Here is a 113,596-nt window from a genome sequence, read left to right on the forward strand (position 1 = left end):
GACGAGTGACAAAGGTTTCATACCAATATTGATGCGATACCCCAAGGTCAAGGAGGTCAAAAACTAAAAGGCCATGACAATCCGTGATCGGGTAGAGCTACTACTAGCTAGCACTGTTGTCCTGCAGTGCTGGGTTCGAATCTGACCAGGAACATCTGCAAGGAGTTTGTAAGGTCTTCCACTTCCCACAAGCCAAAAAATATACTGATAGATAAACTGGCTCCTTGTACAAGCCACTGACCCTTGTGGGTGTTGGGGATGAGCGCCTGTATGGCAGACATTTACAGCATTGTGGGGACCAATCTGCTTCTTAATAACAATTCCCTGGCCACCTATGGCTATATACACCCCAGACTGCTGTATACAGCCACATCGGGGGGCCTTAACATGAGCGGTTTAGGATTTCAGCACAATGTAAAGTCAGATCAGACATGACCAAGTCACTCACTTCACATAAAGCAGCAGCGCCCCCTAATGGTAGATATGTGAGGGCCATGCTGGGGAAACTGGGTGTGGGAACTAAAGTGTAAGGAAGGGAAGACAAAGGGGTGGAACATTAGAGAGTGAAAAGTAGAAGGAAATTCTACTTATACGGACACATCCTCGTGCACAAGGCACCGCATAAAGTCTCTTACAGCTAAATCTCCAGATGTTTGGCCTTTATAGACTTAAGGGGTATTCTTCCATACACACAGGATAAATGCTTCTTAAAAACAGGGACCCCCAAGACCCTCATTTACAGCCCCAATGACATGAGATTGTTCTATGTGGGGAGTCTCTCCATTCACTTGTAATAGCAGAACAGCCATCAGGTGGGCGTCTTGTTTCCCCAGCTCATGTATGAATGTCTGCGGCGACTACAGGCTCTCCGAGGAGCCATCACTATGCATACTGTGTGCCGAGAACCAGTCACGTAAAGTAACCTTTCTGGTGGAGCAGGTGTAAGAGGAAGACAATCTTCTGATGCAATCCTAGACAAGATGTGTCCTGGGAGCATTTAAAGGAGCACTGAACCTAAAGTCTGATTTGTGCAGATGAAGAAGTGTTTTCTCTTATCAGACATATAAGACTGGGTAGGAAAAAGGTTGGAGGCTTCTCTTTCCTCCACCCCCCCCCCCTTCCCAAAAAACTGCACCTGAAAGCTTTTGTAACTGGATTTATATGGAACCCAAATATATCACAATACATTGCAAGCTGCACAGTGCCATCCACAAAGCCACTTTTCTCCATCTTCTGAGCTTTTATTTTGGTAGACATGAGCCAAGAGGATTATTCAGGCCTGAGACTGAGCGGTTTGACAGCAGGCAGGACAGCATTGGCTCAGAACGGCACCGCGCAGCTTGCTATGTATTGTCATACTTACATTTTGCAAAAAACCAAGGTGTAAGCATGAAAGCTCCATAGCAATTTCAGACCATTCCTTTGAGGCCCAATATCCTTTACATTTATTTACTTACTACTACTGCCCCTTTATGAGGGGCTTTATGAGAATTGTCCAAGCTCCTTACAGTAGGTACAGAAAAGTCCACACTGACCTTAACCCATTTATCCAAATTTGGGTGGTCTTAGACTATTACATTTTGTTCCACTTCATCTTCTCAGGCAATGCCATCAAGTCCATTGGTCACAAGGCTATGCTGAAGTTCAGTCCCATTCAAGTGAATGAGACTGAGCTGCCATACCAAGCATATCTACTATATAATGTGCAGCACTGAGCTAGCCAAGTAGTGAACAGGCTGCAACAATCAATCATAGTCCTGGATATCCCCCTTTAAAGGGGTTGTAGTCAACTCGTCTGGCCTGGGGATCACCGATGACAGGTCATGTGATCTGCAACATTCCCCCAGGGGGCTCCACCGTTCCTGAGCTCACAAGCAATTCATTACCTACACACCACTACTATAGTAATTCCAGCCCCCATAGCACCAGTTAGATTGAGGGTGGAGGGGGCAGAGAGTGCTGCTTCCCATTACATGGGCCCTGGGTCCTTCATCAGGACAATACATCAATTACAACTCCCCAGACAACCCCTTTAAGGATTACAATGTCTTATGGTACCAGTTGAATACAGTGCTAGCAAACCCTTTAACAGGCTGTAAAGCACAACACAACCACTAGGTGGCGACACAAACACCTGACTGACTCCATTCTAGTCATTGGGGTCCCTTGGCTTGTGTCCATCATACCCTGTGCTGCCCCTACTGGCCTTATTATTTGGTAGGGGGGGTAGTATTCATACACCAGGACTAGAAGGCGATAGTCTGCCGACTCCCCTTGCCAAAGTCACGTGAATGCGCCCAGAATGAAGACAGACGGCTCCACGGCTCCTCCATTTTTGAAGACGTCATCATTTTTATTTAAATTTTGTCCCACGACATTAAAATAATAAAAACGGAAATGTATACAGAAAGATACAAGTAAACTGGGCGAGGTATTTCATCTGGTTTTAATTTAGAACTGCTTGAAATCCAGTGACACCGACACACATACATACAGCTACCACTGCCGGGCCCCTCCCTGTGCAGTGCGAGAAGGGGGAGGGGGGACACGTGGCGTTTATTTTGACCTGTTTTTTTTTTGTTGTAAAATACAGTACTAATGAGTGGATTGCTACCTGCATGCATCCACGGCTGACACTACAGTGATCCCCCATACTGTAACTCAAACAGTACTGCCATAATAAAAAAAAAATAGATTTATATATAGTCAAAAGTCATATTCCTCTTCCCCTATCCTGAGAGGCCTAGTGGTGCGGCCAGATAGTTAATGCTACAGGCGGTACGTCCCTACAACTCCTCAGTTATATAAATATGGAAGAATTTTATTTTATTTTTGTACAGTTCACTACATTTCAGGCTACCCGTTAGCGTCCTACGGAAAGAGAAGAGGGGGAGGTGGCGAGATAGGCGTTCTGGTGGCACGCAGTGGAATGGAGACATGGTGCGAGAAGTCGGAATGTTCTGCAAGTGTCAGTCTTCTTCGGTGCCGCTTCCGGAGCGGTCCTGCAAGGAGAGAAAGAGTTAATCGTATTCAGCAAATTTACCTTTTTATTATATGTCCTGCAGGGGGCGACACATTTGCTTGTTGTGTTGACCATCTTATGATGCACAAGTTACATTTTTTTTTACCACTGGGGGCACTAGGTCATAGAATGCCCCAATATGCCACCTAGAGGTGACTGCAGGAAGACACTTTAAAGGCCCAGTTCACATGGGGAGTGGAAGGGCGGATTCTGGCACCGAGAGTGACGCGGTGAGCCATGTCACTCTCGGGCCAAAATCCGCCAGCCACGACTGTCGCGGCTTTTAACAGTCCCTCCGGAGTAGGCTCAAACGAATGGGCTGACTCTGGAGGGTACTGCCGCGAGACGGACGCCGCGGCTCAACAAGCCGCAGAATCCGCCTGAAGAAAGGGCAGCTCGAAAGGCATGTTGCCGCTAGCGGGAAAAAGATCGCAAACAGTCTCCATAGACCACCATTGTGAGGGCGCGGATTATGACGTGGATTACGTGCCATAATCCACCCCCCTCTGTGCCTGTGTGAACGGGCTCTAAAGGTTTTTCCAGATCACAATACCCAGGACCCCTACAGATCAGCTATTTGAAGAGACCACAGCGTTCCAAGGAGCACCACAGCCTCTTCACTGGCTACAACGCCATACATTGTATGGTGGCAGTGTTTGGGATTACAGTTCAGCCCCTTTCACTTGAATGGGACTGAGCTATAAACAGGCCATGTGACATCACTGGCCTGTGAAGCTGCATTCACTTGAGCGCCAAGATAGATTTGAGGGTCTCCAATGTTGGACCCACCACTGATCAGATACTGAGGAACTATCCTGGGGTGCACATGGACAGTGGATTTCTTGCCTTTACATCGCCGGATTTTTAAATGAAAATCTGCCATATCTTAACTTGTACTTCAGAGCTGTATTCATAACTCAACAAGTCACTATTGCAAACCTCCCGCAAGTGTGTTAAGAGAAAGCCCCCTAAAGGCTGTGGGAGTTGTAGGGGGGTTTATAGTCTGTTATTTAGGGCTTGATAGGGATTACCAATCCTCAGGATGAGTTATCAGATCAGTGGGAGTCCAATCTCCAGAACCCGTACTGATCAGCTATTTCAGGCAGCCTCCGAGTCCCGGGACTATAAAGTGTACAGAACTGGAAGTAAACGGATCCATACACTGCATGGTGGCCATGTCGCAGTAGTGCAGCTCTGCTCCCATTGTAGAGGGCAGGTTACCTGCATCAAGCCTATCACCCCACAGGACCAGACGCCCCTTTAGGTCCAGGGGACACACAGCGAGTCTACAGTAGATCTATAATGTCAGGATCCATACAATAGTGTACTCACCTCTTCTTGGTCCTCATCACTATCGTCATCGCTGACTACAGGCTTGGCCCTGCAACCTCGGCTGGTGCGCCTGCGCCCCTTCATACGCTCCTGCATCTTCTCCTTACGTCCTAGTTTAATTTTCACCTTGACGGAGCGAGCTGTGACACAGGAGAGAGAAGTTACTGCAGGAAAACACACAGGACTGAAAGATTGTAGATTGTCCAGGCTTCATGACAAACTGCAGAATCATTATGTGACGCTGCCGTGATAAGTGCTTAATTCAGGCAACATCACCACTAGAGGGCAGCACTCTTACTACTCTCATAGTCACTTTCAGTAGCCCGGTGTCCTCGCCCAGTAGTGCTTGGAGTCTGGTCTCAGCAGATGTCCTTGCCACACGTGACCGATCAAAAAAAAGGACCAAGGACATCACCAGTGACGTCCCGGGTCCATTCCTATGACTGCTGATGGCCTATGAGGTCAATGTGGCAAGGACAAGGCCCTGGACACCACTGAACCAGACAGCGGCAGGAGAAACAAGAGACCTGAGGACAGGTAAGACCGGTTTCACCTTCCCCAGAAGTGTCATTCCTGGACCTCCCCTTTAAGTCACTTACACTCAGATTCGGAGCCTTCCTCCTCGCCATCCTCGTCCTCTTCACTCTCCTCTCCCTCACTTTCCTCCTCTTTCTCAATCTTCTGCCTAACACTGGTGAAGACGGACTGCAGCACGATGGAGTCTTCATAGATCTGTAAGGACAGACAGGATGAATATCAGACCTTAGGACACCTGAAGTCACATTAAAGGGGGGATCTGGCATTAGATGTTTGATAGCAATGGGGCAGAAATTTAACGCCGACTCACTAATCCCTTTTGCCACAAAATATTATCCTGCCATATAACCCCTTTTTGACATGCAACATAAGAAGGGCCCGTGCACACATTACACTGCGTTGGTTCGGGGACCCATAGGCAGCAATCACCTTTACAGTATGACTGAACGTGCAAATAAGAAGCAGAGTAGCGCCACCTGCTGGTAGAGAGCCTATAGAGTCCAATGGATCAGGCAGTTATAGGGGTTCCCAATAAAGAGAACATTTTCACTAGGGGTTACTTAGAAGCAAAAAGGTTGCCATAGATGATATAGGGAAACATTATCACGCCTTGTACACACGGGCCGAGGGTCAGACGGACTCACCAGAGACCCCTCCAGGTTGAAGGTCTGTGCGTTCTGACACAGCAGCATCACATCCTTCTCCAGGTCGTTCAGACTGCGGTACTTGTGATTTCTGATCCGTTCCTGAAATAATAAACCACAATAAGATGAATTCAATCTGCAGAGGAAAAAAAACCCCAGTGTCTGCGTTTGGTTTGTTCCTCTGCCAACCTTGATCTTTCTGAAGTCCACCGGCTTCCGGATCAGCTCATAATACTCGGGGAGTTCCTTGCGGGACGGGAGCTGGATGAAGACCTCGCTCAGCTGCCGTCCAGAGCCACTAAGACATGGGAAGATTGGTCAGTCTTGTATTTCTGAGGCCTCGTGCACATGGCCGTGACCTATGTGTTTCTATGGCCCCATGCAGTTTTTATAGTCGTGTGTCCGGGCCGTAGAGAAGGATCACAAATTATGAAGCGTGTCCTATCCTTGTTCAGTGTACAAGTTCTGGGATTGTTGATACATGTGACATGGTCAGGCCTTAGACTTAAGTTCTCACCTGTCCTTATACTTTATGACGGCGTCTACAATCTTCTTCATCTTCTTGGTCAGATTGGGGGGGTTGGGGGACAGTTTCTCCGCCGGAGGTCGCCCTCTCTTTTTCTTTCTGCCGTCATCCTCCTTCTCCCGATGCCGCGTGCTGGTCGTCGGGGTCCCGGGGTCCACATCTCGCTTCCTCTTACGTGTGGTCTTCTTCTGACGAACCTCTTCCTCAATCTCCTCTAACGTACCTTCTTCAATGGCCTGCAGACAAGAACGTACAGAGGTGTAGACAAAGCAGGCTGCAAGTCCTAAGCCCGGCCATTACCTATACAAGGTTATTAGGTAAGTGGGAGCTGGCGGTGAGCCCTGTGCGACACTCAACATCATCGACTGCTGTGCACTGGCTAAGGGGGTTACTAAGACAAAAAACAGATGAGCTAACCGTGGGATGGGGCATCAATATCAATCCTCCATAGACCCATGAACAGATGTTTGAAGAGAACACAACTCCCCAAACACAGCCTTGAGTACACTGTATAGTGCTTGTGGCTGAATTGAAGCTCAGTCCCATTCACTTGAATGGGGCTGAGCTGCATACAGATCACTTAAATGAATGAATGTTGTCGGTCTGTGAAGTGAAAAGGCGCTCAATGGTGTGGTGAGCGTCCAGTCTGTACTCTTCACTAGAATAGGAGAAGGATTGCTTTGGCTGTATACTTAGTATATAACTATGGGCGATTGGTTAGGGGTTCTGGGGTCAGACTGATGGATCTGATGTCCTACCCTGCGTATAGGTCATCCGTATCAAAAATCTTCAGATCCTGGACAACTCCCTTCCCCACAAACAGTACTTCAGTATAGTCTGACTGCTTAGACCCCACACCAATCTTCCATCCCCCATGCAATAAGCAGACACATCCGCTATATGAAGGGTCACCTTTGGCACTGCAGCAGTTATGAAACTACAATTCCCAGCATGCACCCTTCACTTCTAGAAGTTTTGAGAACAATCTGTGCACGTCAGCATGCTGGGATTTGTAGTGCTGAAAGTTGCCAACCACCATCCTATACCAGGGATTCCCACCATGCATTTTTTATTAATGTAGATTGTGAGCCCCATATAGAGATCACAATGTACTTTTTTTTCTTTTTTTCCTATCAGTATGTTTTTGTAGAATGAGAAGAAATCCACACAAACATGGGGAGAACATACAAACTCCTTGCAGATGTTGTTCCTGGCGGGATTCGAATCCAGGACTCCAGCGCTGTAAGGCTACAGTACTAACCCCTGAGTCACCGTGTTGCCCCTTCCCACCATGCATTTATCAGGAAGACATCCAGCCAGACACAAACCTTCAGCCATTGCTTTTCGGTCAGGGAATCGCTGTAATCCACTTCCTTCCGGTTACGGGATCCGCGTCCAAACATCTTCTCCTCTTCCTCTTCACATGTCAGACGCTCAACCTCAGCGTCGTCCTTGATGATCCAGGATGGGAGCTCGTCCTCCTCCATTAGTCGGGGTTTGCGCTTGGGATTGCGTGCTTCTTCTCGCCGCCTGTCTAGATCCATTCTCTACAAAGGGGAAAGAGAAGAAAAACTGAGATGTTGAGGTGATCGCTGCAGCCTCTTCACACAAAACCAAGCCTGTACTTTTGTATAGTGGCTGTGCTTGGTATTGCAACTCAGCCACATTCACTTGAATGGGACTGAGCTGCAAGCAGACCAGACCAAGTGACTGATGAACATGATGTCACATGGCCTGTGAAGCAGACCACACAGCTACTACTTCAAGTAGTTAATCAGCAGGGGTCCCTGATGTCAGACCCCACAGATCTTCAACTGATGACCTATCCTGAGGATACGGATAAAGCCCAGAAACCCCTTTAAGAAAATCTGATCAACTTTAAAGGAAATGCGTCCGCATCCGAAGGCTCCAGAGATCGGAAATAATTTCATATAAGGGTATATACTGCTAGAATACGACATGACTATTGGTAAGTGTTCTGGGACCACCACCACCGATTCTAAGAATAGAGGGACCACAGCACTAATTCAGCCCTGTCCCCTGTATACGGTATAAACCTTAAAGGCATCATGTGACTTACCATGAACAAATCAAACTCTTCCTCATGTCTTGCAATCATCTGATTAACCGTTTCATCGTCTGGTACCTCATCTTCCTCCTACGGGCAGATATTCCATAGTTAGTATGGCTGAACAGAATATTGGAGGGAGACCTAGCTATAGCCCCCGCCTCTGTAGCGCAGATCAGACGCCATATACTGGCACAGACGTCTCGCCTCTCACCTCATCCTGCTCCTCGTGCTCCAGGATGGCCTGCAGGAAGGCTTTTCTCTCGTGGCTGGAGGATTTCTGATCGAACATGCCGGCCTGGATGACTTTCTGATCCACGTTCAGCTTGTATTTAGCAGCCGCCAGGATTTTCTCCTCCACGCTGTTCACCGTGCACAGACGTAGCACACGCACCTCGTTCTGCTGTCCGATACGATGAGCGCGATCCTGGGCCTGCAAGTCCTGCAAGAGGGTGGAAAGAGATTAAAGGGCTTTTCTGGCCTCATCACTGCCGGTCCTTAGGATGGAAGATAATTGGAGGTCCGACACTTGTAGCAGTCATGTGCTGTATACTGTATACAGTGGCTGTGCTAGGTATTGTATTTGAATTGAATGAATCACATGACCAATGAAGTTACAGGCCTGTGAAGAGGAAGTGGCGCAAACAGCTGACCCCGGGTGTCGGGGGATCTTTAATGGAGGACATATCCTAAGGGTAGTTCATAAATGGATAAAACCCCAAGACCCCTTTAATAATCTATAGTGCTAGCCATGGCATCTATTACAGCCTGAGCCGACATTAAAGGGGTTATCCAGAGAGTTTAACTTGATTTACCTGATCTGGTGGAGGATGGTGATGGACCTAGAAATACTAGAGTCATAAAAACCACCCAAGTCACATGATCGCAAGCAGCGCTCTGCACCCTCCTTCCCCAGTTGCACAGGTAATTTGTTACCTGTGCAATGGAGGCTGACTATTATATAGCTGGGGGGTTTGGCGGCTCAGAATACAGCTGCAATTCTCCAGACTCCAGTCCAATCACTATCCATGGATCAGGTAAGTCAATTTAAACTTCCTGGACAACCCCTTTAAGGAGCTATGTCGCTAACAACTAGATAATATCCTTCTCTACCAGCACCACACCATTCATGTTACAGGGGCTTAGAGTGTCACACACAAGCGTATAGGAGTTTGTAACAACCTTAGATATGGCCGCCTACCTGATGTGGATTCCAGTCGCTATCAAATATGATAACCGTGTCGGCAGACTGCAGATTCAGCCCCAGGCCGCCGGCACGAGTACTGAGCAGGAAGATGAAGTATTCGGACCCTGGCTCATTGAACGTCTTCAGTAACATACCACGGTCTTCTGCTTTTGTGGTTCCTGTCGGGGAAATAAAGAAAAACCCATTAAACCGCAGTTAGAGAAGTCCATAGGAGAAAAACCACTGAAGAGGAATATGGCGGCAGCGGCTTTCTCCCGTCACCCTGTTCAGCTCACATTTATGGCTTGTCTGAATAAAGTGTGTGCCTGTGTGTGGTGATGTCACAGTCTATGGCGTATGGGCTGCTTAAAGGGGTATGCCAGGACCCCAGCTGATCAGCTCCAGCTCACAGAAAATCTACCAGAGGATGTGCTCAGTATTACAGCTCAGCCCCATTCACTCGAGCTATGAATAGGCTATGTTACGATGAAAGGGATATCACATGGTCTGTGAAGCAGAACTGCTCCAAACAGCTGATCTGCAGGGATCTCAGACAACCCCTTTAATACTAGTCAGGACTATGCAGAGGTCATTATTGCCTCACTATGATACAAGTCAGTCTTCCAGCGATAACGTCTGGGGTTCACGCACCATCTAATCTGAGGTATTTAAAGCCACGATAAGCAAAGTAGTCCTCCATGATTGTCATGAGTGTAGTCATCTGACAGAAGAGCAGGACTTTGTGGTTGGTGGCCCGGAGCTTGGGAAGGATGCGGTCAAGTAGCTCAAACTTTCCAGAGGCCCGGTAGAGGTCCTGCCTGTAAGGAGGGAAGAGTGAAAAGTGTAACCGCCATTTATAGAGCAGCCGTATAACGCTACACAACTGTGCTGTAGATATCACTCACCCCTGCACGATGCCTCCTGTGAATCCTAAGTGTTCAGAAAAGGACTCCTGCAAAAGGATAAGGAAAATGAGCGCCCCCTGCTGACCCCAGGAGCTGACTATTCCCTCGTGAAAGACACCTCAGAGCTGTCGTGACCCTCTCACTACTCACCTCTATGTGCTGGAACATGTATGGGTGGTTGCAGATCTTCCTAAGCTGCATGATAGTGTTCATGAGGGTCTTGGTGCCACCTTTACCCTGTGAGAAGACGATTCACACATCACATAAGGACTACGGGCTATACCGCCACGTATAGGTGAAGGTGGCGAGGATGGACTGTTACCTTCTTATCCTTCTCCGATCCGTCTGTCAGGAGAACGCCCTTGGCCTGCATGTGTCTGTACAAGACTCTTTGTAACGCGGACATGTCACATTTAATCACATATTCCACCTGAAGAGAGAAGGCAGAAGTCATCCACATAGAAATAACACTACACTGGCAGATTAGACCGCACTGGACGCACAGGATTGGGATTAGCCAATGCACCAGGGGGGCTGCCCAGTGTGCAAATCCTTTTAGGTATAAGAATCCCAGGACCAGACTGCTTTATCCTCACTGACATACGGCAGTATAATGGAGCCGACCATTACCTAGTGAGACTGTGCTGCAGAAAACATAAGGCCTAGCTATAGGGGGCGCAGTTGCACTTGTGGTAAAAGGGCCCTTGAGTATTATAGTGACGCTACATGACACAGTGAGTAGAGGCCAGTTACAGATTATTGGATTGGGTCCTAAAGGCTTTAAAAGAGGGATCTCCAGAATGACCACAGTGATGACCTATACTTAGGATAAGTCAACAGCATCAAATCAATGGGGGCAGATAGCCGGGACCCCCACCAATGAGCAGAAGAGACCACAGCAATCGGATACACACTGCAGTCACTTCACTGAACACAAAGCACAGTCATATATATTGTGTAGTGGTTCAGCTTGATATTGCAGCTCATTCACTTGAATGGGACTGAACCGCAAACCAGGAACTCGATGAATAGACGTCACGGCACTGGCCTGGGAAGCGAAAAGGGCAGATCTGAGCACCACTTCCACTTCAAGCAGCTGATCTGTGCAGGTCTCGTATAAGACCCCCACAAATCAGATATTAACGACATATTCATCAATACTACTTCATGGCAAACCCCCTTACTTACCTTCTCTGGCAGCTGAGCCTCCACTTCCTTCTTAAGTCTCCGCAGTAAGAAGGGACGCAAGACTTTGTGAAGACGGCGAATGATCAGGATGGTTTCTTCTTCATTCAAGTCCACCTGGAAATCAAGAGTGGTGGGGGTCAGCCATATCTACCATCATGTACCTTGTGGACTGGATCCAAACAACACCTTATGCTGTCCCTAGGGTGCAATATTCGTTTCCCTTTATACGAGTCCCCTGCCCTCCAATATTTATTTTGGAAGGGGTACTGCAGATATTAGCACAGCTATCTTTAGGAGCTCTTGGCTAACCTGCATTTAGTCTGCACCAAGTCAGGGTTGATGGAGGAAGGGGCTAGTCATGGCGGGTCTAGTAACCGATCCAGGTCTGAACAAATCTTGGATGACACCCAGGTCCCATCTGAATGAGGGCTTACTACAACACCTGCCAGTGTCAGATGCTGCAGCCGTGTCCTCAGCGGCCAAGACCAGCTGTGACATCTGTAGTCAGCACCAAGATGACCGGAGTCAGATCTGCTTCCCAGGAACTGAAGTCTACAGGGTTTACACCATGACTGAGAAGAACAGGGGCCGATCAGAGAGCTCAGTGTCACTCCGCCACCCTCACCCCTCGCAGGGAGGACGCGGCACGTAAGACTGTCACGTCCTCTGGAAACCAGACTATAGATTGAGAAAAGTCCTACAACTTTCTAACAAAGTGTCCCTTTATTATAGGGCATCTGAAGAGGGAGCCGAGCTGATCAGCTGTCACAAGAAGAACACAGCACTGCAGGGAGACTGTTGACCCCAATGGACATTAGTATTCATAGCAGCAACTAGCTTTTGTGATACTACAACTCCCAGCATTCCCCATTTACATCTATGGATAGATTCAAGAACAGTAGAGCAAGTAGGCATGCTGCGGTCTGTAGTTCTACAACAGCTGGTGTGCCAAAGGTTGCCTTCCGATGATCTTGGCCATGTCCTACAACTGGGAACCCCTCTGTATTTGCTAACGGTGCAGTACATGACCCAATAGGGTGTACTAGACACTCCCTCACTGCAAACAGTGGGTAGCTGAATGGTGCCAGACACATACCGCTCCCTGAAATGGAAGGGGGCACTAGCGTCCCTCCCCCAGCCTCATACCTTCTCTCCAGTCATTGCAAAGGGCGCGTTGAACCACTGCTCGAAGGTACTGCAGCTTTTGAAGATGGTTGGCAAGAGGAAGTTAAGAAGAGCCCACAACTCGGGCAGCTTGTTCTGCAGCGGGGTCCCGGTGAGCAGCAAGCGACGTGGGGCGACATAATGGGTGTTGAGGACCTGCGTCAGCTTACAGTGATGGTTCTTCATGCGGTGACCTTCATCCACAATCATGTACTTCCAGCGGATCTATACACCAGGTATAAAGGTTAGGCTCCGAGCCATGAGGCAACGCAGGGGCAATGCTCTTACTACGGGAGGTAGCGCTCACCTTGGCCAGGATGTGCTTGTCCTTTATAATGTATTCATATGTAGTGAGGAGAACGTTAAACTTTCCGCTACGGAGAGTAGGAACAAAAGCGCGACGAGCAGCTGGGGACCCCTAGAGGCGGAAACAGGGGTTACACACAACACATGGACGAGCGGTGGATGCCAAACAAAATGGAATAAATGAATCTCCGTTACCTTGTAGGACACCTTCACCACAGACGGCCCCCACTTGTCAAACTCATAAACCCAGTTAGACAGTGTCCTTAAAGGGAAGAGAGAATAGTGATCATTACCTTCTGTATTTGCTTAAAGGGGTCATCCAGTTTGTACTATTAACATGCTTAGGATAGGCCATCAGTGTTGGAGGTGTGGGGCCTGACAGACTAGATCACCACAGATCAGCGCGGCTCCCGGTACGGTTTATCCACGCTTCTCACTTGCTGTATGGCAGGGGTATATAGTGCAGCGTGGACCCACAGACAAGCACGCCATGCACGTGCGCCCACCTCGCCATTCAGTGACCAACTGCATCCATGTGTTGCGGCGTTACATCATCACTGCAGACAGATCGGCTTAAGAGGAGGGGGAGCGCAAGAAGAGTACCGAGTCGTATTTTACCCACCAGCTGCCCTCCTGGAAAACCTGTGTAAGGAGAAGTAAAGGAGGTACTCACGACAGTGGCACTATAATGAGGAAGGGTCCATTAATGCGCTTGTGTTCCATGAGGTATGTAATCAGAGCAATGGTCTGAATAGTCTTCCCCAGACCCATCTCATCAGCAAGGATCCCATTCAGGTTATTGTTATACAGAGACACGAGCCATTCCAGACCCTTAATCTGAGGAAGGATAAGATAGGGGGTGAGACCAGGCGCGATACAAGTCGGGTGTCAGTGAAAGGCGTCCTTTCCAGCCATTGCTTACCTGGTACTGCTTGAGGATGCCGTTCACCAGAAGACTGGATTGCTTCTCCACCTTCTCATTCACAGCGTGCGCTACAGCGTAGTAAGACTGCAGGCCGGCCTCAGCAGCCTGGGATATACTGTACTCATCATCCACGTCCTGCCGGGCACACCTGGGTACAGGGGAAAGAAGACCCCCGATCAGTACACAGACTAGACCCCTGATAAATCATGCTGAATGTATTCTGCCTGGAGAGAACTGCCGCTCTTCAGAACGTGAACCGGGCAATAGGAGGCGTTAGAGATGCAGAAAAGGACCAGTATCCTGCTCATGTGAACATGGACTCACTAACCAGATCAGCTGGCCGGATTTATGTGGCCTCAGACAGACCAATACACCAAGCGCCACATAGAAATATTAGAGATTCTCCAATTCATAGGACTAGACCAGGGCTTGGAACTTGTGGCCCTGCAAGTGCATTACACAGGTTTTTTTGAGAGGTAAATACAGTTGACCTCTCCTCAAAAAACATCAATATTCAACTGTCCGGGACCCCACAGATCAGCTCCTGTAGAGCGGGGCTTAGGCTGGTCTTACACGACCGTATTGAACGTATGGTCTGCAAGTTGCTGATCAGCAACACTAGTGGCTGATCGGCAACACAGGCTCCGCAGATGTCCTGCCTCACTCGCCCATAGAGTTCTATAGGAGAGTCCGTGCAGTGCTGCAATTCACGGCCATTACGGACATGTTCTATAAATTGCGGACCACGGTTGCAGCCCAGCCACACCACGGATAAAATATCCGGTGGTGTACGAGGCCACATTGAATAGAATGTGTCCGCAATTGAAAACCCTCAATTGCGGACTTACATTACGGTTGTGTAAGACCAGCCTTACTCAAGGTCAGTGATGTCACATTTACTCATCTCATGGCCCGCTTGTAGTTCAGTCCCATTCAAGTAAATGAGGTATTGCAATACCAAGCACAGCAACTATTCACTGTGCTTTGTATTCCATGAAGAGGCGGAAGTGCATTAACCAGCTGATCTGCGGGGGCCCTGGGTGTCGGACCTCTACTGATCAAGCTCTGATGACCTATCAAACGGATAAGTCTTCCATATTTAACTCTTAGAAAACCTTTTTAATACCCATTATATTTTAAAGACCACATCAGTTTGGCCAGCAGGTGGCAGTCCAGGAGGCAAGTACTCTGTGACTATGGTGTTAAAGGGAAACCAAAGCCACAAATACCCACAACATGTTGTAAACTTGTGTGCAGCGGTTTTTTATGTATATTATATAGCATAATACATCAGGGTCACGTGATAAGCAGCCACAGCCACCGGACTGGGGGACAGAGTAACACCCCATGATCGATACCTACAACCCGTATGTTCCCCTACCCAAAGCAACACTCACTCTATAATCTCTCTGGCATAAATCTCTGACACTTCATCACTATCGGGGTCGGGAATCTTCTTCTCATCCACTGCAGGTAAAGTGGTGACAGGGGGCGCCGTCTGCTCCTGCTCCTCTTCCTGGAAGTAATATTATTATTGAATATTAAAGTACAGGACACAACATCTAAGACTGAAATGAAGAGACAGATCTGTGCATGTATACAATATATCTCACCTCTTCCTCCTCCTCTGATCCGCTCTCCTCGCTATCTGATCTTGGCGCAACTTCATATCTATGAAGAAAAGGAATAAGACAACGTGACGCCACAGACTATTACAATACATATAGACCCAAGGCTACATTCACACACAACCACATAGTCGCACTATGTAGGACCTGAAGACTGTGTGTGGAGACAAAATGACCGGATCCCAGGGATCAATTCCAAAATGGAGTGGTTAAAATAGAGAATGGCATCCAGTAGGTGGCGCAGTCTCAACTCCGGGAGTGTCAGCTGTGCCTTGTGGCCCGTTACAACTAACACGCCCTCCCCACATGGCATTTTGGGGCGTACCGTGGGCCAAGTAGGCCTCACCTAAATGCAACCTTAAGCCACCCGGTTTGAGGTGTACACAATGGCTGGTGCCTCATACACGGGGCGAAGCGCCACCTACTGAATCCACAGCAAACCAGGCTGCTGATGTAACCCACTCCATGCTATCTTCTACCATTTGCATATAGAATCGGTGGTGCACCCAACATCAGGGTACCACCATGGTAATTACCTGCAGCCACCAATAGGGGGAGCTCAGTGCCTACAAGTCAGTGCAGGACGTGCACAACTACAGATAAGGCATCACCTCCATACATACCCAGGATTCATCTCCAGCCATGTTTCCAGCTGCCCAGCCTTCGGGGCATCTGTACCAGTCAGGATCTTTCCGCTCTCCACATGGATAACTTTGACAGGAAGGTCGCTCATCTGACTAGTCTCGTCCAAAGGCTGCAGAGGAAAAGTAACAGTCATCTCCTGAATCCCCCGCACTCACATTCACTACAACCCGTCTCGTGTAGACGTCTCCTGTCCTCACCTCTCCATCTGGCCCCAGTGCCGGCTGTTGTCCTTCTGCGTTCTCCTGTGTCTGGAACATACAAGACATAGTATGACAGGTGTCTTAGGACCCGTCTGCAGCCCTCTCTCCCCACACACGAGTACGAGGGTCTCACCTTTTTCTTTTTCCTCCTTTTCTTCTCCTTCAGTACCTGGGCGGCCTTGTGCTGTCTCACCAGCTCCGTCAGGTTGGCCACATACTCGTCCGTCTGCTGCAGGAGGTAGGCCAGGCGCTTGTCCTTCTTCTGGTCGATCAGCTTCCTGTAGCCCTCCTCATCTTCTGCCTGGAAGGAACACAACACATCCAGGTCTGAATTATCCATGTGCGGCCGTCAGTCTATAGGCCCGGCAGCCCTTAGGGATTTAGTACTAAATGACGTGTGGTTATGCACAAGTTTTGTGGCCCCACATGATGGGGATAAGTGACTGGTTGTGTGGGTCCAACCACAGATCATGAACGGGTGTCCAGATTCACCATGTTTAAGGAAGGGTGGTCACGCATGCACATTGCTGCTCCACTCATCTCTATGGGACAGCTGAAGAGAAGCAAAATACAGGGCTCCGCCATCTTTAGCAAGGCCATAGAGGTGAATAATGTGGCAGCGAATGAGCAGGACCACCACTCCATTAGCACAGGGGGAACCTGGGACGCCCATTCAAAAAACAAAATATGTGGTTTGTCTTCCCCTGGGCCTTCCTAGGCTGGTGACTGCCGCAGCCATTTGCGAAGAGGTCACCACTGAGGCTTGCAATTGGCTGCTGTAGTCACCTAGCACAAACAGGTGGTCACTGGGATCTGTCCAAATGGGGTGTCACAACCTACCATGAGACGACGCATTCTCTCCTTCTCAATCCTCTCATTCTCCTTCTTCTGTTCCCGCTCCGTATTGGCGTGATACGTGGCCACGGCCTTGGTCAGCTTCTGAATCTTGCCTGTGACAGAGCGATGGAACTCCTTGAAGTCCTTGGCATGCTGGAGGATGCTATTCAGATATTCCTGAAGAAACAACGAACCATCATAAGCCTGGTGTAGTCACGTCCTTAGACGTCTTACATATGTAACAGCCAGTTACCCCTCCTCACCTGGTGCTTCTGCCGTCTCTTGCGTTCCTGCTCAATCTTCTGCTGTTTCTCCAGTTTCTCGGTGATCCTGGCCTCACGTAGAGATTGCCGCTTACTGCGCTTGTAAGCCTTGGCATTCAGAGCCGTTTCCAGGGCAGTGTCTCGCCTCATACACACCACAACCTCTTGTCGGAGCTGGAAAGAACAGCAAATCATGAATATATATATATATACGCCCAGTCTACTTACTCTAGGTGTCCGCTCAAGCACCTACCTGTCTCTGGAAGTTTAGGAGCCTCAGAGCTTTTAGCTCTATAGTAGCTTTGGTCCTAAGGTCACCAGCTAAAGACCCGGGGAGACTCTCCAGTTCCTGGATCCTGTGTGCAATCCGGGCCTGAAGTCTACAAAAACAAATACATCTACCCATCAGGATCTGACTACACGGGGTTCGTTTGCTGTCCGTTACCATGTAGGCACGTCTGCATGATTAGATATCAGATGGTCACACGGTGAAGGATCCATCAGACGGAAGTGACATACCGATATTCACGTTCTTGTAGAACTTCTACTGGATCTAAGCCTCTGGGCTTTTGGATAGGAGTGATACGGTTGGCCTTAGAATGGAACTGAACCATAGGTGGGGGTTGGGCTGGCTGACCCGGTGACTGTGTCTGGGGTGGCATGACGGGAGAGGCCGCAGGAGGCACTGCAGGGGGTGCAGGTGAAGGGCGACCGGTTGGCTGTGGAGGAATTAACTTCTGAGGTGCGGTGGCCGGAGCTGCAGCGTTGGCCATGGGACCTGGAAGAATACACGTGTGGTTATTTCCATTGACTAGGGTAATAAAACCAACCATCTAGACTGTGCTCCCCCCCCACTACGAACCCCAAATATCCCTCAGTTACAACACCTGTGGACAGGTGCGATGTTGCGTCTGGAAGAAGCCAAACGATAGACAACCCCTTTAGACTGACAAGTTTCACTGTAACCTTACCTTCAGGCCACGGTTTAGGGGGTGCACCGGGAGGATGTCCCGGCATTACAGGAGGAGCACCTGAAGGTCCTGGAGGTGGCATGGCTGGTCCAGCCATTCCTACAATAGGAAAGAAACATCAGCCATGTAATATAGAGTGAACCTATTCTCTTCACACGGGGCACTGGATGGTTTTCCGAGTCAAGTAGATGGATTAAGCAAGGACATATGGAATACTAATGGCAAGGCTTGGGATTAAGTTTTGGTTTTTCCTCACCATGAGGTCTGTTGTAGCTGGGTGGTGCTGGGCCCGCGGCGGGCACAGGTCCAGTCCCGGAAGCTGCAGGTGGAGGTAGTGTTTGCATCTGTGGCTGCATGCCTGGCATAGGCCTCTTGCCCTGTACAGCCATCTGTAGTTGATCGGGTATTGGCTGCCCTCTGGCCAGCATCTTATATGCCATTATCTGTGCCCGTAACTGATGCAGTTGATTCTGATTAAATGGCGTCGGGCTGCGGCTCGTCTGTTGTGGCTGTGGTTGTGGCTGCTGCGGCTGTGGTTGCTGCTGCTGCTGCTGAGGGTCCACGTTTTCCATGTTCACCCCTCCTGAAGCAGCAGGCATTGGAGGTCCAGAGGGTGGGCCATTAGAGGGCACTGGGCTCGGGACATGTTCAGAGCTGCCCAGGGGTGAAGGGTAACCTGTGGGGAAGAGGCAAACAGTTCATATTCGTATCATTCCTATAAGAGATGTAGTGTATTATGTAATACACATGGTGAGAGAATGAGGTCATGCAAGATGGGTGGGATTATTTGGGTATATAGAGCCTACTCAAATCAATACAATACATGACACCTTGTGAGTGCTGGTCCATTGGACTTGGTGGTGGACCCATCCCAGCATGGCCCCCAGGCCGCATAGCCATGTTCTTCATCTGGTTATAACGGGGGTCCTCCGGCATTGGCTTCTCATGCATGGACTCCATGGGCTGCAAAATGGAAAACCAAGATAGACTTGTAAACCACATGCCTTACCTATGACTGCAGACCTGTGCGCCTCCAAACCCTGTGTAGTCTGATCCTGCAATCTAAAGGCTACTACTGACCTTATGCATCTGGTGCATGTTTTCAGGAGGATATCCACTGGGTCCTTGAGGGGGAATGGGTGGCCCAGGGCTCGGTCCCATCATGCTGTGTGCTGATCCAGGAGATGGCCCAGGGCTTGGACCCAACATAGCACCAGGAGAAGGGCCGGGCCCAGGGGACTGGACAGGCCTCGGGGTGCCGCCCATGGGCGGATCTGGGGTGGACATTGTTTTGGTGAAGAGGTTCACTCAAGGTTTATCTGTGAGAGAGAAGGAGCAGCCATGAGGACTAAGCTGGGAATATACGTACACAGATATGACACATCTAGGTAGTAACCGGTCTGCATCCGTATAAATATTCTCGCCTATTCCTAAATGACCCGGCTCCGACACGTATACAGACAAGAGATACCAGGATACGGGGCAGCCCGCACAGTACCAACAGTTTAGTATGAAAGACAAGGTCTTGGCAGTCAGGGTGCCCTTAAAATCTGCACAGTAAGTATTCCTAGAGGAGCAGACAAGGTATAATTCAGATATAATTGACCTTATTCCAAGGTACATAGACTGCAGCTTCACACCGAGCATATAAATCAAGGAAAGAAAACAGAAGGGCAAGAGCGACATCCGCCGGCGTCTGATCTCTAGTCGTGGGAGCTAAGCACACATCAGGCGGACTAGTCATCACAGTCTGGCGTCTATAGCAAATCTGACACGGACTGAGCCAGAGGATGTGCAAGACGAGGAAGAGTGCAAGCGTCCGGAACTAAACCGGTAAAAGAAGGTCTATAGTGTGTGACCTATAGAGGGCGCTACAAACAACATCACACCACTGTGGTCTATGGCAGTAGCTGATCTGTCTCGCCCAGGAGAAATAAGCATGGGGGTTTCCTTTGTAGTCTGATCCTGTACCCCAAAATCCGTTTCATGGGTGGGTTCACACCTGCACCCGGGTCTCCACTTTCAGTTTCCTTCTTCTGCCCAAGAAACTGGACAGGAGACGGAAACCCGGCAGTCACTTTTCAAACGCCCGTGAGCGTTTTATGGTGTCTGCGGCGAAACCGGGTTTTTTTTTTTTTAACCGGACACAAAGTCAGACATGCGCTCACAGGCGCACACGGTCTGCAGGGTTTCTGTCTCCTGTCGGCAGAAGACGGAAACTGAAAGCGGAGACCAGGGCGTGCACACACATGTATTTTTGTACTCCGTTCCAGCAGGATGTAATCCGCCGCCACCAAAGGATTGGGCATGTTGATGTCCAACACGCCCCACCCTTTGTTCCCCCGTCACTAGTGACCCCCATGCATGACTGGCCATAGCTCTACATTACCGCCATTTAGAGACGCCATAGACTCATTGCTCTTTGTATCCGCAACCATAATGCGGAGGTGACAAATTAATCGCGAGCAAAAAAAAAAAAAGAGGAAAATGATCAAGCAGCTCTCGGCTGGGGGCATAAAATGAAAATCCCATATAAATGGAGCTGTCAGGTTACATGCAGACGCCCACGCCATAGACCGTCATTGACTAAACACAGAAGAACATTTCATAGGTGCTCGCTGTTCTCCGTCCTCCGACAGTAATGCTAGAATTTATGGCACGGAGCGGGCGGGCGGATTGGGGAGGGGGGGGGGGGGGGGTTGTCGCTTCCTGGCAGCTCGTTTTAAATGGCACTGAGAGATTTAATTAAGGCAAAGAATCTGATTAACGCCTCGCTACGGTTGTAGCGGGAAATGACTTGCACTTTGATGTCTTGCTCGTGTTAATTACAAGGCCGGGGCCGCCTCCGTCCAGGTACGGCACAAAATAAATTAAATTAGGATGGAGGAGAGAGATAAAACGCAATCTGTTCTTCTCAAGGAGAGAGCACGAGGCGTTTCTAGAACAAGACGCTTGTTTCCCAGATGCCAGATGAAGAAGGAAAAAAAAAAAGCACAAGGGAGAGAAGAAAAAAAAAATAGCATAAAAGAGGCTTCAAAAGCAAAAGGCATTAATTATTGAAGGTTTTTTATCTGTGCCCTGGCAGAGACACAGCGGAGAGCGCTCGCACGGAAAACAACCGAGAGCTGAGATGTTTAACATCCCCATCAGTTAGTGATACCCACCCAGACCTCTGCCGACATGGCCAACGCCTCCAGCCACCATCCTACCCGCATCCCCATCCGTCAGTGACACCCCTGACCAGACGTAGACCCACACCGCCATCCCAATACCATAACTATGAGTGAGCGACACCCCCCCACCTTTCCCCATCACACCAAGACCTTTGCTGGTATGACCAAGACCTCCAGCCACCACCCCACTGGCATCCCCATTGGTTAGTAACACCCCCCACCCCCGACCAGACCTAGACCAATGCCTCAAGCCTCCAGCCACCACCCCACTACCATACCCATCAGTGAGAGACACCCCCAACCAGACCTAAACCTCTGACGGTATGACCAATACCTCCAGCCACCACCCCACTGGTATCTCCATCAGTCAATGACACCCCCTGACCAGACCTAGACCTCCACTTCAACCACCAGCCCACTAACATCCCCATCAGTGAGCAACACCTCTCCCAGCCCTAAACCTTTGCCAGCATCACCAACTCCCCCAGCCACCACCATACCCATCATTCGACACACCCCATCAGACCTTGACCTCTGCCAGTATGACCAATGTCTCCAACCAGCACCCCACTATCATACCCATCAGTCAACTCCCCTCCCAGCAGACCTAAATCTCTGCCAGTATGACCAATACCTCCAGTCACCATCCCACTGACATCCCCATCAGTGATTGACACCCCCGACCAGACCTAGACCAACGCCCGCAGCCTCCACACCACTACCATACCCATCAGTCAACTTCCCCCACAAGACCTAGGCCTCTGCCAGTATGATCAACACCTCCAGCCACCACCCCACTACCATGGTATTATTACAGAGATCCTAAAATGGGCTACATTCACAGTATCCATTTTCTGGAAAGGTCTCAGGACAAAGGTAATCCTTATAAACCACAGACCCCCATTCATCCGATCAAGACCCCTACCTGTCTATGGCTGCCTATCCACAGAGGAGCTGAATTCGATTGTGAAGGGGGAGGGGGATTCATCTAGACTGGTGTACTATACAAATTTACAATAAGGCTGCTCCTCATGAAGAATTAGGCACATCCATCCTGCACCCTTGTGCCTAGGGAGACCCATGGCAGCCATAGATTCTGCGGTCATTTCCACCACAAAAGTGGCGTAATGATAAGTATTATTCGGTCCGTGACCACTGCCACTTACAGAAAAGACTGCCATAGAAATCCCACTAGTAATCGGAGATCATAAGAACCCCTGCCCCATAATAAATACCCGTTTCAGGCTGAAATCACAGTTTTTGCATGTATACTCCTCTTAAAGGTTAGAAGTTGCAATACATTGAATGGGACCATATCTGAGGGCAGACCTACCATATATGTGCAACTGCAAACCCCAAGGATCACCCTCCGATTTTGGGAAATAGACACCAGATTTTATCGTTGCATATTACTGCCATATTAATATAGGCTTGGGCTGAAATTACACTTGCCATATTTGTACAGATTTTCCCTCAGGACTAGAATAAATTCCACTCTTTCCGTTATACTTTTACTGGACACAATTCTTGTTCCAGCTCCACATTATTCCACCCTACAATGTCCAGGACAACCCCAAACTGAGGAATAAGACAACCCTGGCACAGCAGGGTGGCTCAGTGGTTAGCATTGTAGCCTTACAGCGCTGGAGTCCTGGGTTCAAATCCTGCCAAGGACAACGTCTGCAAGGAGTTTGTATGTTCTCCCCGGGTTTGCATGGCTTTCCTCCCACACTCCAAGACCACCACCAAGATGGCGGCCATAAGCACCATACAGGTCATACCTACAGCCTGACCAGGCCGATCTCAGGTGGTGTCGAGAGTATATCTAGTCTAGTATAGTATATATGTCTAGTTTGTCTAGTGTCACCTTAGGCACCACAGTCCTGAAAAACAGGCACAGACAACAGGAAGAAGGCGGCAGGAGGAAAGCAGAAAGGGTTCTCCCCTCATGCCTACTACAGAACAATGGGGTTATTGTCCCAAAACCGCCCTGTCACCTCCATTATTCACCCTTTTCTCGCTGATGCCATCTGTGCCCGTTTTCAATCAATATCAGGAGAAGGCAAGGACCTACCGTGTTGGCAAGCACAGGCCATACCACTGACCCAGAGAATAAAGGGGCCGCACATGTAAGGTGACCCTGCCAACCATTCACGTGGATGAGGCTTCACTAGGTGGTCAGGAGCGCTGCTGTGGAGGCAAAACTTAGGCCAAGAATTAAAGTCGAGCCCCCACTAATGGTAAAGTGATGGCGTGTGCTAGGAATAGGGATAGCCCTTTAAGTTCGGTACCGTCATGGCCAAGAAGGGAACATTTTCCATGAGGACATCCAAGTCGGGCGACCTATATTGGTCGCTCACTGATTTTAGCAAAAAATAAAAATCGGCCATTATTGTATGGGGCCCTCCTGACTTCCCTCGATGGCAGTTGTCAGGGGACAGAAGGATCGGGCTGTTGAATAGCGACATGTCCAATCCTCTTAATCACAGCCCGATCACTACAGATGGGACGTTCTGCCAGGTAAGGACGGGATTGTGTGAAAATCTCCATAACTGGGTCATTCATTCCCAATCAGGGCTGGGATCTAATAGAAACACGTCAGGTAATTACCCAGCTCGCTAGAACTAGGACAGCGCAGCGATAGGAAACAGACCGAGGTTTGCCTTTATCAGGGCGGCATTAATGAGTTTGCTAAATATGGTATCTTTGTCCAAAACAGTGCCACACCTAGTCACAGGCTGTGTGCGGTATTGCTAGCCTATGTAGTAGGCGCTATGGGTATATAGGCAGTGGGGTCACCACCCTTCTATAATAATGGCGGAGGAGGTCAGGTGACCCCTTACAGTCAATCATAGAGCGCATTCCCTCTTTCAGCCTCTGGGGGTATGCACTATCCAGGTTAGTGTCATTCCTTAAAGGGGTATTCCGACCCCTGGTTATGAGTCACCCGCTAGTTTGGGGGTGGTCTGACTGGGTCCCCTACCAATTATAGGAATGAGGGGTGCACAGTCCCCATTGGAATGGCTTGTTGGTTGCACCATACATCAATATGGGACTGCCAATGTAGGGCAACAGCAGCAACCGCTCCTCTAGTCAAAGGGGGGGGGGGGGTGGGCTGGGAAGCCACTGTCTCATGGTCAGATGGGGGTCCCAACCGTCAGACCCTCACTGATCTAGCAGCTCACTGGCTTTTATCAGAATACCCCATTTAATATTGCCATAATATAATGGAGCCCACAGGATCAGCCAATAACCGAACATGTATTGGGCTTCCTGACTGTCTCCCATGGCAGGGGAGAGGAGGATCCACCATGTTTGTTCTGCGCTGTCCTCTTACCATATACAGGGACACTGCGGGACAGGTCCATCTAATGTGCATGGACTCCTATACAAAGCACATCGCCCAAACCTGCCAGAGAGACCCCTCAGTGATTTAGTGTGTATGGGGTGTCCCAGTGACCTCGTACTGTATGTGTAGGAGGTTAATGGGATATAGGGGAGCGTATAACCCAGGACACCCAATAGAACGGGCCACATTTACTGCATAATCCATGGGCCCATACATAGAACCCCTCCAAGGGCTAGCCCAAAATCAGCTGTACGGGTACTCAAGGGCCAAACATGCATGTTCTGCATATACAGAAGCACGGCTGGACACGGCACATACAGTCATGGACATCCTACACAGGATCGCCAATACAGATGTGGCGCACAAGCCATCATGGCCAGACATACGGCGTTGCCCCTCTCGCCAGTCCGACCCAGGTAGAAGTCACAGAATCTGCCATTGTACCCAGCACGGACCTGCCCTGACACTACCCAGTTACAATACAGGGGTCAGCGAGATTCGCCAATGACTAACCCAAAGTATACCACCGACACAGGGAAGGAGTGCAGACCAGGGGGCGGGCAGGCTGCAGCTGTTAGAAGACTACAACTCCCAGCATGCAGACTTGCTCTGCTGTTCTTGGAACTCCCATAGGAATGAATGGAGCATGCTGGGAGTTGTAGTTTCACAGCAGCTGGAGCGTCAGAGGTTGCTGACCTCTTATGTAGTGGTATCAAGTTCCAATCACTAAACCCTCATATGACGGACACCATCAGCATCCAACGGCTCCCTCCGATTTATAAAGGGGGTCAGTCGGGGTCTTATTTGGAAAAACCAGCAACGTTTCTTGCCAGCAGATATGATGCAGATGTAAACAGTGCCCTATTTCAGCCGGTAAAACTACAACTCCCAGCATGCCCTGACCATCACAGGCTGCAGACCCCTTACCCCTGATGCCAGGTCATCACCCGAGCTGCCCCCTCTCACCAATCTGTGCCCAGGCCAGCCACAAGATACAGAATCAGCCATTGTGCCCAGGCAGCACACAGCCCTCATTCATAGCATGCCATCCAGTACACAGACAATACCACTCTGTGCCCAGACACTAACCCCAAACTCCCCAAGACGGACTTATCGTGCCCATCGCCGTGCCCTCAGCCATACCCATGAGCACGGATGGGATCAGCTATGGCAGGTATCACCGTACTCAATCTGACCGTGGCGAGAAAAGTTTCGGTGACCACCATGATGCCAAAACACAAAAAACAAACAAACCCCAATGCCAACTTTTATAAGAGGAGCCCTGCCCCCACTGACTGGTATGGGAGGGCAGAGGATGCTGCAGGGACTAGTAGCCCCACAGTTACCCCACAACCACCTGCCCCTACCCCAGCCCCCCAGTACCTGGAGCTCCTCGCTGCTATCAGGCCCCTTTGTCCCTGCTGCGCCTCCCACTACCCGCCCACTTCATTCAATGACTGCCCAGTGCGCCCCCTCCTCCTCCTCTATGCCCGGGCTCCCCCTGGCGGCAGAGCTGTCCCCGCCACCGGCCGCTCCTCACCTCTCCACACCACCGGCAGTCACCGGTCTCCGGGACTCAGCCAACCACAGCCCCTTTCCCGCCGCCAACACTGCTCAACTAAGCCGTTCTCCCCTCCCCCTCTGCTTTATATACTCCGAAAGGCAGCATGGACGTCGTGACGTCACGGCGTCGCTCCTTCTTTGTCCTATAGAAAAAGAATGGGCTTCGGGTTTCCATTGATTGCCATGGAGACGGTGGCGGGGGGGGGGGGGGGGGTGGAGCCGCCATCTTTGAAGAGGGCAGATGCCACTTTCTACATGCTGGCTCTCACTTAGGCTTGGGATTGCAGATCTGTGTGGAGAATTGTGTGTGGTTGTTGGTCACTGAACACCAAGCTTGGTTTACCTGACATTTCTGAAATGTGACGCTATTTGTTTACCTGAGTCCCATGCAGGGATGTGGCGAGAGGGCTTTATACTATGTATAGGGGGCCAGTAACAAGGACTTTATATTATACGGATTTATACCTGTGCTGGGACATGTCCTCAGTTTATCATTGATAGGGACCCTCACAATCCTGTTATGGGGCCATGGTGATTATTCAGTTCTGCAACCCCTGCAGGATTTGAACCCAGGACCCCAGTGCTGCAATGCTAACCACTGAGCCACCGGGCCACCGTAGAGGACCTGCTTGTGGTTGTGTAGAGGACCTGCTTGTGGTTGTGTAGAGGACCTGCTTGCGTAGAGGACCTGCTTGTGGTTGTGTAGAGGACCTGCTTGTGGTTGTGTAGAGGACCTGCTTGTGGTTGTGTAGAGGATCTGCTTGTGCTTATGTAGAGGACCTGCTTGTGGTTGTGTAGAGGACCTGCTTGTGGTTGCGTAGAGGACCTGCTTGTGGTTGCGTAGAGGACCTGCTTGTGGTTGTGTAGAGGACCTGCTTGTGGTTGCGTAGAGGACCTGCTTGTGGTTGCGTAGAGGACCTGCTTGTGGTTGTGTAGAGGACCTGCTTGTGGTTGCGTAGAGGACCTGCTTGTGGTTGCGTAGAGGACCTGCTTGTGGTTGTGTAGAGGACCTGCTTGTGGTTGCGTAGAGGACCTGCTTGTGGTTGTGTAGAGGACCTGCTTGTGGTTGCGTAGAGGACCTGCTTGTGGTTGTGTAGAGGATCTGCTTGTGCTTATGTAGAGGACCTGCTTGTGGTTGCGTAGAGGACCTGCTTGTGGTTGCGTAGAGGACCTGCTTGTGGTTGTGTAGAGGACCTGCTTGTGGTTGCGTAGAGGACCTGCTTGTGGTTGCGTAGAGGACCTGCTTGTGGTTGTGTAGAGGACCTGCTTGTGGTTGCGTAGAGGACCTGCTTGTGGTTGTGTAGAGGACCTGCTTGTGGTTGTGTAGAGGATCTGCTTGTGGTTATGTAGAGGTCCTGTTTGTGGTTTTGTAGAGAACCTGCTTGTGGTTGTGTAGAGGACCTGCTTGTAGTTGCGTAGAGGACCTGCTTGTGGTTGCGTAGAAGACCTGCTTGCGTAGAGGACCTGCTTGTGGTTGTGTAGAGGACCTGCTTGCGTAGAGGACCTGCTTGTGGTTTTGTAGAGGACCTGCTTGTGGTTGTGTAGAGGACCTGCTTGTGGTTGTGTAGAGGACCTGCTTGTGGTTGTGTAGAGGACCTGCTTGTGGTTGTGTAGAGGACCTGCTTGCGTAGAGGACCTGCTTGTGGTTGCGTAGAGGACCTGCTTGTGGTTGCGTAGAGGACCTGCTTGTGGTTGCGTAGAGGACCTGCTTGTGGTTGTGTAGAGGACCTGCTTGTGGTTGTGTAGAGGACCTGCTTGTGGTTGCGTAGAGGACCTGTTTGTGGTTGCATAGAGGACCTGCTTGTGGTTGTGTAGAGGACCTGCTTGTGGTTGTGTAGAGGACCTGCTTGTGGTTGTGTAGAGGACCTGCTTGTGGTTGTGTAGAGGACCTGCTTGCGTAGAGGACCTGCTTGTGGTTGCGTAGAGGACCTGCTTGTGCTTATGTAGAGGACCTGCTTGTGGTTGTGTAGAGGACCTGCTTGTGGCTGTGTAGAGGACCTGCTTGTGGTTGTGTAGAGGACCTGCTTGTGCTTATGTAGAGGACCTGCTTGTGGTTGTGTAGAGGACCTGCTTGTGGTTGTGTAGAGGTCCTGTTTGTGGTTGTGTAGAGGATCTGCTTGTGGTTGTGTAGAGGATCTGCTTGTGGTTGTGTAGAGGATCTGCTTGTGGTTGTGTAGAGGTCCTGTTTGTGGTTGTGTAGAGGACCTGCTTGTGGTTGTGTAGAGGACCTGCTTGTGGTTGCGTAGAGGACCTGCTTGTGGTTGCGTAGAGGACCTGCTTGTGGTTGTGTAGAGGACCTGCTTGCATAGAGGACCTGCTTGTGGCTGTGTAGAGGACCTGCTTGTGGTTATGTAGAGGACCTGCTTGTGGTTGTGTAGAGGACCTGCTTGTGGTTGTGTAGAGGTCCTGTTTGTGGTTTTGTAGAGGACCTGCTTGTGGTTGTGTAGAGGACCTGCTTGTGGTTGCGTAGAGGACCTGCTTGTGGTTGTGTAGAGGACCTGCTTGTGCTTATGTAGAGGACCTGCTTGTGGTTGTGTAGAGGACCTGCTTGTGGTTGTGTAGAGGATCTGCTTGTGGTTGTGTAGAGGATCTGCTTGTGGTTGTGTAGAGGTCCTGTTTGTGGTTTTGTAGAGGACCTGCTTGTGGTTGTGTAGAGGACCTGCTTGTGGTTGCGTAGAGGACCTGCTTGTGGTTGCGTAGAGGACCTGCTTGTGGTTGCGTAGAGGACCTGCTTGTGGTTTTGTAGAGGACCTGCTTGCGTAGAGGACCTGCTTGTGGTTGCGTAGAGGACCTGCTTGTGGTTGCGTAGAGGACCTGCTTGTGGTTGTGTAGAGGACCTGCTTGTGGTTGCGTAGAGGACCTGTTTGTGGTTGCATAGAGGACCTGCTTGTGGTTGTGTAAAGGACCTGCTTGTGTAAAGGACCTGCTTGTGGTTGCATAGAGGACCTGCTTGTGGTTGCGTAGAGGACCTGTTTGTGGTTGTGTAGAGGACCTGCTTGCGTAGAGGACCTGCTTGTGGTTGCGTAGAGGACCTGCTTGTGGTTGTGTAGAGGTCCTGTTTGTGCTTATGTAGAGGACCTGCTTGTGGTTGTGTAGAGGACCTGCTTGTGGTTGTGTAGAGGTCCTGTTTGTGGTTGTGTAGAGGACCTGCTTGTGGTTGTGTAGAGGACCTGCTTGTGGTTGTGTAGAGGTCCTGTTTGTGGTTGTGTAGAGGATCTGCTTGTGGTTGTGTAGAGGATCTGCTTGTGGTTGTGTAGAGGATCTGCTTGTGGTTGTGTAGAGGTCCTGTTTGTGGTTGTGTAGAGGACCTGCTTGTGGTTGTGTAGAGGACCTGCTTGTAATTGTGTAGAGGACCTGCTTGTGGTTGCGTAGAGGACCTGCTTGTGGTTGCGTAGAGGACCTGCTTGTGGTTGTGTAGAGGACCTGCTTGCGTAGAGGACCTGCTTGTGGTTGCGTAGAGGACCTGCTTGTGGTTGCGTAGAGGACCTGCTTGTGGTTGCGTAGAGGACCTGCTTGTGGTTGTGTAGAGGACCTGCTTGTGGTTGTGTAGAGGACCTGCTTGTGGTTGCGTAGAGGACCTGTTTGTGGTTGCATAGAGGACCTGCTTGTGGTTGTGTAGAGGACCTGCTTGTGGTTGTGTAGAGGACCTGCTTGTGGTTGTGTAGAGGACCTGCTTGTGGTTGTGTAGAGGACCTGCTTGCGTAGAGGACCTGCTTGTGGTTGCGTAGAGGACCTGCTTGTGCTTATGTAGAGGACCTGCTTGTGGTTGTGTAGAGGACCTGCTTGTGGCTGTGTAGAGGACCTGCTTGTGGTTGTGTAGAGGACCTGCTTGTGCTTATGTAGAGGACCTGCTTGTGGTTGTGTAGAGGACCTGCTTGTGGTTGTGTAGAGGTCCTGTTTGTGGTTGTGTAGAGGATCTGCTTGTGGTTGTGTAGAGGATCTGCTTGTGGTTGTGTAGAGGATCTGCTTGTGGTTGTGTAGAGGTCCTGTTTGTGGTTGTGTAGAGGACCTGCTTGTGGTTGTGTAGAGGACCTGCTTGTGGTTGCGTAGAGGACCTGCTTGTGGTTGCGTAGAGGACCTGCTTGTGGTTGTGTAGAGGACCTGCTTGCGTAGAGGACCTGCTTGTGGCTGTGTAGAGGACCTGCTTGTGGTTATGTAGAGGACCTGCTTGTGGTTGTGTAGAGGACCTGCTTGTGGTTGTGTAGAGGTCCTGTTTGTGGTTTTGTAGAGGACCTGCTTGTGGTTGTGTAGAGGACCTGCTTGTGGTTGCGTAGAGGACCTGCTTGTGGTTGTGTAGAGGACCTGCTTGTGCTTATGTAGAGGACCTGCTTGTGGTTGTGTAGAGGACCTGCTTGTGGTTGTGTAGAGGATCTGCTTGTGGTTGTGTAGAGGATCTGCTTGTGGTTGTGTAGAGGTCCTGTTTGTGGTTTTGTAGAGGACCTGCTTGTGGTTGTGTAGAGGACCTGCTTGTGGTTGCGTAGAGGACCTGCTTGTGGTTGCGTAGAGGACCTGCTTGTGGTTGCGTAGAGGACCTGCTTGTGGTTTTGTAGAGGACCTGCTTGCGTAGAGGACCTGCTTGTGGTTGCGTAGAGGACCTGCTTGTGGTTGCGTAGAGGACCTGCTTGTGGTTGTGTAGAGGACCTGCTTGTGGTTGCGTAGAGGACCTGTTTGTGGTTGCATAGAGGACCTGCTTGTGGTTGTGTAAAGGACCTGCTTGTGTAAAGGACCTGCTTGTGGTTGCATAGAGGACCTGCTTGTGGTTGCGTAGAGGACCTGTTTGTGGTTGTGTAGAGGACCTGCTTGCGTAGAGGACCTGCTTGTGGTTGCGTAGAGGACCTGCTTGTGGTTGTGTAGAGGTCCTGTTTGTGCTTATGTAGAGGACCTGCTTGTGGTTGTGTAGAGGACCTGCTTGTGGTTGTGTAGAGGTCCTGTTTGTGGTTGTGTAGAGGACCTGCTTGTGGTTGTGTAGAGGACCTGCTTGTGGTTGTGTAGAGGTCCTGTTTGTGGTTGTGTAGAGGATCTGCTTGTGGTTGTGTAGAGGATCTGCTTGTGGTTGTGTAGAGGATCTGCTTGTGGTTGTGTAGAGGTCCTGTTTGTGGTTGTGTAGAGGACCTGCTTGTGGTTGTGTAGAGGACCTGCTTGTGGTTGTGTAGAGGACCTGCTTGTGGTTGCGTAGAGGACCTGCTTGTGGTTGCGTAGAGGACCTGCTTGTGGTTGTGTAGAGGACCTGCTTGCGTAGAGGACCTGCTTGTGGCTGTGTAGAGGACCTGCTTGTGGTTATGTAGAGGACCTGCTTGTGGTTGTGTAGAGGACCTGCTTGTGGTTGTGTAGAGGTCCTGTTTGTGGTTTTGTAGAGGACCTGCTTGTGGTTGTGTAGAGGACCTGCTTGTGGTTGCGTAGAGGACCTGCTTGTGGTTGTGTAGAGGACCTGCTTGTGCTTATGTAGAGGACCTGCTTGTGGTTGTGTAGAGGACCTGCTTGTGGTTGTGTAGAGGATCTGCTTGTGGTTGTGTAGAGGATCTGCTTGTGGTTGTGTAGAGGTCCTGTTTGTGGTTGTGTAGAGGACCTGCTTGTGGTTGTGTAGAGGACCTGCTTGTGGTTGCGTAGAGGACCTGCTTGTGGTTGTGTAGAGGATCTGCTTGTGCTTATGTAGAGGACCTGCTTGTGGTTGTGTAGAGGACCTGCTTGTGGTTGTGTAGAGGATCTGCTTGTGGTTGTGTAGAGGTCCTGTTTGTGGTTTTGTAGAGAACCTGCTTGTGGTTGTGTAGAGGACCTGCTTGTAGTTGCGTAGAGGACCTGCTTGTGGTTGCGTAGAGGACCTGCTTGCGTAGAGGACCTGCTTGTGGTTGTGTAGAGGACCTGCTTGCGTAGAGGACCTGCTTGTGGTTTTGTAGAGGACCTGCTTGTGGTTGTGTAGAGGACCTGCTTGTGGTTGTGTAGAGGACCTGCTTGTGGTTGTGTAGAGGACCTGCTTGTGGTTGTGTAGAGGACCTGCTTGCGTAGAGGACCTGCTTGTGGTTGCGTAGAGGACCTGCTTGTGGTTGCGTAGAGGACCTGCTTGTGGTTGCGTAGAGGACCTGCTTGTGGTTGCGTAGAGGACCTGCTTGTGGTTGTGTAGAGGACCTGCTTGTGGTTGTGTAGAGGACCTGCTTGTGGTTGCGTAGAGGACCTGTTTGTGGTTGCATAGAGGACCTGCTTGTGGTTGTGTAAAGGACCTGCTTGTGTAAAGGACCTGCTTGTGGTTGCATAGAGGACCTGCTTGTGGTTGCGTAGAGGACCTGTTTGTGGTTGTGTAGAGGACCTGCTTGCGTAGAGGACCTGCTTGTGGTTGCGTAGAGGACCTGCTTGTGGTTGCGTAGAGGACCTGCTTGTGCTTATGTAGAGGACCTGCTTGTGGTTGTGTAGAGGACCTGCTTGTGGCTGTGTAGAGGACCTGCTTGTGGTTGTGTAGAGGACCTGCTTGTGCTTATGTAGAGGACCTGCTTGTGGTTGTGTAGAGGACCTGCTTGTGGTTGTGTAGAGGTCCTGTTTGTGGTTGTGTAGAGGATCTGCTTGTGGTTGTGTAGAGGATCTGCTTGTGGTTGTGTAGAGGATCTGCTTGTGGTTGTGTAGAGGTCCTGTTTGTGGTTGTGTAGAGGACCTGCTTGTGGTTGTGTAGAGGACCTGTTTGTGGTTGTGTAGAGGATCTGCTTGTGGTTGTGTAGAGGATCTGCTTGTGGTTGTGTAGAGGATCTGCTTGTGGTTGTGTAGAGGACCTGCTTGTGGTTGCGTAGAGGACCTGCTTGTGGTTGCGTAGAGGACCTGCTTGTGGTTGTGTAGAGGACCTGCTTGCGTAGAGGACCTGCTTGTGGCTGTGTAGAGGACCTGCTTGTGGTTATGTAGAGGACCTGCTTGTGGTTGTGTAGAGGACCTGCTTGTGGTTGTGTAGAGGTCCTGTTTGTGGTTTTGTAGAGGACCTGCTTGTGGTTGTGTAGAGGACCTGCTTGTGGTTGCGTAGAGGACCTGCTTGTGGTTGTGTAGAGGACCTGCTTGTGCTTATGTAGAGGACCTGCTTGTGGTTGTGTAGAGGACCTGCTTGTGGTTGTGTAGAGGATCTGCTTGTGGTTGTGTAGAGGATCTGCTTGTGGTTGTGTAGAGGTCCTGTTTGTGGTTTTGTAGAGGACCTGCTTGTGGTTGTGTAGAGGACCTGCTTGTGGTTGCGTAGAGGACCTGCTTGTGGTTGCGTAGAGGACCTGCTTGTGGTTTTGTAGAGGACCTGCTTGCGTAGAGGACCTGCTTGTGGTTGCGTAGAGGACCTGCTTGTGGTTGCGTAGAGGACCTGCTTGTGGTTGCGTAGAGGACCTGCTTGTGGTTGTGTAGAGGACCTGCTTGTGGTTGCGTAGAGGACCTGTTTGTGGTTGCATAGAGGACCTGCTTGTGGTTGTGTAAAGGACCTGCTTGTGTAAAGGACCTGCTTGTGGTTGCATAGAGGACCTGCTTGTGGTTGCGTAGAGGACCTGTTTGTGGTTGTGTAGAGGACCTGCTTGCGTAGAGGACCTGCTTGTGGTTGCGTAGAGGACCTACTTGTGGTTGCGTAGAGGACCTGCTTGTGCTTATGTAGAGGACCTGCTTGTGGTTGTGTAGAGGACCTGCTTGTGGCTGTGTAGAGGACCTGCTTGTGGTTGTGTAGAGGACCTGCTTGTGCTTATGTAGAGGACCTGCTTGTGGTTGTGTAGAAGACCTGCTTGTGGTTGTGTAGAGGTCCTGTTTGTGGTTGTGTAGAGGATCTGCTTGTGGTTGTGTAGAGGATCTGCTTGTGGTTGTGTAGAGGATCTGCTTGTGGTTGTGTAGAGGTCCTGTTTGTGGTTGTGTAGAGGACCTGCTTGTGGTTGTGTAGAGGACCTGCTTGTGGTTGCGTAGAGGACCTGCTTGTGGTTGCGTAGAGGACCTGCTTGTGGTTGTGTAGAGGACCTGCTTGCGTAGAGGACCTGCTTGTGGCTGTGTAGAGGACCTGCTTGTGGTTATGTAGAGGACCTGCTTGTGGTTGTGTAGAGGACCTGCTTGTGGTTGTGTAGAGGTCCTGTTTGTGGTTTTGTAGAGGACCTGCTTGTGGTTGTGTAGAGGACCTGCTTGTGGTTGCGTAGAGGACCTGCTTGTGGTTGTGTAGAGGACCTGCTTGTGCTTATGTAGAGGACCTGCTTGTGGTTGTGTAGAGGACCTGCTTGTGGTTGTGTAGAGGATCTGCTTGTGGTTGTGTAGAGGATCTGCTTGTGGTTGTGTAGAGGTCCTGTTTGTGGTTTTGTAGAGGACCTGCTTGTGGTTGTGTAGAGGACCTGCTTGTGGTTGCGTAGAGGACCTGCTTGTGGTTGCGTAGAGGACCTGCTTGTGGTTGTGTAGAGGACCTGCTTGCATAGAGGACCTGCTTGTGGTTGCGTAGAGGACCTGCTTGTGGTTGCGTAGAGGACCTGCTTGTGGTTGTGTAGAGGACCTGCTTGTGGTTGTGTAGAGGACCTGCTTGTGGTTGTGTAGAGGACCTGCTTGTGGTTGTGTAGAGGACCTGCTTGTGGTTGTGTAGAGGACCTGCTTGTGCTTATGTAGAGGACCTGCTTGTGGTTGTGTAGAGGACCTGCTTGTGGTTGTGTAGAGGATCTGCTTGTGGTTGTGTAGAGGATCTGCTTGTGGTTGTGTAGAGGATCTGCTTGTGGTTGTGTAGAAGTCCTGTTTGTGGTTGTGTAGAGGACCTGCTTGTGGTTGTGTAGAGGATCTGCTTGTGGTTGTGTAGAAGTCCTGTTTGTGGTTGTGTAGAGGACCTGCTTGTGCTTATGTAGAGGACCTGCTTGTGGTTGTGTAGAGGACCTGCTTGTGGTTGTGTAGAGGATCTGCTTGTGGTTGTGTAGAGGATCTGCTTGTGGTTGTGTAGAGGATCTGCTTGTGGTTGTGTAGAGGTCCTGTTTGTGGTTTTGTAGAGGACCTGCTTGTGGTTGTGTAGAGGACCTGCTTGTAGTTGTGTAGAGGACCTGCTTGTGGTTGCGTAGAGGACCTGCTTGTGGTTGTGTAGAGGACCTGCTTGCGTAGAGGACCTGCTTGTGGTTGCGTAGAGGACCTGCTTGTGGTTGCGTAGAGGACCTGCTTGTGGTTGTGTAGAGGACCTGCTTGTGGTTGTGTAGAGGACCTGCTTGTGGTTGTGTAGAGGACCTGCTTGTGGTTGCGTAGAGGACCTGCTTGTGGTTGTGTAAAGGACCTGCTTGCGTAGAGGACCTGCTTGTGGTTGCGTAGAGGACCTGCTTGTGGTTGCGTAGAGGACCTGCTTGTGGTTGTGTAGAGGACCTGCTTGTGGTTGCGTAGAGGACCTGCTTGTGGTTGCGTAGAGGACCTGCTTGTGGTTGTGTAGAGGACCTGCTTGTGGTTGTGTAGAGGACCTGCTTGTGGTTGCGTAGAGGACCTGCTTGTGGTTGCGTAGAGGACCTGTTTGTGGTTGCATAGAGGACCTGCTTGTGGTTGCGTAGAGGACCTGTTTGTGGTTGTGTAGAGGACCTGCTTGCGTAGAGGACCTGCTTGTGGTTGCGTAGAGGACCTGCTTGTGGTTGCGTAGAGGACCTGCTTGTGCTTATGTAGAGGACCTGCTTGTGGTTGTGTAGAGGACCTGCTTGTGGCTGTGTAGAGGATCTGCTTGTGGTTGTGTAGAGGACCTGCTTGTGCTTATGTAGAGGACCTGCTTGTGGTTGTGTAGAGGACCTGCTTGTGGTTGTGTAGAGGATCTGCTTGTGGTTGTGTAGAGGATCTGCTTGTGGTTGTGTAGAGGATCTGCTTGTGGTTGTGTAGAGGACCTGCTTGTGGTTGTGTAGAGGACCTGCTTGTGGTTGCGTAGAGGACCTGCTTGTGGTTGCGTAGAGGACCTGCTTGTGGTTGTGTAGAGGACCTGCTTGCGTAGAGGACCTGCTTGTGGTTGCGTAGAGGACCTGCTTGTGGTTGTGTAGAGGACCTGCTTGTGGTTGTGTAGAGGACCTGCTTGTGGCTGTGTAGAGGACCTGCTTGTGGTTATGTAGAGGATCTGCTTGTGGTTGTGTAGAGGATCTGCTTGTGGTTGTGTAGAGGATCTGCTTGTGGTTGCGTAGAGGACCTGTTTGTGGTTGTGTAGAGGACCTGCTTGCGTAGAGGACCTGCTTGTGCTTATGTAGAGGACCTGCTTGTGGTTGTGTAGAGGACCTGCTTGTGGCTGTGTAGAGGACCTGCTTGTGCTTATGTAGAGGACCTGCTTGTGGTTGTGTAGAGGACCTGCTTGTGGTTGTGTAGAGGATCTGCTTGTGGTTGTGTAGAGGATCTGCTTGTGGTTGTGTAGAGGATCTGCTTGTGGTTGTGTAGAGGATCTGCTTGTGGTTGTGTAGAGGTCCTGTTTGTGGTTGTGTAGAGGACCTGCTTGTGGTTGTGTAGAGGACCTGCTTGTGGTTGCGTAGAGGATCTGCTTGTGGTTGCATAGAGGACCTGCTTGTGGTTGTGTAGAGGACCTGCTTGCGTAGAGTACCTGCTTGTGGTTGCGTAGAGGACCTGCTTGTGGTTGTGTAGAGGACCTGCTTGTGGTTGTGTAGAGGACCTGCTTGTGGCTGTGTAGAGGACCTGCTTGTGGTTGTGTAGAGGACCTGCTTGTGCTTATATAGAGGACCTGCTTGTGGTTGTGTAGAGGATCTGCTTGTGGTTGTGTAGAGGATCTGCTTGTGGTTGTGTAGAGGTCCTGTTTGTGGTTGTGTAGAGGACCTGCTTGTGGTTGCGTAGAGGACCTGCTTGTGGTTGCGTAGAGGACCTGCTTGTGGTTGCGTAGAGGACCTGCTTGTGGTGTGTAGAGGACCTGCTTGTGGTTGTGTAGAGGACCTGCTTGTGGTTGTGTAGAGGACCTGCTTGTGTAGAGGACTTGCTTGTGTAGAGGACCTGCTCGTTGTTATGTAGAGGACCTGCTTGTGGTTGTGCAGAGGACCTGCTTGTGGTTGTGCAGAGGACCTGCTTGTGGTTATGTAGAGGACCTGCTTGTGGTTGTTTAGAGGACCTGCTTGTGTAGAGGACCTGCTTGTGGTTGTTTAGAGGACCTGCTTGTGTAGAGGACCTGCTTGTGGTTGTGCAGAGGACCTGCTTGTGGTTGTGCAGAGGACCTGCTTGTGTAGAGGACCTGCTTGTGTAGAGGACCTGCTTGTGGTTGTGTAGAGGACCTGCTTGTGTAGAGGACCTGCTTGTGTAGAGGACCTGCTTGTGGTTGTGTAGAGGAACTGCTCGTTGTTATGTAGAGGACCTGCTTGTGGTTGTGTAGAGGACTTGCTTTTGTAGAGGACCTGCTCCTTGTTGTGTAGACAACCTGCTTGTGATCAGCTGATTTCTGCAGGTCCATGGTAGGTATAAGTGATTGTAGCCACACATGGTAGCCGTACCATACTATACCTAGTGAATGAGTCCTGCAGAGCTGGAGGTAAGCCATATACACACTATACTGAGCGGGCTGTGAGGACCTATCAGACCTACCTGTTAGCCACGACTGCTCAGCATTGGCCCCTCCACTATATTCCCATAGAGCTGATAGGGAATGAAGCCATCATTTTACCACGACACCCCCGAGTGAGGAACTGTCTTATTATGAGTAAGTGCGTGTTCACACGGTGCAATCTGTACACAATTTTTATGCAGTTTTTGATGCAGTTTCTTAATTTTACACATTTTACCTGCCAAATTAAGAAACTTTATCAAAACTTCCTTCAGTTGTTCCAGTGCTGCTGTAATACTGCACAGTGTGAATACCATCTGAAAGTCTCTCCGGGAAAGTCATGTAAATTGTGACAAAATGAAGTGTTTTTCATGTTTTTTTTCAATATTGTTTTTTTCTCATATTTTTTTTTTGTCTCCCCATAAATAAAGTTTATTACGCCCCTCCCTCAGGAGATATTTCATACTAGTCTTGAGTCCATCACCCCTCTGCCTCTTCTCCTCCTGAAGCCTTTGTTCTGTGTCTCAGCACATCCTTTGTTTCCAGCAGAAGTAACTAAGATGGCGGCGCCAGCCTCAGCACGCAGGGCACGTGACGCGGAGAGGCGGGCTGAAATAGAGGCCGGTGAGGAAGGGGCGTGGCCTCTCATTCATTCGCCGGCTGCCAATCAGAAGCTGGATGCGGCGTCTCCAATCTCGTCGAGGCTTGAACCGGACTGGGGAGAGATGACGCATGCGCGGTAAGTGCGCCACTGCGGATAGTGATCACGTGACTGAGCTCCTAAAGCTTTGGGCTAGTTGGCATAATTTAGCATAATGGGGTGTGCGGGCATGTGAGGTGCAGAGATAGCTCCTCCTGGCTGACAGTCTGACCTAGTTTCCATGATTTGTGCCCCACCCCTGACCCATAAAGGATAATATGAATGAGATGTAAGTTATGTCATAAGATGCCAAGGACACCTGAGGGGGGGCACTCCTAAAACCAGGTGCAGCAGTGCAATGATGTCATAGCCTTTCCACAGTCCTGAGGCAGGAATTTGCTAAATTTGTATTATTTGCAATACTCCTGATGCTTAGTCACCCATCATTGGTGTGCGGGGGAAGGGCACGGACTACTTTTTAGGTATCACAAGATGGTGTCCATACAGATTGTCACTTAAAGGGGTTGTCCAGGACATATAGTTTTCTGCATGGAGGCTGGGGAACGTGGGAAAATATAAAACAGAAAACCCGCCATGTTCCGATGTCTCCCGCTGCAGCACCCTGATGCTTCTTTCAGTGGAAGTCCTCGCCATGTACAACCGCTAAGGCTGATCAGTGGCCTATGGAAAGGAATCCTTTAATAGTCCCACAGTGGGGAATGTGGTGAACATTGGCTAGCCAGTTCATACACTATGGATGGTTGGCCATACTCACTAAATTTCGCTTTATTCTATTGTGTATGGTCACCTTAAGGCATCATGTACGTGATGGCGGCCATGACTGAACAGCACTCACATATCATCAGTGTGACGCCCCTGCACCGGCTGTTCTTCGGCTGCCCCATTCATTGGAGCCATCGAGCACGGCCGCAACACTGGACAAGTATTGGAGCTGTCCTGAGTTCTGGGGCACTGGCCATCAGCCTACACATGGATCTGTGAAAATCATGGTCATATGCATGGGCTCATTCAATGAATAGGTCGGTGTATTATCTGGGAAAAACCGGATAGCGCACTGAACTAGCACATGATGGTGTGTATGGGCCCTAATGCTGTGAGGGTATTATTGATGTTACAACATCTCTGCAGCCATATTCATACCTGTCATGTCAGAGTCTACATGAAGAACATCCGCCACATGTTCCATCTCAAATCACATAGACAACAAAGCACAAATGCAGGGACCTCGGTATAGCTGGTGGGGAACATTCCTGTTCCATCACAAAAAAATGGAAACAACAGCACAGATGTGAATGGAGCCAAAGTGAAGATGAGATGTGAACTGAAAGGTCGATGTGCTCTTAAGAGTGCTGCAGCCTCTTCTGTCAGAAATAACACACCGACACTTGGGGAACAGGACAATGACATACTGACACTTGGGGTACAGGATAATGATACTTGGAGTACAGGGCAATGACACGCTGAAATTTGGGGACAGCACAGTGACACTTGGGGTACAAGACCATGACATGCTGACACTTGGGGTACAGGATAATGACACGCTGACACTTGGGGTACAGGATAATGACATTCTGACACTTGGGGTACAGGATAATGACAGGCTGATACTTGGGGTACAGGATAATGACAGGCTGATACTTGGGGTACAGGATAATGACAGGCTGATACTTGGGGTACAGGATAATGACACACTGACACTTGGGGTACAGGATAATGACAGGCTGATACTTGGGGTACAGGAGAATGACATGCTGACGCTTGGGGTACAGGACAATGACATGTTGACACTTGGGGTACAGGATAATGACAGGCTGATACTTGGGGTACAGGATAATGACATTCTGACACTTGGGGTACAGGATAATGACAGGCTGACACTTGGGGTGCAGGACAATGACAGGCTGACACTTGGGGTGCAGGACAATAACATGCTGACACTTGGGGTACAGGATAATGACAGGCTGACACTTGGGTTACCTCATAATTGTAATAAATCTGTACCAAGGCATTTTAGCTTGAGTGAAATGTATCCGTCATGAGGAGTGGGATTAGATATTTGTGTGATTTTACGCTGTGTACCCCGGTGGGGGTGATGATAATGGTTATAAGGGTACGTACACATTCTCAGATATCACCTGACCCTTGACCTCTCCCTATCCCCAGGTCACACTACAGGTCTGGGGTATTTTACGAGCATCATAAGATATCTAAACATTGGCGAACTAGGGCTGAATGTCTCCCCCCTTCCCCCAATCCGGAGCCAATACATGGGGCTATGTAATGTGCATCCCTAATGTCCACTATAATGAATCCTATATGAGCAGCTGAAACGTCCTGTCTCATGACAAAGGTGCTTTAATTTTCCAAAAAGCTCCAGAAAGACAGCAGAAACTGACAAGTGGTGACTCCATACCCTCCTTCACCCCCATCCTCCGTGGTGTCACATGGGCAGAGCAATGTCCTTGGATCCATAGCAGGGGCTGCTTTGTTAATAGAACGTATGGTGACTGTCATACTGGAAGATATAGTCATATAGTAAGGCTATGGGTGCAGAGTCACTCGCAGAATACAGTGTATACAGACACCACGCAGAAGAGGCTATCATTCTGGTACACATGTGCCACGTAGTTGTCAGCATGAGGGTCCCAAAGGCAGCGGCTGACCACTTTGATGTCTTCCTGGCCCCTTTCACCCATTGTAACCACACAGAGCATCTTGTATCGTGCAGGCAAGACCTTCTTCACTTGGCTTCTGATCTCCTCGCTGATCTCCTTCACTAGTGATGGAACCTTCTGTGGGTCATAGGAAGTATTCCCTAAGCGTAATGGTAGGTGGCTTTCTAGAATGTGCCGGATGGCGGAGACCTGGACCTTCTCAGTTGGTCGAGAGGCAAAGGATGGAGGCTGCGGTTCAAAGAAAAATAAATCAAAAGGTGTAACCAGAAATACTGTATACAGATTTGTAAAGTGGATCTTTCTGCTGTCCTATCTGAGAGCGGGAGAGAAGTTGATCTGATATATAGAATAGAGGGAGAGAAGCTGAGCTGTGTGATATATAGGGTTATATGATAGAGGAGAGAAGCTGAGCTCTGTGATATATAGGGTTATATGATAGAGGGAGAGAAGCTGAGCTCTGTGATATATAGGTTATATGATAGAGGAGAGAAGCTGAGCTCTGTGATATATAGGTTATATGATAGAGGAGAGAAGCTGAGCTCTGTGATATATAGGGTATATGATAGAGGAGAGAAGCTGAGCTCTGTGATATATAGGGTTATATGATAGTGGAGAGAAGCTGAGCTCTGTGATATATAGGGTTATATGATAGAGGAGAGAAGCTGAGCTCTGTGATATATAGGGTTATATGATAGAGGAGAGAAGCTGAGCTGTGTGATATATAGGGTTATATAATAGAGGAGAGAAGCTGAGCTCTGTGTATATAGGGTTATGTGATAGAGGAGAGAAGCTGAGCTCTGTGATATATAGGTTATATAATAGAGGAGAGAAGCTGAGCTCTGTGATATATAGGGTTATATGATAGAGGAGAGAAGCTGAGCTCTGTGATATATAGGGTTATGTGATAGAGGAGAGAAGCTGAGCTCTGTGATATATAGGGTTATATGATAGAGGAGAGAAGCTGAGCTCTGTGATATATAGGGTTATATGATAGAGGAGAGAAGCTGAGCTCTGTGATATATAGAGTTATAGGATAGAGGAGAGAAGCTGAGCTGTGTGATATATAGGGTTATATGATAGAGGAGAGAAGCTGAGCTCTGTGATATATAGGGTTATATGATAGAAGGAGAGAAGCTGAGCTCTGTGATATATAGGGTTATATGATAGAGGAGAGAAGCTGAGCTCTGTGATATATAGGGTTATATGATAGAGGAGAGAAGCTGAGCTCTGTGATATATAGGGTTATATGATAGAGGAGAGAAGCTGAGCTCTGTGATATATAGGGTTATATGATAGAGGAGAGAAGCTGAGCTCTGTGATATATAGAGTTATAGGATAGAGGAGAGAAGCTGAGCTGTGTGATATATAGGGTTATAGGATAGAGGAGAGAAGCTGAGCTTTGTGATATATAGGGTTATATGATAGAGGAGAGAAGCTGAGCTCTGTGATATATAGGGTTATATGATAGAAGGAGAGAAGCTGAGCTCTGTGATATATAGGTTATATGATAGAGGAGAGAAGCTGAGCTCTGTGATATATAGGGTTATATGATAGAAGGAGAGAAGCTGAGCTCTGTGATATATAGGTTATATGATAGAGGAGAGAAGCTGAGCTCTGTGATATATAGGGTTATATGATAGAAGGAGAGAAGCTGAGCTCTGTGATATATAGGTTATATGATAGAGGAGAGAAGCTGAGCTCTGTGATATATAGGGTTATATGATAGAAGGAGAGAAGCTGAGCTCTGTGATATATAGGTTATATGATAGAGGAGAGAAGCTGAGCTCTGTGATATATAGGGTTATATGATAGAGGAGAGAAGCTGAGCTCTGTGATATATAGGTTATATGATAGCGGAGAGAAGCTGAGCTCTGTGATATATAGGATTATATGATAGAGGAGAGAAGCTGAGCTCTGTGATATATAGGGTATATGATAGAGGAGAGAAGCTGAGCTCTGTGATATATAGGGTTATATGATAGTGGAGAGAAGCTGAGCTCTGTGATATATAGGGTTATATGATAGAGGAGAAAAGCTGAGCTGTGTGATATATAGGGTTATATAATAGAGGAGAGAAGCTGAGCTCTGTGATATATAGGGTTATGTGATAGAGGAGAGAAGCTGAGCTCTGTGATATATAGGTTATATAATAGAGGAGAGAAGCTGAGCTCTGTGATATATAGGGTTATATGATAGAGGAGAGAAGCTGAGCTCTGTGATATATAGGGTTATGTGATAGAGGAGAGAAGCTGAGCTCTGTGATATATAGGGTTATATGATAGAGGAGAGAAGCTGAGCTCTGTGATATATAGGGTTATATGATAGAGGAGAGAAGCTGAGCTCTGTGATATATAGAGTTATAGGATAGAGGAGAGAAGCTGAGCTGTGTGATATATAGGGTTATATGATAGAGGAGAGAAGCTGAGCTCTGTGATATATAGGGTTATATGATAGAAGGAGAGAAGCTGAGCTCTGTGATATATAGGGTTATATGATAGAGGAGAGAAGCTGAGCTCTGTGATATATAGGGTTATATGATAGAGGAGAGAAGCTGAGCTCTGTGATATATAGAGTTATAGGATAGAGGAGAGAAGCTGAGCTGTGTGATATATAGGGTTATAGGATAGAGGAGAGAAGCTGAGCTCTGTGATATATAGAGTTATAGGATAGAGGAGAGAAGCTGAGCTGTGTGATATATAGGGTTATATGATAGAGGAGAGAAGCTGAGCTCTGTGATATATAGGGTTATATGATAGAAGGAGAGAAGCTGAGCTCTGTGATATATAGGGTTATATGATAGAGGAGAGAAGCTGAGCTCTGTGATATATAGGGTTATATGATAGAGGAGAGAAGCTGAGCTCTGTGATATATAGAGTTATAGGATAGAGGAGAGAAGCTGAGCTGTGTGATATATAGGGTTATAGGATAGAGGAGAGAAGCTGAGCTCTGTGATATATAGGGTTATATGATAGAGGAGAGAAGCTGAGCTCTGTGATATATAGGGTTATATGATAGAAGGAGAGAAGCTGAGCTCTGTGATATATAGGTTATATGATAGAGGAGAGAAGCTGAGCTCTGTGATATATAGGGTTATATGATAGAAGGAGAGAAGCTGAGCTCTGTGATATATAGGTTATATGATAGAGGAGAGAAGCTGAGCTCTGTGATATATAGGGTTATATGATAGAAGGAGAGAAGCTGAGCTCTGTGATATATAGGTTATATGATAGAGGAGAGAAGCTGAGCTCTGTGATATATAGGGTTATATGATAGAGGAGAGAAGCTGAGCTCTGTGATATAGGGGTATATGATAGAGGAGAGAAGCTGAGCTCTGTGATATATAGGGTTATATGATAGAGGAGAGAAGCTGAGCTCTGTGATATATAGGGTTATATGATAGAGGAGAGAAGCTGAGCTCTGTGATATATAGGGTTATATGATAGAGGAGAGAAGCTGAGCTCTGTGATATAAATCAAATCAAATCAAATCAAAAAATGCTTTATTGGCACGTCCGAATAGGTATTTGGCATTGCCAAAGCTAGTAAAGTGGGTGGGTGGGTGGGGGAGTTGGGTTGGGTGGGTGGTGGGTGGGTGGTGGGTATGGGGGGGGGGGGGGTTCGGTTATAACAGTCCATGGAGTCTCATCTTCCTCTTCGTTGGTGACTGCTATATGGGGAGGGGGAGGTGGGGGTGGGGGTGGGTGGGGCGGGTGTTTTGGGATAAATATAACAGTCCATGGAGTCTCATCTTCCTCTTGTTTGGTGACAGCTGGACACGTATTGGGCAGCGATCTCCACAGTGGCCTCTTCTTCTCCCAGTAGGATGTAGAGTTTCCTCTTCTCGTCTGCAGATATGAAGTCTGGGATGTGGGCAGAGAGTCTTTGGTAGTAGACGGCCCTCATAGCTGAGTATTTGGTGCAGTGTAGCAGGAAGTGGGTCTCGTCTTCTAGGGCCCCCTGGTCACAGTGCTGGCACAGTCTCTTCTCCCGTGGCTTGTACGTCTGCCTGTATCGCCCCGTCTCTATCTCTAGGTTGTGGGCGCTCAGTCTGTACCGGCTCAGGGTCTGTCTGTGCTTGGGGTGGCGTATTCTCTCCAGGTAGGTGGCCATGGTGTAGTCCCTTTGTAGGGATTGGTACACGGTGAGTTTCTTGGAGTTATTTATTTCGTTTCTCCATTCTTCAATGTACCGCTCTCTGTTTGCCTCTGTGGTCGCCTTTATTTCGGCCTTGGTTATCATCTGTTGGTGTTTTTGGTTTGGTGGTTGGCTGTTGTTTGGTTGTTGAATGTCTGGTTTGCTCAGGTGGCTTAGCCATGCTTGGTGGTGGTAGGAGTCGGACTTGCTCCCCTGGATGTGTGCCTGGAAAGCTAGCGCCCTCTTCTGTATGGTGAGCCATAGGGGGAGTCTGCCTAGCTCTGCCCTGCAGGCCATGTTGGTGGTGTTGCGATGGACATGGAGCAGGTATTTGCAGAACTCCAGGTGGAAGTTCTCTGTTGGGCTGGAATCCCACCTTGACTGGTCTGGGTAGGTGGCTGGGCCCCAAACCTCACTGCCATAGAGAAGGATCGGGGAGATGACAGCGTCAAATATCTTCATCCAGACCCTCACCGGTGGTTTGAGGTGGTACAGTTGTCTTCTGATGGCGTAGAAGGTTCTGCAGGCTTTTGCTTTCAGGGTTTCTATTGCTGCTTTGAAGCTTCCTGATTGGCTGAGCTCCAGCCCCAGGTAGGTGTAGTTGTTGGTTTTCTCCAGTGTGGAGCCGTTCAGTGTGAATTGTGAGGTGGTGGAGGCTTTATTGTGGCCCTTCTTCTGAAATACCATGATTTTGGTCTTCTTCTGGTTGATGGGTAGGGCCCATGTGGTGCATATAGGGTTATATGATAGAGGAGAGAAGCTGAGCTCTGTGATATATAGAGTTATAGGATAGAGGAGAGAAGCTGAGCTCTGTGATATATAGAGTTATAGGATAGAGGAGAGAAGCTGAGCTGTGTGATATATAGGGTTATATGATAGAGGAGAGAAGCTGAGCTCTGTGATATATAGGGTTATATGATAGAAGGAGAGAAGCTGAGCTCTGTGATATATAGGGTTATATGATAGAGGAGAGAAGCTGAGCTCTGTGATATATAGGGTTATATGATAGAGGAGAGAAGCTGAGCTCTGTGATATATAGGGTTATATGATAGAGGAGAGAAGCTGAGCTCTGTGATATATAGAGTTATAGGATAGAGGAGAGAAGCTGAGCTGTGTGATATATAGGGTTATAGGATAGAGGAGAGAAGCTGAGCTCTGTGATATATAGGGTTATATGATAGAGGAGAGAAGCTGAGCTCTGTAATATATAGGGTTATATGATAGAAGGAGAGAAGCTGAGCTCTGTGATATATAGGTTATATGATAGAGGAGAGAAGCTGAGCTCTGTGATATATAGGGTTATATGATAGAAGGAGAGAAGCTGAGCTCTGTGATATATAGGGTTATAGGATAGAGGAGAGAAGCTGAGCTCTGTGATATATAGGGTTATATGATAGAGGAGAGAAGCTGAGCTCTGTGATATATAGGTTATATGATAGAGGAGAGAAGCTGAGCTCTGTGATATATAGGTTATATGATAGAGGAGAGAAGCTGAGCTCTGTGATATATAGGGTTATATGATAGTGGAGAGAAGCTGAGCTCTGTGATATATAGGGTTATATGATAGAAGGAGAGAAGCTGAGCTCTGTGATATATAGGGGTATATGATAGAGGAGAGAAGCTGAGCTCTGTGATATATAGGGTTATATGATAGAGGAGAGAAGCTGAGCTCTGTGATATATAGGGTTATATGATAGAGGAGAGAAGCTGAGCTCTGTGATATATAGAGTTATAGGATAGAGGAGAGAAGCTGAGCTGTGTGATATATAGGGTTATAGGATAGAGGAGAGAAGCTGAGCTCTGTGATATATAGGGTTATATGATAGAGGAGAGAAGCTGAGCTCTGTAATATATAGGGTTATATGATAGAAGGAGAGAAGCTGAGCTCTGTGATATATAGGTTATATGATAGAGGAGAGAAGCTGAGCTCTGTGATATATAGGGTTATATGATAGAAGGAGAGAAGCTGAGCTCTGTGATATATAGGGTTATAGGATAGAGGAGAGAAGCTGAGCTCTGTGATATATAGGGTTATATGATAGAGGAGAGAAGCTGAGCTCTGTGATATATAGGTTATATGATAGAGGAGAGAAGCTGAGCTCTGTGATATATAGGTTATATGATAGAGGAGAGAAGCTGAGCTGTGTGATATATAGGGTTATAGGATAGAGGAGAGAAGCTGAGCTCTGTGATATATAGAGTTATAGGATAGAGGAGAGAAGCTGAGCTGTGTGATATATAGGGTTATATGATAGAGGAGAGAAGCTGAGCTCTGTGATATATAGGGTTATATGATAGAAGGAGAGAAGCTGAGCTCTGTGATATATAGGGTTATATGATAGAGGAGAGAAGCTGAGCTCTGTGATATATAGGGTTATATGATAGAGGAGAGAAGCTGAGCTCTGTGATATATAGAGTTATAGGATAGAGGAGAGAAGCTGAGCTGTGTGATATATAGGGTTATAGGATAGAGGAGAGAAGCTGAGCTCTGTGATATATAGGGTTATATGATAGAGGAGAGAAGCTGAGCTCTGTGATATATAGGGTTATATGATAGAAGGAGAGAAGCTGAGCTCTGTGATATATAGGTTATATGATAGAGGAGAGAAGCTGAGCTCTGTGATATATAGGGTTATATGATAGAAGGAGAGAAGCTGAGCTCTGTGATATATAGGTTATATGATAGAGGAGAGAAGCTGAGCTCTGTGATATATAGGGTTATATGATAGAAGGAGAGAAGCTGAGCTCTGTGATATATAGGTTATATGATAGAGGAGAGAAGCTGAGCTCTGTGATATATAGGGTTATATGATAGAGGAGAGAAGCTGAGCTCTGTGATATAGGGGTATATGATAGAGGAGAGAAGCTGAGCTCTGTGATATATAGGGTTATATGATAGAGGAGAGAAGCTGAGCTCTGTGATATATAGGGTTATATGATAGAGGAGAGAAGCTGAGCTCTGTGATATATAGGGTTATATGATAGAGGAGAGAAGCTGAGCTCTGTGATATAAATCAAATCAAATCAAATCAAAAAATGCTTTATTGGCACGTCCGAATAGGTATTTGGCATTGCCAAAGCTAGTAAAGTGGGTGGGTGGGTGGGGGAGTTGGGTTGGGTGGGTGGTGGGTGGGTGGTGGGTATGGGGGGGGGGGGGGTTCGGTTATAACAGTCCATGGAGTCTCATCTTCCTCTTCGTTGGTGACTGCTATATGGGGAGGGGGAGGTGGGGGTGGGGGTGGGTGGGGCGGGTGTTTTGGGATAAATATAACAGTCCGTGGAGTCTCATCTTCCTCTGGTTTGGTGACAGCTGGACACGTATTGGGCAGCGATCTCCACAGTGGCCTCTTCTTCTCCCAGTAGGATGTAGAGTTTCCTCTTCTCGTCTGCAGATATGAAGTCTGGGATGTGGGCAGAGAGTCTTTGGTAGTAGACGGCCCTCATAGCTGAGTATTTGGTGCAGTGTAGCAGGAAGTGGGTCTCGTCTTCTAGGGCCCCCTGGTCACAGTGCTGGCACAGTCTCTTCTCCCGTGGCTTGTACGTCTGCCTGTATCGCCCCGTCTCTATCTCTAGGTTGTGGGCGCTCAGTCTGTACCGGCTCAGGGTCTGTCTGTGCTTGGGGTGGCGTATTCTCTCCAGGTAGGTGGCCATGGTGTAGTCCCTTTGTAGGGATTGGTACACGGTGAGTTTCTTGGAGTTATTTATTTCGTTTCTCCATTCTTCAATGTACCGCTCTCTGTTTGCCTCTGTGGTCGCCTTTATTTCGGCCTTGGTTATCATCTGTTGGTGTTTTTGGTTTGGTGGTTGGCTGTTGTTTGGTTGTTGAATGTCTGGTTTGCTCAGGTGGCTTAGCCATGCTTGGTGGTGGTAGGAGTCGGACTTGCTCCCCTGGATGTGTGCCTGGAAAGCTAGCGCCCTCTTCTGTATGGTGAGCCATAGGGGGAGTCTGCCTAGCTCTGCCCTGCAGGCCATGTTGGTGGTGTTGCGATGGACATGGAGCAGGTATTTGCAGAACTCCAGGTGGAAGTTCTCTGTTGGGCTGGAATCCCACCTTGACTGGTCTGGGTAGGTGGCTGGGCCCCAAACCTCACTGCCATAGAGAAGGATCGGGGAGATGACAGCGTCAAATATCTTCATCCAGACCCTCACCGGTGGTTTGAGGTGGTACAGTTGTCTTCTGATGGCGTAGAAGGTTCTGCAGGCTTTTGCTTTCAGGGTTTCTATTGCTGCTTTGAAGCTTCCTGATTGGCTGAGCTCCAGCCCCAGGTAGGTGTAGTTGTTGGTTTTCTCCAGTGTGGAGCCGTTCAGTGTGAATTGTGGGGTGGTGGAGGCTTTATTGTGGCCCTTCTTCTGAAATACCATGATTTTGGTCTTCTTCTGGTTGATGGGTAGGGCCCATGTGGTGCATATAGGGTTATATGATAGAGGAGAGAAGCTGAGCTCTGTGATATATAGAGTTATAGGATAGAGGAGAGAAGCTGAGCTCTGTGATATATAGAGTTATAGGATAGAGGAGAGAAGCTGAGCTGTGTGATATATAGGGTTATATGATAGAGGAGAGAAGCTGAGCTCTGTGATATATAGGGTTATATGATAGAAGGAGAGAAGCTGAGCTCTGTGATATATAGGGTTATATGATAGAGGAGAGAAGCTGAGCTCTGTGATATATAGGGTTATATGATAGAGGAGAGAAGCTGAGCTCTGTGATATATAGGGTTATATGATAGAGGAGAGAAGCTGAGCTCTGTGATATATAGAGTTATAGGATAGAGGAGAGAAGCTGAGCTGTGTGATATATAGGGTTATAGGATAGAGGAGAGAAGCTGAGCTCTGTGATATATAGGGTTATATGATAGAGGAGAGAAGCTGAGCTCTGTAATATATAGGGTTATATGATAGAAGGAGAGAAGCTGAGCTCTGTGATATATAGGTTATATGATAGAGGAGAGAAGCTGAGCTCTGTGATATATAGGGTTATATGATAGAAGGAGAGAAGCTGAGCTCTGTGATATATAGGGTTATAGGATAGAGGAGAGAAGCTGAGCTCTGTGATATATAGGGTTATATGATAGAGGAGAGAAGCTGAGCTCTGTGATATATAGGTTATATGATAGAGGAGAGAAGCTGAGCTCTGTGATATATAGGTTATATGATAGAGGAGAGAAGCTGAGCTCTGTGATATATAGGGTTATATGATAGTGGAGAGAAGCTGAGCTCTGTGATATATAGGGTTATATGATAGAAGGAGAGAAGCTGAGCTCTGTGATATATAGGGGTATATGATAGAGGAGAGAAGCTGAGCTCTGTGATATATAGGGTTATATGATAGAGGAGAGAAGCTGAGCTCTGTGATATATAGGGTTATATGATAGAGGAGAGAAGCTGAGCTCTGTGATATATAGGGTTATATGATAGAGGAGAGAAGCTGAGCTCTGTGATATATAGAGTTATAGGATAGAGGAGAGAAGCTGAGCTGTGTGATATATAGGGTTATAGGATAGAGGAGAGAAGCTGAGCTCTGTGATATATAGGGTTATATGATAGAGGAGAGAAGCTGAGCTCTGTAATATATAGGGTTATATGATAGAAGGAGAGAAGCTGAGCTCTGTGATATATAGGTTATATGATAGAGGAGAGAAGCTGAGCTCTGTGATATATAGGGTTATATGATAGAAGGAGAGAAGCTGAGCTCTGTGATATATAGGGTTATAGGATAGAGGAGAGAAGCTGAGCTCTGTGATATATAGGGTTATATGATAGAGGAGAGAAGCTGAGCTCTGTGATATATAGGTTATATGATAGAGGAGAGAAGCTGAGCTCTGTGATATATAGGTTATATGATAGAGGAGAGAAGCTGAGCTCTGTGATATATAGGGTTATATGATAGTGGAGAGAAGCTGAGCTCTGTGATATATAGGGTTATATGATAGAAGGAGAGAAGCTGAGCTCTGTGATATATAGGGGTATATGATAGAGGAGAGAAGCTGAGCTCTGTGATATATGTCCCTCCCATATGTCACAGAAAATTTGACCATCGGCTACTTCCTCGATGTACATAACCTTACAGCTTGTCCTTCTTGGTGCTGCAGTTTCAATGCTGAGGAGTGTAGCGCAGCAGGAGGGTGGAGCGGCTTTCATGTTGACAGCCGCTCCATTCACTGGAATCTCCATGACTTCCCCCATTACTTCCAGATTCCCTAAATCCAATGAGCATGGATCCAGGCGCTCAGATGTATACCCAGGCTATCTGCCATAAAACGTCCCGGTTGGATTGTGATGCAGTAGTCACCCGTGACCTCCAGCTAGTAGAGCGTTCATCCATTTATTTATTTTTTTATTCTACAATTTCTGGACGGGCCCTTTAAATAGAATTGGAATGTTTTCTCTTCTTCCTACCAGCAAAAAATTTCCTGCCGGTTCCGTGCTGCTGTTGCCATGACTACAGGATCTGATGAAGTTCCGAGTTTCTGCTTCTCATTGCTGTACTCGGAACGCTGGCAACCATGGCAACGACAGCATAGGCCTAGGAGTTTGTGCAGAGTATACAACATCAGCGGCCATCGAAGCGTTCATAACACATGTATATATGAGAAGGGACATAGAAGTAGGAACATGTCCGATGTGGGAGGAGGGGAAAGTGTATTAGACCCCCTATATTATAATGGAGGTCTAGGACGAGGGTCTGTGGAGGTCCTCGAATAATGGGGTCATATGTAGGACAAGGGTCTGTGGAGGTCCTCGAATAATGGGGTCATATGTAGGACAAGGGTCTGTGGAGGTCCTCGAATAATGGGGTCATATGTAGGACAAGGGTCTGTGGAGGTCCTCGAATAATGGAGTTACATATAGGACAAGGGTCTGTGGAGGTCCTCGAATAATGGGGTCACATGTAGGACAAGGGTCTGTGGAGGTCCTCGAATAATGGGGTCACATGTAGGACAAGGGTCTGTGGAGGTCCTCCAGTAATGGAGTCACATGTAGGACAAGGGTCTGTGGAGGTCCTCGAATAATGGAGTTACATGTAGGACAAGGGTCTGTGGAGGTCCTCGAATAATGGGGTCATATGTAGGACAAGGGTCTGTGGAGGTCCTCGAATAATGGGGTCATATGTAGGACAAGGGTCTGTGGAGGTCCTCGAATAATGGGGTCATATGTAGGACAAGGGTCTGTGGAGGTCCTCGAATAATGGGGTCATATGTAGGACAAGGGTCTGTGGAGGTCCTCGAATAATGGAGTTACATATAGGACAAGGGTCTGTGGAGGTCCTCGAATAATGGGGTCACATGTAGGACAAGGGTCTGTGGAGGTCCTCGAATAATGGGGTCACATGTAGGACAAGGGTCTGTGGAGGTCCTCCAGTAATGGAGTCACATGTAGGACAAGGGTCTGTGGAGGTCCTCGAATAATGGAGTTACATGTAGGACAAGGGTCTGTGGAGGTCCTCGAATAATGGAGTTACATGTAGGACAAGGGTCTGTGGAGGTCCTCGAATAATGGGGTCACATGTAGGACAAGGGTCTGTGGAGGTCCTCGAATAATGGGGTTACATGTAGGACAAGGGTCTGTGGAGGTCCTCGAATAATGGGGTCATATGTAGGACAAGGGTCTGTGGAGGTCCTCGAATAATGGGGTCATATGTAGGACAAGGGTCTGTGGAGGTCCTCGAATAATGGGGTTACATGTAGGACAAGGGTCTGTGGAGGTCCTCGAATAATGGGGTTACATGTAGGACACAAGGGTCTGTGGAGGTCCTCGAATAATGGGGTTACATGTAGGACACAAGGGTCTGTGGAGGTCCTCGAATAATGGGGTCACATGTAGGACAAGGGTCTGTGGAGGTCCTCGAGTAATGGGGTCACATATAGGACAAGGGTCTGTGGAGGACTTCAAATATTGGGGTTACATGTAGGACAAGGGTCTGTGGAGGTCCTCGAATAATGGGGTTACATGTAGGACAAGGGTGTGTGGAGGTCCTCGAATAATGGAGTTACATGTAGGACAAGGGTCTGTGGAGGTCCTCGAATAATGGAGTTACATGTAGGACAAGGGTCTGTGGAGGTCCTCGAATAATGGGGTCACATGTAGGACAAGGGTCTGTGGAGGTCCTCCAGTAATGGAGTCACATGTAGGACAAGGGTCTGTGGAGGTCCTCGAATAATGGAGTTACATGTAGGACAAGGGTCTGTGGAGGTCCTCGAATAATGGGGTCATATGTAGGACAAGGGTCTGTGGAGGTCCTCGAATAATGGGGTTACATGTAGGACACAAGGGTCTGTGGAGGTCCTTGGATAATGAGGTTACATGTAGGACAAGGGTCTGTGGAGGTCCTCGAATAATGGGGTTACATGTAGGACAAGGGTGTGTGGAGGTCCTCGAATAATGGAGTTACATGTAGGACAAGGGTCTGTGGAGGTCCTCGAATAATGGGGTCACATGTAGGACAAGGGTCTGTGGAGGTCCTCCAGTAATGGAGTCACATGTAGGACAAGGGTCTGTGGAGGTCCTCGAATAATGGAGTTACATGTAGGACAAGGGTCTGTGGAGGTCCTCGAATAATGGGGTCATATGTAGGACAAGGGTCTGTGGAGGTCCTCGAATAATGGGGTCATATGTAGGACAAGGGTCTGTGGAGGTCCTCGAATAATGGGGTTACATGTAGGACAAGGGTCTGTGGAGGTCCTCGAATAATGGGGTTACATGTAGGACACAAGGGTCTGTGGAGGTCCTCGAATAATGGGGTTACATGTAGGACAAGGGTCTGTGGAGGTCCTCGAATAATGGGGTCATATGTAGGACAAGGGTCTGTGGAGGTCCTCGAATAATGGAGTTACATGTAGGACTAGGGTCTGTGGAGGTCCTCGAATAATGGGGTCATATGTAGGACAAGGGTCTGTGGAGGTCCTCGAATAATGGGGTCATATGTAGGACAAGGGTCTGTGGAGGTCCTCGAATAATGGGGTCATATGTAGGACAAGGGTCTGTGGAGGTCCTCGAATAATGGGGTCATATGTAGGACAAGGGTCTGTGGAGGTCCTCGAATAATGGAGTTACATGTAGGACAAGGGTCTGTGGAGGTCCTCGAATAATGGGGTCATATGTAGGACAAGGGTCTGTGGAGGTCCTCGAATAATGGAGTTACATGTAGGACAAGGGTCTGTGGAGGTCCTCGAATAATGGGGTTACATGTAGGACACAAGGGTCTGTGGAGGTCCTCGAATAATGGGGTTACATGTAGGACAAGGGTCTGTGGAGGTCCTCGAATAATGGGGTTACATGTAGGACACAAGGGTCTGTGGAGGTCCTCGAATAATGGGGTTACATGTAGGACAAGGGTCTGTGGAGGTCCTCGAATAATGGGGTCATATGTAGGACAAGGGTCTGTGGAGGTCCTCGAATAATGGAGTTACATGTAGGACTAGGGTCTGTGGAGGTCCTCGAATAATGGGGTCATATGTAGGACAAGGGTCTGTGGAGGTCCTCGAATAATGGAGTTACATGTAGGACAAGGGTCTGTGGAGGTCCTCGAATAATGGGGTCATATGTAGGACAAGGGTCTGTGGAGGTCCTCGAATAATGGAGTTACATGTAGGACAAGGGTCTGTGGAGGTCCTCGAATAATGGAGTTACATATAGGACAAGGGTCTGTGGAGGTCCTCGAATAATGGGGTTACATGTAGGACAAGGGTCTGTGGAGGTCCTCGAATAATGGGGTTACATGTAGGACACAAGGATCTGTGGAGGTCCTCGAATAATGGGGTCACATGTAGGACAAGGGTCTGTGGAGGTCCTCCAGTAATGGAGTCACATGTAGCAAAAGGGTCTGTGGAGGTCCTCGAATAATGGGGTCACATGTAGGACAAGGGTCTGTGGAGGTCCTCGAATAATGGAGTTACATATAGGACAAGGGTCTGTGGAGGTCCTCGAATAATGGAGTTACATGTAGGACAAGGGTCTGTGGAGGTCCTCGAATAATGAGGTTACATGTAGGACAAGGGTCTGTGGAGGTCCTCGAATAATGGGGTTACATGTAGGACACAAGGGTCTGTGGAGGTCCTCGAATAATGGGGTCACATGTAGGACAAGGGTCTGTGGAGGTCCTCCAGTAATGGAGTCACATGTAGCAAAAGGGTCTGTGGAGGTCCTCGAATAATGGGGTCACATGTAGGACAAGGGTCTGTGGAGGTCCTCGAATAATGGGGTCATATGTAGGACAAGGGTCTGTGGAGGTCCTCGAATAATGGGGTCATATGTAGGACAAGGGTCTGTGGAGGTCCTCGAATAATGGGGTCACATGTAGGACACAAGGGTCTGTGGAGGTCCTCGAATAATGGGGTTACATGTAGGACAAGGGTCTGTGGAGGTCCTCGAATAATGGAGTTACATGTAGGACAAGGGTCTGTGGAGGTCCTCGAATAATGGGGTCATATGTAGGACAAGGGTCTGTGGAGGTCCTCGAGTAATGGGGTCACATGTAGGACAAGGGTCTGTGGAGGTCCTCGAATAATGGGGTCATATGTAGGACAAGGGTCTGTGGAGGTCCTCCAGTAATGTAGTCACATGTAGGACAAGGGTCTGTGGAGGTCCTCGAATAATGGGGTCATATGTAGGACAAGGGTCTGTGGAGGTCCTCGAATAATGGGGTTACATGTAGGACAAGGGTCTGTGGAGGTCCTCGAATAATGGGGTTACATGTAGGACACAAGGGTCTGTGGAGGTCCTCGAATAATGGGGTCATATGTATGACAAGGGTCTGTGGAGGTCCTCGAATAATGGGGTCATATGTAGGACAAGGGTCTGTGGAGGTCCTCCAGTAATGTAGTCACATGTAGGACAAGGGTCTGTGGAGGTCCTCGAATAATGGGGTCATATGTAGGACAAGGGTCTGTGGAGGTCCTCGAATAATGGAGTTACATGTAGGACAAGGGTCTGTGGAGGTCCTCGAATAATGGGGTCATATGTAGGACAAGGGTCTGTGGAGGTCCTCGAATAATGGGGTCATATGTAGGACAAGGGTCTGTGGAGGTCCTCGAATAATGGGGTCATATGTAGGACAAGGGTCTGTGGAGGTCCTCGAATAATGGGGTCATATGTAGGACAAGGGTCTGTGGAGGTCCTCGAATAATGGAGTTACATATAGGACAAGGGTCTGTGGAGGTCCTCGAATAATGGGGTCACATGTAGGACAAGGGTCTGTGGAGGTCCTCGAATAATGGGGTCACATGTAGGACAAGGGTCTGTGGAGGTCCTCCAGTAATGGAGTCACATGTAGGACAAGGGTCTGTGGAGGTCCTCGAATAATGGAGTTACATGTAGGACAAGGGTCTGTGGAGGTCCTCGAATAATGGAGTTACATGTAGGACAAGGGTCTGTGGAGGTCCTCGAATAATGGGGTCACATGTAGGACAAGGGTCTGTGGAGGTCCTCGAATAATGGGGTTACATGTAGGACAAGGGTCTGTGGAGGTCCTCGAATAATGGGGTCATATGTAGGACAAGGGTCTGTGGAGGTCCTCGAATAATGGGGTCATATGTAGGACAAGGGTCTGTGGAGGTCCTCGAATAATGGGGTTACATGTAGGACAAGGGTCTGTGGAGGTCCTCGAATAATGGGGTTACATGTAGGACACAAGGGTCTGTGGAGGTCCTCGAATAATGGGGTTACATGTAGGACACAAGGGTCTGTGGAGGTCCTCGAATAATGGGGTCACATGTAGGACAAGGGTCTGTGGAGGTCCTCGAGTAATGGGGTCACATATAGGACAAGGGTCTGTGGAGGACTTCAAATATTGGGGTTACATGTAGGACAAGGGTCTGTGGAGGTCCTCGAATAATGGGGTTACATGTAGGACAAGGGTGTGTGGAGGTCCTCGAATAATGGAGTTACATGTAGGACAAGGGTCTGTGGAGGTCCTCGAATAATGGAGTTACATGTAGGACAAGGGTCTGTGGAGGTCCTCGAATAATGGGGTCACATGTAGGACAAGGGTCTGTGGAGGTCCTCCAGTAATGGAGTCACATGTAGGACAAGGGTCTGTGGAGGTCCTCGAATAATGGAGTTACATGTAGGACAAGGGTCTGTGGAGGTCCTCGAATAATGGGGTCATATGTAGGACAAGGGTCTGTGGAGGTCCTCGAATAATGGGGTCATATGTAGGACAAGGGTCTGTGGAGGTCCTCGAATAATGGGGTTACATGTAGGACAAGGGTCTGTGGAGGTCCTCGAATAATGGGGTTACATGTAGGACACAAGGGTCTGTGGAGGTCCTTGAATAATGAGGTTACATGTAGGACAAGGGTCTGTGGAGGTCCTCGAATAATGGGGTTACATGTAGGACAAGGGTGTGTGGAGGTCCTCGAATAATGGAGTTACATGTAGGACAAGGGTCTGTGGAGGTCCTCCAGTAATGGAGTCACATGTAGGACAAGGGTCTGTGGAGGTCCTCGAATAATGGGGTCATATGTAGGACAAGGGTCTGTGGAGGTCCTCGAATAATGGGGTCATATGTAGGACAAGGGTCTGTGGAGGTCCTCGAATAATGGGGTTACATGTAGGACAAGGGTCTGTGGAGGTCCTCGAATAATGGGGTTACATGTAGGACACAAGGGTCTGTGGAGGTCCTCGAATAATGGGGTTACATGTAGGACAAGGGTCTGTGGAGGTCCTCGAATAATGGGGTCATATGTAGGACAAGGGTCTGTGGAGGTCCTCGAATAATGGAGTTACATGTAGGACTAGGGTCTGTGGAGGTCCTCGAATAATGGGGTCATATGTAGGACAAGGGTCTGTGGAGGTCCTCGAATAATGGGGTCATATGTAGGACAAGGGTCTGTGGAGGTCCTCGAATAATGGGGTCATATGTAGGACAAGGGTCTGTGGAGGTCCTCGAATAATGGGGTCATATGTAGGACAAGGGTCTGTGGAGGTCCTCGAATAATGGAGTTACATGTAGGACAAGGGTCTGTGGAGGTCCTCGAATAATGGGGTCATATGTAGGACAAGGGTCTGTGGAGGTCCTCGAATAATGGAGTTACATGTAGGACAAGGGTCTGTGGAGGTCCTCGAATAATGGGGTTACATGTAGGACACAAGGGTCTGTGGAGGTCCTCGAATAATGGGGTTACATGTAGGACAAGGGTCTGTGGAGGTCCTCGAATAATGGGGTTACATGTAGGACACAAGGGTCTGTGGAGGTCCTCGAATAATGGGGTTACATGTAGGACAAGGGTCTGTGGAGGTCCTCGAATAATGGGGTCATATGTAGGACAAGGGTCTGTGGAGGTCCTCGAATAATGGAGTTACATGTAGGACTAGGGTCTGTGGAGGTCCTCGAATAATGGGGTCATATGTAGGACAAGGGTCTGTGGAGGTCCTCGAATAATGGAGTTACATGTAGGACAAGGGTCTGTGGAGGTCCTCGAATAATGGGGTCATATGTAGGACAAGGGTCTGTGGAGGTCCTCGAATAATGGAGTTACATGTAGGACAAGGGTCTGTGGAGGTCCTCGAATAATGGAGTTACATATAGGACAAGGGTCTGTGGAGGTCCTCGAATAATGGGGTTACATGTAGGACAAGGGTCTGTGGAGGTCCTCGAATAATGGGGTTACATGTAGGACACAAGGGTCTGTGGAGGTCCTCGAATAATGGGGTTACATGTAGGACACAAGGATCTGTGGAGGTCCTCGAATAATGGGGTCACATGTAGGACAAGGGTCTGTGGAGGTCCTCCAGTAATGGAGTCACATGTAGCAAAAGGGTCTGTGGAGGTCCTCGAATAATGGGGTCACATGTAGGACAAGGGTCTGTGGAGGTCCTCGAATAATGGAGTTACATATAGGACAAGGGTCTGTGGAGGTCCTCGAATAATGGAGTTACATGTAGGACAAGGGTCTGTGGAGGTCCTCGAATAATGGGGTTACATGTAGGACACAAGGGTCTGTGGAGGTCCTCGAATAATGGGGTCACATGTAGGACAAGGGTCTGTGGAGGTCCTCGAATAATGGGGTTACATGTAGGACAAGGGTCTGTGGAGGTCCTCGAATAATGGAGTTACATGTAGGACAAGGGTCTGTGGAGGTCCTCGAATAATGGGGTCATATGTAGGACAAGGGTCTGTGGAGGTCCTAGAGTTGTGCTCACATGTTGGACGCAAAGTAATACCTTCAGTGCCTACGATAATACAAACATTTTTCCAAATAATGCTTTGCTATGGCGCACAGCGGGGGAAAAGGCGGCACTGACCTGAGGCTCAACAATTTCGATCTTCTTCACCAGTGCCACCTTATGGGCTCTTCTCTCCTAAGCAAGACACAATAGTATGAGTATAATATAATATAACCTTCTTACATAGTAACCCTTCTCTCAAATACTATCATGGCTATATATATATATATATATATATATATATATACAAACACATAATCTTTAGGGTGCCCCTGTAATTGTGAAGGCTATAATCATGTAATGTGTGAAGAACATTGTTATCCTTACAAGCTGAATGCTAGATAGAGTTGCTTATGCTTGAAACTGGCATAATGTTATAGGATAAGATGGCTCCTGCATCCAGGAAGAACATATACTTGGCTTGTTGCTCCCCAAGGTTACCACGCAGGACCGGGAGTAGCTGGCTATCTATGGAACTGCTTAGACTTTTTCTGTTTGATAGAGATGTCCCATACCAGTCAGGAATGAATATGAAACTTACATTGTTGTTATCTCTCTTCCTTTCTCTGCTACTGTTTAACCCCACGTTGTTATAGTAAAAGTGCGTCAGTATTTCCTTCTTGGTTGAGAAAGGAACTAATCCCAACATAGTGTGTCTGGTGTCATGTCCTTATTTCTGGCACTTGTAAAAGCTCCACCAACAACAGTGTTTTTTGTGAAATAAACATATACCCCTCTCCTCCGCAGGACTTCTGCCATAGACTGCTGTATATGAATGCTGCCTACCTGCCTCTTGTCACTTGTCCCTATACAACACTACTGCATTCATTTCTTAGAGATTTCTAGAATAAAATATTTGTATTTTTTTCTATAATTTATTTTCTCTTCCTGTTATTTCTCCAATAACCTGCAGGTGTCGCTGTTTCCACTGCTGCATAATTCGATTGAGGAGAAATTGATTGGAATAATTGCTGCCCCCTACTGGTGGAATGCTGGTATTACAAAACGTACTGCTGTAATAGTGTAACAAAACATCATCATGTAATCTAGCTTGTGCTCCGGTTTTTCACTATGATGGTTGTCAGTGAATGGACGCATAAGGGTATGTTCACATGCAGAATCCGCCTCAAAATCTGCCTGCAAAAAACTCTGTGTGAATATACCCCAATATACCCCATCTTCCGTGCGGATTCCGCAGCTGAGTCGGTCATGGTGACCGCGGCTTGAGACTCACTCCCGGTCAGGCCTAATCAGGAGGGGAATGCCGCGACAGGACGCCGTTGCACTGCATTGGTATCCCGTTGCGGCTAGCCGCATGGAAAAGTCACACGGCGGAAAAGGTTTCCCTTACCCGTAGTGTTATCGGTCAGTGACTGACAACCCCATCATGTATAAATGGCACAGGCGTGTTCTATATAACATAAATCTCCATTTATCTAATGTGCATTATACCGCCTAGTACACACCTCTGCTGAAGAATGAGCGCCATACACAGCCCAGCTGTCAGCGTCAGGCGACTTCAACCACAACCCCCCAGTGTCAGCCATGAATCCACCTGTAGAAAATCTCCTCTCATCCCAGGCCTTATTGCACTTTATAGAAAAATTAGGGTCTTCTCCACTGTGGAAATCCCTATTTATTAGAAGGGGCCCCATTGACAAGATAATCACAGGTTCTACTACAGGACCCCCAACGATCAGCTGTGTCTGTAGGTGTGTAGTTTCCCTGCAGCACCTCCACAGGAGAAATGACGTATTACACAGTTTCCATTTAAATCGATTGGCTGTCCCTATAATATATGGTCATCTGGGGTCCTCCAGAGTAAGAGACGCTCTAATAGATGAGGGTGCTGTACAGGGGACCCCCCCTCTATTATATACAGGACTTACCTTCAGGTTCTTGGTCATTCTCTGGGCAGCGAGCAGACCAGTGAGACTCCAGGAGGCCTGGTTACTGATGGACACGTTACCCAGTGACGGCTTACTCCTCATAGGCTAGACATGGAGAGGTATGGCGTTACTATATTTATCCCATTCATGAGTACATGGTATTAATGCCTGTAATAATTATAATATTACAGTATCACATCCTATATCTCTTACATCTCTGCTATAGGTCGGTATTATAACATGCCTGTAATAAGATTATAATATTACAGTATTACATTGTATTCTAGCTCCATCAAGCTGCAGTGACTTATATTGCATTTAGCTATATTATATCACAACATGGCTCCAGCAGTCCAGGCATTCGATAGATCATCAACCATAAAGGGGATATCCCACAGACAAGAGTCATCCCGTATCCACAAGATAGGGAATACATGTCTGAAAGCTGGGATCTGCATCCATCTCCAAGTCTCCTGTGTGAATGGAGCAGTAGTGAGTCTGTGTGACCATCGCTCCATTCACGGGGATGTCCAGAGCACAGTACACAGCGATCTCCATCTGCCCCATAGAAGTGACCCAGTGGGGACTATAATCAGGATATACTGCTACACAACCCCATTGTACTATAATAGGTTATAATGCTGCACAACCCCATTGTACCACAGTGTTGGCCAAAAGTATTGGCCCCCTGCACTCGTGTCAGATAATACTCGTGTTCTTCCAGATAATGATCACAAGCACAAACTCTTTGGTAATATCTTTATTTATTTTGTTTGCAATGAAAAAACACAAAAGAGAATGAAAAAAAAGTCAAATCATTGATCATTTTACACAAAACTCCAAAACTGGTGCGGACAGAAGTATTGGCGCCCTCAGCCTAATACTTGGTAGCACAACCTTTAGACACAATAACTGCGCACAACCGCTTCTGGTAACCAGCAATGAGTTTCTTACAAGGCTCTGCTGGAATCTTAGACCATTCTTCTTTGGCAAACTGCTCGCGGTCCCCCCTGAGATGTGAAGGGGGCCTTCTCCAAACTGCCATCAAGAGATCTCTCCCCCTCCCCCACAGGTGTTCTATGGGATTCAGGGCTGGACTCATTGCTGCCACTTTACAAGTCTCCAGGGCTTTCTCTCACCACCATTTTCTAGTGCTGACCTGAAGTGTGTTTTGGGTCATTGTCCTGCTGGAAGAGCCCTGACCTCTGAGGGAGACCCAGCTTTCTCACACTGGGCCCTACATGATGCTGCACAATGTGTTGGTCGTCTTCAGACTTCATAATGCCATGCACACGGTCAAGCAGTCCAGTGCCAGAGGCAGCAAAGCAACCCCAAACCATCAGGGACCTCCGCCATGTCTGACTGTAGGGACCGTGTTCTTTTCTTTGAAGGCCTCTTTTTTTTCCTGTAAACTCTATGTTGAGGCCTTTTCCTACTTTTGTCTCCTCTGACCAGAGAACATTCTTCCAGAACGGTTTTGGCTTTCTCCGGTAAGTTTTGGCAAACTCCAGCCTGGCTTTCTCATGTCTCTGGGTAAGAAGTGGGGTCTTCCTGGGTCTCCTCCCATACAGTCCCTTCTCATTCAGACGCTGACACTGGATAGTACGGGGTGACACTGTTGTACCCTCGGACTGCAGGGCAGCTTGGACTTGTTTGGATGTTAGTCGAGGTTCTTTATCCGCCATCTGCACAATCTTGCGTTGAAATCTCTCATCAATGTTTCTTTTGCGTCCACATCTAGGGAGGTTAGCCACAGGGCCATGGGCTTTACACTTCTTGATGACACTGCGCACAGTAGACACAGGAACATTCAGGTCTTTGGAGATGGACTTGTAGCCTTGAGATTGCTCATGCTTCCTCACAATTTTGCTTCTCAAGTCCTCAGACAGTTCTTTGGTCTTCTTTCTTTGCTCAATGTGGTCACACAAGGACACAGGACAGAGGTGGAGTCAACTTTAATCCATTTCAACTGGCTGCAAGTGTGATTTAGTTATTGCCACTACCTGTTAGGTGCCTCAGGTAAGTAACAGGTGCTGTTAATTACACAAATTAGAGAAGCATCACTTGATTTTTCAAACAGTGCCAATAGTTTTGTCCACCTCCTTTTAATGTTTGCTGTGGAATTATATCCAATTTGGCTTTTTGACAATTCTTTTTGTGGTTTTCCATTGAAGACAAATTAAATGAAGATAATAATACCAAAGAATTTGTGATTGTAATCATTATCTGGAAGAAACTGAGTATTATCTGACAGAATTGCAGGGGTGCCAATACTTTTGGCCAACACTGTATAATAGGTTATAACGTTACACAATCCCATTGTACTATAATTGGTTATATTGCACACTCGTTGTAATTCTCATATTGCCAACCCAAAGATTTCGGCTAGCACTATGTGGTGACTTTGCGCTCTTGGTATTGTGTGCCAAACGTCTTGTGTAACCCTAACCGTGCTGGATATTATTAGCTGCAGTAATCCCAGCATGCTTCAGCACAGATGGCTCCTATAATCTGCAGCTCTTATAGATTATAATCCCATATGATATGTTATGGCTGTTTATACTGGCAGAATATCGGGTAATCTCACCATTTTCTGCACTGCTTTGTCAGTGGCTTCCAGGTTTATCCGCACGCTGGCCACTGAGGCTCTCTTCCCACTGGTCTTTGATGTCATGGCGGCCGGCGGTGACCTCCTTTTTAGGCAGCGGTATAGCAGCGCTGTGTTGGAGACCCGGGCTGCAGGTGAGTAGCTGTATCAACGGCTGTGGAGCTGGAGCTGTGCGTGTACCTGGACGAGGAGAATTTGTCATGTGTCACCTGTACTGTGACAACTAAGCCTTTATGTCAATAAATACAGCGCAGATATGTGGCGCCCGGAAGGTGTGACCATAGGGGAAAGCCCAGGCGACAGCAGGTAACACTGGAGAACGGCGACCCACCTGACATACGCCAATCTGTACACTCGTGTCTGGGAAAGCTGGGTGACAAACAATATCACTGACATCTGCAAAGTTCTCAGTGACAAATATTTCCCAAATGATGTGACTGTATAAAATATATCTGTCCAATCTAACCCATATCCATCTCTATCTAGTCTGACTGATATCTATCACATCTGTCTATATAATGTCTATCTATCTCCTATCTATCTATCTATCTATCTATCTATCTATCTATCTATCTATCTATCTATCTCCTATCTATCTATCTATCTATCTATCTATCTATCTATCTATCTCCTATCTATCTATCTCCTATCTATCTATCTCCTATCTATCTATCTATCTATCTATCTATCTATCTATCTATCTATCTATCTATCTCCTATCTATCTATCTCCTATCTATCTATCTATCTATCTATCTATCTCCTATCTATCTATCTATCTATCTATCTATCTATCTATCTATCTCCTATCTATCTATCTCCTATCTATCTCCTATCTATCTATCTATCTATCTATCTATCTATCTATCTATCTATCTATCTATCTCCTATCTATCTATCTATCTATCTCCTATCTATCTATCTCCTATCTATCTATCTCCTATCTATCTATCTCCTATCTATCTCCTATCTATCTATCTATCTATCTATCTATCTATCTCCTATCTATCTATCTCCTATCTATCTATCTATCTCCTATCTATCTATCTATCTATCTATCTATCTATCTATCTCCTATCTATCTATCTATCTTCTATCTATCTATCTATCTATCTATCTATCTCCTATCTATCTATCATCTATCTATCTATCTATCTATCTATCTATCTCCTATCTATCTATCTATCTATCTATCTCCTATCTATCTATCTATCTATCTATCTATCTATCTATCTATCTCCTATCTATCTATCATCTATCTATCTATCTATCTATCTCCTATCTATCTATCTATCTATCTATCTATCTATCTATCTATCTATCTCCTATCTATCTATCTATCTATCTATCTATCTATCTATCTATCTATCTATCTCCTATCTATCTATCTATCTATCTATCTATCTATCTATCTATCTATCTATCCTACCACTGACCTCAGTCTGCCATCAGGTGAATGTCTACATAGTATGGTAATACACATTGCTCGCTCCCGCTCATGTCCCTTTTGACCCCACCCAATCTATTCGTGACCCTATACAGAAATAGTGTACCATACATGGTGAAGCCCCCCTAGTGCCCCCGTATAGTATAATAACCTCGTGGTGTCCCCACTTAGTGGTCTCCACATGGTATATTGTCCCATTGGTACCCTCCTACAGTATAAAGCCCCACTGGTATCCCCACACAGTATAATGGTATTTGGTGCCCCCCAACACAGTATAACATCCTATAAGTGGCACCACAGATTTTACTGCCACTTTATTGACCCCATAGCGCCCCCACTGGAGGTGTAGAGGTCAGCAGGACACTCCCTCCTGTATGACAGTGTCTGGGAAAATGACTGATCTCCTGACCGCTGTCCCCTGTGCTTTGTTGTATTACATTAGGGGCCCCCTTAGCACTCTGGGATCGGCACTCGCCGCTACAGCAGTATCACCATGTTACCCCCATGGGTGCGGCACGGAAACCACTGATCCCGTCTACCGCTAATGTATGAGGTAAGGGGTCAGTCAGGTCAGTCCTCATCTCCGACTACTCTCATTTTGTCTGACAAGGGGGCGGGGTCTGGACAGCTGGTAGTTGTAGTCCGCCATCTTTGTACCCCCATCTATGCAGTCTCTCCCCCCTCTATGGCGCACACAGGGTTGACTACCAGTGACTGGTAACAGTCCTGAGCTCATGATAAACTGCAGTGAGCAAACAGTCCTGTCCAGACACGACCTGGACAATCAGCTAGAGATCGGAGCAGAGATACGGCCGCCCTGACCAACAACAAGCTATACACACCCGGATCTAGTGTGCCTGCCGCTAATCCCAGCCTGGAGCCTGCACATAATGGTCACACGAACTACCCGCCTCATACACTGCTCATCCTGTACCTCCTGATGCATGTAAGTAAAGGACACCAAACCTAGAGAAGACCGCCACTAATAGAGGCGGCATAGGGACCAGGCCGGACGACTGAGCTGAGGAACAACCCCATGAGTGATGGCCGACATGATGTGACACATGGGGAATACTGTTTATATTTGTTTGTCTATTTTCTGTGGTTGATTATTAGGGCGGCCATTTTGGCTAAGCTGCTGGTAGTCTCATATAGAGATACGCTTTACAGTAGCCACATGTACCATAGTGACCTGTGGTCTGGAGATGACTTATTGCCTTCTATGTGCCGTGGGCATGCTCTGTGACCTGTGCAGAGGTCATTGTGCGGGGAGGAGGTGAGCCGTGACATCACCTATTGTGAATGGCGGACCCTGCGATCAATGTAATACCGCTCATTGTCATCCTCCCTGTGCTGAGAAGTGATCTCTACAGAACAAGAGCGGCAACCAGTCTCCTCGCTCTCTGACAGTCCCATAGAGATGATCTTGTGATCGGTGGGGGCGGGGGACAGCAGTCGGACCCCCCAGTCTGTCCCTTTAACCAGTCCTTCTCCTCTGAACTCCCTCACCACCTGCAACCTCCATCATCCTGCCAGGACATGCTGGGACTTGTAGTTCTGCACCAGAGAGGGGTCACTACACAGAGCGGCAGCGTGCACTCACCGGGCTGCAGGCAGGCGACCGTCCCTGGCGCTCCGCACATTTGCTTTGACTGTACAAAGTTTTTTTTTTTTAAGCTCTTAATTAGTGCAATTAATTACACCCCCATCCTAATCTGATGACATCACCAGTCGCTACGGTAACCTTTTGTCCACATTGTTCAAGTCATTATAGGCTTCGCTTGCTCAGTATCACAGGTATAACAGGCGCCTGCCATACGACGGTGTGCACACTACTGCTCTCTGGTGTCAGCTACTGCAGCCTGAGTAAGAGCCCCCTGTATTGTTCTTCTATGTACCGGGCAGGAAGTTCCTTGTACGTGGGGTAACTTCTCCCCCCTCCCCATTATTAGAGCAGGTGAGGTGGGTTGTACTATAGGGGCACACGTCTGCATGAGCACTACTATGGCTGCCACATATGGAAGAGCACTGCTGCAGCTGCTATATGTATACGGGTACTATGGATGCTGTCAGCGTGGACATAGCAGTGCCGGTATGGCTGTGCTGGGCACTGATAGGGCACTGGTGCCATTACCTGGGTACTGATAGGGCACTGGTGCCATTACCTGGGTACTGATACGGCATTGGTGCCATTACCTGGGCACTGATACGGCACTGGTGCCATTACCTGGGCACTGATACGGCATTGGTGCCATTACCTGGGTACTGATACGGCATTGGTGCCATTACCTGGGCACTGATACGGCACTGGTGCCATTACCCGGGCACTGATACGGCATTGGTGCCATTACCCGGGCACTGATACGGCACTGGTGCCATTATCCGGGCACTGATACGGCACTGGTGCCATTACCTGGGCACTGATACGGCACTGGTGCCATTACCCGGGTACTGATACGGCATTGGTGCCATTACCCGGGCACTGATACGGCACTGGTGCCATTACCTGGGCACTGATACGGCACTGGTGCCATTACCCGGGCACTGATATGGCACTGGTGCCATTACCCGGGCACTGATACGGCACTGGTGCCATTACCCGGGCACTGATACGGCACTGGTGCCATTACCCGGGCACTGATACGGCACTGGTGCCATTACCCGGGCACTGATACGGCACTGGTGCCATTACCCGGGCACTGATACGGCACTGGTGCCATTACCTGGGCACTGATACGGCACTGGTGCCATTACCCGGGCACTGATATGGCACTGGTGCCATTACCCGGGCACTGATACGGCATTGGTGCCATTACCCGGGCACTGATACGGCACTGGTGCCATTACCTGGGCACTGATACAGCACTGGTGCCATTACCCGGGCACTGATACGGCACTGGTGCCATTACCTGGGTACTGATAGGGCATTGTGGCTATTACCCGGGCACTGATACGGCATTGGTGCCATTACCCGGGCACTGATACGGCACTGGTGCCATTACCTAGGCACTGATACGGCATTGGTGCCATTACCCGGGCACTGATACGGCACTGGTGCCATTATCCGGGCACTGGTGCCATTACCTGGGCACTGATACGGCACTGGTGCCATTACCTGGGTACTGATACGGCATTGGTGCCATTACCCGGGCACTGATACGGCACTGGTGCCATTATCCGGGCACTGATACGGCACTGGTGCCATTACCCGGGCACTGATACGGCACTGGTGCCATTATCCGGGCACTGATACGGCACTGGTGCCATTATCCGGGCACTGATACGGCACTGGTGCCATTATCCGGGCACTGATACGGCACTGGTGCCATTACCCGGGCACTGATACGGCACTGGTGCCATTATCCGGGCACTGATACGGCACTGGTGCCATTACCCGGGCACTGATACGGCACTGGTGCCATTACCCGGGCACTGATACGGCATTGGTGCCATTACCCGGGCACTGATACGGCACTGGTGCCATTACCCGGGCACTGATACGGCACTGGTGCCATTACCCGGGCACTGATACGGCACTGGTGCCATTACCCGGGCACTGATACGGCACTGGTGCCATTACCCGGGCACTGATACGGCAATGGTGCCATTACCTGGGCACTGATAGGGCATTGTGGCTATTACCCGGGCACTGATACGGCATTGGTGCCATTACCCGGGCACTGATACGGCATTGGTGCCATTACCCGGGCACTGATACGGCACTGGTGCCATTATCCGGGCACTGATACGGCACTGGTGCCATTACCCGGGCACTGATACGGCACTGGTGCCATTACCCGGGCACTGATACGGCACTGGTGCCATTACCCGGGCACTGATACGGCACTGGTGCCATTACCCGGGCACTGATAGGGCATTGTGGCTATTACCCGGGCACTGATACGGCATTGGTGCCATTACCCGGGCACTGATACGGCACTGGTGCCATTACCCGGGCACTGATACGGCACTGGTGCCATTACCCGGGCACTGATACGGCATTGGGGCTATTACCTGGGCACTGTGACTGGCATTATGTATTAGTGTATGGGACTACAGCAGGGACTACTTGCAAGGTGGCATGACTAGATCGGTACCTTGGGCCATAGAATGCTATTTGGTCAGGGCAGCCATTGCTGGCACATACTATATAGTGTCTGCTACTTGCTGCTGCCACTAGGGGGCAAGCTATATACTATGAATATTGCCTGGACTAAGACTGTCCCCTAGTGGTGGGTGAAGATATAAAGTAGTAGCCGCAGGTACTAAATAGACAGAGCATTGAAATCGTATTTAACCCATTATTGTACATCAGTTGCCCTGGAATAAGGGTGCGACTCCCGCACGGTGTGAAGCAGGTGCCCAGCAGCGAGTGCACAGCCCCTAACACTAGTCTAAGAAACCACCAAGTCCGAATGTGTTTAACTCTTTAGATTCCATGGTCATTAACTCGTCTCCATCCCTAGCACACATACTGGTAATGAGGTAGATCTACCCCAAAATATTGCCAATAAACACTTCACATTGTCCTGGGTGAAAAACAAAAAAAAAAACCCAACTCCTATACAGATACATGATAGGGCTTTGTATTTCTCTATGAGGCCATTAAGGCCTACAGGAGGCTGGTTACTAAGGGGTTAACATATTAGGGAAACAACAGATAGTTGATGTAGTCACAGCTAGGGGGCGCCCACGGCGGGTATACAGCTATACATGAATTGTAGTATTAGTGTATGACGACCTGCAAACCCACAACTAGCGCCACATCTGTCCACAGGTTGGGTGTGGTACTGCAATGGTGGTGATCTGCAATACCAGACACAACCCACAGACAGATGTGGCGCTGTTTCAGACCTTCAGCTGTAATAGGATTGTACATGTGACCTGGAAACATGAGACAGAGGGCAGTAGATGACATGATGTTTATGACCCCTATGTCTACACATATAAATATACAGCAGTCCTGTCCACTGCGCCCCCCTCCCATCACTGGAGGTCCTCCGGCATCGTCACCGCCTTGAATTTGCGCTCATAGAGTCTCTCGTTCTCCTGCGAGTGCAGCTGGTTATGGGAGATGGTTCTCATGCCGGGGGGCAGGTGGCTGAACTCATCTTCATTAATATCAAAGTCCCTCATCTTGTTCCTCAGAATCCACCAGTCTCCTAAGAAGCCGATGTCCAGAACCCGGCGGGGGAAGTCGACCATGCGGGGCTGCAGGTGCGGGCACTGGGTGTTGTACAGGTCACAGTCCGGGTCGTAGGGGGCCTCATACACCAGAGACAGGACCAGGAGATCGAGGTGGCGCAGACGCCCCTGGTTTCTGAGGTGGAGGAGACGCTGCACATGGCCGTCCGATGTACCGCTTCTTGTCCAGGGGGAGAGCAGGAGCAGAGAGGCCGAAGCCTCCAGGACAGAAGAGTGGAAGGAGTCCTCAGACGGGGCATGAGAGGAGCACACTCCCACCCCTGCCAGCAGGGAGAGGTAGAGAGCAGCTTTACCAGGTTGTTCCTTGGCTCCCACTACTATGTCCTTACAGGCTTCCTTATAATCACGTAAGAGGCTTTTGGTCCAGACAACTGCAAGGAAAACAGAATAGATGGGGGGGATTAGAGTATATTTGTATACATAGGGGGCAGTAATATAGTAGTTATATACTTGTACATGGGGCAGTGATGGCGGCCATTATACTGTATGGGGGGGGGGGGGGACAGTGATGGCGGCCATTATACTGTATGGGGGGGGGGGGGGGGACAGTGATGGCGGCCATTATACTGTATGGTGGGGACAGTGATGGCGGCCATTATACTGTATGGGGGGGGGCAGTGATGGTGACCATAATACTGTATGGTGGGGACAGTGATGGCGGCCATTATACTGTATGGGGGGGGGGGGCAGTGATGGCGGCCATTATAATGTATGGGGGGGGGGGGAAGTGATGGAGGCCAGTATAATGTATGGGGGGGGGGGGGGAACAGTGGTGGCAGCCATTATACTGTATGGGGGGGGGGGGGACAGTGATGGCGGCCATTATAATGTATGGGGGGGGGAGTGATGGTGGCCATTATACTGTATGGGGGGGGGGGAGTGATGGTGGCCATTATAATGTATGGGGGGGGGGAGTGATGGTGGCCATTATACTGTATGGGGGGGGGGGACAGTGATGGCGGCCATTATAATGTATGGGGGGGGGGGGAGTGATGGTGGCCATTATACTGTATGGAGGGGGGACAGTGATGGAGGCCAGTATAATGTATGAGGGGGGGGGGGGGACAGTGATGGTGACCATTATACTATATGGAGGGGACAGTGATGGCGGCCATTATACTATATGGAGGGGACAGTGATGGTGACCATTATACTGTATGGGGTGGGAGGACAGTGATGGCGGCCATTATACTGTATGGGGGGGGGGGACAGTGATGGCGGCCATTATACTATATGGAGGGGATAGTGATGGTGGCCATTATACTGTATGGAGGGGACAGTGATGGCGGCCATTATACTGTATGGAGGGGACAGTGATGGCGGCCATTATACTATATGGAGGGGACAGTGACGGCGGCCATTATACTATATGGAGGGGACAGAGATGGGGGAGGGGATACTCTGGATAACAGGAGGCACTCTGTGAGTGTGTGAGGGGGAGTGTCCTGTGCCACCCTGACTCCTCCCCTGCTCGGTGCCAGTACTACAGCAGGTATAACATGGCACCCCACGTGTTCCTCCCTCCTCCATCACACTCCTCCTCCTCCATTCGCTCACCCATCTTCTTCTCCTTCATCCTCTCCCAGAACCCGGGCTTGGGCTTGGCCTCGGCCGCCAGCGGGGCAGCAGTGCCAGAACATGACCTCCGCAGTAAGACCCCCACACACCGCCCGGCCATGTCTGTCCTCCAGCACTGAGGTCACTTCCGGCTTCAGTGCCCTTACTTTGGTGCAGTGTGAAATCTCTTCCCTCCAGGAATTACAGCCCTTTCCTGAAGGTTCCAGTTCACTGTATGTCCACCAATGCCGGGGGGGGGGGGGGGAGCCAATCAGCTGACTACCCATTACATACGTCTATAGTGTCTCTGGATTCTCCGCGGCAAGGCCGATGTGATGCCTGTAATCACCGCCAGGTGTCGGCTTCTCGTGCAGTGACATTTCACTACCCCCTATTTGGGGCAGCAGTTGGTACAGTCCGGGCAGTGGTGACGCGGCCGCTCAGTGCTGGCAGTGCGGGAGTTGTCGTTCTCCGGGAGTCACGTGATCCGGGGCATGTCGCTCCGATGACATGGCGTCTGCCGACCAACTACAATTCCAGGGTAAGCTGTAGGACTGTATTATGGGTTAGAGGGATGTATACCGCCTGTTATGACGTGCTGCCCTGCTGTACATAGTGATGACGTAGTAGGTGTAGTATACAGGTGCACTCCTATATAATGTCCCCATGTTATTAGAGAACTATAGAAGTTGTCAGAGTTGGGTGAGGTCACATGACAGTCATAAGTATGTGACCCCTTATGTCACACCATCCCTTCGCCCGTCTCCATCACCGTCCATGACGTATGGCGTAGTTTACGTGTGTCGCAGTAATACTCGTCCCCTCCTTGGTAATTGGTCACATTGGGCTTCTAAATTGTCCTTGTAGCAGCCAATCAGAGCCCAGCCTTGAGCGCCCGGCATAGTTTTACGTAACTTATTGTGTTTTCTGATTGGCTGCTGTCCACCATAAGGCGCCGCTATATTGTATAGGTCTTATAGCTGACACAGAGCTCCAAATCCTCTGCAGAGACCTATAAAATATCCTGTGACTACCTGCAGCCACCACTAGAGGGAGCCTGCTCCACACTATTGTCTGCAGCGAGCTCACGAGCGCCCCCTGGTGGTGGCTGCAGATGACACAAAAACTTTATTTACATCAGTATCATGTCAGTGGGGACCTGAGTCCTGGGACCCCCATATATGAGGAGGGTGAAGGGGATGCAGCATTTGTTGGACACTGAAGCCAGAGACAGCGCCATACATTATATAGTGGCTGTGCTTGGTATTGCAGCTCAGCCCTATTCACTTGAATGAGACTGAGCTGCAAACAGGTAAACCTAATGTCACATGACTTGTGAAGTGCAAGTTACAATGTTCAAATCTGTGGGGTTCTTGGTTGTCAGACCCCCACCAATCAGGTACCCTAAGTATAGGTCATCAATATTTAATCCTTAGAGAACCCCTTTAAGGGCACGAGAAATGACTTGTAAAGCGATCGTGATCACGGCAGCCTCAGATGGCTGATAACAGAGAGCAATAGACTGACTAGCTATAAGAGCCTTCCCTTCCTCTTGGTGCAGAGTTTGATGAAGCGGAGGACCTCCTTGCTGCAACCCCAAATGCCACAACAAAGAGCGCGAGTGAGGAGGCAAGACCCCAGCATGCCACACTACAGATGGGAGGCGATAGCGAGGGCGAGGAGGGTGAGACGGATCAGACCGAGGTATGGCGCCCCCTGTATACCACCCTGATGTAATGACCTCTCTGCATACACTCAAAGCTAATGGCTTCCTATTCTCTGTCTTCAGCTCCTCGCTCCTCAGAAGAAAGCCTCCGGCTTCTGGACCTTCCAGTACTACCAGGACCTGTTTGATGTAGACACTTCCCAGGTGAGTCCTCTAAACCAGATCAAACCAAGTACCCCTCAGTGCCCCCACATGCACACATCCCAGACAGGACTCAGTGGTGTTTAAGGTCCCTAAAAGTACAATTGTTTAGTAACCAGCAGGGGGCGCCCCATACAACAGAGTAAACTTTTCCATTGTGTCGTTCTGGCTCAGGTACTGGACAGGATCAGAGCTTCCTTAGTGCCGATGCCTGGGAAGAACTTTGTCAGACATCACCTCCGAAACAGCCCAGATCTGTACGGTAAGTGTGCGAGGCACACGACACAAGTCTGTGACACTCTGACTACTGTCTCGTAATAATGACCACTGTGACACTGGGATGGAGTTCTCCTTTAAAAGATTATCCCCTGGCCATAGAGTGGGAGTTTGTTTGTTTAGACCCCCCCATCGAGTGTGTCCATTTATATCAATAGCCAAAGTACAGTGTGCTCGGCTATCTCCGGCGTGCCTATAGTTATGAATGGAGCGGTAATGTGGTGAGTGCGCTCGGCTATCTCCGGCGTGCCTATAGTTATGAATGGAGTAGTAATGCGGTGAGTGTGCTCGGCTATCTCCGGCACACCTATAGTTATGAATGGAGCGGTAATGCGGTGAGTGCGCTCGGCTGTCTCTGGCACGTCTATAGTTATGAATGGAGCGGTAATGCGGTGAGTGCGCTCGGCTATCTCCGGCGTGCCTATAGTTATGAATGGAGCAGTAATGCGGTGAGTGCACTCGGCTGTCTCTGGCACGTCTATAGTTATGAATGGAGCAGTAATGCGGTGAGTGCGCTCAGCTATCTCCGGCGTGCCTATAGTTATGAATGGAGCAGTAATGCGGTGAGTGCACTCGGCTGTCTCTGGCACGTCTATAGTTATGAATGGAGCGGTAATGTGGTGAGTGCGCTCGGCTATCTCCGGCACGTCTATAGTTATGAATGGAGCAGTAATGCGGTGAGTGCGCTCGGCTATCTCCAGCACGCCAATAGATATGAATGGAGCTGTAATGCTGTGAGTGCGCTCGGCTATCTCCGGCACACCTATAGTTATGAATGGAGCGGTAATGTGGTGAGTGCGCTCGGCTATCTCCGGCGCGCCTATAGTTATGAATGGAGCGGTAATGCGGTGAGTGTGCTCGGCTATCTCCAGCACGCCAATAGATATGAATGGAGCGGTAATGTGGTGAGTGCGCTTGGCTATCTCCGGCACGCCTATAGTTATGAATGGAGCAGTAATGCGGTGAGTGTGCTCGGCTATCTCCGGCGCGCCTATAGATATGAATGGAGCGGTAATGCGGTGAGTGCGCTCGGCTATCTCCGGCGCGCCTATAGATATGAATGGAGCGGTAATGCGGTGAGTGCGCTCAGCTATCTCCGGCGCGCCTATAGATATGAATGGAGCGGTAATGCGGTGAGTGCGCTCGGCTATCTCCGGCGTGCCTATAGTTATGAATGGAGCAGTAATGCGGTGAGTGCACTCGGCTGTCTCTGGCACGTCTATAGTTATGAATGGAGCAGTAATGCGGTGAGTGCGCTCAGCTATCTCCGGCGTGCCTATAGTTATGAATGGAGCAGTAATGCGGTGAGTGCACTCGGCTGTCTCTGGCACGTCTATAGTTATGAATGGAGCGGTAATGTGGTGAGTGCGCTCGGCTATCTCCGGCACGTCTATAGTTATGAATGGAGCAGTAATGCGGTGAGTGCGCTCGGCTATCTCCAGCACGCCAATAGATATGAATGGAGCTGTAATGCTGTGAGTGCGCTCGGCTATCTCCGGCACACCTATAGTTATGAATGGAGCGGTAATGTGGTGAGTGCGCTCGGCTATCTCCGGCGCGTCTATAGTTATGAATGGAGCGGTAATGCGGTGGTGCGCTCAGCTATCTCCAGCACGCCAATAGATATGAATGGAGCGGTAATGTGGTGAGTGCGCTTGGCTATCTCCGGCACGCCTATAGTTATGAATGGAGCAGTAATGCGGTGAGTGTGCTCGGCTATCTCCGGCGCGCCTATAGATATGAATGGAGCGGTAATGCGGTGAGTGCGCTCGGCTATCTCCGGCGCGTCTGTAGTTATGAATGGAGCTGTAATGCTGTGAGTGCGCTCGGCTATCTCCGGCACACCTATAGTTATGAATGGAGCGGTAATGTGGTGAGTGCGCTCGGCTATCTCCGGCGCGTCTATAGTTATGAATGGAGCGGTAATGCGGTGAGTGCGCTCAGCTATCTCCAGCACGCCAATAGATATGAATGGAGCGGTAATGTGGTGAGTGCGCTTGGCTATCTCCGGCACGCCTATAGTTATGAATGGAGCGGTAATGCGGTGAGTGTGCTCGGCTATCTCCGGCGCGCCTATAGATATGAATGGAGCGGTAATGTGGTGAGTGCGCTCGGCTATCTCCGGCGCGCCTATAGATATGAATGGAGCGGTAATGCGGTGAGTGCGCTCGGCTATCTCCGGCGCGCCTATAGATATGAATGGAGCGGTAATGCGGTGAGTGCGCTCGGCTATCTCCAGCACGCCAATAGATATGAATGGAGCGGTAATGTGGTGAGTGCGCTTGGCTATCTCCGGCACGCCTATAGTTATGAATGGAGCGGTAATGCGGTGAGTGTGCTCGGCTATCTCCGGCACACCTATAGTTATGAATGGAGCGGTAATGTGGTGAGTGCGCTCGGCTATCTCCGGCACACCTATAGTTATGAATGGAGCTGTAATGCTGTGAGTGCGCTCGGCTATCTCCGGCACACCTATAGTTATGAATGGAGCGGTAATGTGGTGAGTGCGCTCGGCTATCTCCAGCACGCCAATAGATATGAATGGAGCGGTAATGTGCTGAGTGTGCTCGACTATCTCCGGCGCGTCTGTAGTTATGAATGGAGCTGTAATGCTGTGAGTGCGCTCGGCTATCTCCAGCACACCAATAGATATGAATGGAGCGGTAATGTGGTGAGTGTGCTCGGCTATCTCCGGCGCGTCTGTAGTTATGAATGGAGCTGTAATGCTGTGAGTGCGCTCGGCTATCTCCGGCACACCTATAGTTATGAATGGAGCGGTAATGCGGTGAGTGTGCTCGGCTATCTCCGGCGCGCCTATAGATATGAATGGAGCGGTAATGCGGTGAGTGCGCTCGGCTATCTCCAGCACGCCAATAGATATGAATGGAGCGGTAATGCGGTGAGTGCGCTCGGCTATCTCCAGCACGCCAATAGATATGAATGGAGCGGTAATGTGGTGAGTGCGCTTGGCTATCTCCGGCGCGCCTATAGATATGAATGGAGCGGTAATGTGGTGAGTGCGCTCGGCTATCTCCGGCGCGCCTATAGATATGAATGGAGCGGTAATGCGGTGAGTGCGCTCAGCTATCTCCAGCACGCCAATAGATATGAATGGAGCGGTAATGTGGTGAGTGTGCTCGACTATCTCCGGCGCGTCTGTAGTTATGAATGGAGCTGTAATGCTGTGAGTGCGCTCGGCTATCTCCAGCACGCCAATAGATATGAATGGAGCGGTAATGTGGTGAGTGTGCTCGGCTATCTCCGGCGCGTCTGTAGTTATGAATGGAGCTGTAATGCTGTGAGTGCGCTCGGCTATCTCCGGCACACCTATAGTTATGAATGGAGCGGTAATGCGGTGAGTGCGCTCGGCTATCTCTGGCGCGCCTATAGTTATGAATGGAGCGGTAATGCGGTGAGTGCGCTCGGCTATCTCCGGCGCGCCTATAGATATGAATGGAGCGGTAATGCGGTGAGTGCGCTCGGCTATCTCCGGCGCGCCTATAGTTATGAATGGAGCGGTAATGCGGTGAGTGCGCTCGGCTATCTCTGGCGCGCCTATAGTTATGAATGGAGCGGTAATGCGGTGAGTGCGCTCGGCTATCTCCGGCGCGCCTATAGTTATGAATGGAGCGGTAATGCGGTGAGTGCGCTCGGCTATCTCCGGCACACCTATAGTTATGAATGGAGCGGTAATGCGGTGAGTACATGGACTTTCTCCTGTGACCAGGCCGATGTCTCTTTCAGGGCCGTTCTGGATTTGCGCCACGCTGGTGATCACGGTCACAGTGGTGGGTAACCTGGCGACATTTATACAGATGCACGGCAAGCCGGACTACAACTACAGCCCGCAGTTCCATAAAGGTGGGTGGTATACGGCGGTATATAAGGTGTGGATCCTGTGTGCTGGGCCTGACGTCTTCCCTTGTGTCCCGCAGTCACGGTGGCCGGCATCATCATATACAGCTACGCCTGGCTGGTCCCCTTGGCCCTCTGGGGGTTCCTTCAGTGGAGGAAAGGGGTGATCTCCGGAGTGGGCACCTACAGCTTCATGGAGACTGTGTGCGTCTATGGCTACTCCTTGTCTGCGTACATTCCTTCCACAGTAAGTAGCAGCCGCTCTCCATAGACGCAGAGACACGTCAGTACATCTCTTCTAACCTCTGCATTGTTGTATTTCTCAGGTTCTCTGCGTCTTTCCCAATGAGATTTTCCGCTGGATCATCCTCCTGGTGGCCATGTGTCTCTCCGGCTTTGTTCTCGTCCTCGCCTTCTGGCCACACGTTCGGAGAGATAACAAAATGGTGGCCATCGGCATTGTAGCGAGTATCGTCCTGCTGCATCTGCTCCTGGCCGTGGGCTGTAAGGTACGGAGGCCGTCACCGGCTGTATACTGTCGAGGATACGGAAGGATCTTGTCTGACCTGACAGGGTGGATCCGATCTGTAAGGTTTCTGTTTTGCAATCTGCTCATGTGAATCCGGTCTTGTCCTGCACGACGTATCTCACTTGTGTATTGCAGAGACTCGTACAGATAGCGGGAGAGCCTGAATTACAGGTTCCATCCTCTCCATGTCGTCGCTCTGTAAAGTTGTATGGCCTAGATAAATGCTCACACAGGATGTTGTCGTGCAACTTTCCTAAAGTCCTGAACGGCAGATCTCTGTAGCTAGGCATTACAATGGGTGACTAGGAACCAGCAGTACATAACGCGGCAGGTTTTCTATTGAGGGCGATATGGGAGCCGAGTGACCACTCCGTGTAGGATCTGCTGTCACCCATCACATTGTACTGACACTCAGGTTACCAGGGACAGTCCCAATCCATGAGACTCTTCACCAACATCCAATGGCAGCCGGATCTGGGTGATGTCAATTCCCTGTAACAGCCGAGTACCTTCCTATTCCTGCTCCACATGCTACATACAGGCTGAATGTGAACATAGCGCCCCCTAGTTTTACATAGAAGTGCAGCAGTCTACTGTCATCAGCCTGGTACATGGGCACCTTAGGAGGGCAGAATGTGCCAACAACTTTATTCTTCCTTGCCCCGTCATATGCACACATACTCCGCTGAGCATGCATGTTTGTATTGTTTGGAGAGGGGAATACACCACAGACAAGCGGTGGCAGATTTTGCCCACTAGGCGACATGAAGAAGTAATGGCGGCTTCTTGTCTTCTGCAGGTATATTTCTTCTGGACGGTGGAAGAATCACCGATGGCCCCGATAGTCACCACAACCCCAAAGGGCCACATCACCACGCACAAGATGTGAGCGGCCTGGAAGCAGGGACTGAGTGATCCTGGCCTGTTGTAAGGTCACACTGCGGTGAGGTCTCCTAGCACCCCCGGGACGGGCGCAGACGTCTGCTCATCGCCTCCGCTGTTTGTACTGGATGATTTACAGATGTAGAGATAGTGATCGATAATAAAGCTCTTCTTTTCTCATGTACGCCTGGTTATTAACCCTTCGTAGTCTGCCGCAGAGCATCTGACACCACCCACCGGTATGGGTGCTGCTCGATTCTTACACCAATCTTGTTCACATTAACATAATGTAGTGACAGATCTTGGCCTAAGCAGCTCCACTGTCAGGAAACTTTACAGGATAAGAAAAACATGGCTGCCGCAATACCAAGCATGGCCACTATACAATGTATGGCGCTGTGCTTGGTAGTTAGTGGAGAGAACACAGCGCTCACCCACTCGCGCGCTACAATAAGCTGATCATGGCAGCCCTGGGATTTAGACCCCTTTCCCACCCAGATGGACTGAGAACTTCCTCTGAATCTTATTCTACAATGGAAGATTCCGGATGCTATGATAAACACATTCACTCTACAAATACTAAGATCTATGGCTGTGGGGTCACATGACAGGAAGTGCAGCCATATTGGCGACAGGCTGTCATCACATCAGCTTTATCATCACTTTCTAAGAACATGGCTGTGATTTGGGAGAGACACTATCAGCCGCTTATGCCGGAATATTCCTGAAGATCATTTGTCCTCCCGCCACCAATTTCAGGACAGGTTTTTTTCTCTTCAGAATGATCCAGCGATGTCTCCTGTTCCAAGAAGAAAGAATCCAATTTTGGAGGCCCCGATGTGATTCTGACTCCATGCCCAGGCCAGGACACTGACAGCAGATCAGATCTTATAGACCTTGGTTCTAATGTGACAACTGAAAAAAAATTGCTAGAACCAGATTTGACTTTGGAAAGTTTATTATTATCTGACCTGGAGAGGAAACGAAATAGCGAGTCTCTGCGAGTAGCCAGGATTGATGGAGGAAGAGGAAGAAGGTCCTCCAGATATGGAGCCATCAATCTTCTCTAGAGAATGTCTCTTTTTTAGGTGAGATTAAGGATCGGGCTACAGCCACGGACGCTGTTTGTTCTTAAATCACCCATGGCCTCTTCTCAGACCCGTTTAAGGAGGGCATCAGACTTACGGTCCAGTGGGCCAAGACCTCAACCCCAACCTTAGCGACCTGGTCACCTTAGGAAAACTATCCCAAATTTTGGAGTCTTTTTCACTGAGGAGTCCCATTTGTCTAATATTGTTCTTTAACGGCTTGTTCACACGGGGCAACAGAGCTCGGATTTTGACGCCGAATCCTCCTCAAAATCCGGCCACTCACAATAGAGGTCTATGTAGACCGCTAGCGTTCTTTTTTCTGTGAGTGGTTTGTTCCCGCTCCCGGAATAAAGAAGCGAGCTGCCCTTTCTTCAGGTGGATTCCGCGGCTGATTCAGCCCCGGCGTCCGCCTCGCAACAGCAACCTCTGGCCTAGGCCCATTCATTTGGGCGTACTCCAGAGGGGGAAGCCACAACTGGCGGAAGATGTGACGGTCGCGTTAGGCGCATTTTAGTCCTATTCTGATGCAGCTTCCCACATCAAAATCGGGACCAAAATACACTATCCCTAGCCCTGTATGAACTAGGCCTAACGGTTTTGTTAACCTGAAGCACACTTTTTTTTTTTTTTTTTAGACCCTCCAATATTTTGTCTTGAACGGTTTCAGATTCTATCACCTCCTCAATGTTCATACAGCTTCTAAGAGAAAAGAGTCTTCAAAATTTGCATTGGGGGACTGAACCTCTCCTCCTTTAATCTATTTCTTGCCATATAGTACGGAAGATTTTGGATATTTAAGTAGGGCGGCCGTTCAGCAGAGAACCAGCGCCAACACACTAGCGCTGCGGTCAATGCTGACGTAGGCACCATCTTGCCAGCGGCAAATAGGCATCACGATTTTGGGGTGAATCACTGACCCTCAACACGAAATCTCGGGCAAGTGATCTGTTGCCATGACAGTCAGCAGACTCGCAGGTTTATCTGGCATAGTTCTGTGCCAGCACTTTGTAATGTATTGTATGGTATTAATAGTCTTTTGGCAGGTAATGGCCCCATTTACTTATCCATCTGCGCTAACAGAGGCCTCTGCTTCCCTTTCAGCCCTCCAGGGGGCCCTGTGTAGCTTATATCACATTGCTGACCAGCGCAGGACATCACTGTCAGGGACATGATATGGAAAGCATGAGGGGGGAGCGGAGGAATCTGGAGCCAGGAATGGGGATAGGCAAGTCGGGCCATAGTATTTGGTATTTGTTGGGTGAACATCAAGAGATTTGTCTCGGGACGTTTCTCTAGCGCTTAAGTTTAGACCAAACACAAAGTATAACTAAAATAAACTACAACAAAGTGTCACCTCTCCTGGGCTCCAGCACAACTCACTGTTGTCTTCAGCCTCTTCAATGATGTCACAGGGGTCAGGCCGGCATCATTATGCATAATGGCGCTGGTGTTACCCCACATCTGTGACATCAGTCAGAAGCATCGCAGACAGCGAGGAGTCACACCGCAGCCCAGGAAAGGCGGTAATGTTTTTTATATTCCCTGGACCTCCGATCAGTATACTTGGCGGTCCTGGGTGGTGTAGCCCAAGGTTCTGCCAAATTAGAAATTTGCACTTTACACCATAGGGATCACTATTGGACATTATACCGCGTGTGGAGAGGCCACTATGGGACCGTAGCGAGTGTGTAAATGGGATGTTCTACTGTGTGGGGGCCAGGTAAGGGGGCACTGTGCCCTTTGGGAGTCAAAAGTTTGCTGTGGGGTTCAGTTTTTGCTAGTTACGCCCCTGGTGCCAGAAATGGAGGGACGGTGCAGACAAAGCTGCACTTCTGTGGCCAGCCTTATATGCACAGGATGGAGACTGATGCAACCCCTCCAATGCCCAACTGCCAGAAGAAGCTCACAAGAGGCCAGTCAAGGCTGAAAAGGAAAGGTATCAAACCAGGACCCCACCCTTCAAAAGGAGAGAGAACCTCACTAACCTGAGCCCTGTAGGGAGGATGGATGGGGCATTTAATTTCTGTTTATGTCCCTATAGAGCTCATTCTCCTAAGTGCAGTCATGGGGGACTCATAGTCATGGAAAATGCCAATATCTGAAAACATTTCCTCTGTTTTACTGGTATATGATCCAATGTGCCCTGGAGCAGAGCGAGAGGGGTCTTGTGGATGAATTTCAGGTTACACTTAGGTCAAGTTACGTACTACATAACATATTGGGTAATACGGCCAATAGTCAGGTATATTGGTGGACACTAAACTGCATTACAGTCACCAGTGCCAGGCAAAAAGTACCTTGAGATCGAGAGAGGAAGAGAAGACAAGGACATGGTTTTGCCTCCATTATCCAAAATTAAAAGGCCTTAGAAAGATGTACAGTGGGGCAAAAAAGTATTTAGTCAGTCACCAATAGTGCAAGTTCCACCACTTAAAAAGATGAGAGGCGTCTGTAATTTACATCATAGGTAGACCTCTACTATGAGAGACAAAATGAGAAAACAAATCCAGGAAATCACATTGTCTGATTTTGTAAGAATTTTTTTTCAAATTATGGTGGAAAATAAGTATTTGGTCAGTAACAAAATTTCATCTCAATACTTTGTTCTCTCTCCTTTGTTGGCAATGACAGAGGTCAAACGTTTTCTGTAAGTCTTCACAAGGTTGGCACACACTGTTGTTGGTATGTTGGCCCATTCCTCCATGCAGATCTCCTCTAGAGCAGTGATGTTTTGGGGCTATCGTTTGGCAACACGGACTTTCAACTCCCTCCAAAGGTTTTCGATAGGGTTGAGATCTGGAGACTGGCTAGGCCACTCCAGGACCTTGAAATGCTTCTTACAAAGTCACTCCTTCGTTGCCCTGGCGGTGTGCTTTGGATCATTGTCATGTTGAAATACCCAGCCACATTTTATCTTCAATGCCCTTGCTAATGGAAGGAGGTTTGCACTCAAAATCTTACAATACATGGCCCCATTCATTCTTTCATGTACCCGGATCAGTCGTCCTGGCCCCTTTGCAGAGAAACAGCCCCAAAGCATGATGTTTCCACCCCCATGCTTTACAGTAGGTATGGTGTTTGATGGATGCAACTCCGTATTCTTTTTCCTCCAAACACGAAAAGTTGTGTTTCTACCAAACAGTTCCAGTTTGGTCTCACAGACCATAGGACATTTTCCCAATACTCTTCTGGATCATCCAAATGCTCTCTAGCAAACTTCAGACGGGCCCGGACATGTACTGGCTTAAGCAGTGGGACACGTCTGGCACTGCAGGATCTGAGTCCCTGGCGGCGTAGTGTGTTACTGATGGTAGGCTTTGTAACATTGGTCCCAGCTCTCTGCAGTTCATTCACTAGGTCCCCCCGCGTGGTTCTGGGATTTTTACTCACCGTTCTTGTGATCATTTTGACCCCACGGGGTGAGATTTTGCGTGGAGCCCCAGATTGAGGGAGATTATCAGTGGTCTTGTATGTCTTCCATTTTCTAATTATTGCTCCCACAGTTGATTTCTTCAATCCAAGCTGGTTGCCTATTGCAGATTCAGTCTTCCCAGCCTGGTGCAGGGCTACAATTTTGTTTCTGGTGTCCTTTGACAGCTCTTTGGTCTTCACCATAGTGGAGTTTGGAGTCTGTTTGAGGGTGTGCACAGGTGTCTTTTTATACTGATAAGTTTAAACACGTGCCATTACTACAGGTAATGAGTGGAGGAAAGAGGAGACTCTTAAAGAAGAAGTTACAGGTCTGTGAGAGCCAGAAATCTTGATTGTTTGTAGGTGACCAAATACTTATTTTCCACCATAATTTGCAAATAAATTCTTACAAAATCAGACAATGTGATTTTCTGAATTTGTTTTCTCATTTTGTCTCTCATAGTTGAGGTCTACCTATGATGTAAATTACAGACGCCTCATCTTTTTAAGTGTTGGAACTTGCACTATTGGTGACTGACTAAATACTTTTTTGCCCCACTGTAAGTGATCTAGAGTGGGTGAAGAAGAGGCGCACCAGGAAATAAAGGGGATGGGTGGATTAGATGAGAAAGCCATCAAACTTGTGTTTAAGAATAGTTTAGGGGCGACCTAATAACATCCCAACGATCGGAGGGACAGAACATGTGGCACACATTTAGCCCCAAACACTTTCTCTCTGCCCATTCCCATCCATTTCTCTTTGTGTCCCCTACAGTCACGCTCAAATGGTACGCCCCAACATTATAATGTCTCCCTACAGTAAAGTGTCCCCCATCAATTGTCCTTACAGTAAACGAAACCACTAAATACTCACCTTAGCCCACCGTTATCTTCTATCTCTTGTCCTGGAGGCTTCACGTACTATCACACCGAATGGTGAAGCAGGAAGCAGACAGCTCTCTGCTTCACCATTGCATTTAACGTGGATGCAGATGGATTGAAGCCAGGACATTGCTCCCGCTGACCGGGACAGCACCTGCAATCCGAGATGATTGGAAGCTACGATGTAGCAATACATGAATGGACAAAGATCTTTCTATTAATATGTCCCTTTGATGATGGGTCTCGAGGACATGAAGGTTTCATCAGTCAGGATTCTTTACAGTAAGAGCAATGAGATTATGGATCTCGCTGCCACAGGATGCAGTGACGTCTGAACAAGATGAAGAGCAGTCTGGATAACTTTCTTGAAATTAAAAATAGGTTATGGAAGATTTATGGGATGGGCTGTTCATCCAGGGGTTTATTCGGCCATAGTTGGAGTCAGGAAGGAACCTTTTCCCTGAATATCGAGGCTCGGCTCACTGGGATTATAGGTAGGATGTGATGGCCCAGGTAGCGACTCCATCTTCTGGAGGGGTAGACCAGATTTTGTACAGCAAGTAATGTAAAGTACCTTGAAAAGGAAGGATCACAAAACCTCACGTCACATAAAACCAGAGCGGAGAACAGAGCCAAAAACTGTATAGTCAAATCAGGAACAAGAGAGGCTTTACTCACCTTTATCCTGACCTAGTCCGGCTGGTTGTTTTTTTACAATGGGTCAGCTTTCACCTAAAAATGTGTTACAAATACATCCCATTGAGGCTTGTTCACACAGCTGTAACCTCAGGATGAAGTTCATCTTCATACTGTCATTCCGGTGGAGTAGATAACGCCGTTTTAGTGCGAACAAGGACGTAACCAACGCAAATCTGTTTACACCCAAGGGATTAAGGTGGGATCAGAGTAGAAACATCTTTACTCAGAGGTGAAACCACTTTAACAGCAATGGGGGTTGGGTCACTTTTCCTGCAGCTGTATTCACAGGGGTAATATGCCTCTGTCCTCAGGGTGATTTAGGGTATCATCGGTCAGATGCCCCTGACCAATCTACGATATACCCAAGCTGTTGTAAAACTACAACTCCAAGCATGCTCCAGTCACTTCTTTGGGAGATTCAAAAACGGCTGAACAACTATGTATAAAGGGAAATGTAGGCTCACAACAGCGGGAGGCCCGGAGGGTGCTGGGCCCTACTCGAATATGGAAAAAGGATCAATAGGTTTTGTGACTTAACCCTTTTATAAAGGATGTTTGACGTTCTCATCAATGCGCAGTATTATAGACCGCGAGCAAGGAGACAGCTCGCCGAATTCTTCAATGCCCCAATGCTGGATGTTCTTCCCGGCCCAGCAATGATGCTAGGCAGTAAGGCCCACCCTTCTGAAAGTGGGGAGATATCGGTGCCAAAGCTGAAGGCACCAATATCTCCAGCAGCAGGGCACATATCAAGAAAGCCGACACGTGCTCAGGTATCAATACCACACACTGATGAGGATATGAAAGGTCCTCTTTAACAGGTAAGCCATCAGGTGAAATACATCTACTGAACACCAACCAGTCCTTGAAGGGAACTAATTGGTGTGGGCATATTGTTCTCCCTAGAGTTTATAGGCTCTCTTACAGGAGGACATTGGATAAGGTAACTTTTTTTGGTCTGGTGACCATTTCAATAATATACTTTGTTATCCTATCTAACTTCCTTTTTATTATAAAACAGACTGTAACATTCTCCTTACAACACTCTGAGCTGTTACTAATGAAAGTCTGTACATAGTTATAATGCAAATAGGCAGAGCTGAAGCATTTACCAAAGGGGGACGGCCACTTCACATGACTGTATTACCACCTAGAAAAATGGTTCGTGTAGCATAAGAAAGCAGAAGTTCTCAGCTCAGATTGCGAACCCGAGATACCAATCGTCAGGAATTTGAACTTAATATGCTGCATATACAATCACATTCCGACTGAGTTTTTAACTAGTGATATCTCAGGTTCTGTTACAGCTAGTACTTCAATTTTGCAACAAGGAATACAACTAGAAAGCCAGCCAGCCATGTGAAGTGTGTGGGTCCCCCCCCCCCCCAATTTGGTAAATGCTTCAGATTTACATGCTACATTGAGTATGGATGTACAGAATCGCCCTGGCAATATTTAGAGCAGTGCCAACGGAAACTTTACAGCCTGTTTTCTAATAAAAAGGAAGTTAGATAGGATAAAGTATAGCACGACTATGATCACCACCCTCAAAACAATATCAACATATAGAAATAAATAAAACGGGAGCTATGCTTTCAGGCTCAGATCACACATTACAGAAAACCTGTGCAGTGAATTTAGCAGTCAGGAGAAGTCTAAGAACTTCTTAAATCTCTCCCATTACTTCTGAAGCCACTCGGCAAAATCCACAACAAAAACTATTCTGCATTGTGTAGCTTCAGCCTTTGGTTAACAGGGGTTGTCCAGGGAGTTAAAACCAACATACCTGGTCCAGACACTGCAGCCGAGAAAAGGGGTTCCAGGCTGATTCACAGTATTGGAACTAGCCCCCGATCAGGTGTCCAAGCGTTGGAACCAGGCCGGAACGCCCAGGTGCGGCAGCAAAAATTGCCCAAAGCAGGTAACTATATTGCAGTCCCTGGCCAACCCCTTTAAGTTCACATGATCGAATTTGGAGAGGAATTTGAAGTTGTCTCTTGCCTTAGATTCCTCTCCAAATTCCAGCTTCAGACACAACAGAATGAATCCCCCCAGGAAGATCAAGTAGAACGCAAACTCAGCAACCTAAAAAAGAAGCCTCTGTCACTGCCCCCCATTGAAAACAATAGGAGCCAGATGCTGGACAGAATTTGAAGTGGATTTCGACTCAGAAACTGCCTCCAAATCAGCCCCAAATTCCTCCAGGTGAACCTACCCTAAAGCAGGACCAAGTAGCCTTCAGTCGCGATACCAGCGGTAGGCCACATGCTACAAATTTAGCCATTTTGGGATAGGAGGCTACGGTCATCGCTCTATACAACCAAAGCCTGGGGAGCAAGATTAAAAAACACAACACCTCAAAAAAAAAAAAAATCCCTCCCAACTTTATTGAACACTACAGGCAGAAATAAGACCAGCAGCTGTGTTAGCAATGGTTTCCCATGTGTCTTCAGACATTACCTCTGAAAAGCCATCCTAATACGACAGTCTGCCATCCCACAGAGGACACAGAAGACAAATGACAGGTTACACGTAACAGGGGGCAAAAAAAAATAAAAAAAAAAAAATCCTAAAACAGATAACCCTAAAAAGAAACCTGCGGATACTAACCAGTACATTAAGGACGCGCTGGCCTCCCCCGAATACTAGAAGGAATCATTGCAGAAAAGGCCAAGCACCTCCAAAAGTAGGGGAGGGTCAAATAAAATAATAGCGCGCACACACACACAAGATGCAGGGACGGACGCATTCAGGACATGCTTTATCCACTCTGCCATACAAGTGGAAAAAACAGAGGTAGGAGAGGATGGGAGACTGAGGAGAGTCCAGCTTAACGGAACAGAGACTGTCAGTCCAGCAAGAGATTCACATTTAACATCCTATAGCCCCACCCCCGAGGAACATTGGCTGCTACTCCACCTCCAAGGATTCATTCGCTGCCTGCTTCTTTGTCTTGACTCAACCCAGGCCACCAGGACTTGAGATTTCATCCGTCTCCGGTCTACCCAGACCAAGACACTAAAGAAACAGACTATAAAAGGGAATATGGATCATGATGACCCGATTGTTGCAAATACTGATGTCGTGGCCAAACAGTACAGCTCAAGCGGCAAAACAAAAATGTCTTCCTATCTAGAGAGAAAGTTCAAGTTGAGCCCCCAGGAGAAAGAACAAAAAGGCTTCAGCACAATCTCCGTACTTCCCTCCCACCCGCCCGCCCCCTTAAAAGTCAACCCTACCTTTCACAAACTACACCATTACAGTACACCCTCCGGACTATATATGCATGCCGATACAAACTCAAAGCTCTAGGCTGGTAGTCAGATCCATCCAGGGCCTAATACCAATGGAGAATGAAACAAATGAGGGGTCACCACCCACCTACTTCTCCCAGTCACTGGTGCAGGGTACCCGCTGGAGGGCCATCAAGTCATTAGGGGGGTGAAAAGGTATCAAGCATAAGAGGAGACACAGTGCTTTAGGCCATGATGATGTCACTAGTTCTTAACCAATCAACAAGCTGGGACTCTGATGTCAGTTCATAAATGGCAGCCTCCGCGGTGGCCATACGATGGGCGTTACTTTAAGGCTGTCCATAGACTGTACAATGTCGAGCAGCGTCTGTAAGCAAATAAGACTATTCTGTAGAAGAGCGAGGCGAGGAGCTTCCATCGCCTCGGAGCTGCCCAAGACAATGAGACATGCAAAGATGTAGTGTCACAGGCCGCGGCGTAGAGTTATGGTGGCTTTAGGCTCTGCCTCGACAATGAGGTTACTGCAAATATTTGGGGAGGGGGTATAGAAGTGGAAAAAAAAAATTTTTAAAATCCAGAAAATGAATGCTGGCTGCAATGTGAAATATTCCCCAGCGAGGGGCAGCCCGAGATCCTGATGCTCATCTCTCGCCCCCCATCGTTGCCCTTTACTTTCCAATTAATGATACAATACTAATTCACAGCAATGCAGAGGGGGGGTGGGAGTATAAGAGTCCATTATGACACCTGCACAAGCGGAAAGAGCGATACACGATTCCCCTCTTCTCCGGAACGCACAGGCCAGTCCCGATTCTTCACTTGCCCATACGATTCTTCGTATATGACACTGCATGAGATTTTATTTGAAGTACTTAAAAAAAAACAAAAAAAACGCAAAAATGTACAAGTCCATTGTCAGAAAGCGTCTCGCTTTGCGTTATGACAGAAACTGGAGTTAGAAGACCGCTGCGTGGGCAACAAACCAAGTTGGCGGATGGGCATCTAAGGAACCCAGAGGTGCGGATGTCAGGTGGGAGGGTTGGGAGAAGGAGCGGGCAGAGACGTCTCTGCGTCATTTGGTTTCCTGTTGCTGTTGGTTGAGAGGCAGAGAGAGAAGAAGAGGGGAGGGAAGAGGTAGGACGGGGAAAAAAAAAAGGGGGTGAGGGGAAAGGACAAGCGGCTTTTAACTCCCATAATGCATTGTGTTGGTGTTGATAGACATGGGGGAAGCCATAGAGATGGCCGGGCCGCCCATGGTGAATTGGTTGTTGACTGGGTAGTGGGTGGAGGAGGCGGAACCAGCTTGTCCTGTGGCCGATCCTGCGGGGGGAACAAGAAAAACAAGACAAAAAAAATAAAGTTTTTATAGGGTCCACGAGACTGGGAGACAACGTAAGTGGCCGATATCGGAGCGGTAGAGCCTCACCTTGAACAATCCCTGTGCTCATGATAGATCCCATTCTGGAGTGGGTGTGATTTACGATTCCTGTGTTAGCTGCAAGGAAACGGGGGAGGAAGTGGGGATGGAAATGGGAAGGTTACAGGACAGACATTTCCCCACAATAAGATGCGTAGAGGACTCGACTATGGCAGAGGCTGCACAGCGAGCCCGTCCGGTACAAGACGTGGCTGTACAATAAGACTTGCAGCAACCATCGAAGTCACTACGCAGTCTCTGCCTAAAAGGGAACCTGACGGGTGAGGAGCGTTGTCCTATCCGAGAGCAGGGTATACTAGAGGTGGGAGAAAAGAGGAGCTCTGCAATCTATAGGGTTATAAGAGAGCTCAGCTTCTCTCCCTCTATAGGGTTATATAGTTTGGAGTATAGTAAATCCTGGCAGGACACCTCGTACGCACAATGAGAGTCCTGCTGACCCCGCTCACAATCACGATGATTGAGTCAGTGTCCATGGAAATCTGCGTGGACGGGGTCAGCAGGACTCTCCTGTCTCTACCAGGTCATTTAACCCTATAGCTTCTCCATCATACCCTGTTGTGATAGGGCAGCACACATCACCTGACCGGTTCACTTCAACATCTGCAACGTCCTCGTAGGTTAAGCCTAGTCTGATGTCCACTGAACTCACAGGATGCCTATAAGTCACTGTACACCTAAACCCATATAGGCTCAGAGGGTAGAAGTGCTAGGAAATACCCCCCCCATATATATCACTAAATGCAACTTATATAATCACTGATAAAGGGGAGGTCTGATGGCAAAGAGTCGGAAGCAGAGTATACCTAAAACCAAAAACTTTCTAAGACTTTCATCCTCAGACATGTCCAGATCATATGACTGCAGATGAGGTCACCTTGTCCCAGAAGTTTGTAGGCGTCACAGGCTCACACAGCAGGATGCTCCCCCTCCTCCCTTCCTGTGAGTCGGCCAATGTGCCCCTTCTGACGCGTCACTAGTCACAAGCCTCAGAAGGGAGCGCCCTGCTATACTATCTTGCTGGGCCACATCACTGCTTACCAGAAAACCTATACACTTTATTACCAAATTCCAAAGCATGGTCTAGGATTATTAGAAAAACCTGACTGTCTTCCTAAACAGCGCCACTGCTGTCCACAGGTTGTATCTGGTACTGCAGCGCAACCTCATTCAGCGAAATGGAACCAACCTGTAATACCACACACAACCTGTAGACAAATGTGGTGCTGTTTTTGGTAAGAAGCAGCCATGTCTAACACTGGATCATACCACTGCTTATGAATTTTGCCATCGGACCGCTCCTTTAAAGTGCAAAACCATTCGTCAAGCCTGTAAACAACAACCCCCCCCCCAAAGATATATAGAAGGAGTTCTCAAGTTCTAATATGGACTATAAGGGAGGCCCCATTGTCATGACTGGGAGATGAAAACGCCTCGAAGATAATAGAACTGGAGAATCTCCTCAGGTAGCAAAACACAAGACAAACATATCAAAGTCATATAAGGAAGCCATAGAGCAGTGTCCTCCACGTTGCAGCCGGACTACAACTCCCAGAAGGCAGATACTAGGACAGCCATAAGTTGGAGACCACAGCTATAAGCAAATACTCCTGTAACATGTATAAGCTATAAGCAACCGTGAGGCTCCTTGAGGCATACAAAGCTTTCTTATGAGCGTCTGGCAGCTGCTTATACCCCCATACACACACAGGAGGAGCATAAAGCTGTATTCACATTCATATACATTGCATTACATGGTTAGTCCGGTCACAATGGAGGTGTCAGTGTTTTACGATGAGGCTCAAATGGATCCTGCTCTGGTGATGCAGTTAGTGAGTCAGTCTGGTGAGACGTAACACGGGCGCCTGAGATGTCTAGAGACATGACCGGCACCTTGGGCGAGATGATGGCGGGAATACAGATGATTGGCAGGAGCAGATGGACCCTACAGAGATATAAGCGGAGTAGGCCGGAACAGAGTGTATAACCGGAGGGATACACCCGGCCAGGGCCGTCACTATGTCACCGGGCTCCAAGAAGCCTCCAAACTTCATCATTCTTGGAGAAAGTCTACTAAGCTGATCAAAGGTGAACAGTCCTCAGTGACCCTGTATAGACCCACGGGGACCGCAAGGACAACTCTGAGCTCAGGTCTAGAGACTACAGGAAGCTCAAGAAAACTGCTCATAGAAGGCAAGAAAATGTCACAATCCAGAAGTATGTGACATATGAAAGGACTCAGCATTGTGGCTTATCAAACCTAAAGTGATGGCTCACCTCCGAACATTACATACAGAATTAGTGTAAGTGTCACTGTCTACATGACTTATACTCCAGAGCTGCACTCACTATTCTGCCGGTACAGTCACTGTATACATACATTACATTACTTATCCTGTATTATACTCCAGAGCTGCACTCACTATTCTGCCGGTACAGTCACTGTGTACATACATTACATTACTTATCCTGTACTGATCCTGAGTTACATCCTGTATTATACTCCAGAGCTGCACTCACTATTCTGCTGGTACAGTCACTGTGTACATACATTACATTACTTATCCTGTATTATACTCCAGAGCTGCACTCACTATTCTGCCGGTACAGTCACTGTGTACATACATTACATTACTTATCCTGTACTGATCCTGAGTTACATCCTGTATTATACTCCAGAGCTGCACTCACTATTCTGCTGGTACAGTCACTGTGTACATACATTACATTACTTATCCTGTATTATACTCCAGAGCTGCGCTCACTATTCTGCTGGTGCAGTCACTGTGTACATACATTACATTACTTATCCTGTATTATACTCCAGAGCTGCACTCACTATTCTGCTGGTGCAGTCACTGTGTACATACATTACATTACTTATCCTGTATTATACTCCAGAGCTGCGCTCACTATTCTGCTGGTACAGTCACTGTGTACATACATTACTTATCCTGTATTATACTCCAGAGCTGCGCTCACTATTCTGCTGGTACAGTCACTGTGTACATACATTACATTACTTATCCTGTATTATACTCCAGAGCTGCGCTCATTATTCTGCTGGTGCAGTCACTGTGTACGTGTGTATAATTGTATGTGTTATACATGTGTGTACAGTTTTTCTGACTGTTTCTATAGCTTATGTATATGTTATATGTATGTATATGTGTTATGTTGCTCAGAGGTAGACACCGACTATAGAAATGATCTATTACAGATATTACCACTATCTGGTGACTACGTCCACTTGGGTCTGTTATGGAGCTATTACTGGCGGTGGGTTATTCCCCTCAGGGGGTGGTGACCAGGTCATGGCTAGGAGACGTGTGTTAATGGGTTATGAGATGGTTAGGAGGTGAGGGTGGGTGGTTATTATGGGGTAACTCATGACCAGCCCTATACTTGCCCCCATGATGGACATGCAGTAGAACAACATTGAATGTAGAGGAGGATAAAGCTGCAGCCATGGGGGAGGGGAAGTTATGAGAGAATGGAGATTGTGGTATTACTGGAGGTTCCGTGTGTCAGGTCTTGGGGCTCCGGGCGCAGAGATGCAGGAGAACACGCGACCGCTGGCTGCTCACCTAGAGGGATGAGGTTACTGTGACTGATGCCTGAGCTTCCAGCTATAACACTGCTGAGATCGTACGCCGTGGGCATGCCTGCGAGCAAGGAGAGGAGATCCGTAAGTACAGGAGGAAGCAATGGCGTATACATGGCAACATCAGGGGGACAAACCGTGCAAACCTACGACCATAGGTCGCTGCAGCACCCTTCTATAATGTAAGTGACTGGATCCGCACAGAGACCCCGAGGGTCATAAGAAGATCGAGCACCTCTGGATGTTTTTAGGACTCCAAGTCACAGCACCCCAAGGGTCTCAATGCCACCCCATTCACTTACATTAGGGCGAGTGGCAGGGCAGCATGGTGATCTCTGCTCAGGTGACGGGAGTCAAAGTCCTACATGGCCCTAAACTCATACAAGTCCCAAACATACGAAAACCCCAAACTAACTACAGGCCACACCCCAGATCTAAGTAAAGCTAGAGACCCCAGCCCCTTACACAGACCCCTGGCCAGGACACCTACTTGCCCCGGCACCTCTAGGATCAGTACGTTCTCTGTCGATAGCACTGCCCAGAAGCAAAGAAGCATAAGAACAGGATCCCTGAAAATGAGGACCACCCCCCAGCTGAAAAGTAAGCCCCCTAGGTGCAGCTATATTGGAGATCCTTGCTTCCTCCATTTCCAAGTGCACGGACTAAACCATTCTCAGTAGAGGGCAGAGCCCAGCACTCACCTCCCATGGCCATTCCTGTGTTCATGGTATAGCCCCCCCCTGTATTCCACATGTTCTCAGATGGGGAGGTGTAGTGTGAGCCGGGCGGAGGGGACGGCGTGCTGCCGGTGTACCTGCAATACATAAACACTCAGCTGCACGGCTGCAAAGTACAAGAAGAATAAAACTCGAAGACTGACACACCAACCTAAAGAAGGGGTTCTTCAGATCCAGCAGATTACTTGATTTGGATCCAGTCTGATCCACCTGAGCGACAATACTGATATCATAACTCTGCCTGCAGGAGGAGGAAGAGAGTCATGTCAGCAGGGCGCAGTGCAGGGTGGGATATTGAGGTCTGTAGCGCCTCCTACCTCTTATTAGCAATGAGCAGAACTGTTCCAGACAGCGTATCTCCAGCTTTGGTGAAGAGCGGCGACTGCAGAAGGCAGCGGACTTGGTACCAGTGGGTGAGGGGTTCAGTGGGGGCCGTGGACAGCCAGACAGTCATTCTGGAGGCAGGAAGGGAAGGGTGAGAAGTCTGTGTATGGCCCGATATAAGACATGTCCCCACTAGATGGCGCTACTTACATGGATCCAATGAAAGCCACATCAAACCAGAAGGCCAAGCCGTGTACCAGTCCAGAGTGGAGCATGTGGAAGGAGAAGGGGATCTCTATCCTGAGGAAGGGGAGACCACCATTACCAACTCTGTACCCCTCCGCACCCACAGAGAAGCCCAAAACATCCCCAACCCCTTACCTGTGCAAATCCGTCTCTTTGGCATCCAGGAAATTCACTGTATACTTCACAGATTTGGCCATCAGGATTCTAATATCAAAGGTGTCCTGTAAGAAAGAACGGGGTTAACGGGTGAAACACCAAAACCAGCCCGTGCCACGTACAGCGCCGATCTACTGACCACAACTGGCTGCTTAAAATACTCGTCCACGGCGGCTCCACGGAGAGCGGAGAGGTCCACACCATGGAAAGATGGCTGATACCTGCGAGAAAGGTAATTAAAGGCTGTAACCGGCAAGAGACAGCGAGGAGAGAGGCGACAGGACCGGAGGGAAGAAGGACTCACCAGAAATTGGCTTTTGTAAACTGTTCCATGTAAAGCTGCTCATCTGTAAACGGTGCGAGGTGAACGTCTCCGATTGTAGGGAACATGTTACCTGGAGAAAGAGGAAATCAGCCAGGGGTCAGAGTAGTACAGAAGAGTACATAGGGGGCAGTATTATAGTAGTTATATTCTTGTACATAGGGAGCAGTATTATAGTAGTTATATTCTTGTACATAGGGGGCAGTATTATAGTAGTTATATTCTTGTACATAGGGGGCAGTATTATAGTAGTTATATTCTTGTACATAGGAGCAGTACTATAGTAGTTATATTCTTGTACATAGGAGCAGTATTATAGTAGTTATATGCTTGTACATAGGAGGTAGTATTATAGTAGTTATATTCTTGTCCATAGGAGCAGTATTATAGTAGTTATATTCTTGTACATAGGGGGCAGTATTATAGTAGTTATATTCTTGTACATGGGAGCAGTATTATAGTAGTTATATTCTTGTACATAGGAGCAGTATTATAGTAGTTATATTCTTGTACATAGGAGGTAGTATTATAGTAGTTATATTCTTGTACATAGGGGGCAGTATTATAGTAGTTATATTCTTGTACATAGGAGCAGTATTATAGTAGTTATATTCTTGTACATAGGGGGCAGTATTATAGTAGTTATATTCTTGTACATAGGAGTAGTATTATAGTAGTTATATTCTTGTACATAGGGGCAGTATTATAATAGTTATATTCTTGTACATAGGAGCAGTATTATAGTAGTTATATTCTTGTACATAGGAGCAGTATTATAGTAGTTATATTCTTGTATATAGGAGGTAGTATTATAGTAGTTATATTCTTGTACATAGGGGGCAGTATTATAGTAGTTATATTCTTGTACATAGGAGTAGTATTATAGTAGTTATATTCTTGTACATAGGAGTAGTATTATAGTAGTTATATTCTTGTACATAGGAGTAGTATTATAGTAGTTATATTCTTGTACATAGGAGCAGTATTATAGTAGTTATATTCTTGTACATAGGGGGCAGTATTATAGTAGTTATATTCTTGTACATAGGAGCAGTATTATAGTAGTTATATTCTTGTACATAGGGGGCAGTATTATAGTACTTATACTCTTATACATAGGAGTAGTATTATAGTAGTTATACTCTTATACATAGGAGTAGTATTATAGTAGTTATATTCTTGTACATAGGAGTAGTATTATAGTAGTTATATTCTTGTACATAGGAGTAGTATTATAGTAGTTATATTCTTGTACATAGGAGCAGTATTATAGTAGTTATATTCTTGTACATAGGAGCAGTATTATAGTAGTTATATTCTTGTATATAGGAGTAGTATTATAGTAGTTATATTCTTGTACATAGGAGCAGTATTATAGTAGTTATATTCTTGTATATAGGGGGCAGTATTATAGTAGTTATATTCTTGTACATAGGAGCAGTATTATAGTAATTATATTCTTGTACATAGGGGGCAGTATTATAGTAGTTATATTCTTGTACATAGGAGCAGTATTATAGTAATTATATTCTTGTACATAGGGGGCAGTATTATAGTAATTATATTCTTGTACATAGGAGTAGTATTATAGTAGCTATATTCTTGTAAATAGGAGTAGTATAGTAGTTATATTCTTGTACATAGGAGTAGTATTATAGTAGTTATATTCTTGTACATAGGAGTAGTATTATAGTAGTTATATTCTTGTACATAGGAGTAGTATTATAGTAGTTATATTCTTGTACATAGGGGGCAGTATTATAGTAGATATAATCTTGAAGATGTTCAAATTCCTGAATAGAACTTCCCATTGCCTAGTACTTACCATTGGGTTTAAGAAACTTCTTTGCATGTAGGTAACTCTCCAGCATCCGCTCATTGAAGAGCATGTATCCCATGGGCTCAGATATAATAATATCCACCTGCTCTGGGAGAGACACTTCCTCCACCTTCCCTGGGATGACCACTATACGATCAGTCAGGTTGTTACTCTTCACCAGAAGCTGTAGCGGTGATAGGACAGGGTTAGTAACAAGCACCATGCACATCACTACACACCGTCAACGTTGTCATTCTCTGCTCACCTCAGCGTGCTGCGCCATTGTGCTCGCTTCCACAGCATACACCTTACGAGCACCGGCCTGCACCGCAAAGAAGGAAAGGATCCCGGAGCCGCAGCCAACATCTAACACAACCTGATATGAGAGAGGAGAAAGACTTAGAGCACATTCTGACAAAGGAGTGAGTGCTAGCTTTTGTGACAAGTGTCCTACTGCTCACTTTGTCCTTGAAGTCTGTGTGGTTTTGCAAGATGGCTCTTTGATAAGTGCCGGTCCTGACGTAATCCTGCATCATGTTCTGCTGCTGTGACAGGTAACCATAGAACTGCGGGGGAGAGGCAGACATCAGTAAGATCAATACTACAGACGTCCATATACAGCAGAGCGGATGGGAGTGGCGGTAGTACATTACATATCCTAGTGATGTGGAAAGGTCTATTCTGAAACAACTACATTTTCTATACTGCTCCATTATCTACAATGAAAACAACCTGAAGGTCTCCAGACTACAAACAGACCCTGCGTAGTCAGAGGCGTCAGTCATGCACTGTACTATATGGCGTCATACCTGGAAGTACTGCACCGCTGAAGACTCCTCCGTGCGCTCGCTGAACACGCTTTTGTCGCCGGCTGAGCTCCGACAGTTCTTGATGATGTTGTAAAAGGAACAGAAATCTACAAAGGAGACCGGAGAATATTGTTATATACCTGCTGGTGCAGTCTGTATACAGCTAGGATCCTGGCCACTAGGTGGCGCTCCATTCTGTGATTACGGCAAATGTACATGTACAAGCAAGAAACTTAAATCCACAAAAATGGATGTAAGGCCGCACCTGCCGGGGTGGCGAACTGAACCAGGACACTGTTACAGCCCAGGGTGACGATGAAGGATTGCTTCCCCACGCGGCTACACTCCGTCTCCGAGCCGACCGTGCACTTGAACACGCAGACATTTTCTAGGGGAGACAAGGAGGAGGAAGAGACGTTATACAGGTAGAAGGTAACGTTCACACCACGTCATGCTTTCTGGTTTTAAAGGCCACATAAGACCTTCCTAACCGCCTGGCTCTGTCGTGGATTGCATTGTGTGCGGTCAATTCCGCCAGGGATCTTAATTGTGTAAACAGGGTCCAACATCAATTTTTTTGCCAAATCTAGTGGTAGGGATCTGACACCTAGGACCCCAGCAGCGGCCATGACGTCACGTTCATTGGTCACATGGTACAGCAGCAGCTCAGTCCCATTCATGTGAGTACTGTACAGTGTACAGCGCTGTGCTTGGTATACAGTATAGAGGCTGCAGTGCTTATCTGAATGCTGCGGCCTCTTCCAACAAGCTGGGGGTCCGATGGCTGATCACAAAATGATGAGATAATAAGGATACAAGTCCCCTTTAAAGAGAAAATAGGTTTGCTCCTGCCAGAAGTATTGCTGCAATAAAGATAAGCTGCAATACCGGACACTACCTGTGGACAGAGGTGGCGCTGTTTTGGCTTATAGGTTACACTGGAGATGCAGGACGTCAGCACCCCCAGTAATAGATTTAATGGCATCTCGCCCTTCATATCCAGACATGTGTAAGACGCAGAGCGACGCAGGGCTGAGGCCCGGACACGGCCCCCACTAGTCCTGTACTGGGGGTCCCCCACACGTGCTGGCTGTACAGCGACACGGCATCTGTGCCAGGTAATGGCCCGGTCTATGGCGTCCATCACTCAGCCGAGCGGCATCTGTGCTCCGGGACACAAAGATAAAACCTCACCTCATTACCATAACAATGGCGGCTTCATAGGTTGGGCAGAGTCATTAGTCTCCGGGGGGCACGGGGAAGGAAAGTCTTTGTGAGACCACCACAAAATCCCAGCGAGGGGTCTCTCTATCCCCAGGCTGGTGACAATAGGATGAGGCTCCCCCACCTACTCGCACAAATCCCCCTGATTTCAGGCCTGCGGAGCAGGACAATGGGCAGGCGCTACACAGGGAGAAAGGAGCCGGGTCCTGGGACCATAGATGGAGCAGCTGAGCCGAGGCCGATGGCGGTATTAGAGGAGGGGGGCCATATCATGACCAGGGGCTAAGACATATTTAACTATTTGCTGGCCACAAGCCTTAGGCAATACCCAGAGGATACAGCGAATCCATAAGGAGAGAGCAAGCTGCGGCCAAAAAACAGGGACACTACAACTCCCAGCATGCTATAGTGGGCCGCTGAGCCAGTGTGTATGCTGGGAGTTGTAGTGAAGGATCTTCTCACACATGTCCCTCTATTAAAGACTACAACTCCCAGCATGCTATAGTGGGCCGCTGAGCCAGTGTGCATGCTGGGAGTTGTAGTGCTGACGGTTTCAGAGCCCCATAGAAGATTTTCTCATCCATGTGTCCTATACAGGGGTCTCCACCATAGCGCACTCTAGTCGTGGAACTACAACTCCCAGCATGCTCCAGTCACCTCTGTGGGAGATCTGATACAAGTGTGCATGCTGGGAGTTGTAGTGAAGGATCTTCTCACACATGTCCCTCTATTAAAGACTACAACTCCCAGCATGCCCTGACAGCCACAGTCCCTGGTAAGAGACGCGGTTTAGGTGCTGCTCGAGGGCCACAGCAGATGGAGATAAGTAGAGGGGCCCCAGGACTGTAGGGGCCCCTTATAGAGAAGTGGATTAACCCTCCAGATGCCAGATTACGTTCACAAAACCTCCTGACACTTTATACCTTTCATCAAGATCTCTGCTAGCTGTCAGAGCCCCGGACCGTGTATAGACAGAATACTGCGCACAGCTGAGGGTTCGTTACAATGTATCAGTCCTACAAGCAGCACTTTCCTCTCTCCGCATGATTCGGAGCCCTTTATAGACTATGGGATCCGTGGGTTTCCCAGATAACCGCTTTCTAACGTGTTTAGGTTTCCGTTCAGAGGTGTGAATGGGGACTAAGACTGCTCACAGCTGAGGGTTTGCTACACTTGTCTCAATACATTTTACCTGCGCTGATACATTGTAGCAGACTGACATCACTGCAGCTCTGGGGACCGGATACAACTGTAACAAACCCTCCGCTGTGAGCAGTATTCTGTCTATACAGGGTCCGGGGCGCTGACAGTGCGATGATGTCATCTGGAGCCCCGTCCCTTGTATAAGGACGTATTCACATGTGACATCTCTGGATCAGTCCCATTCACCTGATCAGTCTACCAGTGTGAACAAGCCCCTATCCTCATACGCGCCGATATTGTATATTACACCAATGGGCGAGACGAGGACCGCGGGGGCGGATTCCAGTACGGCGCCAGTCTGATCGCAACGCCAATTAAATTAGCGCCATATTGCCAGAGCTGCCTAGAATGTCCATAGTACTGTATACAGAGGCCAGCACAGGCAGCAGGGTGCTATATACAGGGCTGTGCTACTATACATATATAATGAGCCAGCTCCCTCTCCTCCCATAGCGGCGCACAGGATAGCGCTCAGGGCGCACTGCAGCCCTCCCCTCCCCCATCACTCACCATTGTACAGCGCTATCTCTCCTCCCCGCGCCTCCAGCCGGAGCTCCCGCTGCTCCGCGTGCCTCTGAATCTCCCCGTTCGCGTCCCCGATACTCAGGAGCCGCACGCCGGGAAACACCGACACCGCCGCCATCTTTACAGAGGCGGGCTGAGAGGACGGCGCTAGGAATTATGGGGGAGGAGGAGGAGAGCGGGAGATGGAGGCAGCACAGCGGCACCCAGTGGTCAGGAGGGGGGAGGCGGGAGGCCCGCGGGAGACATCTACTGGCGGGAACTGGGAATGGCATAGCCAGCGGAAAGTCATAGACGCTTTGTATGGCAGAAGGGAGTGCTGAGGACACCTTGAGGTGATCGGTGGTATTACACGTTCCTGCACCAATTGGAGGATTTTCCGCTACAATTAGAGGATTAAACCCAAATAAATGGCACCCACTACCCATTACTGAGATACTGTACCACATGCCAGCCAGCCCTGATCACTACATGAAAACCTTTAATATGGTGGCTCAGTGGTTAGTACTGTTTCCCAGGATCCTGGGTGTGAACCCGACCAAGGACAACATGTACAAGGAGTTGTGTTGTGTGGGGGCTTTCTCTGGGTACATTGGTTTGCTGATAGGGAATGTCTACTATGCAATAAAACATGTTCCCTTTCCAAAACTATGTTACAGGCCCTTCACTAGGTACAGGACAGGTGACCATACCTCCCAACCTTCAAAGGACAGAAAGAGGTATGGGGCAAATTTAACCCCACCCGCTTTCCTGGAGTAAGAGGAGGAGGGGCAACCTGGCAGGGAGGTGGGCTCAACACAAGCCTTAAAGGGGTTGTCCCATCACAAGGATCCTATCTGTACTGCTTGATAATGTGGATGTAAGACTTTTCCTACATACATTGCTTCAGCAAAACTGCTTTGTTTGTCCACTATCTTACTTTATTCATTTCTTTGTTGACACATTCCTTGACTTATCTGGTCATAAGTCAAGTGATGTATCTGCTGCTCTGAGAAGGGAGGGAGGAGGGGCTAAGTGCACGGGAGCGAGCCTGGAGGGGGGGGGGGGGGGTAGTTTACCCTTTGGGGGGAAGGGGCCGCCAATACAGACCCGGCGGCCGCTGTAATAGAGAGGCGGATGCCGGGGAGGGTTAGACGCCGGCACAGATGCACAGGTGCCTGCAACATCGCTATGCTCCTGCCCTGCATGAAGCCAGCAGCGGCAGGAGCGATGCTGCTATTCCGGAGGGGGGGGGGGGGGGGCGGAGGAGCGGAATAACAGGAGCTCCTGCCGCTGCTGGCTTCATGCAGGGCAGGAGCATAGCGATGTTGCAGGCACCTGTGCATCTGTGCCGGCGTCTACACTCCCCGGCATCCGCCTCTCTATTACAGCGGATGCCGGGTCTGTATTCGCATTGTGAAGGCTATACTGGTCTCACTATCTATGAGCGTGCACACAGGGCCAGAGGCATCTCGCCGCTGGCTTTGCATATTGTGAGATATATATAGAGAAAGATCCACCACACAAAAATTTGGATATTACCTAGTGTCAGACTAGCAGTTTACAGGTCCTGTAATCTGACACTAGAGTGGGACCATGTATCTCAGAGGTGTGTTTCTGGTGGGACACTTATTGTAGTGCACCTCAGATAGCAAGAAGAAGGGAGGTCCTACTCTCCATATTGATGCATGTCCCTTATGATTACAGATAAAGTGAATAAAGAATATAAACCCCCCAACCACACCAGTGTTAGTTCATTAGGTGTGCAACAAAAATGGCGACGAGGATGGGATTGAGTGACAATTCATAGAAGATACAGAGCAGAATTCACTCAATAAGAGATAGAAAAGAACCAATTGTACAGTGCAGCCATCTCAGTGATATCCTGTGAGTGTCCCCTCAGTGAGATCCTGCCCAGCAGACTGACAATGGATGTGGAGAGCTGTATTAATGACATTAGTGAGTCCTTGCTGCATCTAACATTTGATGAACTGGGTGCTGTTAGCAAATATCTTAAAGTGCCAGGGGAGCAAATCTCCAAAGCCAGAACCCGCAGGCACCTGCTGAATGCCATCAATAAACTGCTTGATGAAGTGGGAGAAACAGAGGATGAAGATGTTACCTGTCTGTTCCTCCAAAAGTGCAAACAGTTCATTACAGATCTGCATTCAGAGGCAGAGGTCGGGGCACAGGCAAAAGAGACTAAGACCCAGACTCAATTGGAAGATTTAAAGGCACAGTACCTTACTTTGCAGAAAGCATTCCAGGAATCTAGCAAACTGTTAGAAAAAGCCCTTGTTTCTGAGACATCAAGTCAAGCAAAGCAAGAGGTGTCAGAGAGAGAGAGACGTACTGCAGGACTTCTCCACAGAACATGTGGCCAGAAATGACAATACGGAAAGACTTTAAAATTAGTGGTCAAATTGGTGAAAGAGGTCAAAAAGACAAACTGTCTTACACAAATCTCATGCACCAGATAGACATGGGACTGCAAAAGGGCTACATTGAATTAGAAGTGATTGAGGCAGTAGTTAAAGCAATAAGCCCCGGCCTGAGTATAAGAAATATGTTAGAGATGAAAAGTGATCTAACACTGCCACAGCTGAAGACTATCCTAAAAGGACACTACAAGGAGGAGAGCAACTCGGACTTATACCACCGGCTGGTAAATATCTCGCAAGACAGCAAAGAATCTCCTCAAAATTTCCTCTTCAGGGCTATAGAACTAAAGGACAGACTTCTTTTTGCCTCTAGAGAAGTGGGAGCAGAGGAAAAAATTGAAACGGATTTGATTCAAAGGAAATTCCTGAGATCAGTAGGAACAGGACTGCTCAGTGAACACATTAAATTCCAATTGAAACCTTATTTGGATGATCCCACTGTCACTGATGACGTATTAATAAAGAAAATGAATGAAGCTGCCAGTTGGGAACAAGAGAGGGAACAGAAATTAAAGAAGTACTCTTCCAGCAAAATCAGCAAACTTGGCGAAATGCAGGCTGGTACCACACAACAAGGATTACTTACAAAAGTAGAGTCATCTACAACTCAAACCGCCCCACCTACGCTAAAATCAAAGAAAGTTCCACCTTCAGGAGATACAGAATTGACAAACTGGGAGGAGGCTGTGAAAGAACTGAGGAATGAGATGTCAGAATTGAAAAAAGTTACTTAAGACTTCTCAAGAACCAAGATTGGTTTCATCCCAAGTAACTTCCAGAAATAAGCAGAATCCAATTTGTGAGGCCTGCAAGACATCAAATCAAGGTCATACATGTCGCCACTGCTACAAATGTGGTAAAGAAGGACATTATGCTAGGGGATGTTGTGCACCCAGATCTGCACAGTTAAAAGACAGGAGGTTGCTGATGAGGGACAATCAGTAACCTGTGCCAAGCCCCAGTCCCAACCAAAGAAAGTACCATCTTCAGGTATGGAAGCCAAAGAAAATCTGCTACATACTTATTTCCAAAATGTATGTGATCGTATCCAACAACTGGAGCTTCAACAGAACAGTATACAGCAAGTCACCTCTAGGAAGTGCACGACAACTAACTTACAGATGAGTGAAAGTGTGTCGAGAGGCCAAAGAAAACTCATCAATTTAATAGGAAAAAGGTGTATGGTCCTATGTAAACTAAATGGGGTTCCTCTTCAGGCATTATGGGACACTGGAGCTCAAGCAAGTATCATCAATGAAAGTTGGCGGCAGCAGTACCTTCCTCAAACAGAAGTAAGGGCAGTGGAAGAATTACTAGGCTCTGAACCATTATGCGGGAGAGCGGTAAACAAGACCGAAATTCCTTTCATTGGTTGGATAGAAGTAACCTTCCAGCTGTCCTCTGGTAATGACAACATAGAACTTCTGGTGCCTTTTCTAGTATCCAGTGACAATAATGTAGCTGAAGAGCCAATCATTGGATATAATGTGATTGAGGAAGTCATCCTGAGAAAAATCCCTTCATCATCTTTGGTGAGTACACTGGCTGCATCATTTTCACTGCCGACAAGAAGAGCAGAGATGGTGGTAAAAGCCGTCCAAGTGAGCCAAGCAGAAACATTTGTGAAGGAGGTAAGAACTGGAGTACGTCGTACCATTATTCCTGCAGGTACTATAATGGGTGTCAAGTGTGGTGTCCATGTGGGACCTCATAAGAAGAACCAGGAAAAGCTCTTTGTGCCAAGTAACACTGCACAGTTACCAGAGGGAATATATACAGATGAGACAGTTGTGATTGTACCTTATGACAACTATGCTCGGGTAACCATTCCAGTAATGAACCCCACTAAACATGATATTGTACTGGATCCAAAAACCGTGTTGGGTCACTTGGAAACAGTCAAAGCGGTATACCCAGCTTGCATAAAACCTGTTCAAGTTTCTTCTCTGACTGCAAACATACAAACAGTGGAAAATGTTGACAAAGCAGAGGGTGAAGTGTCTTCAGTTAAAGAGGAATGGGATCCTCCGGTTCCTACGGATCATCTTGATGCAGATGAACAGTGCATAGTAAGGCAGATGTTAAGAGAAGAATGTCATGCCTTCTCCAGAGATGAGTCTGATGTTGGATGTATTCCATCACTCCAATTAAAGATTAATCTAAAAGACACCACCCCCGTTAAAAAGACATATACTTCGGTGCCAAAACCGCTTCATAACGAAGTGAAGGAGTACCTACAAGACCTGATAAATAGAGGATGGATTAGAAAGTCAAAATCATCCTACTCTTCTCCTATAGTATGTGTAAGAAAACGAGATGGTAGCCTGAGACTCTGCTGTGATTATAGAGAACTAAACCAGAAGTCAGTTCCTGACCGTCATCCTATACCGAGAATCCAAGATATGCTGAATAGTTTGTCAGAAAGTTCATGGTTTTCTGTGCTTGATCAAGGGAAAGCCTATCACCAAGGATTTATGGAAGAATCCAGTAGGCCTTTGACAGCCTTTATAACACCTTGGGGATTTTATGAATGGATCCATATTCCTTTTGGGCTCAGCTCAGCTCCAGCGGAATTTCAGAGAAGCATGGAAGAATGCTTGGAAGGACTGAGAGACAGTATCTGTCAACCGTATCTTGATGACAACCTGGTTCACAGTAAGTCTTTCACTGAACATGTGGAACATGTACGGACTGTGCTTCAGCGCTACCAACAGCATGGAATCAAGCTAACACCGAAGAAATGTGAGCTGTTCAAAAGACAAGTCCGGTTCCTAGGTAAGAGTGTCTCTGCTGATGGCTATACTATGGATCCAGCAGAAATTGCTCCAGTAATGGCTTTGAAAAACAAACCTCCATCTACAGTGGGAGAGCTTAGAAAAATACTAGGTTTTCTGTCTTACTACCGGACATATATTCAAAATTTCTCCCGGATTGCCGCTCCACTGTATGATCTACTGTCAGCAGGGCCATGTTCACCATCACCCACACAAAAGAAAGCAAAGAGAGATAGATCCAAACAGAAGGGAAAAAGTCAACTTCCTGCACATCAGCCCATCAATTGGACTGCCCATCATCAAGAAATCCTGGAGAGACTGATTGATTTGTTAGTTAAGCCACCAGTGATGGGATATCCAGACTTCAACATCCCATTCATACTGCACTGTGATGCGTCTCAGGAAGGACTTGGTGCTGTCCTATATCAAAGGCAAAATGGCAAGTTGAGAGTTATTGGTTATGGCTCAAGAACTCTTACTGCAGCAGAGAAAAACTACCATTTGCACTCGGGGAAACTTGAGTTTTTGGCAATGAAATGGGCAATATGTGACCGTTTTAGAGACTACTTGTACTATAGTCCATCATTTGTTGTATATACAGACAACAATCCACTTACCTATGTTCTCACTACAGCGAAATTAAATGCAACTGGCCATAGATGGGTGTCAGAACTTGCAGACTTCAATTTTAGCATTAAATACCGCCCAGGGAAAGCAAATGCAGACGCTGATGGATTGTCAAGAATGCCACTAGATCCTGACCAGTATATGAAGGAATGTTCCCAAGAAATCAGCATGGAAGCTATTGGTAGCACTGTCCAAGCAGTTCAGATACAAGAGGAGGAACATATGCCATGGTGGTGCCCTGTAACTGTAGAAAGTACAGCTGGAGAAGCTGAACAAAGCCTCAGAGCAAGCGTTAACCAGCTCCCAAAAGAAACTATCAGAAAAGCACAAGAAGAAGACAAGATCATTGGGAGACTGCTACACTACAAACATCAAAACAGATTTCCGGCTAAGAAGGAGAGACAAACAGAACCACCAGCTGTAACTGCCTTATTCAGAGAATGGTCTAAGTTATACCTCAATTCAGATGGTATTCTTTATAGGAAGACTAGCCATAACTTACAATTAGTCCTGCCAAAAGTCTACCATAGGACAGTATTCAAAGAACTCCATGAGCAAATGGGACACTTAGGAGTAGAAAGAACTGTCAATCTTGTTAGAGAACGCTTTTTCTGGCCATACATGCAGAAGGATATTGAGCATTATGTCACCAGAGAATGCAAGTGTCTAAAAGACAAACGTCCCAATAAACCAACCAGAGCACCATTGAACAACATTGTCTCCACCTATCCTTTTGAAATGGTATCGATTGATTTTCTGCATCTGGAAAAATGCAAAGGAGGATATGAGTACATCCTTGTTGTAATGGATCATTTTACAAGGTTTGCACAGGCATATGCTACCACAAACAAGTCTGGTAAGACTGCAGCAGACAAGATATTTAATGATTTTGCTCTAAAGTTTGGCTTTCCAACAAAATTACACCATGATCTGGGAAGAGAATTTGAAAATCAGTTATTTGCAAGACTTGGGAAATACTGCAGAATTCAGAATTCTCATACAACTCCATATCACCCAGAGGGTAATGGACAGGTTGAACGTTTTAATCGTACGTTGTTGTCAATGTTGAGAACTCTTACAGAGGAAGAAAAGCAAGACTGGAAGAATTCTTTGTCAAAAGTTGTCCACGCTTACAATTGTACTAAAAGTGAAGCAACAGGGTATTCACCTTTCTACCTATTGTATGGTCGATCACCAAGACTTCCAATTGACATAATGTTTGACACTCCAGTATCAGAGAAATACAAAACTTACGCGGATTATGTTACAGTCTGGAAAAAGAGAATGGCAGAAGCTTATAAAATAGCTTCAGAAACAGCAAAGAAGTCAGCATGTAAAAGCAAGGAATACTATGATCAAAAAAGTCATGGTGCTGAACTTACTCCAGGAAGTCGAGTTCTAGTGAAGAACTTACATGAGAAAGGAGGACCAGGAAAACTTCGCTCCTATTGGGAAGATAAGATTTATGTTGTCGTGAGAAGAAAACACGAAAACAGTCCAGTGTATGAGGTAAAACCAGAGTCAGGTGGCAACAGATCAAGGATTTTGCACCGTAATCTGTTATTATCTTGTGACTATCTTCCAGATGTACAGCAGACTGCTGAATTGTTAAGCCAAGAGAGATCCTCCAAAGCAAAGCGATCAAAACCAACATCACATGTAGGATATGAAACTGATAGTGTTGATGAAGAAGATGAAATGTGTTCATTAAGTTCACCTACAACAGATAACTATACAGCACAAGGCAGTAAACTTAATCCTGACGCAGCAGAATTTGAACCACAAAATTCATCAGAGATCTTGGCATCACCTGAAGGTCTACTGTCAGAGTCAGAAAAGTCATCAGAGGAATCTGCAACCACTCCAGAGGAAGAAGTATGGATGGAGAAATCTGAATCAACAGACCCAGAAACAGATGAAGAAACAGAAATTTCAGGACAACAGACTTTGAAAAGATCTTCTGTTGCGAGAGAAAGGCGAAGGCCGGTTACACTTACTTATGATACCATGGGAGAACCAAGTAGGGTACCAAGAAGTTTTCATGCTAAACAGGTAGTGAAAACCATTGGCCAAGAGAAACAACCTGAATGGTACCTACCACCAGCATATTTTCTGGAGAACTGTGAGCGGATATAAAGACTATTTACCTTCAAAGCAATTGCACTGTTACGTTTACAATTAGTTTGTTTATTTGGCAATGTTTCTAGTTGTTTAGCGATAGAAACTGTGAGGTTACAAGGTCATATGGTCGTATTTAATGCAAAAATTAGACCTGACCAATCTCCACCTCATAAAATGAGGTTCAGATATTGTAGTAGCATTGTTATGCATGGTGGTCCAATACTACTGAGAACCAGTGCTAACATTGGCTCTTCTAGGTCTCTTAGCTAGCAACGGACCTAGAAGTCACTTGTGACATTTTATAGGAACATATGTCACAATGAGGCATTGACCTCTATTGGAGATATCACCACCAATTGATTGTTCTCAATTACTAAAGTACCTTAAGACAACCCACATAATTGTGGAAATGCGGAATGTCGAGGACGACATTAATTTAGTGGGGAAGATCCCCGACCGCGGCCTCCCGGCAATAACAGAACAACTGACTCATTTTGGTGAAGTATCTCGGTATAAAGCCAACCTAGGAAAATCAGAGATCCTAAATGTCTCCCTACCGGAGAAAGATATCAGCCCCTTAAAAAAGTCCTCGCCATACCAGTGGGCCTCATCGTCTCTAAAGTACCTGGGTGTCAATATAACTCCACGCATTGACGATCTCTATGCGCATAATTTCTTGCCTCTCTTAAGAGAACTTAGAAAGGATCTTGACTCGTTCCAAAACCTACCCCTGTCTTGGTTTGGCAGGAAAAATCTTTTGCAAACCTATCTCCTTCCTAAGATTATATATAAAATGTCCATGCTGCCAATCTACTTGCCTCAATCTTTCTTCTCCTCAGTCCGAAGCATGTTCTCCCGCTTTGTGTGGAAACAAAAACCCCCAAGACTTCCGTGGTCATTGATAACCAAAAGCAGATCTCAGGGAGGAATTGGCCTACCCGACGTTAGGAAGTATTACCAAGCAATCCAACTCAGGTGGTGGGCACATCTCACTCATCCGATTAACCCACATGAGTTCGCACCTTCTCTTGCTGACCTACAAAACCTTTGGCTCCCACCAAAAATTCTTAAATCAGTAAGTGCCAGGAACCCACTATTCAGAGGTGCCTTAGAAGTCTGGAGAGACTATGGCCGCACACTTGCTCCGACGCCCTCACCCTTAATGCCTCCAAGTGTTATTCCAGCATTGCTAGGCTCTCCACAAACTCCTTATGATGACTTGTGGTTGCACTTGAAAGCCATACCTCTCAAGGATCTACTGGCCTACGCAACAGAGCCCTCAGGAGGCCCCGAAATGCCCTTGGGGTCATTGTCTCGGATCTCATTTTTACATTGTCAGCACTTAAAGTACTTCTGTAAACAACTAAAGGTGAAGTTTAGGATCAGATCTGAGCCAACGGTCTTCGAGAAACTACTACAGTCTAAGACCACGATGTTGCGTAAAATATCGAGCCTACTTAGAAGATTCATCTCTCCTTTGGTCCAATATAAACCAGCCTATTTGAATAGTTGGGAAATGGATCTAAACATCCAGTTGTCGGATGACGAGATCAGGAAGACGCTGAACTCCTCTCAGGGATTCTCCACCTGCATTAGGATGAAAGAAACGCACTACAAGGTGGTATCTAGGTGGTATAGGACCCCCGAATGGATGTATCGCAGAGGCCTGGCTGATAATGATAGATGCTGGAGATGCTCAGCCCATACCGGGACTTTGTTGCACATTTGGTGGTCCTGTCCACTCATCGCTACTTTTTGGGAATCCGTCATAAAAAAGATACGAGATGTAACCAAGAAACCCTTTCGCTTCCCTCCAGAAGCAATACTTTTGGCCCTACCAAATGAGACATATTCTCCAAAGAGAGACGTCCTAGCAACACAGATGCTGACAGCTGCCAAGCTTATTATTCCCAGATACTGGCTCCGACCCGTTACACCGTCGCTTGAGGAATGGTCCGCTAAGGTCCACGAAATCTCACGATTTGAAGAACTACTTGGATGGTCCAATAGGACTTTTGACAGATACAAGAAAATATGGTCCCCGTGGCTGCTATCCCGAAACAGTTAGGTCTCCTGCCTTAGGTCAACAGGTCATACTGTATAAACTTATCACTACTTTACTACTTGCCTCCCTAACCTGGTCTGTTTGAAATAACGTACTCAGGCCTCTGAATATGCTTGTTTTTCATTAAACACTGTCTCCCTCCCCCAGTCCCATTCTATATCCTGATATTTCCCTTGCTCTAGAATTTGTGTTCTCATTATGGTTTTTCGAGACTTGTGTTTACATAGACACATGTCTCGTCTGATGATTGATATGACAGCAAATGTTTATTGTTGACCAATTCTAGGTAATATGTTTTTTTCTTTGATTTATGTTTTTGTGTTTGTCCCCCTTCTTGTGTTTCCCCTTTTCTCTTCTGTACCCCTTAAATTTTGAAAACCAATAAAAATTTCTGAATTAAAAAAATTTAGTGGGGAAGAATGTGAGATATATATAGAGAAAGATCCACCACACAAAAATTTGGATATTACCTAGTGTCAGACTAGCAGTTTACAGGTCCTGTAATCTGACACTAGAGTGGGACCATGTATCTCAGAGGTGTGTTTCTGGTGGGACACTTATTGTAGTGCACCTCAGATAGCAAGAAGAAGGGAGGTCCTACTCTCCATATTGATGCATGTCCCTTATGATTACAGATAAAGTGAATAAAGAATATAAACCCCCCAACCACACCAGTGTTAGTTCATTAGGTGTGCAACAATATGTAACCCCGCCCACCAATGACGCAACAAAGCAGGAAGAAAGAAGATTTACAGCAGCGAAGACTGGTATGCGACATGGGAATACATGTCCATCTATGAGAACTGACTCTATTTCCATCCGAGCAGATCTTCTAAGCTTCCTGGGACCCAAGACGCTGTTTTTCTCCCATTTATTTTAAAACTGTTTGCATTTTGTGTCATTTTGTCATCTTTTCTTATATATACAGCACTGAACTCTTTTAGGGTTAAATTGTTAAATTTAAGGTTTCTTTGTGTTGCGCTGTGAACCCATTACCTTTATGAGAGACTCCTGTATGTGTCAGTGCGGTTTCTGATTAGCCCATCCAGTCAGTGGTGGTGGCAGTGTGTATTTGGGGTGTGTGGACTGTGTTGGGGTGCAATTTAGGCACAATTTGCAGAGTGAAGGGTGTGCGCAAGATTGAGTGGGTGGAGTGAGTTGACCCCTGACATCCGCACCTGCGTCACATGCTAGGACAGCCCGTACATGACAATATCCCTTTAAGAAATGAGTCATTTCTCAGTTCCATGAAATCACATATTCTGGTAAGTATAAGGGCACACAGCGTGTCAGGCAGGTCACCACTCTGGATTCCTTCTTCTGCGTGCTGCGATGGTGGCCTCACTTGTGTAACACGAACAGGAAACCGCAGAAACCTCATGCGTATAGTTATGGGAAGTGGAAGAAATCTTGTCATGTCTTCCTAAGAATGGAGCATTGTGAGATAGAAAATCGTAATGACCAATAGTATGTCACCATGAAGATTGCTGGTGTACCATATATAGAAGGGGTCTCAAACATGTGGCTCAGAGCCGGCGTCAGCACATGGCATAATCGGGCAAGTGCCGGGGCCCACAGAGCCTCTGGGGGCCCCCCAGAACTTGCCCGCCCCAGCACTTGCCTGTCCTGATTTCAGCTCATTGGCGTCCGTCGGACCCCAATGAGCTGAATACATAGGCGACTAAAGCAGGAACTATCACAGCTCAGCTTCTGACTTACCGCTGCGCTCCGGCTTCTGCATGTGTAGGCGCGATGTGATGACGTCACATCGGGCCTACAACTATGTGAGTGGAGTGAGAGCGGAGAGAGCGGGGGAGAGTTGGAAGGTGAGTGTGTTTGTTTTGTGTTAAACATTAAGGTGGAACATAATAAAGGGGGTCCATGAAACTGGGGACAGATGAAGGGGGGGGGGGGAACGGCATCACACTGGGGCAGATGGAGGAGGGGGGAGAACGGCATGACACTGGGGCAGATGAAGGAGGGGAGAACGGCATGAAACTGGGGACAGAGATGGAGGAGGGACATGAAACTGGGGGCAGAGGAAGGGTGTATATGAAACTGGGGGAGAGATGGAGGGGGGGCATATAATTTACGGGTTACTGTAGGAGGATTATACTGTGTGGGGGTACATGAAAAATGAATGAGAATGGGCATCAACACAAAAGCGGGCGGAGTTAAATATGCCGCAGCACGCGCAGCGCCCCGCATGTTTTGCCCTTCTTTCTACTCT

The 113,596-nt window shown here is 48.0% G+C and overlaps 5 protein-coding genes across 8 annotated transcripts; 1 reads left to right on the top strand and 4 right to left on the bottom strand.

Annotated features, from left to right (window-relative positions):
* Positions 1 to 2,385: 2,385 nt before the first annotated feature.
* SMARCA4 (SWI/SNF related BAF chromatin remodeling complex subunit ATPase 4) lies at positions 2,386 to 26,485 on the bottom strand. 2 transcript variants are annotated; one of them, XM_075272585.1, is made up of 34 exons: positions 26,410 to 26,485; positions 19,428 to 19,666; positions 19,178 to 19,310; positions 18,604 to 19,023; positions 18,348 to 18,446; positions 17,896 to 18,154; positions 17,630 to 17,756; positions 17,377 to 17,550; positions 17,117 to 17,290; positions 16,410 to 16,577; positions 16,274 to 16,324; positions 16,055 to 16,185; positions 15,417 to 15,474; positions 15,201 to 15,319; positions 13,801 to 13,951; positions 13,552 to 13,715; positions 13,074 to 13,140; positions 12,880 to 12,990; positions 12,555 to 12,797; positions 11,409 to 11,522; positions 10,543 to 10,650; positions 10,371 to 10,457; positions 10,221 to 10,267; positions 9,967 to 10,133; positions 9,331 to 9,494; positions 8,344 to 8,571; positions 8,142 to 8,219; positions 7,390 to 7,608; positions 6,053 to 6,297; positions 5,725 to 5,833; positions 5,536 to 5,637; positions 4,954 to 5,086; positions 4,355 to 4,494; positions 2,386 to 3,002 (listed from the first exon to the last, which is right to left on the bottom strand). In XM_075272585.1, the coding sequence occupies exons 2-34, from the start codon at positions 19,632 to 19,634 to the stop codon at positions 2,970 to 2,972; spliced, it is 4,830 nt and encodes a 1,609-aa protein (XP_075128686.1). In that variant the 5' UTR covers positions 19,635 to 19,666; positions 26,410 to 26,485; the 3' UTR covers positions 2,386 to 2,969. The 2 variants fall into 2 exon arrangements, with proteins under 2 accessions (XP_075128686.1, XP_075128687.1); XM_075272586.1 differs by lacking the exon at positions 26,410 to 26,485 and adding an exon at positions 26,253 to 26,307.
* A 14,457-nt stretch (positions 26,486 to 40,942) lies between these two features.
* LOC142204749 (dynein light chain Tctex-type protein 2B-like) lies at positions 40,943 to 64,185 on the bottom strand. Its single transcript, XM_075276068.1, has 4 exons — positions 63,984 to 64,185; positions 61,397 to 61,501; positions 59,586 to 59,642; positions 40,943 to 41,439 (listed from the first exon to the last, which is right to left on the bottom strand). Exons 1-4 carry the CDS (start codon positions 64,068 to 64,070, stop codon positions 41,092 to 41,094), a joined length of 597 nt encoding a protein of 198 aa, XP_075132169.1. The 5' UTR covers positions 64,071 to 64,185; the 3' UTR covers positions 40,943 to 41,091.
* Positions 64,186 to 70,032: 5,847 nt separating this feature from the next.
* On the bottom strand, positions 70,033 to 72,373 carry TIMM29 (translocase of inner mitochondrial membrane 29). Its single transcript, XM_075276069.1, has 2 exons — positions 72,213 to 72,373; positions 70,033 to 71,026 (listed from the first exon to the last, which is right to left on the bottom strand). The coding sequence occupies exons 1-2, from the start codon at positions 72,331 to 72,333 to the stop codon at positions 70,437 to 70,439; spliced, it is 711 nt and encodes a 236-aa protein (XP_075132170.1). The 5' UTR covers positions 72,334 to 72,373; the 3' UTR covers positions 70,033 to 70,436.
* A 139-nt stretch (positions 72,374 to 72,512) lies between these two features.
* YIPF2 (Yip1 domain family member 2) lies at positions 72,513 to 79,801 on the top strand. Its single transcript, XM_075272587.1, has 8 exons — positions 72,513 to 72,753; positions 73,774 to 73,916; positions 74,002 to 74,082; positions 74,254 to 74,341; positions 78,100 to 78,216; positions 78,291 to 78,457; positions 78,537 to 78,719; positions 79,539 to 79,801. Exons 1-8 carry the CDS (start codon positions 72,723 to 72,725, stop codon positions 79,626 to 79,628), a joined length of 900 nt encoding a protein of 299 aa, XP_075128688.1. The 5' UTR covers positions 72,513 to 72,722; the 3' UTR covers positions 79,629 to 79,801.
* Positions 79,802 to 88,927: 9,126 nt separating this feature from the next.
* CARM1 (coactivator associated arginine methyltransferase 1) lies at positions 88,928 to 101,487 on the bottom strand. 3 transcript variants are annotated; one of them, XM_075272590.1, is made up of 16 exons: positions 101,348 to 101,487; positions 98,676 to 98,798; positions 98,411 to 98,517; positions 98,063 to 98,167; positions 97,867 to 97,977; positions 97,608 to 97,785; positions 95,765 to 95,855; positions 95,600 to 95,681; positions 95,440 to 95,525; positions 95,269 to 95,358; positions 95,052 to 95,189; positions 94,886 to 94,975; positions 94,699 to 94,811; positions 93,981 to 94,058; positions 90,385 to 90,453; positions 88,928 to 90,278 (listed from the first exon to the last, which is right to left on the bottom strand). In XM_075272590.1, exons 1-16 carry the CDS (start codon positions 101,478 to 101,480, stop codon positions 90,142 to 90,144), a joined length of 1,731 nt encoding a protein of 576 aa, XP_075128691.1. In that variant the 5' UTR covers positions 101,481 to 101,487; the 3' UTR covers positions 88,928 to 90,141. The 3 variants fall into 3 exon arrangements, with proteins under 3 accessions (XP_075128691.1, XP_075128690.1, XP_075128692.1); XM_075272589.1 differs by having other exon boundaries at positions 93,906 to 94,058; XM_075272591.1 differs by lacking the exon at positions 90,385 to 90,453.
* Positions 101,488 to 113,596: the final 12,109 nt, after the last annotated feature.

Source organism: Leptodactylus fuscus, chromosome 5, assembly GCF_031893055.1.
Source record: "Leptodactylus fuscus isolate aLepFus1 chromosome 5, aLepFus1.hap2, whole genome shotgun sequence".
Taxonomy (NCBI): Eukaryota; Metazoa; Chordata; class Amphibia; order Anura; family Leptodactylidae; genus Leptodactylus; species Leptodactylus fuscus.

Excerpts from the sequence above, each read along its gene's own strand:
- SMARCA4 (XM_075272585.1), bottom strand. The coding sequence starts at position 19,634 with ATGTCCACCCCAGATCCGCCCATGGGCGGCACCCCGAGGCCTGTCCAG. Across the intron at positions 18,447-18,603 it reads CAGCTACAACAGACCTCATG|GAATGGCTGGACCAGCCATG; the intron begins GTGAGGAAAAAC and ends TTCCTATTGTAG. Across the intron at positions 11,523-12,554 it reads TTGCAATGACTGGAGAGAAG|GTGGACTTGAATGAAGAAGA; the intron begins GTATGAGGCTGG and ends CTTGATTTCCAG.
- CARM1 (XM_075272589.1), bottom strand. The coding sequence starts at position 101,480 with ATGGCGGCGGTGTCGGTGTTTCCCGGCGTGCGGCTCCTGAGTATCGGG. Across the intron at positions 95,856-97,607 it reads GAAGTTTCTTAAACCCAATG|GTAACATGTTCCCTACAATC; the intron begins GTAAGTACTAGG and ends CTCTTTCTCCAG. Across the intron at positions 90,279-90,384 it reads GAGCACAGGGATTGTTCAAG|GATCGGCCACAGGACAAGCT; the intron begins GTGAGGCTCTAC and ends TTCCCCCCGCAG.
- TIMM29 (XM_075276069.1), bottom strand. The coding sequence starts at position 72,333 with ATGGCCGGGCGGTGTGTGGGGGTCTTACTGCGGAGGTCATGTTCTGGC. Across the intron at positions 71,027-72,212 it reads GATGAAGGAGAAGAAGATGG|TTGTCTGGACCAAAAGCCTC; the intron begins GTGAGCGAATGG and ends TTTTCCTTGCAG.
- YIPF2 (XM_075272587.1), top strand. The coding sequence starts at position 72,723 with ATGGCGTCTGCCGACCAACTACAATTCCAGG. Across the intron at positions 72,754-73,773 it reads CGACCAACTACAATTCCAGG|AGTTTGATGAAGCGGAGGAC; the intron begins GTAAGCTGTAGG and ends CTCTTGGTGCAG. Across the intron at positions 73,917-74,001 it reads GTGAGACGGATCAGACCGAG|CTCCTCGCTCCTCAGAAGAA; the intron begins GTATGGCGCCCC and ends CTCTGTCTTCAG.
- LOC142204749 (XM_075276068.1), bottom strand. The coding sequence starts at position 64,070 with ATGACATCAAAGACCAGTGGGAAGAGAGCCTCAGTGGCCAGCGTGCGG. Across the intron at positions 59,643-61,396 it reads GAATGACCAAGAACCTGAAG|GAGAGAAGAGCCCATAAGGT; the intron begins GTAAGTCCTGTA and ends TGTCTTGCTTAG. Across the intron at positions 41,440-59,585 it reads TCGAAATTGTTGAGCCTCAG|CCTCCATCCTTTGCCTCTCG; the intron begins GTCAGTGCCGCC and ends TTTGAACCGCAG.